Source organism: Anastrepha ludens, chromosome 4 (assembly GCF_028408465.1).
Source record: "Anastrepha ludens isolate Willacy chromosome 4, idAnaLude1.1, whole genome shotgun sequence".
NCBI classification, from domain to species: Eukaryota; Metazoa; Arthropoda; class Insecta; order Diptera; family Tephritidae; genus Anastrepha; species Anastrepha ludens.
Genome location: NC_071500.1, coordinates 124,868,856 through 125,013,034, shown reverse-complemented (window position 1 = coordinate 125,013,034; position 144,179 = coordinate 124,868,856). Strand labels below are relative to the sequence as shown.

The 144,179-nt window shown below is 36.8% G+C and overlaps 5 protein-coding genes across 8 annotated transcripts; 3 read left to right on the top strand and 2 right to left on the bottom strand.

Moving 5' to 3' along the window:
• The first annotated feature begins 8,784 nt into the window (after positions 1 to 8,784).
• On the top strand, positions 8,785 to 19,658 carry LOC128861056 (protein commissureless 2). The gene is made up of 2 exons (XM_054098945.1): positions 8,785 to 9,674; positions 18,534 to 19,658. The coding sequence occupies exons 1-2, from the start codon at positions 9,191 to 9,193 to the stop codon at positions 19,103 to 19,105; spliced, it is 1,056 nt and encodes a 351-aa protein (XP_053954920.1). The 5' UTR covers positions 8,785 to 9,190; the 3' UTR covers positions 19,106 to 19,658.
• A 31,249-nt stretch (positions 19,659 to 50,907) lies between these two features.
• LOC128862488 (glycoprotein-N-acetylgalactosamine 3-beta-galactosyltransferase 1-like) lies at positions 50,908 to 55,076 on the top strand. The gene is made up of 4 exons (XM_054101143.1): positions 50,908 to 51,596; positions 52,623 to 52,719; positions 53,378 to 53,653; positions 53,715 to 55,076. Exons 1-4 carry the CDS (start codon positions 51,148 to 51,150, stop codon positions 53,889 to 53,891), a joined length of 999 nt encoding a protein of 332 aa, XP_053957118.1. The 5' UTR covers positions 50,908 to 51,147; the 3' UTR covers positions 53,892 to 55,076.
• A 360-nt stretch (positions 55,077 to 55,436) lies between these two features.
• Positions 55,437 to 57,930, bottom strand: LOC128862486 (N-acetylgalactosaminyltransferase 6). Its single transcript, XM_054101142.1, has 3 exons — positions 57,460 to 57,930; positions 56,627 to 57,395; positions 55,437 to 56,552 (listed from the first exon to the last, which is right to left on the bottom strand). The coding sequence occupies exons 1-3, from the start codon at positions 57,822 to 57,824 to the stop codon at positions 55,887 to 55,889; spliced, it is 1,800 nt and encodes a 599-aa protein (XP_053957117.1). The 5' UTR covers positions 57,825 to 57,930; the 3' UTR covers positions 55,437 to 55,886.
• Positions 57,931 to 61,727: 3,797 nt separating this feature from the next.
• Positions 61,728 to 116,160, bottom strand: LOC128861050 (sulfotransferase 1 family member D1-like). 4 transcript variants are annotated; one of them, XM_054098937.1, is made up of 7 exons: positions 65,624 to 65,732; positions 63,718 to 63,795; positions 63,032 to 63,357; positions 62,837 to 62,969; positions 62,401 to 62,725; positions 62,026 to 62,098; positions 61,729 to 61,967 (listed from the first exon to the last, which is right to left on the bottom strand). In XM_054098937.1, the coding sequence occupies exons 3-7, from the start codon at positions 63,352 to 63,354 to the stop codon at positions 61,832 to 61,834; spliced, it is 990 nt and encodes a 329-aa protein (XP_053954912.1). In that variant the 5' UTR covers positions 63,355 to 63,357; positions 63,718 to 63,795; positions 65,624 to 65,732; the 3' UTR covers positions 61,729 to 61,831. The 4 variants fall into 4 exon arrangements, with proteins under 4 accessions (XP_053954915.1, XP_053954912.1, XP_053954913.1 ...); XM_054098940.1 differs by lacking the exon at positions 63,718 to 63,795 and having other exon boundaries at positions 61,728 to 61,967; positions 65,624 to 65,724; XM_054098938.1 differs by lacking the exons at positions 63,718 to 63,795; positions 65,624 to 65,732 and adding an exon at positions 116,017 to 116,160.
• LOC128861051 (uncharacterized) lies at positions 111,456 to 112,020 on the top strand. Its single transcript, XM_054098941.1, has 3 exons — positions 111,456 to 111,504; positions 111,566 to 111,781; positions 111,849 to 112,020. The coding sequence occupies exons 1-3, from the start codon at positions 111,471 to 111,473 to the stop codon at positions 111,920 to 111,922; spliced, it is 324 nt and encodes a 107-aa protein (XP_053954916.1). The 5' UTR covers positions 111,456 to 111,470; the 3' UTR covers positions 111,923 to 112,020.
• Positions 116,161 to 144,179: the final 28,019 nt, after the last annotated feature.

Sequence of the window (144,179 nt, the reverse complement as noted above, 5' to 3'; positions counted from 1 at the left end):
ATCTTCCTTCAATATTTCCTTGTAGTATAAGTTGAAGGAAATTATACTGATAATTTCGGTATATGTGGCCCAAATAGGCTGTTTTTCTGCATTTAACGCATTTGAGAAGCTCTCATATTTGTGGTGTGCGTCTTGATGTTGTGCCACAAATGGAGGGACCTACAGTTTCAAGCCGACTTCGAACGGCAGATATTTTTATGAGGAGCTTTTTCATGGCAGAAATACACTTGGATATTGCCATTGCCTGCCGTGGGGCGACCGCTATTAGAAAAATGTTTTTCTTAATTTTGGTGTTTCACCGAGATTCGAACCTACGTTCTCTCTCTGAATTACGAATGGTACTCACGCACAAACCCATTCGGCTACGGCGGCCGTCCATTCATTCATTCGTCACTAACTCTTCGAAATACTTAAGAGTTGGATGTACGATCGGTCCACGGAATTTTCAGTAGTCTTCTTAGTACTCACATTTCGAATGTTTCAATGCGATTCATATCAGAATCGTTCATCGTACAACTGAAAAAAAAATCGTCAAAGTGATAAAACACAACATCGCCAAAGCGTACATCTAAAATAAAATTAAGGCTTCTTAGAGCACTACTGTGCTTATAAAAAGCAGCTCTAGCCATTTGTATGCGGTATTTAATTGCCATTGAATCCTTGCATTTATCATTAATAAACCACACAAGGTTGTTAAATGTATGAACCCGTTCTTTTAGAAAATATTGTTTTTAATATACCCTCTATAATTCTTCGCCAAACGCAATTTTCTAGTATTGCTTTTGTAGAAGTAGTTATGGCGTCCACGCTCCTATATCTAGAACCTGTACTGAACTAAACTCAAAGTACGTTCACATATGCAGTAATTGGCAACAAATACACAAAATTAATCTACCCGTTCACATATGGCAGATTACCTTCAAAATTGACAATCAGCTGGCAACACTGCTTTGAGAGGTTTTTTTTTCATAGAAATTGGTTTGGAGGAACATTTTGGAGTTTTTGGTTTGGTTAATTATTATTAACGATAAGAAAAAAGGACAAGGAGGAGGAATAGCTACTTTAATCGCGCAATTGGCTACTAATAATAAACAGTTGCAGGAAATTCGAACGACGTTTACTGAGGCTTCAAAAAATTATGGCATTTGAAATTCGATATTACATTTTATGATAACTAATAAGAGGACAAAGCGTTTATGGGCACACGCGTTTTTCTGTTATATGAGTACATAGTTAATAATACCAATTACAAATTTTATTATTGGATATGGGAATAAGTGTCCGTCCTTTCTTAGCCAAAGTTACGAATTATTTAATTCATGGAAGCTACAACTTTACTCCATCTTGCAGGCAGCATACGGATTCCTCGGACGAAAAATTCGAGTTTTTTTGGCTTGATCCACTCATTGGGCCAGTTTGCAGTTTGCGATGCTCTCGTAAGAAGTGAACCGCTCTCCAATAAGGGCTGATTGCATTGATCAGAACAGATGGTAATCCGAAGGCGCAATGTCTGGGGAATATGGCGGGTGGGGCAAGATTTCCCAATTTAGCCCCTCTAAATATTTCTACCGATTTAGCAACGTGTGGCATGGCGTTTTCATGCAGTAAAATCAATTTCTCATGTCTACCGTCCCATTCCGGTTGCTTTTCTTTGAGAGCTCGTTTCAGCTGCAGTCAGTAACGATCGTCAGTGATGGTTTCAGAAGATTTAAGGAGTTCATAATAAATGAGACACCCTTCTGATCTCACCAACATATGATGCACAACATAACCTTTGAAGCATTCATATTCCAACATTTTCGACGCTTAGTGTTAACATAATAGATCCATTTTTCATAACCAGTGATGATGCGATGCAGAAAACCTTTTCTTTTCTGCCGTTCAAGAAGCATCTCACACGACACCAAACGTCTCTCGATATCCCTCTCCTTCAATTGATGTGGCACCCAGTTACCTGCTTTCTAGAACATTCCCATTAAGTGGAAACGTTTACCGACGGTTGATATGTCAACATCCAACTTTTTAGACATATCATCAAGGGTTCGACATACGTTTTCATGCAATAATTGTTGTAGTTGAGTATCTTCGAATTTTTTCGGTGCCCTCACTCACGGCGAAAATGCCACTTTGGAAGCGTCGAAACCACTCTTTACAAGTTGTTTTTGATGGGGCGTGGTTACTATAAATATTACTTAATATACAACGCGTTTCAGCTGCACTTTTCTTTAAGAGGTAATAATGAAACATGACTTCCCGCAAAAGCTGTTTTTTCAGGACGAACGTAGACATTTTTGACGTCAGATAAAAAAGGATCTTTACCCTTCGAATGAATGTCAACTACTGCGATCCAGACCTCACGTATACACCTTCAAATCACCAGTATGTTACTAGAGCGAACACATAAATAGTATCAGCAGCGACACATGTTTTAGGAGGGCGGAAACTTATTCTCATACCCAATACATATTTTGTATTTGCATTCCAAGACTTGTAATGAATATAAATTTGGCAATCATAGACTTAGATAAATAAATAAATAATTGGTGAAAGCATTCCTTATCAAGTGCTTAACCGAGCTTCTCCTGCCATTAGTGGTGCGCTTCTTGATGCTGCTCTACAAAATTGCCGACTCCGAAAGGAAGCTGCTTTTTATAAGAAGCTTTTTCGGTGCTTATTAGGGAATAACTTCGATAGCAAATATCCAATTTAATTATTCATGATTTGGCAGTTTCACAAAGAAATAAAGGGTGGTTAAGTTTCAAGGGCTGGTGTTGGTCTTGAATAAAATACAATTTTTTTAGGAAATTATTATCATTTCTCTTTATTATGATAATATTGGTACAGCTCAACTATGTATAGAACAAAATATTGGCCAAATGGATGCCGCGGCCTCGGCGGCAACCCTCCATCCGATGGTCCAAATTTTCGATGACGCTGAGGCATAATTAAGGTTCTATGCCGTTAATGTGCCGAATTGAGCTCTTGAATTGTTGCTGGTCTATCGACGTACACCTTTTCTTTCAAATAACCCCAAAGAAAGAAGTCCAACGGTGTCAAATCACATGATCTTGGCGGCCAATTGACATTGCCGCGACGTGAGATTATTCGGCCATCAAATTGTTCGCGCAAAAGAGCCATTGTTTCGTTAGCTGTGTGACAAGTGGCACCATCCTGTTGAAACCACATATCGTCCACATCCATATCTTCCAATTCGGGCCATAAAAAGTTCGTTATCATCTCACTATAGCGAACACTATCCACTATCTCATTTAGGAAAAAATACGGCCCAATGATGCCGCCGGCCCATAAACCGCACCAAACAGTCACTCCTTGTGGATGCATTGGTTTTTTGGCAATCACTCTTGGATTATCATTTGCCCAAATGCGGCAAATCTGCTTATTGACGAATCCACTGAGGTGAAAATGTGTCTCATCCCTCAAGATGATTTTCTTCGAAATTTGGTCATTCACTGTTGCCATTTCCTGCCACCATTCTGACCATTGACGATGCTTGAAATGGTCAAGAGGCTTTAGTTCTTGAGTCAATTGCACCTTGTTAGCGTGTAAATGCAAATCTTTATGCATAATGTTCATCAACGAGGAGCGTGAAAGGTGCAATTGTTGGGCAATTGTTGAGGTGGACGGCTCTTCAACCACACTATCGTGAACAGCAGTGATATCTTCTGTAGTACGAGCTGTACGAGCATGCATTGGTGTTTTCACATCTCCTACAGACCCGGTTTGCTCAAACTTTTGCCCAATTTTGCGATTGTACGCACATTTGGACGATTAAATTGACCGAAAAAATCACGAAGTGCGCGATATGCATTTTGATTTGAACGCCCGTTTTCATAATAAGCCTGAATAACTTTAACGCGTTGCTCAATTATATGTATCTTTCCATGGTTAGTCTGAAATTAAAAAATGTGAAATGAAATGCAGAAAAGCTTGACGTTTAGGTGTGGTTCACATTCAACATCGGCCCTTAAAATTTAACCACCCTTCCATTAAAGAAGGCCGCATAAATTTAAACCGCTTAATTTGTCATATTTATCTTTTAAATACCACAAATTCTACCACATTCAGTGAGAAGAAATATATTAAAACTCGCATGCGCATATAGTGAAACTATGCATTTCCACTTTTCTTAGCCCGGTCGGCCGACCGAAAACAGCGTTACCAAGAATACCCCGCGATAGTCATTAATTCCGCACCCGCATGCATGTAAAGTGAATACTTTGTATTGCAATAAAAATAAGAATAGAGTAAGACAACCTCATTAATTTCTTCAAAAATTCTACAGAATGCACAGATTCACCTAAACAACAACCGAAGCCGATGTGCAACAAAACAGTAGCAGTCAGCAATACAATAAAATCATTTGTGGTTCATTTTTTGTCTCGAAATGCTTTAAAGTAAAGCGCAATCAACCATTGAGCGAGCAGCTGCTACCAGATTCAATAAGCCGCATTTGTGTCAGCGACCAGAACGAACTTCGGCTCTGCCTTTTGCAGCCCGTTTGTGTTGTTTGTATGTATATGTGAGTAATAAAAAGCTACATATATGTAGTATATAGTACCGTTAATACACTAAACGAGAGAGTGTGATTGTTTGTCGCCGGTAAACGATGCACACAAAACGGTGGCGAAGAACTTAAAAGCTGATTAACTTAAATGGCTTAAATCACTGGTGGACTTAAAGCAACGCACACACACACTCGTAAATTCACATGTGTATAAGTGAAACGTACCTTTCACACGATGACCTACACACAAAATGCTGTTCCTAAACTTAAGCAGCTTCTAATTAATTCTCTTCGAAGGCGCAACTATGCGCGTGAAAATGGTTTAGAACATTCGTCTTGATTAATGAAGGTTTAATAAAATTTACATTTACCTCCTTTTACACTAACTGCTATATTGTATTAGTAATTTACCTAATCATTTCATAAATAAAAATGTACGTGCCGAAAAAAGTCACCAACCGATCTCTTTTTGTCACTCAGTGATAATTCGTCCAGTCGCCGCCTCAAAATCTTATCTGATTGCTCATTTGCCAAATTCAGAGCGCAAATAAATGATCTGCTAGTCTACTCTTGCTTACTCTTGTTAAACCTTTTTTATCTTCAGACTGTCATTCACTGTATGTGCGATGCCAATCTGCAAAGTGTAAATGAAAAATTTTTTCTTCAAAAAAACTGGTCATTCGATCCATTCCATCAAAACGTCATTCATTATCCTTTTCTCATTCCTTATTCTTTGCATGCAGTAGTAGGCTGGTAACTAAGGATAAACTCCAAGCGATTGGAATTGGAATTCTTTGTAGAATTTTTTCTGAGATCGTTTGATTTGATAATTTTATAATGATGAATGTACCTCTCTGCTTACGTTTACCTTTGCTATGTCGCTCCGCTGAATATTTAATTTGATTTGAAAGGGTTTTGTTCCTATTGACTTCAAGCGGTTTTTTGCAGGAATAAAGCAAATCAGATTATCTTTTAAGTGCACGATGTTGGTATTATCCTACATAACTTTATAATTAAAGGAATATTTGCCAAGTGTGACTATTTACAATGGAGGACCTACGTTCAATGAAGGCAGGCGAGCTTCGTTGAAAGGTGAGTAACTCAAAACGGTTGATTCAATAATTACCTACAATATAATCAATTTAGGACCTCTTCGTTGGTTTAGACGAAAGTTAGCTGGTTTTCTTATTTCGACGATTTCTGTGAATAAAAATCGCATATTGACTCCCTACGAAGTTTCTTTGACTCTTCTTTTACTGGAAGGTTGCGCGCATCCCAAAGTTCAAGGCAAGTGTTCACAGTGTTTTTTATTATTTATTTTTTTATTTCAGACTTTTAGACAGATTTCTATTTTATTTCTTAGGTGCTTATTTCAGCGGTTTTTTATTTTATTTCTAATCTGAACTCGTCTGCCTGTTAGGCAGTGCTCCGTTATAATGGAAAACAGTGTGCTAAGATTGTACTTATTTTGGCTTAGCAGAGATTCCATGTGTTTAGCATTGTCTGGCGGTTCTGCGGGTGGTTTCATCTTTAAATTCGTTGCTCTTATGATTTCCTTACAAGTCTGTAAGAATATTCCTATGTCATTGCCTGTGTACTCATCGGTCAATTTGGTGCCGAGTTTAGCTAGTTCATCGTCTCTGCAGTTACGCTCAATGTCGCAATGGCCAGAAACCCATGTTAACTTTAGTTGAAATGACTCAGCCACCTCGTTAAGAGATATGCGGCATTTCATGGCTACCTGACGGTTATGAAGGTTGTAGACTACTTTGTGAGTGATTTTATCGCCGCCTGGCTATCAGTGAAAATGTAGATATCATCACCAGGTATCGCATGAAACTGTACACTGCATCACGCCTTTATTATCGCCATCTGTTCAGCCTGAAACACACTACAGTAGTCGAAAACAGGAGCCGAAAACTGAAGGAGATCCCAAGATGCTCGGAGTATACACCTCCGCCCACCCTTCCCTCGAGCTTTGAGCCATCTGTGTATACTTATAAATGAAGGCACTTGGCCTTTTTTTGTTTTTTAAGTCAGGAGGTGTAAATCAAAATTTCAGAAACATCATCAAAGGTGCCATCACACCAATGGTGCATGGGTCATACTCCCACTAATACTATAACATTCTTCCTCCTCGGCTGATTTCCACCCTGGGACAGCGTTAACATATCTCTAAGGTGAAGCCGTGCTTATTGACACAAACGGGTTCCTGCGTCCAGGCTCCGCTTCTGTGGGCGTATGGGGACTTTACGCTATCGAAAGTATTCACTCCTCCCACTGCCTTCTCAGCGTGCCTCAGAATGTGGAGGAAATGAAACATCGGAGAGAGGGACTCGCCCTGTCTCACACCATCCCGTTCCCATTCTTCCCTTGAGAGTAGAAGGGTCGTGAATGTTGTAATAGCAATTGTAGGTGGGAGTGCATAGTTCACCATTCTGGGAAGCTCCGAAATGTCAGTTAGAAAGATGGTGCTTGAATGTGGTAAAAAATATCTATGGGAGGTTTCCTGCAATCTGGCTATTTGTGAAGAATTTGCTCTATCAAATGCCGTATAGTGCACAGGAGATATTCTTTATTTACCGACTGATTATTAATATTTTTATTTTTTCGGTTCATTATGAAAACAAATCGGCCAAAATTGATTAATCATTTATCGCGCTAATCAAGAAGAATTCCAAAAATAATTTCAATATTCTAGCGCTAGCGCAAAGATTATAACGAAAAACTGGAAACCTTGTTCTCAACTTTAGTGGTATTTTCAAGAAAATAACTATTTCGAGCATCTTTGTTTTTCGTGTAATCCGTAGAAGGAGTACGCGAAGCGAACGGCGTAAGGTTTTTACTTAATCCAGGACAAATGATCGAGCCTGCCACAACCTGCACCTACAATTACAAATTTAATCCCATAACAACAGCAAAGAGCAGTGACAGGTTGGCACGTAAAAAAATTTCAGTACAGAGTAAATGTTAAAAAATAAGAAGAGAAACATAATTTTCACATACATACGCACATATGTATGTATATAGTAACAGCATCAGTATCAACTTACCTACACATTTTTGTATTGCTATTGGTAATGTGCGTGTCATCAAAGATATTACAAAATACGAACTAAGATATTTAATGCTGTAAGAAATTTAAAACCTGTGTCTGAGTCCACGACACTTGGGGACATAGCATTGCTTAGCGAGAGGCCTGTCATATTCGTCATTTGGCAGTGTGGCTGGAAATCAAAATAAATCCTCTAGTACAAAGCTGCGCGGCAGCACCGAAAAAACTTTGTTCGACTCCCTCCAAATTGTTTTGTAACGCCAATTATGGGCCACATAATTTGAATCTATTGTTAAAAATTCTTCTTCCTCTCTACTTGCTCTGAAAGTATACCCACAAGCATTAGCACAAACAGAGATATTTCAAAAAGGAATATTTGGAATTATTTTAGAGAATAAGATCATTTCATGGTTTTACACGAACAAGCAATACAAAAGCAGGAACAACACATGGTGTCTGCGTGTTAGTAGCTACCTAAATGCATAAGTATGTACATACTACTTATAAAAATATATGCATAAGAAACGGAATAATAGAACATTTCCCATCCATCCAACCGTCCATTCATCCACAAGGAAATGATAGAAGAAGAGCAGAAGAATGGATAGATATTCTAGCTGATGTTCGTTGGTGCGTAACCGAGCGGCAAATGAGCAAGAACAGACGGTAATACTCGCACGGCAAGGAAAGTGGCAGACGGTGGTGGAGCAGGGGTATGCATGTTGCACAGCGGAAAGAGCAGTTAAACTGACAGAAATCCATTTTCAGAAGAAAATTAGGTCTTTGTTATAAATTCAGCGTCACGAATAAAATGAAAAGCAATGCCTAAAAGACACGCCACAAATGGTGAGGAAAGCTGGGGAATTGACAAAAAACAGGTAGCCGGTTGCTGTACTCACGGCACTGCTGATCGATTGTGAGTTCAAAGAGCGCATGAGCAATCGTGCAATAGTTTGTGGAGAGCAAATGCTCGCCCAATCCGATTATGTGCTGCTAGAAATCTATTACAAAATGTTTTCATGCTGATAACGCAATTGAAAAATACTCAAACTGCTGTGGCAGATCATTGGCAAGCTGGAATACGGAGCGCCTCTCCTCGAGCAGCGCAATGAGAGTTTGGCGCATAGTTGCGTTTGTGTGCTGCATTTGTGTTTCTTGTAACAGGCCAGAGAGCCGTACATTATGGATGCATATTTACGGTGTGGAAAACAGTTTAAATAGAGATTGCGTTAGTTACGGACGTATTCGCCAGTGTAACGCGCAGTGAAATAAAATGTGCTGAGAAAAGTCGTAAAGTCAATTTATAACACGAAAGCAATTTAACAAAGGAGAAGCAAATAAAATATTTACAAAGTATCTGAGATATGAAAAAGCCTTGAATGCACGAAAATACTTCTGGAGAAAGTTAATAAACCACTCTGATAAAGTAATTACACAAAAGAAATAATTAATAAATTACAAAAAGAAAAACCGAAAGTACACAAAACGCAATTCATTTACACTTTGTTGTGAGTAAATGCAGTAAAGTGAAGTCGGCGACCTAAGAAAGTGATATTGTCCCCTACTGCAGACGTAGCTTTTTTTTTGCCGTAAGCCGTATAAACGCGAATATGGATGGTCTGACACGCTCATTGAATTTCGAACTGCCACACGAATTCCCACCTTTGGATGGGTACGCGCAGCAAATACTCGAAGGCAGTAAAACAAGCATAACTGCCACGCCCACAGTGTCCACACTAGATATTTCTTCAACTACGATTAGTCCATCAAGTGAAATTTTGCAAAGAATTGGCGCTACCCTACTTAATTCTATACAATTGAGAAAATACATTAAAATCGATAATTCACCGGGTGTGGATAGTTCGGTTGGAGAGGAAAAAAGTATGGATTTGTTTCGCATGTCCCCACCGAATCACGTCGTTATCGATTCATCTGGTATTGACGCCATGGATGAGCTCCAACGCCAAGTGGAGTACGACAAGTTTATGAATGAAGTGTGGATTGGAATTGTGCTAACACTGATTCTCATCTCGATGGTGTTCTGCATTTGCTCGTGCTTCCTGTACCATCAGTTCCGGACATGGAAGAGTAATTGTGAGTAGATATTTGTTTATGAAGTGGTTGTGAAAAGGAAATTGAATAGTTGGGAATATTTGTATTTGAATAGAGGACTAATTAGTTCCGCGTGTGCAGGGAAAGTGATGAAAATGGGTATTGTAACAAAAAGTTTGGGAGATGGAATTGAATGAAATAAAGTTAGATTCAATAAAAGGAAATAAGATAAAGAAAAATAAATTAAAAAACCAGAAATTAAATAAACCTGAGTAAAATAAAAATAAACATTTCAATTAAATTAAATGGTAAAATATATAAAATTGATTAAAGCGCAATGGAATAGAAAACAGAAATAAATAAAAAAAGAAAGAAATAAATTAAAATAAAATAACATGAAATAAAACACTGAAATTCAAAGTCTAAGTAAACAAAAAAATGCGCAAACATGAAATGAAATAAAAACCAAAAATAAAAAAATAAATAAAAAAGAGAGAAAGAAGTTTAAATATATTAAAATAAAGGGAAATGAAATAAAAAAATATATAAACAAAAATATTATTACAACAAAATAAAATAAAAACGAAAAGAATCAAAGAAAATAAATATTAAATCAAATTAAAAATAAAATAAATGCGAGTAAAATAAAAATAAATTAATTAAATAAAATGAAATTGAATAAAGTAATATGAAAAAAATAATAGAGAAATAAATGCATTAAAATGAAATAAAATAAAGTAAAACCAAATGAAACAATAAAATATAAAAAATAAGTAAACAAGAAAATGTATTAAAAAGGAATGAAATCAAAAAGCAAAACAACAAAAAATAAAATATTAAATATGCAACAATATTTAAAAAATGTAAACTTAAAGAATTAAAAAATAAATAAATCCGAATAAAATAAAAATAAATATATATTTAAAATAATATTATATAAATAAACTAGCAAACCCGGCCCGCTTTGCTGGGCACATTAAAATAGAATAGATATGGTTTAGAACAGAAAAGATATGGTTTTCATATTATTTATTTCTTTATTCTTTATTCAAGCGCTTTGGCATAAACAATATTTTTTGTTTTTCTATTTGTTTTTGAGTAAATATATAATGTTGTTGGCTTCCCAACACGTGAACAGCCAACGTATAGTTGACCATGGGTGAATACTGGTTCTTCTAAATTAATCCCGCATATTTCTAAAGTTTGCCCTTGTGATTTATTAATAGTTATTGCAAATGCTAAACGAATGGGCAGTTGCAAACGCTTGAATTCAAATGGCAATTCAGGTGGAATCATTAGAATTCTCGGTATTAGAACGTCTTCATTCTTGAATTTGCCAATTAAAATAGGTGCTTCGATAACATTATTCATCAATCGTTTGACTACAAGTCTAGTTCCGTTACATAATTTTGGATGTTTAATATTCCGAAGAATAATAATGGTTGCACCAAATTTTAATTGCAAATAATGTGGCGGAAATCCAGATATATCCAATGAATTCAAAAATTCGGTTGGATAGTTAACTACTTGATCTTGGTCGATAATTGTGTCAACAGACCGGTATACAACAGCATCACCAGGTATTTTATCCAAGATATCTGCATTTATCTCGTTAACATCTTTATTCGTACCTGCTAATATAGCTCGTTCACTTAGCCAATTGTGATTCCTGTAATTTTGTGTTATGTCGGGAAAAACCTTTTGCACCAAATCGGCCTTTGATTCTGCTATTTGACAAAAATGATCTGGAAATTTAAATAAGCCATTATTATCAATAGGAATTCGTCCATTGCCAATTTGTTACAAATGCTTTGAAAAAACTTCAGTACTTGAATCATTTTGGAGTTGAACGCGAACATTTGTGTTTAGTGTTAATTTCGTCACATATCGCCACAAATTAGATGCTTTCAAGCACGCATTCAATTCATCAGCTGGGGTTGATCGCGGAATAACGGGTAACGTTTGTCTGAAATCACCAGTTAATAAAATCAATACATTTCCAAATAAACGTTGATTTTCACGCAAGTCTTTCAATGTACGAATAAGTGCCTCTAACGATTTTTTGTGCGCCATTGTACATTCATCCCAAATGATGTTTTTACATTGTTGGAGTACCCTTGCCATTCCACTTCTTTTGCAAATATTGCATGTTGGTTCTTCATTAACTTATTATTTTATTTTGTTGTGATTTTCTTAAATCATCTCTTTTCTTCTGGAAATTGTTGACAATTTGCATGATAAGACTATTTATTTTTTCATCAAAGTTACGCATTTTTCGTGCTCTTCTTTTGTATCCTTTAACAATTTCTTTTGTTTTTTCATTTTTTTTACCATTTCTTTCACTCATGGTGTATCGTAGCTTATCGCATATGAACCGAAAAAATAAATCCACTAAATTTGATGAAAACTTACATTAATTAATTCCAATTTACCACGTGAAAATTCCTAAATGTATAAGAAAAATATATTGATAACACTTGAACATATTGAACATAACCAAAAAGCACGTGGGCGATTGTCAATTGAAAAAATAACCAAACATGTATTCACTAAGTGTTCGGGAAAAATTTCTTTTTTCTTTTTTTTTTTTGAAATATATAAATGGATAATGGTTATAAAAGCTCCAATGCTTAATAAAACACTGAAATTGAAACGAAAAATTCATTGTGCAAAGACGCCGTGTCCACGTTTGGCATATATTTCGAGACCCTAGTCATCAATAGGTATGAAAATTACCCTGTATTAAAGCACTTATCAACAGCTTTCATTTGATACCCATATTGTACGTACACATCCAAAGGTTACCCGGATCCACGTTTTGACCTATATCTCGAGACCCTATCCACCAATAGGTATCCAAACTATACGGAAACCATCTTCAATACCTACTTAACAATGTGTGTAAGTTTGGATTAATTCGGTGCAAAGACACGGTCGGTTAGCGAGCTCACACGAAAAGTTGACTTTATTTTATATATAAGATGAAATGAAATAAAATAATAAACAAAAATAAATAAATTTATTAAAATGATTTAAAATTAAACAAAGTAATTATTCACAAAAAAAATTAATTAATTAAATAATTAAAAAAGTAGTGAACATAAATGAATATAAAATAAAACGAAATGAAGTAACAAACATAAAAAAAGAAAAAAAATTTAAACGAAATGCATTCAAATTGAACAAGTAAAAAAATAAAGCGAAATAAAGTCAAATGCATTAATATTCAATAAAATAAAACAAATGTATTATAAAATAAAACCAAAATGATGTATGAAATAATAAATTAAATTAAAACTATATTTAAATTAAATAAAATTTTACCTAAATTAAATCAAATAAGCCAAATAAAATTTTCACTAAATTCAACCAAATAAACGTAAAATAAAATGAAATGATAAGGGACGAAATACAACGCAAAAAAAAGAAATTTTAAAAATAATAAATTAAATTGAATAATATAAAAATTAAACTTTATTTTAATTAAATACTATTGTAAGTACATTAAATCAAATAAATGTAAAACAAAACGATATAATGTAAGATGAAATAAGAAAATTACAAATTAAATAAAATAATATAAAATTAAAACTATATTTTAATTAAATAAAATTTTACCTAAATTAAATCAAACAAAACTAGTAAAGTTTACTTAAGCCTTACATCTGTTTATTTACTTTTTTTTATTAAATAGCGCCTTGTCATTGTCCTAGAAGCAAAGAACGTTCTTCAATTGTATGCCGCTCTGAACAGCAGTGCCTTTTCTATAACAGCATCAGGCCGATAGCCCCAGCAGCTAGGTGCCTTACTACAGTAATGCAATTATTTGTAATTATATTCCATATAATTAAATAAATAAATATATATCTAATAGCAGAAATATGCCGGTGGGCTTGCCATTGTCTAGTAAATCATTTAACATTGAAGGCACAGCTCGAACTCAGGCCTTACAGCCGATATATCACACGCAAATACCCACTGCTACGGCTGTCTTCTTCTTCTTGTTCATTTTGAGCTTAAATCCGAAAATATGTATTTATTAATATGCGCTTGTGTATACTCACCAATTTGAACGCAGGTTGATTACATTGTTGTATTCGTATCTCACCTTGAGCCACAGCACCAAACAGCAAGCAACGCCAACCTACTAATTTTAGAGAATTCATATTCGTGCTTGCCCAACTGCAATTGGCATATTGATAATGCCAATATTTATGTTTACTTTATGCGGTTAGCTGCTTGCACTTTCATACATAGTTGCAAACGCCTTCCTCGAGTCTCTTAAACGTACATACGAACACGTGTGTGTTTGCATTTTCATTCAGCTGTGCCTATTTGGCGACGATTTCTCAACATACTTACACCATTCAAGCGCACATATTATATTTGGCTATAAGCCATAGACACATTGTAGATATGTGTGAGTGTTTATATGTATACAAACATAACTATTTTTACAATATGCTTTACCATTTTTCGTGCGCGCAAATGCGATTTTTATAATACCGTTTGAATAATAAATGCAAAATTTATACGAAATGGTCAAAAGTGAAATTAACTCAGTAAATTTAGGTCAGTTTATTAGGTAAAGTGAGACGTGACGACTAACAAGTTCTTGCCAATTGTTTAAAGTGCATTTGTACATATGTATATGTATTTATATGTATGTATGTGTATGTATATGTATGTATGCCAGTTAAGATTAAAATTCGACTAATGATTTGGTTTACGACACTTGATAATGGGACGTTAACTAGTTATTGATTGCGATATTTGTTTTTATGTTTTATATTGTTCTGTTTTTTTTTTATTTTTGGTTTCGATGTTTATGATTCCTTATTTTTATTTTTGTGTTTTTTTCTTCTTATCACCTTTTGACTACAACACATATTGAAGCACGTGACTAACACAAAAAAATCAGTGACTTATATTATAAGCCTAGATAAGGCGGATAATTACACCAAAACTTTTCACTACTGCCAATAATCTCATATAAAAAGTTACTATCAATTAATCAGTAATTAAAAACATCTTTATTATTCGTTTCAAAGAAATAGAAACGACTGACGCGCTTTATTAAATTGGGGCACAATCGCGTAAGCGGCTATCGCGCCAATCAAGAAGAAGAAGATTTCGGAATAAATCTGATTGGAGTTCATAAGACTAAAAGTAATGATGAATTGAATGAAATGTATCATAACAAAAACAAGTTATTAAGTAAAAATTTCAACAACTGCATCAGCAAAAAAAAAACAAAAAAGAACAAATTAATAACTATCTTAGCAACTCACAATAACTTTGCCATACTTCTCTCAACGTCACGAACTATACTTTTCTCAACTATCCTTTGCCGATTTCATTGCCGCTCTAGCAATTAATTATTATTATTATCCTTGGCTGATTGCAATATGCTCGTTCAAAGCGGTAACACTCGGCCGGCATAGCCCTCAAACATGCTAAAAGATATGCTTAACATGATGAAAAGGTATATTTTCCCCGTTTGGTTCCTGAAAAGAAAGATATGCAGCTTTAAAGTTGCCAAACAAATGGTCGCTTGATCTGGTCTTATGATCATATGAGCACATCATCACATGATTGGCGTATATTCACTTAGTTCCCTAAGTTTTTTGAGGTATACATATACATATAAGTATGTACATTTGTGCTGATACACTGTTCTCTAATTTGCCTCAAATTGGAAAGATATATTCCTTTGAAGTTGCATTGAAATGAACGTTAAACCGCATTATATGATTTCACCATGTAATCTTACCACATTATCTCATCATATGATCTCATCCCATGATCTCATCATATGGTCTTACCACATAATCTCATCATTTGATCTCATCATATGATCTTATCACATAATCTCATCATATGCTTGATATACTTCATATGATATTAATTGCATTTATGTGTTTGATATCGTTATATGCCAAACGAAAATCTATTATTGTGAATGAATTGCACCCAATAGAAGATATATTAGGTAAATGATGCGATCATATGATGTGATCTCACAATCATTTCATGACAAGTTCATAGACAAAACTATTTCGAGAGAAATAAATATTACTAACGCATTCAGCAAGCTCAGCATTCTTAGATATCTTTGGGAGCTATGTGCACGAAATCATGGGTATCTCAATTAAAACTTACCGTAGTTATATGAAAGACATGTGTGCTGATCATGTGATCAGATAAAATGATCACTTCATGACAAATTATCTACTTTTCATGTACAGTTAATTTGAAGTATTTTGGAGCTCAAAATAAAGTTTTCAGCATTTTCGCTACTTCTCATAATTTCTATATTATTTTGAGTGCTGAAGAGAATGTTTTGCTACGTGTATTTCCTCTTACAAAAATCCACCGTGCGAAGTCGGCATAAAACTGTAGATCCTCCATTTGTAAAAAAGCATCAAGACGTACACCACAAATAGGAGGAAAAGCTAGGGCAAATACCCAATAAAGAAGGGTGCAAGCGCCAATTATTCATTTGTACCTTGTTCAAAAAGTTCCCGTATTATATTCGGAAAATTCAAAATACAAGTTCCTTCCTCAAAAATAATATTATCACGTTCAAAGTACAACCCACCAATAGCAACGCACTTATGCCAGCGTTTGAACCAGCTCGCAAAACATTGCTGGAACTCTATAAGTATTTCTGGTATGGCCATCAGAGCCATCTTCGATTTGTGCATTACTTCCTTTCGCTCTTAAAACGCGTTCCCCATAGTAGGGTTTTGACTCGATCAAACCGAAAAAAATCGCAGGGAGCGATATCAGTTGACTTCGATGGCTTTTGGATGCTATTCGTTTCGGTCTTGGTCAAAAATTCAGGGATAATGATAGGGTGCGTTATCATGGTTCAAAATCCAAGAGTTGTTTTTCCACAAAACCTTTCTTTTTTGGCGAATTGCTTCACGTAAGCGTCTCATAATGGCAAAATAATAGTTCTTCTGAACTCTCAGACCTTCTGGCCGAAATTCGTGGTGCACAATACCTTTGTAATCTATAAAAACTGAGAGCATCGCTTTCTTTGTTGACTGAAAACGAAAGGGTTTTTCTAGTCTTGGTTCATTCAGAGCTCTCCACTCACTCGCCTGATGTCAATTCACGCGTCTTTGGTGATATCAACGAGGTCCCTTTTTTGCTGGAAATTTAGTTGCTTTAGGACCTACTTTGCAGCAATACGACGCAAACCGAAATCATCAACTAAATGCCCTGAATGGATCCATAAGCAGTGTTCAAGTCCACTGCCACTTCTCTGATGGTAAATTTGTTATTAATCAACTTTTCACTTTATTGATGTTTTCATCAGTTTTCTATGTCGACGACCTGCCACTACGTTCGTCTTCCTCGATGGACTCACGACCTCTGTTGGAGCGTTCTTGCCACTCGTACCCCAAGCTATTTTCTTTAGGGTATCCCAAAACATTTTCCCAACATTTCTAAGGATTCCGCATCATTGAATCAATTTTTAACGCAAAATTTAATACAAACTCGTTGTTGTAAATTCAAATCCGTTTTAAAGCTGTAAAAATTCGAAATAAGTGTATGGATAGATTAACTCAAGACGGCGTAACTTTTGCAAATGTCACAGAATGGCGGTACAATTTTTGTCGGAATGTTAACCACAGGTAATTGTGGCCGACTCTCAACGCTAAACGCATAGAATCTCTGCTAAGCCGAAATATTCACAGTCTTAGCACACTGATTTCAGTTATAACGGGACATTGTCTAATCGGCAGGCACGCCCAGAGGATGGGTGTGCAAACACATTACTTCTGCAGAAGCTGTCTAGATGACGGAGAGGGGAAACGATGTCGTGCCTTCTGTGCCATCGTGCTTCTCTATCTAGACGTAGGTTTCCTAGGCAGAACATTATCTAATGAATCGGAAAATCTCAGAAAATCAGAGATATTCTAAAATTTCTGATAAGTGCACACTAGTTTTAGGAGAGATAAGGAAAAGTTCCGCACGCGGCATCACAATGCGCTATGAGCCTGCGTGTGTCCCACAGGACAACCGATTCAACCTTACCTAAACTAATCACAGATGTGGCTACCTAACAAAAACACAAAACAGAACTCAAATCAGTTGGCTTAGAGCGTCAGCTGGCGGTTGATCCGGAAGCTTTTTAATCAAGGTGGTGCATAAGCGTTTTGTAACAAATTTACATGAAAGGGCATATAAAAAAAAATAAGAATCTCATTTTTTAGCCATAGAATAAAGTCAAGGGGTAGCATCAAGAAAAAACAAAACATTTTTCTTGAGTCAGGGCGGCAAAATTCATTAATGTACATATTTATTTATTGATAACTCGAACTGGGTTTTTTTTGTTCAATAACAAAAGCTGCCAAACATTGATAAAGCGTTCCTTGACTTTTGACTACGTCACTAACTGGCTGATGTCAAATCTAAAGCTCTATGTTTATTTTCACTTTTATTATTTTTTTGTTTTTGTGATTTGGTTGCTCTTTAACGGTAAAGTGAGCTCAAGGTTATCAGCAAATTTCATATTGCTACTGTGCACTATCATTGCGAGTTCACCCGTAGACGTATACAAATTTGCATATTCACAGCTTACGCAGATTAATTCATTAAAAATTTGCTAATTATTATTATTTTTGTTTTTGCTTTTTTTTTTGATTCTTCAGATTTTTTTCAACTCTTCGAGTATAAACTTCAAAGTATTCAAAATGTTACATACAAATCAAAACAGAATTCGTTAGAATGCCGTTATGGTTTTCCCCATAAATGTTGAAATGTTGCTACTTGTCATAACTTTTTTGAAATTAGTCCCTGATTCCTTTATATAAAAAACTAAAAAAATTTTTTACTATTAAAATTTGCCAACTTATTTCACCTTCATCCTTCTTTTCCTACTTGCAGATCACAGTACCGTCACGCAATCGCGCGACACGCTCGACAATGAAACTACTAAAATGCATCCCGATTTCGAAGATCCCGTGCCCGACTATACACTCGTATCAGGGCTGCCTTCATACGAAGCTGCACTTGAGTTGCTCAATAAGTCCCCACAATCCTGCCTCGTTGTGCATCCCAGCGTCTTTAGCATATTTCATGCAAATGAAAAAGTCTCAAATGAGCAACAACAAAAGCCTCCACAATCACCTCAGTCACAACTCGTCGAAGTGACGACACCATTGCTGTCACAGCAAACAACCACGCCAGCGGGCATAGTAATGGCCGGTGGTAAGGCTTACGCGGTTTTGCCAACTTATGAGGAGGCCGCCAATGTCTATCACAACCTGTTGGGTTCAACAAATGTCACATTGACAGATGTCAGTGAGAAGTCAGCTGCCGCATCCACAGAACAAGCGAAAGAAAAGCATACAAGCCTATCAACATCAAACTCCGTGGCAACAGTAACGGAAACAACAACAACAATAGCAATGCAGCCAAGAGTGGCAACACCAACAGCATCATTCAGTGAAGTCTGATTGGCGCATAAAAACTAGCTGCTGCCCGACAACAGAAGACTTGAGAAGTTCCGCAATTGTCAGTGCAGTGACACTTAAGTATAGAAGTTTGACAGTTTGCGAACTGTTGAAACACAACTGTGATATTGTTTAAATAGTTGAATGTTGTTGGACTTAGTTTTATTATATTTATTTACATACCTACGTAGACTCAAACATTAAGTGTGTATGTGCTAGATTTTTATGCAGGACAAAAATGTAATTATTGGAGAAATTAAAAGCTAGAGAAGTTGTCTTTGCCGCGCATGCTTTCTCGAAACTGCTGTGAATCCTACGCACAACTGCTTGTTTGATTTAAAAATTAGGTAGGCTTAGTTACCAGTTTCGAATCACAGTTTTTACTATGTATTTGTAAGTTAAATTAGAAATTTTTGTAAATAGAACTCGACTGTGAAACAAATACTTTTAGATATGTAAATACGTATGTATGTAGATTTATATTTTGTAGGAAATCATACCATGCATTTATTTATTTTTATAGTTTTAAATTTATACGAATTCCTTAAATAAATTATGAAAAAAATTTCGAAAATGATTGCGTTTTTCTTCTATACTGAGGGGAAATACCACTGTGAACGCATGAAAATTAAGTGATTTTCATGAATTTTTTTTTATAAGTAGGGATGATTATTTGAGGATGGGACAAATTATAATTTATTTAACATATATTCAACTATACTGACACAACTTTTTATTAAAAAATATTAAAAATTACAATTGTTATTAATGTTATTGCATAATATAATTGGAGTTTTCAGTGACAGTCAGGCTGCAGTGAAGACCCTGGAGAACGCGAAGCAAACCTCAAAGATTGTTCAAGAATGTTAGAAGAAGCTTAATTCTTCCAAACGTGGGTCAGCGTTTCCCCCACAAGGGGGAATCAGTTCAGCAGGAATCATGAATTGGATCAGCGATTATGTAGGCAATCTACATAAAGAGCGACGGTCCGGTCTAGAACGCTGCAGAATGCAAAGTGTTTTCTGAAAAGTCCGAAGAGAAAACTGTTAAACTTTCTACTAAAACTTGGAGGGAAAGACATTCGGTTGATGGTCGGCATCATTACAGGACACAACCCATGGGGTCAGCATATGACCACCATTGGAATCATCGAGGACCCGGTATGCCTGCCATGCTTGGAGGAGGCGGATAGCACTGAGCACTTTCTCTGTGAGTGTCCTGCCTTTGCTAGAGCACGGCTACGAGTTCCGATGTCATGAAAATGAGTAATATTCGTTCTCTAAAACTGGAGGATAGTTACAGATTTGCCAAAGAATCTGGAAAATTCTCACAGGACTAACTATCTCTATCTCTGTCTCTATTCTTTCCTATCTCTTTCTCTGATACTTTTCTCCTTCCCTCCTTGACTATCTACCCCCTTTCCAGAGGTTCCAATACAATGGCCTTTTTAGTCTGAGTGTTTTAGGAGCCACCAAATCTCCTGGTGCTCCTTGGCTCGACCTTTTCAAATTTCAATATTAATGCAATGACGCCAGAATAAACTGATGCACCCTGATGACCACGATACAGTGGTGAAAAATCATCTGAAAGCAAAAAAGCAAAAAAATTCCTAATCTATACATCAATGGCTATCGTTGTGCGTGGCGGTTCTTTCTTTTACCTTTTCTGAGAAAATGGTGCAGGTTTGAAAAATGAATTTGTGTTTTTACCCTTTTTCTGTTTTCGAAAGGCTTGAAAAAATATTAATTTTTCAAATTAAAAAAAACGGCTATGTACGACTGTAGCCAATACATGTACAAAAATTAAAATCGGTTCCTAAGTCTTCGAGAAATCGACGCCACCGTGTTCAGAAAAGTCGTTTCGAAAAAAACGCGTTTAAAGTTTTCATTGGCCGTTGTAACTCACTACCTACACTTATTGTGTTGGGTATAACTTTAGAAGACCGAAGAAAGCGAATTTTTCAGAATTTTTTCTGAGAAAACTTTTAAATTTATTGATCTAAAAATTTGTATACATATTATGTTATATTTTAACTGTATTTTAAGACTATTATTTGAAAAGGAGCTACAGCTGATTTCCAGGAGTTCCTCTCAAAAAAGACGTTTTACGGTGGCTACTATATCTCTGAACTGGATCCTCTGAAATTAAAAAACCAAACAGATCTCGTTGAAGTAATGTTAAATCTAATAATAAATCGCATGCAACTTCGAAAATATCCTCCAGAACTATATTAAATTTTCTGTATGTATTTTTAAATATATGTACATTAAGAAAAAAAATTGATTTTTTGAAAATTCTAACTGTAGTACGACACTTGGTCTTCTTCTTATTGATTGGTGCGATAACATCTTAAGCGATTTTGGCCGAGTTTAACCAAACGCGCCAGTCGTTTCTTGAAATGAAGCCAAGTTCTTCTCCACCTGATCTTTCCAACGCAAAGGAGGCCTTCTTCTGCTACCACCAGTTGATACCGCATCCATCCATTCGCACGACATGACCCAGCCAACGTTGCTGCTGGATCTTTATTCGCTGCGCTATGTCTATGTCATCATAAAGCTCATACAGCTCATCGTTTCATCGCCTGTGATATTCGCCGTTGCCAACGTGCAAAGGTCCAAAAATCTTACGCAGAATCTTTCTCTCAAACACTCCAAGTGTCGCTTCATCCATGTTTCTGCGCCATACGTTAGGACGGGTATGATGAGAGTCTTGTAGAGTGTTTGTTTTGTTCGTCGAGAGAGGCTTTACCACTGAATTGCCTACTTAGTCCAAAGTAGCACTTGTTGGCAAGAGAGATTCTGACATTATTATAGGTGTTAATTTTGGTTCCTAAATATACGAAGTCTTTTACAACCTCGAAATTATATCTGTCAATAGTGACGTGGATGCCGACACGCGAGTGCGCCGACTGTTTGTTTGAAGACAGTAGGTACTTCGTTTTGTCCTCGTTCACCACCACACCCATTCACTTTGCCTCTTTATCCAGTTTAAAGGGGACAGAACTAACAGCGATGATGTCAATATCATCGGCATACGCCAACAACTGTACGCTCTTATAAAATATTGTGCCTGAGCGATTAAGTTATGCGGCTCGTACGATCCCCTCCAACATAAGGTTAAAGAAGTCACACGACAGCGAGTCACCCTGTCTGAAACCTCGTTTGGTATCAAACGGCTCGGTCCCTCGGCGCTGTTGATGTTGAGCCGTATCAGTTTTGTGGGGATACCAAATTCAGACATCGCGGCAAATAGGTAATTTCTTTGCGTACTGTCGAATGCAGCTTTGAAATCGACGAAAAGATGGTGTGTGTCGATTCTCCTTTAAGACTTGACGTATTGTAAATATTTGGTCGATGGTGGATTTTCCATGACTAAGGCCACACTGATAAGGTCCAATCAGTTGCTTGATGGTGGGCTTCAGTCTTTCACACAATACCCTTGCTAGAACCTTATAGACGATATTTAGAAGACTAATCCCGCGATAGCTATATCTCAACTATGACAGACTTTTCGGGAGAATTTTTGTCCTATTAACAAGAAACTGAGGTTTTATTAAATCGCATTTTTATGCAGCCTCTCAACCTAAAAGAAAAAAAGTTGTGTTTTTTGAGTACCTTTTCATGGCAGAAATGGATTCGGATATGGGCTATTGCCCATCTAGTGGTTATTAGGAGTTTTTTTTTTTTTTTTTTTTTTTATATTTCATGTCCATAGAGTGCGCTACCTCGAAACCACCCGAATGATAGGCCAGCGCAGACCCCACTCGGTATTGCAAGAACGTTGTTCAAGAGTGCAAGATTTTGGCGCACACGATTCCCTTTTAAAATTTTTTTCTCTAAGCTGCTTAAGAGTGGCAATCGTATTTTATCTGAACACAAGCAAATGCTGAGTCAATAAAGAAGAAAATAAAACCAAAACGCTGCAACAATGTTATATTCCATTACTTAGGAATAGTCCAGACCTTTTCTTAGTGATGCCTAAGTAAATTATTACCACAAATCAAATGCTGGCAGAATAAATTGGCCTGCCCAACTATTTGTAAATATACGAGTTTTGTTGTTTCTTAATTTATTTTGAAATAATTCGTACAAGCAATTTGAAAATAATTAGGTAAATAACTGTAACTTGTACGTATCTGTTTCTTAGAAGACCAAAAAACAAAAAAAAATTAAAATTTTAATTTTTTAAAAAATAATTTGTTTGTCATTCGAATAGGTTTTCTTTGAATAAACTGAATCGATTATTATTTAGTAATAACGAAAAAACAATCTTTATATGGATAAATTTTGCCCAACTCCGTATACATACACACTTCCATATGCGTTCTTTAATGAACAACTTCAAAAAAAATATTTATGATGGGCGCGCTTCGGTCGTGTAGCCTTTTCCATCGGATGCATACGAATTTACATACATTTACATTTACATAATTACTCAAGATACAAAAAGAGTTTAAGGTGAATTCACTACTAAAATGGAATCAACAAAATAAATGGAGATTTTAACAAAATGCATGTCAAAGACTCAGCCTACCAAGAGCTCTGCAGGTGATGAACGCATGCATGATTACATAGCGCATTTGAACTCGTATACCATGCACATATGTATGTATGTACATATGTGTAGCATGTGAAAATGACATCGTTCTAGAAATTGCTACTTCATTATGTGCATGTTTGTTTTCTTCTTTTCGTTTTAAGTCTTCGATTTATGAAATCTGACCAGACTTGATGGCGATCCGTCAAGGTTGATTATTTCTAATACGCATAAATAATGATGAGATATTTAATTGTAATGCGATAGTAAACAAGAAATCGGCATTTACATATCTGCACAATTCTATATATGTACGTACGTACATTCATTTGCATGTACATATATTTCAACGCACAAACGTGAAGGAGCGTAAGTGAATAGTTGCTCGTAAAAGCGGGTCAGAATTTTCAAGAACTTCGATTTATTGTCTTGCTTTTGCATTTTTTGTAGTACAATATAATATTTCGGAAATATTCTCTGGAAATTTCGAACAAATTTAATCAATAGTTTCTAAGATTTCTGACACTTAGTAAGACACTCGCGGGCCTTCGACGGCCAAGACGAAAGCTTTAAACGCGTTTTTCTCGAAGCAAAAGTGATATGGCAGAGCTAAAGTGTTGAGTGCCATGTTTTCCTGAAATTCTTAGTACAAATTGAGTGCGTCACAGTTTGACGTAAGCCCCAAAGGATGCATGAAAGGGCCCGCCAAAGGCAGTCAGTTTTGAAAAGCTTTTCCGTACGAAAAAATACACTAGGGTTTTTGGCATTAGAGCAACATTCGATGAGGCAGCTAACGAAGGGTTCGAGGCAACAAAAAGTAAATAATTTATATGCATAGACCATGCGAATCCTAAATCAAATGATATTGCTTGCATTTATGAGTAAAGGTGAGATCCCTCCCTTGTTAGAAATTACAAATTAAAGAGAATTGATGGTGTTTCTGTTCCCAGTGGAAGAACAAAACAAATCACCGACTTTTTTTCTTGGTGGTTGAGGTAGGGTTCAAAATGCCTTCGCACTTACAGCGATCGTCGTCTACTGCGTTGAGTGGTGTGGCCACTAAAACAATCCATCCTCCTCTTCTGGGCAGACACCCCCGTCCCGGGACTGCTTGCTGCATTACTTCGGGAGGGCATAGAAAGGAGTCTATTCCCCTACATCTGGGTTCACCATATTTGTAGCCAGCTTCATGCTATAGGCTCATTATCTTATGTCCTCTTCGCTTTGTTGTACTGTGTCGAAGTCTATTTTTTCCGTAACACGCCTTCAATGTATCTTTTAACCGCATTCCTGCTGTCCTCGAGTTCGAACAATTTGCGAATTATCAATCTACTCTCTCAAAGCATCTCTTTCCACCAGTCATATGTCGCAACTACAGCGTATGTTCGGCGATATCGCTCGGTGCTTCGCAGTATAAGTACCGAGTATGGAGTCCCTTACTTTACCCATGAGGTATAGGTATTTCCGGAAGTATCCGTGGTCCGAGAGGAACTGAGACATGCAGTAGTTTACTTCCCCGAAGTTCCTGTGAGTCCATTTCCACATTGTGTGAATGAGTTTCGCCATCCATCTGCCACTCGATTCAGTGTCCCAAAAGCTTTCCCACCGCTGCATGGTTTGATATCTCCGTTCCATGTATCCACTCGTTGCTGAGCCATGAGGTCACTACGTATCTCCGGGTTGATTACAAAAAACTGCCGCGCCTGTGACAGCGCGTAGGCTGAAGAACTTAGAGTGCCGCTGTTCGTTACACAGCGTCCAGTGCTTTGCGCTTGGTTTTGCAGTTTAGCACAACTCCCTATACTATATTTCGCTGCCGTACAAGAGTATTGTTTCAGTGAACTCAGCTAAATTGTTAATTGTAAACTATGGTGTCCTCTGTGATACAAAAAAACCGAATATTTTAATTTTCCACATTTGCAGATAAAGAAAATGAAAAATTTAGTCGAGCCTGCAAGTTTACTAACACCCATTTTATTTGCGACGGACTCATGTATGGCTCCAACATTGGTGCGATTTGAAGAAAATATTTTGTAAAATTCGACAACCCCATTGTAAATAAAGGGTCTTTCAAAAGTGGCACCTAACTGTCAGTAGTGAATAATTCCTCAACGGTACTTTTCTTTTATGTAATTTTTGACTTTTGTCAAGTAGACAGATGTACATTTTTCCTTATAGTACAACGCGTTAAAATTATTGAAACTTATTATAAACATCGTTAATCTTAAGAAAACCATTTGACAAAATTCGTGATTTTTTTTGGTGGATATAATCGTCCAAATGAGTCGACAATTCAAAGGTTGGTGAAAAATTTAATATTTCAATAGACTGGTTTTATTGAGGATAGAAAAAGTACTGGCAGACCTAAAACTGGATGCTCTGTTGGGAATCCTATGTTGCTGCTGTAGCGCACAGTGTTGCTGAACAACCTTCAACATCGATATATCGACGTTCTCAAGATATAAACATTGACGGATAGCTCGTTTTCACAAGTCTTCCTTCCTACTTTTGTGTACAGCCAGAAAATTGGTAATAGAATTTCTTCCGAAAGCGTCAGTGTTCGGTTTTACTTTCTTTACTTCGCTTTACTCGCTAAATGCAATCGATACCGATTAAAACCACAACAATTAAAGAAAAAGGGTATGTTTTCTTAAAAATAGTTAAAAATCATACAAAAGGCAATCGAAGAATTCAACTGGTGCACTATTTAATTAAAACCAAATCGATTTTGTACATCTAACCGTAATCTCATATGAACAAAATACCCAAAATATTTTGTAGCGATAATTTAAAGTCTTCGCTTAGATTGTTCGCACCGAAAAGCGAGCGATAGGCAAGGTAAACAAAAAAATTGACAGCAGTAACAACAAGTATGTCTTAGGTGTTTGCTAACGGAAATACAATGATTTATGAGAGTTGAAAAACGAAAACATGTAATCAAAACAAAACGAGACGCACTTCAATGACAATGAAAAGTCAAAGTCAAGCGATGGCCATAAATTCACGGATGGCAAGTGAAAGTAAGTACTCGTGCGTATATCCGAAAACTATGTTCGTTTTGTATTGTGACTCTCGGATATTGGTGTGTCACATTCAATCTGATGGGCCCAATCGATCTTTTGATCTTTGGTTGAGCCATCGGTTGAATAAAGTTAACGATTTATTAACAAAAGCTGTGCCAACGAGTCTTACAACAATGGGGAATTTACGGTACTACGTCAGCATCAAGTCATTGAAATCTTTTAATTTTCTGATACCCACAACAAAACAAACGTGGTATGCGAGTGTGTGTGTGCATGCAGCAGTTAAAGCTTGACACGCGTGGTCGCCACAGCGTCTCATCTCCACTCAAAGCAACTCAATTCGATTCCATTCGATACGATTCGATGTTACGGCGGCCGCCGTAGCCGAATGGGTTGGTGCGTGATTACCATTCGGAATTCACAGAGAGGTCGTTGGTTCGAATCTCGGTGAAAGCAAAAGTAATAAAAACATTTTTCTAATAGCGGTCGCCCCTCGGCAGGCAATGGCAAACCTCCGAGTGTAATTCTGCCATGAAAAAGCTCCTCATAAAAATATATATCTGCCGTTCGGAGTCGGCTTGAAACTGTAGGTCCCTCCATTTGTGGAACAACATCAAGACGCACACCACAAATCGGAGGAGGAGCTCGGCCAAACACCTAACAGAAGTGTATGTTTTTTGTATGTGTGTGTGTGTGTGTATGTATGTATGTATGTATGTATGTAAAATATTCAATTGTGACCCGCGCCATGAAAGTGAAACCGGTTCCACGCGCTTCAATATTCGTCCACAACATTCGTCGTTTTGCATTGGCTTCAGCGGACATTTCGGTATTTTTGACTTTGTTGAAGCGTGACGCATGCAACGTCACCATCGCATCGGCGCCAACAACGTCGCTGTTGACCCACTTTTCTTAAAGTTGCTCCAAACTCACTTTAAGCCGCTGCGAATTATCGCGCTCCGCTCCGCTCTCTTGTTTGTTAAGGAAACCGGCCGGAGTTTGTGTTAATTACGCGCGTGCGAATGCGATTTGTTGAGCTCCATCGGATTGCGATAAATACAATTTATATTTTTTATTATATTTTGAATTATTTATCTGCTGATTGAATTTAATGTTTCTGCCTTGATGCTTGCAGCTGGTACAATACCACATATACTTTTATGTATGTGCATACGTGTAAGCTGGTATATGTGTGTGAGAAATGCTTAGATGTGTATGAAGATATACCTTGTAAGGCGTAAATATGTTTCTGATTGTTGTCTAGTTCGCAAGTGTCAAATATTATTGATCTACTTATAAATATATACATATTATAAAGAATTTCAATTAATAATGAAATTAATATAATTTTTTTATTAAGTTGGCTTCTTTATCGTGAATGTGCAGAAGATATATACATATCTTATTGATGCTCATCATTTGCCGCATGGGCCGAGCAACTTAATCAATTATGCAACGTGCACTATGAAAGATTTATGCAGTAAGGCAGATTTTGCTAAATGTCGCAGTGCAATCCATTGGCGTCGGGCACATAGCTTCAGCACGTGTGGATCAAATCCACCAATACCTCATTTTGCTATATATGAATTAAGTCGCGCATGTCCTAAGTACTGACGCCTGCAAGCTGACAGTAATGTGATATGCAAAGGGAATTACTGAACTTACAGGAGAATATTTTACAAATTCACAGATGATTTGTTTGCAAATTGAATGATTGAATTCTCAACAATTTATAACAATAACAGTTTATTTTGCAAATTGGAGTATTAAGTTCACAGTTGAGCTTTCCTTTGCAAATGGAAACGTCAAACTTTTAACTTTAATGCAAATTTGAGTATATGTTTGCCTAAATTTATGTTTTTCTCCTGCAAAAAAATACTGATGTTTTAGTTAATGTGTATAATTATAATTTGTTTCTATTTAATAATTTATTTCAAATAAAAAAAAGAGTTTAAAAATTCATAAAATGCCTTCTTTAACACCGAAAAGCCAATCGAAAATCAGAACTCGAAATCTCATTGAATTCTCTAGGGATATGACTTTGAAGGCTTCGTAACAGAGATGAACAATCAATTTCCCCTTTAATTACACTAAAAACAAATGACAGTGAGAGTATAGACCTTCTACTCTCTAATGATTTTAATGTAATTATGATGCTCACAGTCACCAACGTAAACGCAGTCGCGTGCCAGCTGACACGCTGAAACTATGTAATGAGAGCCTCAGGTAAATAAATTCTCAACACCCATCCGTTCCGTAATATCATAGATTTTATCGTAGGATTTTCGATAGTTTCCGTAAAATCGTGTCAGGTGGTTCCTCTCTCACCACACAGTGTTGCCAAACAGTATATTTCGAAATCATTTACAAAATAAACTTGGAAAAATTGTAATTTTTATTAAAATAACTTAAAAACATTGTTGAATAATGTTAATTATAGATAAATGAACTGTTTGCATTTTTTGGTTTTTAGCTTTGGTTTATTATACATACAATGAAAAATTGTAACTCTTAAAGCGGATGTGTGAAAAAGTGTGTATGCCAAAATATCAATGGCAACATTGTATCGATACAACCAAACACAAACCGAAGTATTGTGTAAATATGTAAGTAAAAGAACGCAGTTGTTTTCTACGGGATACATTTTGATCAATTTTGTGCGGAAAGGGACTACGATACGTTGGTGAGTGTGAGCACCATTAAATCGAGGGGGAAGGGTTAGGATTTGGAATAGAATTTTAACGACCAATCTTTGAAGCTGAAATTAAATTAATAAATTATATTAAATAATAGCATGCAAATATACTTTAAGAAAATTTCGATTAAAAATCCAATAATTTTTGAAAGTTGGTAATTTTGTTTTTTCATTTAATTTAATAATTTTTCGAAAACTCTTTAATCGTCCTGTTTTTGGTCTATCAATCCTTTTTCTGTCCTCAACAGTACCACTTTATTGACAATTTTTCAACAACGTTTGAATTGTCGACTTATTCGGACGATTATTTCCACCAAAAAAATTACGAATTTTGTTCTTAATATCAACGATTTTGATAATAACTTTCAATAACTTTAACACGTTTTTCAATCGTGTAAAATTGGGCATCTGTCTACTTGACAAATGTCAAAAGCAACATAAAAACAGATACCGTCTAAGACTTATTCACTACTTACAGTTAAGGGTCACTTTTAAAATACCCTTTATAAAGCAATATTGGAGGGCAATAAAAGCAATAAGGGCATATGGAGTGCAAATCTAGGGCTTAGCTTCAAAATCAAATCTTGACATCATACAGGTTATGTAAGGATAGCCTTGTTGGCATTAAGCCGCGCATAGACCTTTTGGTCCCTATCAATACCAGATGGAAACCGACCTCTATTTTTTTTTTGTTTTTTTTTTTTTATTTTACTTTTTATTTGTTTATTGAATCTGCCTTTTCAAAGGCCTCACAATAAGTATTCAAATCTTAGAACTAAAAGAAAAATTTTTTTTTTATCTCATTTTCTACAATAAATAATTATCAAATGGCCCTCTACTCATCGGGGTGGTAGGTCATTTCTTCGAAGCCTGGTCGTATGTTGTGTACTCAGGAGTTGACGTGCGAACGGGTTCGGGTGATCTTGCAATTTCAACTGATAGTTTTCACGAACTTTTTTGAATACTTCCTTCACCATCGGTACATCTAGGTCCCTATGGATGTTGTCGTTTCTTATATACCACGGCGCTCCAGTTATGGTTCTTAAAATTTTCGACTGTGCTCTCTGTATAAGATCGATACTGGAACTACTGGCCGTTCCCCACAATTGGATTCCATAAGTCCAAATTGGTTTCAAAATTACCTTGTACAAGAGGACTTTACAGTCAAGGCTCAATCTTGATTGCTCATTAATTAGCCAGTGAAGGTTTGAAGCTTTGATTCTCATATTAAGCCGCTTTGCCTCGATGTGGCGTCTCCATGTTAAACGCCTATCTAGGTGAACGCCAAGGTATGTGACGTGATCAGACTGTGGTATGCATACGTTGTTAAGGGTAACCGAGGGACAGTCTCCTCTTCTAAGCGAAAATGTGACATGTTTACTTTTTATTTCGTTCACTTTTATTCTCCATTTTTTCAGCCACTTTTCTAAAAGTCTGAGATATTTATTTAGCTCTCTATGACCGACCTCTATGAATACTGAAAGTGGACATCAGAATCTTTTGGCGAATCTAAGTAGAGCTGGGTGATCCGCTTTTGAGACGTCCTCCAAACACTCAAACAATGGGGCTCCCAGGCATTTTAAGCGCGTTTTCAATACGTCGTACAGATGTTTCAGTCAAAAATGTTGCACATGTGTGCCCACTGTATTTACTGTTTATGTGATCTGTCCTGCAATCAAACCTGCGTGACATCAACATTCACTGATGATACAGGTGTTCTGTCAATAAGCGAAACTGCAAACGAATCGACCTCGCAATTGCAAATCGTCATCAGCCACATTTACGATTGGACAAAGAAATGGGATATTCGACTTAATGAAACAAAATCTGTACATGTAAACTTTGCATACCATAAAATGCAATACCTTCCTATAGACATAAATGGGACACAAATTCCGTACTCAAATACAGTAAAGTATTTGGGCATGACGTTTAAACTGAGCTCAGATGGAGTCAACATAAAGAAAAAAAGGAGCTTGAATTTAAATATAGAAATATAATGTATTGGCTTATGCATAAGCAATCACCACTATTTACCCGAAACAAGATAATTTTGTTCAAGCAAATACTAAATCCTGTGTGTACTTACGGCACTCAGATATGGGGTTATTCCAGCCAAAGCAATATTCAACTAATTCAAAATTTTCAAACTTTTTAATGAGAATTTGTAAAACAATTTTGAGTTTGCAGTTTTATAGCCAATTAAATTCATAATAAAAAATTCTTCCGTATTTTAACCAGAATTTTTGAATTTTAATCAGAATTTGTAAAAAACAAATCGTATTTTATATTTTATCATAAAAAAAATTCTCCAGAATTTTTCAATTTCAATCAGAATTTGTGAAACAATTTTGAGTTTGAAGTTTTCTAGCCCATTAAATTCACAAAAAAAAAATGTTCCATAATTTTAATCAGAATTTTTAAAAACATTCCAAGTTTGCAGAATTTTTCCAAAAATTCTGACAAAAAATTTATAAATTTTTCTTTTAATTTAATAGAAAATTTGAATCTTGTAATATAAACTATATTTTTATAAAAAAAATTTTTTGAAATAAATACTCAAAATTTTGATACATTTAATGGGGCTGCAACAAAAATTGTTCTGGTGAAAATATAAGTTTTGAAGAAATTTGCTTTTTGTAATTTTATAAAATATTTGAATCTTATTGTAGTTGGTTTTTGTTGTTGTATGTTGCATAAACTATATTTTAATAAAAACACATACTCAAAATTTTGCAATATTTAAGGGCATTAAAACTGCATACCCAGGATTTTCCTGAAAATTCTGACTAAAAAGTTGTAAATATTGAGGAATGTATTTTGATTTTTTTCTTTAATTTTGTCCAAAACTTGGTTCTTGTTATAAAGGCTGGTTAAATTTCAAGAGCCGATGTTGAATGTGAACCACACCTAAACGTCAACGACACCGTTGGACTTCTTTCTTTGAGGTTATTTGAAAGAAAAGGTACGTCGATAAGCCAGCAATAATTCAAGAGCTAAAGGATGAAATAATTCAGCACATTAATGGCATAGAACCTCAATTATACCTCAGCGTCATCGAAAATTTGGACCATCGGATGGAGGTGTGCCGCAGAGGCCGCAGCGGCCATTTGGCCAATATTTTGTTCCGTACGTAATTGAGTCATACCAATATTGTCATAATAAAGAGAAATGACAATAATTTCCTAAAAAATTGTATTTTATTCCAAATCAACACCGGCCCTTGAAACTTAACCACCCTTTTGGTTGGTTTTTGTTGCAGTATAAACTAAATTTTTATGAAAAATAAAATAAAAAATACATAAATACCCAAAACTTTGCGACATTTGATGGTCTACAAAAAATATTAGAATATTTAAAATTTGATAATCCCAACTGCGTTCGTTTCATCGTCGAAATAAAGTAAAAAAATGGTCAAACTTTTTTGTTTGAGCTAATATAATATTTTTTTGTTTTGTTTTTTCTCTAACGTTTCTGGAACAATTAATACTTCCTTCATTAATATTAGCTCTTATCGATACTTTTGCCCATTTTCACCTACCTTCATGCAGATGTTAACTGCAGATTATAGAGAGAGCTCAGTTCAGTTACAAAAATATCGAAAAATAACTCGAACAGCCGATTTTTGTTTACATTTGAGGTTTGTTGACTGGAGAGTTGTCTGTCTTTTTATGGTAAAAGGGAGATGAGAGTATGATTTTCTTTATTTTTGTTTTCGACTTAAAAAATATAATTATTTACTTCGTTTATTACAGAAAAGTTATAAACAATATTTTTGCTAAAAATAAAAGTGAAAGTAGTTGCTAATGCAAAATGAGTTCTCTCGAGGCGTTGGTAAGTATGCGCTCGTATATAAATATTAGCACAGTTTTATTTGCAATTTTCATGTATATATAACAATGTGAGTTGAATTCTTTGGCAATAAACATATGTATGTATGTACCTGCATGAGAACACATCAACACAATTGTTATTCACTGAAATTTCTTTAAATTAAAAACAAAGCTTACAACTTGCAAACCATGTCAAGTCATTCACAAGCCAATAACCTCCGTAGGCGATGAGTGATAGCCGCGATAACATATCAACTGTCTTGCACCCATCGGGTATATGCTCACACACTAACACTGCAAGCACTTCTCGCTCCACACAGGTGCTGAAATATAATTGTCAGTAGTCCTTTTGTAGGGGGCTATGTAGGCAAGGTAACAAAGTAAAGGGCGTCGCTTAATTGCTCAGCTACAATTGCATCTCTAAAGCAGCGGCTGGCAGCGCAACTAATTTGCAGTATTTAATTCTAGTAATAAAACTTGGGCACATTTACTTCCATACAAATATACGTATATGCAGAAGCGTGCCTATTAGGAGAGTTTAATGGCCTTGAACCCAACTCCCAGTGATGATTACGAAATATGTGTCATTACCCGAGAAGTGAAATAAATGAAATTCAGTTGCAATTTTTTGTCAACAGCAGTGAAATGATTTATTAACGAATGAGATATAATATTTAGATATAATATGGGCTTAGGCATGCGGACAAAATGAATTACCCAACAAAATTAAAGGTTTTATGAAGTACTATAAAATTCTACCCGTAAACTTCCATTTTAAGATTTCTGATGTACGATTTTGTTGGCTGAATATGAGTGGATGTACATTGGCACTTATATACTGGAAGTGGCAATTAAGTTCCGTGAAGTCGACAAGCAAATTAAGCTACTAGCAATCGACCTTCACTAGAATATTTCTAAAACTCTACATAACAATTTCAATGCAAGACGCCTATGCTTCACTAACAGTTAAAGAAAAACAAATATATATACCCAAGATTGGAACAGTCGTTGATAATGCCTCGAAGCTAACCCGCCCAGCATACCGTTTACAATTTCCTTGATCTCTTTACCCCACCACGTTGAGTACTATTGAGGCGCAATTGTATCTTGGCCCTGCTACTGGATGCCCAACTGATCTAAAACTGTTTTACGTTGATGTACTTGGCTGGAGCAAAGCCAATGCTTCAACGTTGACATGCGCACTTAGACGTTGCCTGCGATCCAAAGCAAACTTTATCGTCATGTGAGTGACGAGTAGCATGCCAAGATCACGATGGAGATCGAAATGTTTCACGTAGTATGGAACATTAACGCTGTTGCGCAACACTTTATTTTGGAATCGTTGGATAGTGGTAATGCATGATTCACTTGAGCATCCCCAGACCGGTTTTAGAATTTGCTTATATGGCAGTAGTTTGTTGTGAGTTGACAGAATATAGTGTCTGCCAATAAGGTAAGCGAGATGGTATCATAGGTATATCTAATCAACGACTATTCTATATTTTCCACGAACAATTACATATGGAAAAGCTGTACCAAAACGCGGACAGTGGTCTACTTCCGGAAAACCATTTTAGAGATGGTACAAAATTACACTGTACGACAAGATCAATTTTTTTCCAAACTATAAAGAATTGTATGCGTTAGTTTCGTTAGTGATTATAAAAAATTGATTTGTTATATCTCCAGTCACTCGCAGCTCATTTGATACAGATACGCTTTTTTCATACAGTGTCCTATATTTCATCATATTTTGGGAAAATGGAAAAACGGGTATTCAGATATTTTATTTATTTAATTTTATTTTTTTTTATTTAATTTAATTTTATTTTATTTTATTTTATTTTATTTAATTTAATTAAATTTTTTTTTTTTATTGCATCCCAAAAAAGGAGTGTTTTACATTAATTGGCGACAGCTTAGCTGCAAGCCTATAATTTATAACAGGTACAAAATATTACAATTAAATATATATATTATATAAATATTATACAAAATAGTTAACAAATTTACTAACAAGAAAAACGTTTACTGTAAAAAGTTTCGGACTATATGACAAGAATTGAGTAAAGCTGCTTTCTGCATGTCGAAAATTAAATATTCTGGGAGTTGAAGAGTTTTGACGTTGTCTGCTAAGTTTTTATGCACTAGTCCGTGGGCTGAGATAATAATTGGTAGTATGTGCACCTTCCTTAGTTTCCACTGGCGTTTGACATCAATGCCTAAGTCTGAATATTTGGATATTTTTTCTGCATATGTTTTTTTTGCATGTTTCTGTTTAGAGGAACAGCAATATAATATAACCAGTCGCTTGGGATTTATCAATAAGGAAAATATCTGGCCTATTGTGGTCTCTTGTGGTCTTATTTTATTTTATTTTATTTTATTTTATTTTATTTTATTTTCCATTGGCATACAATGCAGAAAAAATCAAAAACATGCAGTTTGAATGATGCAGTTAAAAAAGAGCAACTATTAATTTTTAAATTTTAGCATTTTATGGAATTTACATGGTCCGGCACTCGAAGTGTAACCAATTAAAAATACCATAAATTTAGTTTGGAAAATTAATTTTATTCAAGTCAAAGTGAAAAATGTGTGAAAATAATACAAAATTAAGAATCGATTTACTTTTGCTCGATATGACCATGGCCTCGAAACAGTCCAGAAGCGGCCCACTCGCGGAGAATGGCTTTTTTCAGCGCCTCGAGACTGGTGAATCTTTTAGTTCGGACCTTTTTCTCTAAAATGTCACAAAGAGAATAACCGATCGGATTCGCGTCTGGTGAATTTGAGAGCGATTGTGTGGACGCTATGAAGTTCGGAATGTTGATTTTTACATTCTTGGTTCACTCGAGCTTTGTGACACGGTGCCGAGTCCTGTTGAAACATCCATGGTCTGCCTACAAAATGTTTGTCTGCCTACGGCTTCAAAGCAACCTCCAGAATACTTCCCCGATAATATTCCGCATTTACCTTGACGCCAAGCTCGATAAAAACTATTGGAGAGCGCCCATCTGCGGTTACAGCGAACCAAACCATTACCTGTGGTGGGTGTTGCCTGCTGGTGGCTAATCGATTACTCAAATTCTCGTATGAACGGTCGGTTAAATAAACTCTATCGGCTTGGGAGTTTACAATATTTGGAAATTTACTACTTTCGGTCAAGCAAAGCAACTCCTTTGCTTTGTCAAGTCTGACTTGTTGCTACTTCAGTTTGAGATCATGGCCTTTTGGATCTTGTAAGGGTTGTCTTTGAGATCACTTTCACATATTTTCAGTTATTTCGTCATTTGATTGGCACTTCGTCGGGGATTTCGCTCAGGTCACCATGTCACGTGACGTTGCAGCCTTTTGATGGTCAGCTCCATGACTTTTCGCGATGCTACCAGTATCCGTGTAACGAGTAATGTTGCAATAAACAAAAACTTTATTTACTTTAAATTGCTCGAGCTCACGAACAATCGCTGGTTGTGGTTTTTCAGCCAAATATAATGCAATCACACTATTACGTTTGGAATTCATTACTGATTTTCTCTTTTCGCGTTTACACTCGGCAAAATGCTTCCGTGCGCTTGTAAACAATATTTTGGACTGTTATTTAGCCAATTAACAGGCAGTTGATGCCCGTGCATCAGCAGCGCGAGCGGTCTGAAGTTGATTACACTTCGTGTGCCGGACCCTGTAGTACTTTATTGGGTATCCATTATTATTAATTACATCTTGAAATCTACGTGGCACAGAGTCAGTCAATTTTTTGGTGTATTCTGGCCTAATTTGGTTCCACTCTTCTAGTTTCAAGTTCACTCTTCATATTTTCTTGTATCTGCCTTCAAAACCGACCACAAATTCAGTGGTTGTGCGCGAGTTTCAACATTTTTCCATTAACCCTTTTTGTATTATTTGTGATCTGATATCTATCTTGATAAGAGAGCACAAAAGAGGCAAAAAAATTCCATCTATTGAGAAAATAAAGGATTAAAATGTTCTATTATATTGTTCTTCATTATTTTTTGCACAGAGCTGCAGAACACATTTTGTATCTAAAATGTAAGGATCAATTAGTTTTCTTTGTAATTAACCATAAGAATGGGCGAAATGATAAAAACTTGGCCCCAGCTAAACTGAAATTCGGAGAGAAACTGTAAAATTGCTACTAAGCGCAGAATTTTTTGTCCTTTTTCGGAATGTTTTTATTAATTTTTTTAAATTTTTTATTCTCTTTATTCTTTTTTATTTAATTTTTTTATTATTCTTTTTTTAATTGTATTCTTTTTATTTTAGTTTTTTTTCGTTTTATTCTTTCTTTATTTATTTATTTTTTTTTTTTTTGTTGTACAAAGTAATTGGAAGGACATTCAAGAAAATTTATTGAAGTTGAGCAAGATTGTAAAGCTTAAAACGTAGTTTCATGTAAAAATTCTCATTTTTATATTTTCGCTTGCTTACTTTTCAATCAGCCTGTATTAAGAGTAAGATTGCTGCAGATCTTCATCAATTACTATTCACAAATTAAGGCATTCGAGGTTGACACTGGGTTATGTGCGAGTATATGAATTTTATAATAGTCGCTTGGACGAAGTTGGCTATTGAAAAAAGCTGCGGACATGAATTTATAAATACTGACTCTTTTATACGTAAGCATAACACTTTTTTTATTAGAAAGTATGTATGTAAGTATGCATCTATGTATGCTTAAATTTATGAATAGAACTTTGCCTTATCAAAAGACGATTGCAGCGGATGCCAGTTGCTGCTGGTTAGAGTTATTTATAATATTGCATTTGTCATAAATAGTCGGCTAATCCAAACAAACAATAAAAATAAAATAAAAACTTCAATGAGACTGCAACTAAATGCTCCTAAACATAAAACCTAAACGATTTTTGTGTCATTTTTCAATATTTGTATTGTAAGTATGTATGTATGTATGTAAATAATACATAGGTGCTGGTGCAACTTTTACTCTGGTGAGAAATTTTTCTGAAACTGATTCAAAGAAAAACCTTTGCCGCTTTTGACTTTGTTTTCTTCTTTTTAGTCTAACACAAATTTTCTCTGCACAATTCTCACAATTATGTCTCCACAATTCATGACAGTTATGAACATCGTTCTTCTTTTTTACTATTTCTTTTTTTTTTTGTATTTCTACAATCAGATACATGCATACATATGAATGTACATATGTAAACACATTATCTCAAGATCCCCTCATTCTTATCACCAGCCGGCAGTCTTACATTGTTGCAACTTTCAAAATATATTACTCACTTCTTTATTGTTTATTTCGCGTCTTTAAGTTCACACACGTATGTAAGTGGCTTTTAAATTATTCTCACCGATAAAGTTGTAAATTTACTCAACTCGCATTGTACGAATTACACTGGACGACAGAAAAAAATTACCAAATTAACAGTAAACTTTTTACACTTTCCCAATATGCATACATTTAATACTGAGTTCATTTGGTTAGCTCAAGCGGTAGATGCCCGTTTACATTCATATGAGATGCGACATAATCGTTTTTGAAAGCCTCAATAGATTCCATCTTCTTTATTCTTCGAGTGTTGACCAAAGTTCTACTTATTGGTAGTTGATTCAGCCTTCTCTTCTCTTCAACTTGCAAATACGGGATACCCAGTCGAGTTGGTCTGATTTGACACAATTTCAAATAAAGTTCACAGCGCATTGTTCTATCGCCTACAATACTCGCCGTAGCTAACGTGCACATGTCCAAAAACCTTCCATAGAATCTTACACTTCTTCCAACGATGTTCTGATTTGTTGACTCCTTCCGAAAAATAGGATTTGTCCAAGTCTGAAAAAAACCATTCATTTCTGCAATCATCTCTTCGTTTGAATAAAATCTTTTTCGCGCCAGCCAACTCTTCATATTGGGCAACAAATTCGAGGGTAGTCCGGGGGACCTAGGGAGCCAAGTCTGGACAATAGGGGCGATGTGAAACGGGTTGGCAGTCTATTTCACACTCAAGACAAACACAAAGAAATATACCGATCTGGCTTAAACTTGGTGGGTGTTCTTCTAAGAGATAATACTCACTAAACATAACCTCGATACGCGCCAGTACTGCCATCTATTTGACTTTGCCCGAACTTTTCAAATGACCCTCGTATTAATGTCCGCTTAGAATCATATCCAACTCCCAGTCACGCTCGATCTGCGTGATGTAATAGTCACAACTTCTATGTTCCAGCCTTGCCGTATTTAAGACGGTCGTTATCCGTTATTCTCAGGATGCTCGGCAGCGTAAGCTTTAGGGTACGCTTGGCGATGACGGCTTTCGGTTCGCTTCTTTACGCAGACCGATGATGCTCAAATGGCATATGCCAGTAATTGAGTGGGTCTTTCGACAAGATAGCATACGTAAATATCCGTTCAGTACTATGAAGATAAGCTGATCAGTTAGCTTACTTGAAGGCCACAGATAATATGAGGTTCTTGGAAGGTTGCTCCGAATTAATTTAGAGTAGAGGTTCTCCAAATGCTCAAAGGAAGAGGTAGCCGAGTTTTGGCAAAATGTTGCCAAGCAGCTTAACCAAAGATGTATCGAGCTGGGAAAAGGTAATAAAGGGCTGTATGTAGGCAGGTAGGTAGGGTGGTTGTCATAAGACACACTTAGACCTTCCGCAGGTCCATTGTGATACCACTGGAGCTTATCCTTACTCTACGTGTTCCTTTTCAAACCATCCGGTTGCTTTAATAAACGAGCAGAGATTCGTTAGTTTTAGATGGGCTATATCCGCTACATCGGTTAGAAATGCTGTATCATCAGCCTTCTCATAGCTAGGCTTTCACACTCACATAAAAGACTGACTGTTTCCTCTTCTTCTGTATTATGACAGCTTCTACAGAAATCGAAGTACGGGAGTCCTAACCTTCTAGCGTGGCTGCCTATTAAACAATGACCAGTTAATACACCTATCATTTTTCTTATAGATTCTCTGTTGAATCTTAGCAAGATCTTCGATCGACCGCTGTTCCAGTTCGGCCATGTCTGTCTGCTTAGTTCGCATGTTGTGAGGTTTTTCCAGCTTGTATATACCTTTTTGATGGTTTCCCTGCCTATAAGTAATTTACAAGTGGCTATGGGCATGGGTATCAGCGCCTTATCCGGTTCGAGATCGAGCGTTGCACCGGTTCTTGCAAGTTCATCCGCCTTACAGTTTCCTGCAATGTTCCTGTGGCCTGGTACCCAGATAAGGTGCATCTTGTAGCACTTAGATACGTCATCTAGTAGTTTAAAACATTCTAGAACTGTTTTTGACGAGTGCGTTTTTGATTCCAGCGCTTTTATTGCTGCTTGACTGTCCGAGTAATTTGTCCGAGACTTCATTTGTGGATAATACTCTCGTTTTTATTTCTTTAAGTCCCTCTTTTATGGCAGTGACTTCCGCCTGAAATACACTGCATTGATCAGGTAAGCGAAATGATTGGCATACTCCGAGTTTGTCGGAGTAGACCCCTCCACCTACTTTGTTGTCCAGTTTTGAGCCATCTGTGTAGATGTTTAGGTCATTTATCTTAACAATGTGCCCGTTATCCCATTCCTCTTTGGAAGGAAATACTGTGACAAAGGATTTATTAAAATTGATGTCCTTGGTCCTACAGAAATCCGTTGTGCTGGGAATGCAGGGGAATTGTTCTAAAATTGAGGAGTGTCCTCTTTGGTTCGTTCTGAGTAGGCCGATTTCTCTTAGTCTGAGAGTTGCTTTGGCAGCTGTTTGCTTACCGTATTGCTCTATTGGTAAAATGTTAAGCATAATATTTAGTGCATCTGTGGGTGTGGTTCTGAGGGCCCCGCAGATGCAAAGACTGGCCATTCTTTGTACGTGTGCCATGGTTTTTTTAATGTACAATTTATCTAGAGTTGGCCACCATACTAATATGCCGTATGTTAGGATTGGTCTGACAATTGCCGTGTAAAGCCAGTATACGATAGATGGGGAGAGACCCCAACTTAGTCCAATCAGCTGTTTACAAGAGTATAGTGCTATTGTCGCCCTTTTTACTCTATCTTCGACATTTGCCTTCCAAGTTAGCTTTCGGTCTAGTATTAGACCTAAGTAAATGACAGTGCCGTTCCACCTAGAGTCGGAGGAGTTATATTTGGAATTTTGTGTTTCCTGGTAAATAGGATGAGTTCAGTTTTATTGGGGTTGACGCTTAGCCCATTTGCTTTTGACCAGTTTTCAACCATGTTTAGTAAATCTTGCATGACTTCTCTAAGTATATTGGGAAATTTCTCCTTACTACCATTGCAACATCGTCCGCATATGCTACGACGTGTTGTTCTCTCTCCTCTAGGCTCTTTAGTAATGAGTTTAGTGCCAGCACCTATAGGAGAGGGGACAGCACACCGCCTTGAGGTGTTCCTCTGCTAACTTTTTTCTTGATCTCTGAGGCCCATAATTAGTGACCAGCACCGTTTTACTACCAGATGAAGATGACGTGGTTTTTGGTTTTTTTTTTTTTGTTTCCAAGTCAGATCCACTTAGTGAGGTCCAAGTATAGCAGCAAATCCTTTATCTCGATGTCTGAGATCTCCTTAACTTGCTGTAGGAAAGGCTTACCGAACGATTGGAGTCGTGCCCTGGCTAGTCCCGGACATTCACATAAATAGTGGAACAGACTTTCCTTCGCCCCTTCCGCTTGACAGCTTCTACAGATAGGATTGAAGGGTAGATTGAGTCTAGCTGCATGATCCCCTACTTTGCAATGTCCTGTAAGGGTTGCAGTAATACGTGAAATGTTTGGCCGAGAACGTCCTAGCAGGTCATTCGTCCTTTGGATTTTGTATGACGGCCATGTGTTTTTTGTTGTAATACATGTAGGTATTTACTTCCATCTTCTTTCGGCTAAAGCATGATAGTGTGAAGCAATGGATGCTTTTAGTGTGTTCAGTGGGGTGAAGACTGCCACCGCCTCTGCTATGTCTAGTGTCGAGCCCTTTCTTGCTAGCTCATCCGGTATCTCATTGCCCCGTATGTTCCTATGACCGGGAACCCATATCAGGGTAATTTCAAGCCAATGGCTGAGCAGTTTCAGCTCCTCTCTACACTGTAGGACCAGTTTGGATGAAATGTAGTTGGAGTCTAAGGCCTTAATAGCTGCTTGACTGTCTGAAAAGATAGCTACTCTTGCACCAACTTCCTTGTAGAGTTCTAGGGATTTGCATGCTTCTCTGATCGTGCCTGGAACACGGTGGCATAATCAGGAAGACGAATTGATTTAGATAGGTTGAGTGGCTCCGAATGGAAGCCAGCTCCCACACCACAGTTCATCTTAGAACCATCGGTATAGATTTCGATATCGTGTCTTCCAATCACTTCTCCTTTGCTCCACTCGGCTCTCGGTGGAAAACGTACCGTAAAGCCTTTCTTGAAGTTGAGGTCGGAGACTGTGTTGTCTGATCCGTTTTTGAGCAGCGGGGGTCCCTGTAGGAGGATCTTACTGTGACCGTACGACCTTGTTGTCCAGCTTCCTATGTCTCTGAGTCTCACCGCGCTGCAACTAGCTATTGTTTTAATGTGTAAATCTAATGGCAATACATGTGTTAGTACATTGAGCGCTTCAGTAGGACTAGTGCTAAGCGCTCCTGTAGTTAAGATACACGCTGTTCTTTGTATCTTGTTCAGCTTAGTTTTGTTGTATTTCCTTTCTGTTGCAGGCCACCAAACTAGTGCCGCATATGTTAGTATTGGCCTTACAATGGCTGTGTAGGGCCAGTTGGATAGTTTTGGTTGGAGACCTCATTTTTTTCCCAACATTCTCTTACACGTGTAAAGTGCTATGTTCGCTTTCTTTATCCTGCCTTACAACATATGACTACCTGTTATTTTCGAAACAGAGAACAGGAGACCCGATCCGGACGTATCTATGCTGTCGGATAACTGCAGTCCTTCTTTCACGAGACGTGCACCAACTGTCCAAAAGCGAGTCGATACAAGTGCTACAGATCTTATTAAAGAGCAGCTAGCGCTTCAAAAGGACTTCCAAGCAGAGAGTCTGCAGCATTTTGTACAGCAAGATATGAAGCTAGACAATCTCGCTTTGACTATGCATCGAATGTGTTCGGCACTTGAAAATATGTGCGACCTGAAAGCAGCCGACCTGGAAGAAACCCGTAGACACCATAGAAACATGGAGTGCTTGAATGTGGCCAAAAATTTTAGAAGTAGAAAATAAGGGCCTCGAAGCGTTGTCAAAAAAAATTAATACACATATTTTATTGAAAACCACAAACTTTATACTAGTGCTATACATATAGATTGTCTAATATTTGAAGCTGCTTTATTATAAGTGGATGATGACAATTGATCTTTCTACAATATTTCTAGCCTTTGCGTGTATGTTGTTATAGTTCATTTCAGGGTTGCCCATTTGAGGTGATCGAAAAGCCATCAGCCAAGATTCCAAGGCGTATCCAGCGTCTCCCGTGCAACAAAGGCAGGCACTTAGAATGGTTCGCCCATATCGAGAGGGTTACTGCATCGCTCAATTTTGAGATTCTGTTTACATCTCTTTTCCTCCATTAATGCAACCGCACATGCCAACGAATACATTTTAATATGAAAATTCCGCTAACCTGACAAAAAACTTAAAGATTATTTGCCAAATAGTCTTCTTTATATTGAAGTGAGTTGTTGTCGAAATATTAAAATTTGACATTTGAGTTTAGCGACACTTTTTTCGTGTTCACATGGAACCCACGATTACAATTTTTTCGTATTCGTAATAGACATTCGCATTCGTAGGTTTTCTACGACGGATTCTATGATAGGGCCGACTATTTTTCATATATTCCTACTCTCCAATTTCCTACACGGCAAGTACGAGTACTCTAACATCGATGCCAATGTAGCTCACGCGTTCGCCAAACCAACCATCCATTACTTATTACTCACTGCTTCTCTCTATGTGTCTTTGAAGTATTCAAGCGTTGAATGAAATTCAATAGCAAACTTTTTGCAGGTGTGCATGACAACACATCGACAATACATAAAATCTGATCCCAGTTACGAAATTCAGCCCTCGTGAAGATTTCAAGAATTGGGCGCAGCTATCAAAGCGTTAATTACTAGTGTCTATAATCCGCTTTGACCACTTGAATTGTAATCGGCCAAACAAATTTACCAATTCAAATCTGTACATAAAAATATGTAAATAAACGGGCACAAAGTGAATTTTTGATGTGCTTATGGAGGTACGCGACTTACAGACATTCTTAATCTATTTGCTAGCATTCATTAGAATCTGCACAAGCTGCGCATGAACAATCGTTCATTAACACGAATTAACAAAAATTTATTAACATGAATACATACATATATAGTTACGTATGTATGCACATTAGGACGGGTCAATTGGTATAGCACAATTGTTCCGACAACATTTCTAGCAGTTTCAGGTTCTACAAGAAATTTTAAGAAAAAAAAGTCGATTGGAGTAATTTTGGGCCCACCAAATCTTAACAGAAGCTGTCTTGAATTAGTATGAAAATCGAGAGAGAGTTATGGCTACAAAGAAATACATTTCGCCTTACAAATATAAAGGGTATAAACCGAAATAACTGTAAACACGTTGTTATTTGTGAAAAAAATGTATGATTAAAAAAATATTTCACAAATATTCCAATTTTTTAAATATTGAATATTAATTTTTTGGCTGTTTTGAACGTTCTAGCTTGGTTTGCACAAAAAGAAATTTAAATAAAGTCCCTTTTTCTATTCCAAAACGACATATAAATTGCTTTGTAGCGAAGTCATGGATTTATATAAAAGATGTACATAAAAATTAAATTATTCGTACCAAAAATCTCTCAAGTACAAGTTTGTATAACAAAAAAATCAAATTCTTCATACTTTAGTTAATATTAATCTTCATATTAGTGGCGTATTAGTAATCTGGTTGACTTGTAGTCACGCATAGATTCGGTCCATAGCGCTTCCAACCCCCACTGCTGAGATGCCTTGCAAATCCGTCAAACTGTGGTGCTTTGAGCAACGAAGGGCATCCGCAAAGGAATTGTTCTACACTTTCCCTTGAGTCCTGCTCTATACAGTTCCTGTATTTCTCGCTCTCCGAGACTCCTATCTTACAAGCATAAGCTGCTACTTACTGGGCTGTGTCCCATTGGCACGCATAGTTCTACAATCTCTTCGTGCTAATGATAGTATAAATCGAGTACGAGTATAATCGTTGTGTCTGGTTATGATCGTCATGATCTTAGCATTCTTGCAAGTGGACAGACTCTCCCTTCTTGTCCTCAGTTTTCTGATCATTTTTTCATCTAGTTCGTTGTATAACACTCGAATTTACTTTGATATTTCGTTGGAAAAAATCGAGGCTAGAGATACCCCGTTTTTAGCTATATCGTATACTATCTCGTTCTCTTTAATGCCGTTATGGCCTGGAACCCAATAGAATTTTAGCTTCTAACTGGCTGCCAACTTTTTTACTGCGTCCCTGCTCTGAAGAACGATCATGGACGTTATACTAAATGATGTAATTACTTTAATGGCTGCTTGACTGACCTACGTAAAAGTTAAGATCAGCAGAAACACAGTAACAATTAAACGTAGTTTCATTTAATAATAGGACTATGAATAAGTTCGTGCGGTTTTTTTTCGAAATTTGAAACTTTATTGACGTAAAATGGTTACAAATTTAATATTCAAAATATTGTCCATCGCTTACTACTACTTTTTCCCATCTTTCTGGCAATTCACGGATTCCCTTTGTGAAAAATTCGGTCGGTTTTGCCGCAATCCACGAATCGATCCATTTTTTGACTTCATCGTAATTACGGAAGTGCTGGTCAGCCAGGCCATGTTGCATCGATCGGAAGAGATAGTAATCGGATGGCGCAAGGTCTGGACTATACGGCGGGTGGGGTAGGACATCCCATTTGAGCGTTTCTAAGTATGTTTTGACCACTTGTGCAACATGTGGCCGAGCATTGTCATGTTGCAAAATAACTTTGTCGTGTCTATCGGCGTATTGCGGCCGTTTTTCTCGCAGTGCTCGGCTCAAACGCATCAATTGTCGTCGGTAGACATCCCCCGTAATCGTTTCATTCGGTTTCAGTAGCTCATAATACACAACACCCAGCTGGTCCCACCAGATACACAGCATAACCTTCAGGCCATGAATATTCTGCGCCGACGTCGATGTTGAAGCATGGCCAGGGTATCCATACGTTGCCCGACGTTTTGGATTGTCGTAATGGACCCACTTTTCATCGCCAGTCACAATTCGATGCAAAAAACCCTTTCTTTTGTGCCGTTGAAGCAGTTGTTCGCATGCCATAAAACGGCGTTCAACGTCTCTTGGCTTCAATTCATACGGCACCCAATGGCCTACCTTTCGGATCATTCCCATGGCTTTTAAACGTTTGGAAATGGTTGATTGATCAACTCCCAAAGTTTTTGCAACCTCTTCTTGCGTTTGAGCCGGATCTTGATCGAGCAATTCCTCCAATTCGGTATCCATGAACTTTGGCGGCGCACCCTCGCGTTCTTCGTCTTCCAAGCCAAAATCACCACTTTTAAAGCGTGCAAACCACTTCTGGCACGTTCGCTCAGATAGAGCATGCTCACCATAAACTTCCACCAAGATACGATGACTTTCGGCTGCTTTTTTCTTCATATTAAAATAATGAAGAAGAATTCCCCGCAAAAACACATTATTTGGCACGAAATTCGACATTTTCAAGTGTGGTAAAAATATTGTTGTTTACGCTTCAAATAAAAAACTTATACTGACGTTTGTGCCTTACGACAGTAGCTCTCCAATGAATGTTTGGAAATGTGGATCGATGGAATAATAATCAAGTTACGCCATCTGTTGTAAAACCGCACGAACTTATAAATAGACCTATTATTTAAAAGAATCCGAATCTGCTAGAAACGTTGTGGAAAAAATTAACCCACCCTAATATATAAGTACATATTTTTTTTTCTTATTTTTATTTAAACAAAGTGCCAAATTATGAGTAGAATTTGAAAAATCAATAAAGAATAGAAGATATAAGTCGCAAACTGTTTAATCAGTTATTAATGGGACTTTGAAAACAATAAGCGATTGATATCCAAGGGGAATTCTTATACATACTTCCAGTGGCTGCCCACACTCAAATTGGGATACACAGCTTGTAGGACAAGACTTCGAGTTCATAATGTAACGTTGAATTTTTAGCGGTAACTTTAAATGGTTGTTGTTGCTACGTTTGGATTGATTAACTTTAGCGGGAAATTGGGTCTATATTTGCAAACAGAAGCATCCAAGAGCGCACTTCTGGGTTGGTCGAAAGTAGAACTGTTCACTTTTTTACATGAACCTTCTTTATATGAACCACATTTCAATATTCCACTTGTTCTATATTTTCGGCATCTAGTTTTTGTGGAAATTCTAAATTTTCTAGACAATTCTAAAAATAATTAGATCTTTAATTATTTAGAAACCCAGAGTTCGTTTGTTATAGATTTCTATAAAAAAAAAGAAAACGCAGAACTGGCACAAATATGTTCAATACTCTTTGCCCGCAAATATTGGGACTTCTTCTTCTTGACTGGCGCGACAACCGCTTACGCAATTTTGGCCGAGTTTATCAAAGTGTGCCAGCTGTTTCTTTCTCGTGCTAACAGACGCCAGTTGAGCACACAAGTGAAGCCAAGTCCTTCTCCATCTTCTGACCTTTCTTTTCCTCTGCTACCATCCGTCAATACCGCATCAAATACTTTTGGGGCGGAGCATTTGTATCTAACGAAGACGCTGGATCTTTATTCGCTGCGCCATGAGCTATTTATAACTCGAAAAAGAACCTTGAGATTTGTGTGCTGTACGACCTACGATTCTCATATCTTCGCCAATTACTTTACATAGTTTAAAACTCATGTTTCGCAGACAAGCGTGATAAAGTTTCAGTTGCACGTGTCCAACATATTTTACAATTACTATCTACAAAAAACTGTAAAATACACTCAAAAGAACTAAAGAAGTGTGTAGACTCGGGCGAAGTTGAATTTATTGTACCTGGTGCATGTTTTAAATGAAATGTTACAGTAATTGTTTAATACCAGAAAAATATTTGGAATATAAAATGTGTGTAGAAAAGTTCTATTAAGAGCCTAGACGTCACATTAGCTTTCTCACACTTCCTCATATTTGCTCTCATAAACTATGATTTACGATGTTTAACGACAAATAAAAATTCCATATTTGGTTTTCATATAAAATTGAGTTAAATCTATACTATTAACCTATGTAATTTTAGTGATTTTATATTTGATTTTGGCAATCAGGCCGCTGAAGGATAAAGTCCTCTTCATAACTCTCTTGCCATGACCGTCCTTTTGTATGCATGTCACAGAATATTTGATGGTGACAAAAGAAAAGGATTCTGTGAAATTAGGCTTTGGCAACGCCGAATATCAAACACGAAGGAATAATGAGTTGTATTAACTTTACAGCAGCATAGAAATAGGGCAACGAAAAACAAAATGAAACGGTTCTGCTCGCGAGGTCATGTCGTACAAATGCATACAAACTTTGGAGCTTTGAAAATATTCCTGTTGCTGATTACAAAACAAAAGGAGCGATTCCCTGCCAAGTAATAAAGGTATTTTGGTCATTGTCGTAAATTTTTTTTTTTTTTGTAAGTTTGAGTATATTATTCCTCTTAAGTAAGCTGAAAAAATTTTGAAAAAAAAATAATTTTGGGATTTTTCAATGTTGAAAATTTTGGTATAGAGTTTTTATAGTGAAATATCAGCGTTCCTTCTTCACTATTTCCATAATTTTTTAAGACTAAATATATTAAAAAAATATATTACATATATATATTACATATATATCTTTTTTTCATTTATTTTTTTATTTTTATTTTTTTTTTATTCAAAATTTTGGGGAAAATATTTTTTTACCATATTTGAAAAATACACGTTCAGATGTTTTGGTATTTGGATATTTAGTAGAATTTTTTTTCAAAAAATTTAATTTTTTATTCAAAATTTATGGAAAAACATTTTTTATATCGTATTTGAAAAATACACCTTAAGATATTTTGGTATTAAGAAGAAAACAGAAAAAATTTAGAAAACAATTTATAATTTTAAAACTTTTCAACATGCAAAATTTTATTAGAGTTTTTTAAAGTGAAATATAAACATTTTTCTTAGCATTTCCATAATTTTCTTTTTATTTTTTAGGATAAAATTTTTATTTTTATTTAAAAATTATTGGCCACTGGATCATCTCACGATTTTTTTCCAATTTTATTTTTTATTATTTTTTAATGAAGATTTTGGGGAAAACTTTTTTTTTTATATTTGAAAAATACACGTTCAGATTTTTTGTTATTTGGTAGATTTCTTTTTAATTTTTTTGATTTCAAAAAATTTAATTTTTTATTAAAAATTTTTGGGAAAACTTTTTTTTCATATTTAAAAAAAAAATTTAGATTTGTTGGTATTAAGAAGTAAACTGAAAAAATTTTTAATTTTGAAATTTTTCAATGCTGAAAATTTTGGTATAGAGAAAAGAAAAGAAATAATATTTTTTATTTTGAAAAAAAAATTTATTTTGCATTAAAAATTTTGGGGAAAACAGTATTTTTATCATATTTGAAAAATACACTTTTAGATGTTTTGGTATTGAGAAGTAAAATGAAAAAATTTAAAAAAAGTTTATAATTTTGAGATTTTTCAAAGTAGAAAATTTTGGTAAAGAGTTTTTAAAGTGAAATATCAACATTAAGTTAAAAAGTTTTCCATATTCTTTTAAATTTTTTGCAATTAAATATATTAATAATAATACATATTAAAAAAATGTATGTATATATTGTACAATATATACATAGAACATATTAAACAATTTTTTTTTTTTGTTTCGAAAATAAATTTTATTTTTTGTAATTTTATTTTATTTAATTTTTTTTTGTGTTTTGAAAACAAATTTTATTTTTTGTTATTTGATTTTTTTGTTTTTTGGAAATAATTTTAATTTTTATTCAAAATTTTTGAGAAAACACTTTTTTTACGATATTTAAGAAAATGCACTTTTAGAGTGTAATAATAACGTTTCTTTTTAACATTTCCATAATTTTTTATAATTTTTTGAGATTAAATATGTTAAAAAATAAGTTCGTTTTTTATGAAAATTTTGGTAAAGAGTTTTTTAAAGTGAAATATACAATGATAATTTTTTTCTTTTTAACATTTGCATAATTTTATTTAATTTTTTATATAAATTTTTTTTTGTATTCATATAAATTTTATATAATTTAGTTTTAATTTTATAATTATTTTTTTATTTTATTTGCTTTTATTTTAATTTTATAATTATTTTTTTATATTTATTTATTTTACATTTTTAAATTAAATATATTTTTTATTTATTAAAATATGTATAAAAAAAAGTTAATTTTACTCTTCAAAATTTTTGGGAAAAGCACTTTTTTGTCATATTTGAAAAACACCACTTCAGATTTTTTCCTTATTTATTTATTTATTTTTTCATTCATAGCTGAAACTATAGAAAGAAACAACAAGACACCTCCAATCGCACAGTCAAAATTTACATATAATTTCAAAGTGACTGGCTAAACAGTTATCACAAAGTTTACCCACAAAACACTTTTTGCAAATAAGAAAAAGTTAATTTCGAGATGTGTTTTGCAAGCATAGTGTGACCGCCACAACATTTTATTACTTTCCCAAATTGTACAACTTGACAAGTCCGCTCGAAACCATTTCATTCGCACATCTGGCAGTATCTCAACTGCCATCTTCGCCAGCATTGCAAAATTGCAGGAAATCATAATTTCATTTGTGATATGAGTTCATCGATAAGAAACTACAAAACTCGCCTTCAATCACCGGTAACCATCACTTAGACGCATCACCTCATTACTTCAAGAGTAGCGGTGCAGGAAAGAAATGACAGAAAACCGGCCAAAGTGTGAATCGATATTTCGGTTGTGTTTTAGAGACTTTTTTATCAGCTTGAAAATTTTACTCAAACTCTTAGTTACTTTTTGGTTTTGCCTTAGCGTAATTCAAGCCGATTACACGCGCTTATTTAATCTAAAGCGAAGTACTGCTGATAAAGACTCTCCATCGAACGCAACAAATGTTTCCCGACCACGCATCTTTTGCCTAATTTTTACCAGCGTTGAACGACATGATTACATTGCGATTTATGGCCAAAGTACGTGGATTAGGAATTGTGATCGTTATCTATTCGTGAGTAATTCAATACATCCAGTTTTGGAGCCGTTGGTCATCAAGAATCGCTACCGTTGGGGAGCCATGTTAATTAGCCTCGGCTACGTATATCGATATTATGCGGACGAAATGGATTGGCTGCTGAAAGTAAATGATGATAAGTAAGTGCAAAGGGCCTACGTGCTCTATATGTATTTGCAGATATTGCAGATAGAAAAAAATTGAAATGTTGTCAATTTCGAATGGTTTTAATGAAACCTCGAAATAGATGATTTGCAGGAGAGACTTACTGAGGGGAAGTAGATTAGCGAATTAAAGAGTAACCAGAGAGCCATGAAAGTTGTTACAATTCCAATTTCGGTTACCGGCACTGATACTCGGTTTAGAGCAATGTTAACGGACCTACTGTGTCCAGAGCTTAACAAAATCGACATATACGAGCTGTGGTTCCAACTAGACGGCGCTACATGACATATAAGCGAAGCATGTCAACGCTCGAAATGGTGACTGGCGAAATGGTGAAATTTGACGACTGGATCATCTCATGACGAACGACTATGCGATTTGACACTCCTTAATTATTTTCTTTGTTCCAGATACTATTGCCCACAAATATTGGCACTTCTTCTTCTTGACTGATGCCACAACCGCTTACGCAATTTTGGCCGAGTTTATCAAAGTCCGCCAGCTGTTTCTTTCTGGTGCTAACCGACGCCAGTTGGACGCACAAGTGAAGCCAAGTTCTTCTCCCTCTCCTGATCTTCCTAACGGCAAGGAGGCCTTTCTTTTCCTCTGCTACCATCCGTTAATACCGCATCGAATACTTTTAGAGGCGGAGCATTTGTATCCATTCAGATGATATGACCTAAGCAACGAAGACTCTGGATCTTTATTCGCTGCGCCATGTATATGTCGTCGTAAAGCTCATACAGAAAACCTATCTCCTATCTACAAATCAGTTATTTATAAGTCGAAAAAAAGCCTTGAGATTTTTGCGCTGTACGACCTGCCTTAATGAATTCGCCTTTGGTAGAGTTTTAGTAAAAGATTGGACATTTAAACTCAGTTTAGCCGGAAATCAGGTCTGGAATTGCGCTGCATGTTATTTATTATTATTTTTGATTTCAAGAAATTTTTTTTATTTATTTATTTCAAACACAACTCTTTTGCTTTCTCTCCTTTGACAGCTTCGTAATTTTGGAAAACCTACGCAAGCTGCTTCAACCCTACTCCCCCGATGAACCAATCAGTTTTGGCTGCAAAATGAAGAATAACGAAAACCAGGTAAATATATTAACAACCACAAACTGTTTCAAAAATGTTACAGAGAGGTGTCAAAGTTTTATAATCAAAACATAAAAAAACACATAAAAGTAACTGAACTTTAATTTTGTATAATCGCCGCACGTTTTTATCGAATAAAAGCATAACAAAATCACGCCAGATTTCCACTCTTTCCACGTCTAAGACTCAAAACTTTTCGATTGATGTTCCGAATGAATATCAACATTGGTTTAAGTTTATAAAGAGCCTTACACATATTTAGATTTTATTTACTATCGTATACAGAATGAAATCGCTCGTGTAAGTAATGACGATCATTTTGAACCCAAAATCATTAAAATCGGTTCATTTTCGACTAAGTTATGGGTATTTAAAAAAAATCGATTTTGAGCCGAAAAACAAAATTGCCGATAACTATTGAAAAAAAAATTTTTCGGGCGAACAACAGAGAGCAACAAATTTTAGTTACATCGAAATCGAAGAACATGACCCGAATAGCCCGGTTGAATTGAAATGGAAAGCATCTATAGTCGATTACTTAGACTAATTAAATAATTTAAATAAATGGAATTACGGCTTTCTTCCCTCGAGCTGCTTAGATATAAAATTATAATTTTGGTTTACCCAGTGCATGCGACCAAATTTCTTTCTTTTTTAGACTTACATGCATGGCGGTAATGTCTTTAGCCGCGAAGCATTGCGTCGCCTCGTTACCAATGGCTTCACAAATTCAAGTCTATGTTACCTGGACGATAGTCCCTACGATGATGAAGAATTGAGCAGATGCCTACGAAATGTGGGCGTTTTTGCCGGTGACAGTCGTGACGCCATGGGGCGCCAGCGGTTTTTGCCATTCAATCCCGAGCAATATCTGGTAGACCTGGAACCGGATATGCAGGAATGGTATTCAACTCGTTCGTATTACGAAATCAATGTGAGTAATTTCTTTATATTGTATAAAAATATTAAAAAAAAAATATTTTGTTTGATTTCAGGCCACTACGAGAGAATTGTCGAGGGAAGTAATTTCTTTTTACAATGTAAATCCACCAACAATGCTCTGCTTGTATTATTATATATATAAAATGAGAATTTTCGGAAGAAAAGTGCTACCTCAAAATGGTACAACACATTTTATAAATGGTACGTCGTCAGTAACTCACAGCAATTAAATTCAAAGGGGCCTATATATGTAATATATGTACAGCGGTCAAAAAAAAATATTCGACATAAGTAATAAAGTTTATTATTTTGTCAATAAACCAATTTTTGTCAATTTTGTTAATAAATAAATTGCCAACACCTGATGCCGCCATGCATCCCCATACCATAACACCACCTCCACCATGCTTGGTACCATATTTTTTTCTTCCAATTTTGTGTTAGGCTTACACCAGAATTTTGCCATCACATCCAAAAAGGTTCTAGTTACTTTCGTCGGCTAAAATTATATCCATTCAAAACTCAATGGGCTTATTTACGTGTTCCTTCGCAAAGTCTAATCCTATCTTCCTATTTTTCTTCGAAATATGTGGTTTCTTTCTGGCTGATCGCGCATGAAAGTCATGTTTTCTTAGCACATTTCTTACTGTTTGGGAAGTAACAGATACGCCTATGTGCTTCTCAGCCAATTTTGCCAAAACCGTGGCATTACTTTTCGGATCTTTTCTCACTTCCCGCCCGATTCGCCGTTCATCTATTTCCGTAAGCTTGCGAGGTCGACCAGTCCTTTCCTTGTTTATCACAGTGTTTTCTGTCTTGAATTTTTTTATGATATAATGAACAGTAGTTATTGGATTCTGAACAATTTCTGCTATGCTTTTTTCAGTCTCTCCTAATTTGTAATGACGTATTATTAAATTTCTTACATCTAGAGAAGTTTCTTTGCTTTTACGTCCCATCTTCGTGATCACTTTTACAAAAATGAGTAAAAAATACTTGTAAATAATAAATAAGAACTCTAACGGCATTTTTACCAACAACAACAACAAATAATGCAAAATACATATTCACTATAAAAAAAAAAACAACTGTTGACGAATACTTTTTTTTGCTTTGGAATTTGTGCGGTCTTATCCAAAAAGATGACTGAGTGTTAAAATGTGAAATATTGGTTAATTTTATAACGGTATATTCTGAAATACATACTTACTACACAACGTTATCTTAATCAGAAACTTAAACATTTTTAAAGAGTACTAGCATTTTGAAATCAATTTTAATCAATTACTCTAATGTCGAATAGTTCTTCTGACCGCTGTATGTAGGTATGTATGTAAAGTTATTAAAATTAATAGCCAACAAGTTTTGGAAAACAATAAAAATGTTGTAAATGATGTGTAAATTTTCAACAATAAAATTGGGTACCCCAGTCACGGGAAAAACAGTTTTTTCAAATTTACTCAGCTCTCCACTTTATGAAATGCGTTTTGATGTAGTCCTACAAAATGCAGAATTCTAAAATTGTTACCGACACCGAAATGGCAGATGAGTTTTTCACATGAAACAATGTAGGGATTATAATTTTCACCCTGTGCCAGCCATCTTGAGCTGCTTAATAAATCCGTGATGTCCTCTTGGAAAAGCTGCTTTTTATTTCAGAGCAAAAAAGTACTAAAGAAAAAGTACTCAAAATCACAAGTTAAGGTTTTTGTTTTAGTTTCACTATAATTTTATTATTATTATTTTTTTATATTAAATTTTTAATACTCTTTAATATCTAATTTTCAAAACTCTATTATTATAATTAAATCATTTGGTACCCTTCAAGGCTTGGTGCACCGAGCCGACCACCTCATGGATAAGACACCACTGATATACCTACATGCAAATACATACATACATAAAATATTAAATAAATATTTAAATAATGCTTTCAATCAGTAAATTTCTGTCTGAAAAGTACAGCAGAGAACTTCTGCACAGCCTTATGTGGTCAGAAATATTTAAAGTTGTCACTACTTTCATGACAGGCAGGCTTATCACCTACCCTGTCAGAAATCAAATAGAATAATGTAACCAACGCAAGACAAATGTCTTGTCGAGGCCCTATGCTCCCGAGAGGAGTGAACAAGGAAAAAAATAAAGTTCATGACTACAAGCATATGTGCGTATGTATGAGTCAAATCGGTATCTCCTCAACTGAATTTCAAATTTTGTTAACTCTCCTATTCGCTTGTTCTTAATCCCTTGAAAAATGTTGCCATCATTGTTTTGTTGACAAATCCGAAATTCCATTTCATGTTCAAATTGGCAAAATCACAGTCGTTCATTGACACTCGACGTGCCGTTACATTCGCCTCTAAGCACATGCGCTCTACCTCCGTTTCTCCTTGCACCAGCAACTGTGTTTGCTGGTCGTAATACCAAAATTGATTGCCACCTTGATGGTGACATGGCCACAGCCAAACTGGCGCATCTTGTGCCCACGACTGCACTTCCAGGCAATTGCCATTTGGCTGGCGGAGATCGCGACGAAAGGTAAGCTGCCAATGTTGCGTGATGTATGGGTGTTTCAGGTCAGGCGGACAAGAGCGCAGATCGCCAATCGGTTGACGTGCCGAAAGCTGCAGCGAGTCCAGACAAAGATCTGGTGCTACAACGCTTTGCAATGCACCAAACGCATAGTCTGGTGGCTCAATTGGTGGATAAGCCTGCAACAAGTCTGGAGCAATGGTCTCGAGATACCATTTAAAAGTCTTGCACTTAAGCTCCTCTCGTAAAGCGCGACGCGCGCTCACATCACCCGCGTCAATCACCACAAGCTTGGGGATGTGCGCATATAATGCGTCCTGGTATTCATCTAACCAAACAGATGCGACGCGTTTGTAGTTCTATGGAAGGAGTTGCGAAATTTATAGTCATGTAAATGTGTGCGGATTTATTAATTCCAATGGCGTGGACCCACCTTCGATATGAAATCATCTGTACGGTTGGTATATTTGATGTGAAACGCCCCGTCACGGTAGAGATGACCCAGACGTGAACAAGGCACTTCCAATATGCGACCGCCGCACATCCAAATTTTGAAGCTAAGTTCAAATTGCTCTGCACCCCACACAGCCAAACCCTCGTCGTAGGCGCCCAAATGCCAGAAAAATTTCGCCTCAATTGCAAAGAGACCGCCATTTATCACTGGATTATTATGCGGCGCCGGCAGCGTCATGCGCTCTTCAGCCAGCACCGGCAGCTGTACATAATTGAAACTCCAATCGAATCCACCGCGCGTAGGCGACGACCTGACATATTCAAAAGTGTTATAGTTAATAGTATCTATAATGGGCGAGGTGCTGGTGCGGGGATTCTCGAATATTGGTTGCAATAACGGTGGCAACCAGTTGTAAGCAGCTTCCACATGCGCGTCCAAAAATACCAACACGGCACCGGTTGCCATGCGCGCTCCAGCAATTCGTGCGCGTATCAACCCAAAGTGTGCGGTTAGTTTGAGTATTTTCAGTTTCGTGCTAAATTTCACAATCAGCTGTTGTTCAAGTGAGGCGCCAAAAGGCGGTTGAGTGCTGTAGTCGTCCACAAATATAATCTCATGCAATAATTCGTGAGGTGTACGGTTCCAAAGGCTGTGCAGTGCACGCAGCACCACCGATGGATGTTCATTGTGGTGTACCAGAATTATGCTTGCGGCAGGCAGGTGTCTGTGGTAGGTTTGTGCGCGACAACTGCTCGAAATAAATAAACAATTTATATGTGAATAATTGAAGCTCTTTTTCACCTCGTACCCACCTCAAATGGCGCACGTCAGGCAGCGCGCGCTCCAATGAAATTTGCTCAGATAGTAGAGCATTGAAACCGTAAATGCTCAAACTGGATGCTACCGCCTCTTTGTATTCCATATTAGCTAAGACCGCTGGCTGGCCCTGCTCTCCCGCTCCGTTACGCTCAGCATCGCGTGACATAGCTGCGTAGTCGTGCCAATCGCGCAGTTGTGCGTCAACTTCTTTACTTCGTTGCCTGTGCGTTTCTTTTGCTGCATTTTTGCGTGCAATGAGCTGATGAAAGGCAATGAAAATTAAGCAAAGTAGGAGAAGTCCAATTGGAATGCGCCTTTTGTTGAGTTTGAAGCGCACAACAGGCAGTACGATGCGCATTACGTTGGCAACGCTTGCGAGCAACTGGTTGAATTTAGCTCCGCCTGCACCTTTTCAGCAGCAAAAAGTTGTTTTTCAGCTTCGGTTACTCGCTAACGCGCATTCGCTATTCAAGTATGTATGTGCACATTAAACCAAATACAAATAAGCTCATTTATTAATTAGTATAATATTACTTAAGCTATTTGCAGCGAATATTCACGATCGCGGTGTGGTGAACATTGCAAAAGCTTTTCCTATGGGTGAGATATGGATTCCCTCCAGATTCTTTGTGCGCTTTTAGGCGTTAATACATTTAATTAGGAAGCTTATAATCTCACGTAGAAACAATTCAAATATGGACTTGCTTACCGCAATATAATATGCATGTTACTTGTGTGGCACGTAGCGCCGTATTGTTGAAAATAAACGTTGTCCAGATCAATACCATCCAATTCTGGCCATAAAAAATCGTTAATCATCTCTCGATAGCGCAATCCATTCACCGTAACTGTTGCTCCAGCTTCATTTTCGAAAAAAAATGACTCCGCCGCTTTTCAACAATAACTCTTGGATTTTCCGAGCCCCAGGTCCGACAATTTTGCTTGTTGACGAAGCCACCGAGATGGAAATCGGCCTCATCACTCCAGATGATTTTTCGATGGAATTCCGGATCATTTTCATGCATTTCAACGCAACAGCAAAGACACTACTTTGTTGATGATCGGCCGGCTTAAGTTCTTGTGTTAACTGAAGACCCAAATTTTTATGCAAAATACGGACTAATGACGTTTGTGGAATGCCTAATTCCAAAGGAGGAATGGACAAACCTGGGTTTTCTTCAACACTTTCGGCTACAACAGTAATATTTTCGGCTGTTCTTGAGCGACGTGCACGGGTTTCATTCTTCACATCACTAACTTGCCCCAGCAGCTCGAAATTTTTCACCAATTTCTGTATTGCGGTCCGACAAGGTGATTCACGATTACCCAAAAATGTTCGGGTTTTACGAACCGTCTCTGCCAAATTTTCACCATTTTAATAATTTCAATGCGTTGTTTAATCGTGTATCGTTCCACTTTTATTAATGGCGTAGTATCTACTTGTCAAATATCAAAAAATGTCAGCTTCATCTACCGAAATAGCGGGCTATTCAAAATAACACCTGTTATTGGAAACCCCTTTACTTGGCGACGCAAAATGAATCACGCCACCGCAAAATTTATAATTTTTGCAAGTGGCGTCGTACGTCAATCATATTTGGCACTTGTGAACTAAGCAGCTGCAGTGTAGAAACTTAACAAGCAATGGCGCGTTTAAAGGTCTAACTAAAGATTTCCATCACTCAAAATAATTTGTTTTATTTGGTGTAAAAGTTGATCAAAAACAAAATTGGATAATTAATCTTGCGCCATCGTATATAAATTATGTACTATTGTTCTTTTGTAGAATACATTTAGATGCATTAATAAATCTTTCATTTCCTTGAGCTCTTTTGAGTATGCCTGGGAGGCTTCACGAACAAGCTTGGACACGCTAGGAGCGCGCTGGTGTGAAGTTATTTATAGAAATTCGCATTTATGGTCCGTTTTAGTTCATATTCAGAGTACATAGCAACTAACTAAATAAATGGGTTTGAAAAAATATTCGTTTGGTGACGCTAACATTCATGTAATCCAAAAAAAATATTTACTAGGTTGTTCAATAAGTTTTACGATTCGTTAGAGAAGGCACTGCCACTAGCCGCATTTTTTTTTTGCTATTATGTTAGTAGACTCTTCATATGAACCATTCTGAAGTTTCATTTTAATCTGTGAATTCATTCTTAGTTCACAAGCCATTTAGTTTCGAAGTGTCACAGTATTTTCTACAATGGAAAAAATCAAGTATCGTGCAGCGACTGAATTTTCATTTTTGGACGGTTTAAAAGCAAAGGAAATTTATGAACGAATTTTGAAAGTGTATTCCGACTTTTCGCCATTAATTCATACAATAGGAAGATGGACTGCTGAACTTAAACGTACAAGCCTTGAAGAAGATCCTCGCCAAAGCAACTACTTTTCCTCGCTAAATCCTCTCAGTCGAAGTTGTATAACTCCCTCAGTTTTCGTTTGATTTGCTTGAAATTTTTACGCAAATCTAGGGAAGCGTCAACCTTTTCAAATATGAAGAGAACACAACAGACGGGCTGAAAACAAAAATCGGTGAAATTAGTCTACAGCCGTCCAAAAACAGTAACAACACCAGATACAGGATATCGTATTGGAAATACATGCATGGAAAGCGTTTTTCATAAAGTGATGAGGTTATAACAGCTGTGGAAGCGTATTTTGCAGCACTTCCAGATTTTCACTACTGGGTTGGAATTCTTAAAATGGAATTTCGTTGGAACAAGTGTGTTGATATTCAGGGAGACTATACTGGTGGTTTTCTTATCGAACCCCAAAACTTATTAAACGAAGAAGTTTAGTATGAATTAGTTGAAACGCAAACTGTTCATTATTTACATAGGAATCATTTTTTTGAATAACCTGGCAGAATGGCTATTTATTGGGCCAACTCCATTTTTCGGCTTTAACAAAAATAATATAAAACAGGAAACCAAAAAATGGATCCAAACTAAAATCAGGGAACACTGGAACGGCACAAGCGGCCTTAATCACTCCAAAAAGTGTTTGAACTTCAATGCCAACAGAACAAAATCTGCTCTAACACAAGATAAAAAGGGCCTCAGATTACTCTGTGGAGCACTTACGGAACACTTTGCCTGTAATAAACACTTTAACACAATAGAACTATCTGGCACTAGCTTATGTAGACTCTGCCGTGATGAAGAGGAGTCTATGGAACACTTAACCCCCAACTGTGACCCCCAACTGTGAGGCATCAGGCCACAGGAGGCACAGAATCCTGGGCTCACACCTACTACAAGAGGAAGACCTACAATTGATGCTTCCTAAGAAGCTGGTTCGATTCCGCGGTATACTATATTAAATAATTATAATTAAGTAATTAAAGGCGCACAATAGATCAATCTGGTCGCAGTGCATAAAGGCCTTGGCCTAACCCGTACAACCACTACCATTACCGGTCCCAAACAATTCGTTCGCAAAATATACAGTTTAAAAATTTTCAAGCATATTCAAGAATAGCAACTTTGAAGAGCATTTACCACAGGATAACTACAAATAAAAAATTATAGGACTGTTTACACTGCCACAAGGAGCCTCTATTTCGCCTAGGTGCGTCGTAAGACAGCCACTTTGCCTAACCAGAGGACTAATGTCCACTTTCGTTTGATACTCGTACTTCCACACTTTTTATAATTTCAACCCTTTGAGGACGGAACCGCTCGACGGGCGAGCGTCGCTGAGGACGAAAGGTATTGGAGGTATAGGAACGTTGTTAAAACTAAAGCTTTATTTAACACAAGAAAAGTTTTTCATTAAATCCAAAAATAATTATGTATAAACAAACAAATTGAAAAAAAAAATACCAGTCTAACGGTTACACACGATAGAAGTGAAACCTTCCGTAAAACAAACTGAGAGAGAATGAGACGAAAGCAGCATTAGGAGCGGGATAATTATAGGTTCCTTATAATATTGCTATAAAGTTCATATTTTATTTTCTTCATTTTATTATTATTCATCCTCAATGTTTTCAATTTCAACAAATGATACGAGTGACTTATGATAGCTAAAATATGATAAATGCTTTGGTTTCAATGTTGTCAACATATCTTTGAAATACCGCGTCAATTGTTGTTTTTGATCGTGTCGTCGATTCAGTCCGATTGTTACACATTTTTAAATTGAATGTTGTATTGAGAAAGTCAATTAAAGGAACCGCTGTGTCCAATGCAAAATTTAACGTGTCGAGAAAGTGTTTTTGCATGCAATTTCAATCGAAAATTGCATAAAAAAATAATTGAAAATTGTTTGTTCCACTAATACGTTTTTTATTTCAAATACTTAAATGTTATTAAACAAAATCCTCTTTCCATTGACACTTTAATGAAAAAAAATCTAGAAATCGCCAAAAATATCAGCTGCAGTCAAATTAAATTCTTGCAAGAACTGCGCTGACCATTCATTCAAGCGCCGCTGATTCGTTTCAGACAATTCGTCTTTGTAGCTACCAACTATGCCACGACGCATAAATCTGAAACAGATTAAGTAACGAGATCAAAAGAGATTTAAATATTTTTTGTGATTCTTACTGGAAATCAGCTTCAACGTTGGAACGATCATCCGTATTTTTAATTATTTTAGTGGGATTCACCTGCTGATTTGCTGGAATATTGAATATTTTTTTATTTTTTTTTTGACTTTGCCATATTCCGCGGGTCGAGTAAAGTTATATGCAAGGGGGCACAAAATTAATCATCCTATCGGAAAATATATAATTTTTGCAAATGGCGTTGTGCGTCAATCATATTTGACTCTTCTAAACTAGACTGCTGCAGCATACAAACAGACAACCAATGGAGCGCGTAAAGGTCGAAATCATTTTTTCATTTTATTTTTATTTAGTAAAAAATGCATGCAAAAAACAAAATTCGAAGACTAATTTTGCACCGTCTTATTTTACCTACCTCTCATATTTTCGAACGACAGATGATTTAACAGTTTCTCCATTTGCGCTTCACTTAAGTTTGGTTTTTCTAAGAATTCATTCAATCGTTTTATTACACCCCTCAAATCGCGTTTCATTTCTTCAAAAGTGGTAAAAAATACATTCGGCTCTGAGCGCATTTGCCACATGGTAAATACATGCGGCCAAAAAGGTGTGTATGCCGATTCTGCATTTAAGAAGTCATCGATGAATTCCTGCATACTGCCACCGTAGGCACCTTTGCTGCGCAGAAAATGGCCGTAAGACAAAACGACATCTTTTGGGTTGCGAGCGCAGTAAACCAACTGAAAAACGCAAAATTTGTATATTTATAGGGAAACTTTAAACGAGTTTTGTGCATTTATATTTAAATAACGAATTTTGGTTTTTTCCTTTCTTCTATTTTCAATACCAACCTTCACTCTCTTCTGCCAAATTTGATGAGGTAGCAAATGCGCTGGCAGATGAGATTTAATGCAACGCGGTGACTTCAACTGCATGGCCGCTGTGATGCTATCGTCATGGAAGGTGTCATATAGCAGGCTCAAACTATTTACATAGAAATGCGGTAGCAAATGTTTGTATTTTTGTAAAAACTCATTCTTCCTTACTCCATATATACGCTGCGATCTACGAGATGGATTCTATTAGCCGTTTCATAGTCCAAATTATTCAGCAACAACCAAGTGGCTTCCTGTATCCAAGTAGTACCACATTTGGGAAATGTCGATATGAAGATGTCATCATGGTTTACTTGGAAATTGTAGATGCGTTGGAAATATTCTTGAAAGCTACCAGGCACAGAGCACCAAGTTTCGGCCCAATTCCATTTTAAGGGTATAAAATCTCCATTAGTAGACATTTTTATCATTTTCATCCTTTGACGTTTTACGAGAGCATCAGCGGCATTCTCGTGTGGTTTAATGTGAAACATGTTCTGAAAAAACGTATGTATTTATTTATTTTTCATTTGGTATTATTTTTAGGGTATGATATTAATGGTATGCTAAAAAATAAATAAATATAAAAAAATAAAATCAAATTTTCGTTTGCCTAGCGTCCATTTTTTTCTACTGTCACTGCATCGGTCTTCTGGTCGACCGGTGATTCCTTTTCACAATAAAACTACCAAGCTATTAGACATTAGAGATGCCAATTCCGGAATCCCGACATGTCGGTGTTATTTAAGTATAGAACATCTCAGATTAGTTGATATGATAGTTCTCTCCTCCAAGTGCTGGAGATATTTTGGATAAAAATTGTTGAAAGAATAAATAAATCCAAATCTCATTATTACCTTTTGGCAGCCAAAACATAAATATATGAGTGCGAGAACAAATTCGACTCTTTTTTGTTTGCAAATTCATGCATTTGTCTCAAAGAGAAGTTTTAAGAAATTAAGTTTACAATTTTTAAAAAATGTTCTGAATATATGATTAAACCTGCTGTAAGAATTGTTAGTTTGACTTGTTTTGAACTAAGTGAATAATATTAAAGAAAAGAGATATGCAGAAACAAACTAAAATATCCCGAATTATATTAGGTGCGCAACTAAGTTCCCGCTGTTTGTCAATAGATGCCGCCAGCAGTGTGTGCTAGTCGATTCTAACATAACCTAAACATCGTAAACCTTAGACATATGGTAAACAAACTGCTTCGACACATTAGTGATTTTGTTTTGGTATCATATACTTTTGGTTTTATGAAAATGTCTGATTTTGTGCCGAATAATCGTCATCGCTGCTTTAGGCGAAACAACGTGTGGAGATTGGTTCAGACGCTTCAAAGGCGGTGATGTTATTGTTGACGACCGTCCGCGTGAAGGAAGGCCAAAAACCTTCGAAGACGCTGAATTGGAGGCATTGCTCAATGAGGACCCATGTCAAACGCAAGAAGAGCTTGCTTCAGTACTAGGAGTTATTGGCCAATCCATTTCAAAGCGATTGTATGCTTTAGGAAGGATTCAGAAACAGGGGACTTGGGTTCCTTATGAGTTAAAACCAAGGGATGTTGAACGTCGTTTTTTCGCCTATGAACAACTGCTCCAGGGGCAAAAAAGGAAGGGTTTTCTTCATCGCATCCTGACGGGTGATTAAAAATTGATTCATTAAGGCAATCCAAAGAAAAGAAAGTCATGTGGACTACCCGGTCATGCTTCTAAGTCGTCGCCTCGGCCGAATATTCACGCTGCGAAGGTTATGCTATGTATTTGGAGGGACCAAGTTCGTGTTATTTATTATGAACTAGGGATCGGTATCGACTTCAATTGATGCGATTGAGCCGAGCACTGCGCGAGAAGTGGCCACAATACGCGGACAGGCATGAAAAAGTGATTCTACAGCATGACAACGCTCGGCCTCATGTTGCCAAACCCGTTAAAACCTACCTGGAAACACTGCAATGGGAGATCTTGGCGGGTGGGGCCCCATATTCTCCAGATATTGCGCCGTCGATTATCACCCGCTCCGATCGATGGCACATGGTCTAGCTGACAAGGAGTTCCATTCATATGAAGACATCATAAAATGGCTTGAGCCGTGGATAGCCTCAAAAGATAAACAGGTTTACCGCGACGGTATACGAGATCTACGAGAAATATGGAAAAAAGTAGTAGCCAGCGATGGGCAATACTTTCAATGATTCACTTGTAACCATTTTTTTTCAGAATAAAGTTGTATTTTCATCCAAAAACGGCAAGAACTTAGTTGCGCACCTAATATATAGAAAGTATCTTCACAGAAGGTAATCACTGGAGGCCCCACATATTTTATCACCGTGGGCCCTGCAAGCCCAAGTAAACCTTTGCACATTCTGTGACAACCTGTGACCTGTGACATAACCTGACCCCCGCTTTGCTGTTGCATTTTGTACTGCACACATTTATTGAGTACACAAATGTCACACAATTTCTTGGTAGCCTGCGACGACTTTTTGCCTTAATCCTAGTGGTACTGAAAAATGTTTCAAATTTGTTGTTTTTTTATCTTTATTTTGAAATGATGTAACACACAACTGGTTTCACAAACACTGTATAGTAACTATAATCCGATGTCATATATACGTGCATCGCCAGATGTGGCTCGAAAAACGCTTCTAACGGAAAACGCTCAGAATTATTTACTTCACCTAATAAAATGTCGCATTATATTCACTTATAATATCTAAAATAATTTAATATTAATATTATAAATTGAATTGCGTACTCGAAATTGTATATCCGTTCCTTGAAATTGTTTCGATTTGCACGGGAAAAACGAACTGAAGGGTTTGATTGCCACCAAATGAGTTGGAAATGGTTGAACCAATATTTATTTGATTATAAACATTTACTTTCAAAAGCTTTCGAGATAACAGCGCGTTTAACTTGAGCTTTTCTTCTGAATAAGTGCCATTTACAGTTACACAGAGTAAATGCTACAAAAAGGTATCCGAAGCATTGCAAGTGCAGCGAATTCATAATTCAATAAACTTTGTGTGTCAGAGCCGGTGTTCCCACCCTCCATGAATCGAAGCGCAGCGGATATGGTAAGAAATTGCAGTGGATTTGCATAATTGTTGATATATCTAAAGTAAAATTGGAAAGGAAAATTTTATTTTTTTCTTAAGCATAGTACTAAGCGACCGCCGTAGCCGAATGGGTTGGTGCGTGACTACCATTCGAAATTCGGAAGTGCGTAGCTTCGATTCTCGGTGCATGAAACACCAAAATGATAGAAAAGTATTTTCTATTTCTCCATATAAAGAAAAGTTTGTGTATTTGTTATATGGAGAAAATACGCAAAACCATCAGTAAAAATTAATTATGAAAAATCAACGAGAAATTTGAAGCACTTTGAAATCTATAAACCTGCTTTAAAAAGGTACGGAATGGAAAAAAGAGTTAGCAAACCTGTAGCGCGCAAAATAAGAGATGAAACGCTAAGGCTACGGCAAGACCGCTGGATTAACGAAACACACGGTAGATAAACGTCCTATAAACGACGTCGCCAAATCGAACAGCAGGAACTTCGGTGAAATCACTTTTTATACAACCCAAATTCTTTCGGGGCAGGGGTATTTCCGAAAATACAATACCTATTCAAAGAAGGGAAATAGCGAACGTCCCACATGCATATACGGGGATGCCGTCGAAGATGACGCTGAGCACTCGCATACATGCATTGGGAACAAGAACGTCGAACGCTGGAGAATACAGTCGGTCACATAACCACTGAAAATGTAATCGCCAAAATGCTAAATAGCGAGGAAACGTGGGAGATCATCAGTGGTTTCGCGAAAAGAATTCTGCGAATAAAAAAGTCGGACGTGGACGCACCTAGGTATAGACCTTTGTAATTCGGAAGGTGGATCGCCATTCTGAAGGAATGCGAAAGAGGTTTCAGAGTGGATAACGATTCCAAACGAGGGGGAGTTTTTTAATCTCCGGACATACCATTGCTGCGACGGCAGCTTTGATGATGCATTAGGCATTTTCCTCTCCTTACCCGCAAAAAAAACATTTAACTGCGTACCAAAACTAATTTTCTAATTTTTCATGAAGGTGGAAGCTTGGATTTATGCGATATTTGTTGTAAAATGAACCATACTTTTACTAAAAATAATGAACGTTCAAAACAAGAAAAAATTGAATTAGTCAGAACTGATTAAAAAGTTGTTTTTCGCGGCCTGTGTACAAGTATATGTGTATGTATAATAATCTGAAATTACAGGGTCCGGCACTCGTTGTTAGTTGACTAAATGAATATTAAAAGCGCGCGGAAGCATTTTGCCGAGAGTAAACGCGAAAAAAAATAAATCATGTATTTCAAAGCTAATAGTCTGATTGCATTATATTTGGCTGGAAAATCACAACCAGCGATTGTTCGTGAGCTCGAGACACTTAAAGTGAATAAAGTTTTGGCTTATCACACCATTTTATGAAGGTGGCCATCAAAAAACTGCGACGTCACGTGGAATGGTCCAAAAAGTGAAGAAGCGAATTGAGCGAGATCCCCGACGAAGTATCTATCAAATGGCGAAATAACTGAAAATATCTGACCGTAGCATTCACCTCATACTGAAAAATGATATCAAAGTCAAGTCTTACAAGATCCAAAAGGCGCACGATCTCACACCAACGAAGCAACAAGTCAGACTTAAGAGAACGGAGGAGTTGCTTTGCTTGGCCGAAAGCGGTAGATTTCCGAATATTGTGTTTTCTGACGAAACAATTTTTCAAATTGAGTAATTCGTAAACTCCCAAAGGGATAGGATTTATTTGACCGACTGTTCAAACGAGTCATCAATTGACTACTGGGAGACAGCACCCAGATGACCGCTCTCCAATCGTTTTCATCGACCCTGGCGTCAAGGTAAATGCGAAATAAATATTATCGGGAAAGTATTCTGGAGGTTGCTTTAAGGCCGTGGGCAAACAAACATTTCGGTGGTAGACCATGGACGCTTCAACATGACTCGGCAACGTCTCACAAAGTTCGAGTGAACCAAGAATGGCTAAAAAACAACGTTCCGAACTTCATAGCCTCCACACAATGGCTTTCAAATTCACCAGACGCAAATCCGATGGATTATTCTCTTTGAGCGATTTTGGAGAGGGGCGTCCGAACTAAAAGATGCACCAGTCTCGACGCGCTGAAGAAAGCCATTGTACGCGAGTGGGCCAAAATACCTGCAAGTGACACTCAGGCAGCTTGCGATTCGTTTCTGGACCCTCTCAAGGCCATAGTCAAGGCAAAAGATGGTCAGATCGAGCAAACGTTAATTGATTCTTAATTTTGTAATATTTTCACACATTTTTTACTTTGAATTGAATAAAAGTAACTTTCCAAACTAAATGTATGGCCTTTTTAATTGGTTACACTTCGAGTGTCGGACCCTGTAAATACGTCAGAGTGATCCCATTTATTACATTGCTTGACTGCATCTTTCGTTAATCGAACGCGGACGTAAATATACACAAACAGATAGAATTTCGCAATCCAAACAGAGGTAAGAAATGTAAATCCAATAAAACTTATATTTGTGTGTGAATGTGTATGTAATTCAAACAAAAAACATAAATTCGCTTTATTGAAACAACTCGTGATTACAGTCGAGCCCGCTCTACTACCATGTAGTCGCCTATGTAAGTGAAAAAAAATTGTATCAAATTTTTTTTGGATCGCTACATTGAAATTATTTATTATTAATATTAATTATTATTATCTCCAGATTTGAACTTAACTTTAATAATCTAAAACTGACCATTTATTAGTTTGATTTTTTTATTAGGCACCCAAATTAGTGACCAACTGAGTACAAATATGGCTTGGATTAAAATAAGGGCGCAAATTATTTCAGAGTAGCTGTTCGACTGCAGCGTAAATCAAATAAAAAGAACTTATAACTAAGCAGTATTTTATTAGAATCATAGACAAAACAGCAGCTCTGATCGGTGGTCCCACTTTACTGCAATTTAGTATTGGCTGCTCAACTGCGATTGTAGAATTTTTCATCAATTTATTGTATTTTTAACAAATACTTTTTCACTTTTTTACTTCAAAGATATGGCTGCGGATGGCACAATGAAATCTTCGAAGAATATAAACAACAAGAGTTGCATGTAAAAATTGGATGTTTTATGATCTGGCAATTGCGTAGAGATCTAGTAGGAATATGAAAGTGAATGCAACGTAATAGGGATGAACAGTCAATTTCTCCTTTAATTACAGTAAAGAGAAAAAAACAGTATAGACATTTTACTCTCTAGAGACCTTAAGTTAATTAAAACCAAACGGGAATGATAGGAAGGGGTAGGATTTGGGAATATTAACGACCAGAGAGCATGTTTAAGGAACACCTTCTGTACACGTGCAATTCTCTCAATAGCAAATTGGTGGCAAGACCTTCAGATAAATGTTGCATATTCTAATCTAGAGCGAACAAAGGAAGTAAAAAGTAATTTGAGAGTGTAAGGGTCCGAGAACATCGAGCTATTATGCCGTGTAAAACCTAAGATTGAGTAAGAAGTGGGCACAATAAATTGAACCCCCTAGATATTTGAACAAATTGAAGTAAAGTATTATTAATGCTGTAAGATGACTGGAAAGCATTTTGAGTTTTGGCGAAAGTGACATGAAAACATTTATAATATTTAGGGAGATGCCAGAGTTACTGCACCAGCGAACGAGCGCATTAATTTCCGTTTGCAACATAGGAATATCCTCATTTTTTCTAATAGCAGAAAATATTTTCAAATCATCAGCATATAAAAGAAAGTTGGCACATGAAAAGCAGGTACTAATATCATTAATAAATAGAACGAAGAGAAGAGACCCTAAAATACTGCCTTGTGGCACCCCTGAAGATGCAATGAAAGCTGCCGAACATTCACCCGTGTAATAAAATTGTATGAGAAACTCTATCAAATGCTTTAGAAAAGTCCGTGTAAACACAATCAACTTGAAAACCTTTAGCAAAAGTTCCTCTTTTTGCCACTTTTGAAAATAGGGGTGATTGCTGTGATTTTCCAATCGTTGATAAAAACTCCCGAAGGTGGCTATTAGTTAGTTAAGGTGGCTATCGGAATGACACACTTAGGCGTAAATAAATATTATTATAATAAGTTCTGTAACACATGGACTGAGAAGTCCCGTACTTAACAAAGAAAAAAGGTTTTTTTGTTGTTCAAAATCAGCTTTATTCACTTACGTGATTTCCATCAGGAACAACGCAATCATTCAAGCGCCACTCTAAAATTTAAATACCATTTTTGTGGAACGATTTATCTTTTGCCTCAAAATAGCACTCAGTTTCAGCGAATAGTTTTGACCTCTTCATTCGAACGAAATTTCTTATGGGCGATCACTTTTTTAGGTCTGCGAACAGCCTGTAGTCGCTGGGAGCCAAATCTGGCGGAACCAAATACGGTGAATGTGGGAGCAGTTCGAAGTTCAATTCACTGCAACATTGCCATTGTTTTGATTGACTTGTGACCCGGTGCGTTGTCTTGATGAAACAAAATGATGAGCCAACGCGATATCCACTTTGCACAGAGCTTTCTAATAGTCAAATGTTCATGCAATATAAAGCCAACTCGTTCTTTTGATATCTTTACGATGTGAACTAACTCTCGCTACTTCACTTTTCGATCATTCAAAAAGAGTTTGTGGATTTATTTGAAATTCTTTTTGATCCGTTGTTTTGAGAATAACAAAAGTGGCGTCACTCTTCGCACAATAACTCACGAACTAATGAATAGAATATCATGAACAGCTGTCTTTCTACGGTTAGTACTAACTGAAAAATAGTCAAATGCACTAAAACTAGTGCCATGTATGTGTTAGGCCTGGGACTTTTCAGCCCATTTATTATTTGATACGTGTGCTCTTCAGCACCGTGAGCTTAGACCGTCGCCGGCAGGTAGGTAAGTAGGTAGGTTAGATGGCAAGAGTACCCCAGGTATACTACAAGCAGCACTTACGTGCCGTTTTGATACCATAATGTGCGCCACTACCTGCGAAAAAAAAAATTAGGGAAGAGAAAACCATCTACAGCCATCCAGTGCTGTTGATGTAGTGGAGGAGAGAAAAGGGATCTAGGCTGGAGAATTTCTTTGAGCCATCCCCAAAGGACACGCTAAGGAATCTCAAGCGCCTAGCGGCCAGAGCCGGACATTTGCAGAGAAAGTGCCAAAAGTCTCTTTCTCTGCACGATCCCCACAGCATCTGCAATAGGGGTTGTACGGAATTCCAAGCTTCTTCACATGAGTACCGATCACCCAGTGACAAGTGAGCACCGCAATGAGTTTGGAAATTGAATGGCGGGGGATTCCCATCACCTTAAGCGTTCTGTTTATATCGTATTGAGGCCATAGTGTTTTCGAAATAGCACACGATGAGACAGACCTCCATCTGTCTTACGCTTTTTCTAGAAAGAAATTGTGTAGTTTCCCTTTAACAATGGTCTAGGGGACACTAATGTCAGAGAAAGGGACAACTGAAACCGGTTCTGTCGACCCTTTCCTGGCAAACTCATCGGCAATTTCATTTCCCTCTATATTCCAGTACCCAGGAACCCAGAGATGGGAAATTTTTCCTGTACGTTCGAGAAGTTTAAGTTCCTCCTTACAGGAATTTACGAGAAGAGAGCTGCAATATGGCGATGACAGGGCCTTGATCACAGCTTGACTATCGGAAAAAAATATTAATATATGTCTCCCTCCCAACAGCGATCCCTAAGCATTTTGCATGCTTGCAGGATCGCGAAGACCTCTGCCTTAAAAACGCTGCTCGTTTCCGGCAGTTTAAAGGAGACTGAAATATTGCCTGCAGATTCCATCTTGGATCCGTCAGTGAAAACATTGATACCTATTGTATATACGTGGCGCCAGCAGGTACTCACGTTATAAATATCGGATTTACCTCAACGCCCTGCAAAGCATTCTACTTTAAACTGCACTCTGCACTCATTAGATTTCCCAGTTGTTTCATTTTTTGAATTATGACGGTCTTAAATCAAGCGAGTACCTTAACTTAGCCCAGCCTGCACTGAAGTTCAAGCCAAGTGAATTTATTCATACACTCATCCGTGCTGCTAGTAATATATTTCTAATTACTACAACAAAACAGTCAATTAGAAAATTCTATAGATGTTACCTTGCGCTCATTTCCGCTTTAATTTCCAACTTATGGAGTTCTTTTATTTTAATTTTCTGTAGTTCTTTTTCTTATTTAGTATTGAAAAACTCAAAGTCACTGATTTACAGAATCTTCATTACAATAAATTGGTATCGTTCTAGCTACTGAGGAGGCATGAGAAATACCTAAAAATTTTACAACTCATGCGGCGGCATGCGAGAAAGCGAATAGTGGAGCGATTAATGCGATGCAATTAATCACATTGGCAACACTCAAAGCAGCGCCTTTCTAGTGGCAGGCTACGCAAGATGCAACTAAATGCACATCTATTTAAGAGTCATATATATCCATGTGTATATGTGCAGGTGTATGTGTGTATGAACATACATACATACATTTGTGCTCTAAACTGCCGATATTGCAACGCAGGGTCTAAGCACTTTCTAGTAGCATCTCGCCAATCTGTGGCGTCTCACATATGTACATTCGCCACACAACGTGCAACATATACAAGTATGTAATACCACAAGTTGCACGAATGTGTTTCTTATTTTCATATTTTGTCGACTCATTCAATTGCATTGCATAAATGTGAGATTTTTATATGCTGTTCATAATTTTGATGGGAAACAAAAATATATTTTCCATGCAATGCAGCACTTTTGGTGGCATGCAACACACATTTTCTAAGGTACCGACATTGTAATAGAGATAGGTACTTACGTATTTTTGTTTGTAATTTCGCCACCTTGAATGAGGGTGTTCCTCACAACATGAGTCACTACAACAATTCTTTTTTCACCCTCCCTCACCTTGGAAATATTCTCTGCGGAAGTGGTCATTCTCCCCTTACGCTGGCACTACACACACTGAACATCTTTAAGGCGTTTTGATGGATGTTTCTGCATGCTACATGGCGAGAAAATACGTGTAATGAGTTGGGTTTGAAAATGCAACATATGCGTCTTGGTGGATGTATGCCCTGGCAGAAAGGTGGTGGGTGCTACATGCATAAATGCATATGCCAAATATGTACCCATGCCACAATGTGGCACCGTAAATGTTTCCTTGGAGGAACGATTTGGGTAGTTGAAGGGCGACGTGCCCGAACTAATCCTTCGCAATCACCTCAAAAGTCATCAAACATCATCAATTTAATCATTGCAATCAGCATAGGTCGAATGAACGGATTTTGGAGTGGAGTGATTGGACGGGAGTTGTCGTGCTGCATTGTACTGCAAGTGAGCCAAGCAACTCTGTGGCAGTAGCTGGGTGGATGTGCTTGCGTCCACATATGCACAGAACGTTCCGTTGGTTGGGGCCGAAGTAAATGTGCTGCAAAATTGAAAGTCAATTCGAATGAACCAAACAAGTGGTGATAAAAGTACAAAGCATACTCGTATATATATGCAGTTATGTATGTATGTATGTATTTGGGGTGAGCATACACCCTCGTGCTACCTAGTTGACTTCCATCGACCTGCCTACGACCTGATGTCTAATAAAGCCGACTGGAGTGTGTGCGGAAAAAATAATTAAGCATCGCGAATAGACCGACAACTCCCCAGCTCATTTTATGAATTTTTAGCAGTGGGCGACTGCTCTGCATTGCAACGTGCCTGAAAAGCTCTGTTGTGGGTGGAAAGTGAAATGCCTCCGCGCTTAATGTACGTGAGTGTCATATGAATTGTTTGCACTTCTTTCTCTGCAATGGCGAAAAGCGAATGATAACCGAATAGCAAAGAGATGCGGATGCGAGAATATTGAATAGAATTTCGTATTAAATTTTGCTAAAAATTTAATATTCACTGCCATTGGCCATTATGCTCAAGATATTTGTGGTTAATTGCTCAGTACTTTAAAATACATTTTTTTTTTTTTAATTTTTCAAAACAATTATTTAATAATGCGCTTTAAGGAGTGATCATCCAGGCGCGCACCGATTTGGTTTTTATTTTCGCAATCAGAACGGTTTACCTTGAGTAGGCTCTTGAGCTAAATGATTAACTTAGAAGAGCTAGAACTAACGGCTGAGTCTGCACCGACAGCAAAGCTGCGCTCATGACCTTAGACAGCCCACCAAGCGCTTCAAGGGTAGTTGAGTCCTGTAAATCCAGGCTGAACTATTTCGGTAGACATAATATCGTGATGCTAGCATATGTCCCAGGACACGTGGGTATCGCGGATAACAAGATCTCTGACTCTTTAGCTAGAATGAGCTCTGAGGCCAACTTCTTTGGCTCGGAGCCCATTCTGCTACTCCCTTCTGTAGCCATCAAAGGCACGCTTAGCAAACGGGTTACTTCAACCCACAGGCAAGCTCGGCAGGCTGAGAGAGGCTGCAAATGGACAAAACTGATGTTACCTGTCATGTCCGATCGGTGTTTTTGTAAACACATTCTCTGTTGCGTCAGCCCATCAGCTGATTCTGTCAAATTCCTTTCATAATGCAAAACTGGTTCATAACTCGCGAAAATCTGCTATTTTAAGATTAATAATTAAGTATTTGTCACAAGAAGAGCTCTTGGAAATATCTGGCGAATTGCGTGAAGATTTATTGTGGAAAATTTCATAACGTTTAGTCACGTAGATTTCGAGTTAAGGCATGCACAGACTTCAAATATATTAGGCTTCATACAAATGATTCACAGTCGAGCAGGTATAAGAACTCTGAAGCCCTGCCTAACTTCGTAAAAATAAATAATAAATAATTGCTTCGTACACTTCTGTCAGGTGTTTGACCGATCTCCTCCTCCTATAGGGTTATTCAATAGGTGCGCTTCAACTTTTTTCCGATAGGGAGGGCGAACGACGCAATATTTTTTATTTTTCGCTTGTCATTTGTAAACTTCATTAGTATACATTTCATCATGGAACGCTACACACTTGAGCAACGATTGCAAATGGTTCAAATTTTTTATGAAAATAATCGTTCTGTTTCTCCTACTTTAAGAGCATTACGGCCATTTTACGGTCCATTTAACAAGCCGTCCCGTTTTGGGGTTATGTGAAGTCATTGGTCTACAGTAACAAGCCGGCGACAATTTGTGAGCTCAGAGCCAATATTGAATGCGAAATTGCCGGAATTTCGGCGATTTATGCAATTGGGTTCAACGATTGGACTTCGTAAAACGTGCACGCGGTGGTCATGCAAAAGAAATCGAATTTCATACTTAAATGTATATGTTCAAACTCGATAATAAAAAAAAAATTAGTTAAAAAAGTCAAACCGTTTGTGTTTTATTCAAAAAAGTTCAAAAGTTGAAGCGCTCTTACTGAAAAACCCTATATTTGTGACGAGCGTCTTGATGTTATTTCAAAAATGGAGGGCCCTACAGTTTTCATGCCGACTCCGAATGGCATTAACTTGGAAGCACTTAATGAGTAATAGTGAGACTGCTTTCATGGCTGAGTCTACAGCCAACAACCAAATTGAAAAGAGCGAGAACATTTTGCCTTTCCCGTCTCTTTCTATCGGAAGTTATGAGCAACCACAACAAAAGTTGCAGTGTCTGAACACAGTTTAACGAGACTTGCCTAAATCAGAAAAGAGAGATTTTCTGAGTTAACTCGATAACTTTGTTGTTACTTTCACATGCAAACTTTTTAAGCAGAGCCCAAATACAGCGAGCAGAGAAGTAGAAAATCAAAGGCGCCTATAATTTGGTTACCGAAAGTCGTTTGCAATATTCTGAATACTTCAACAGCAGAAATTCCAATTCCAGCAGAAAATCATTCTACGAACAAAATTTAAAGCAAAGTATTTCTTTATTTCTTTTAGGACATACGTTCAACTTTAAACTAATATTTAACTAATTGAATGCTAATATTGCCGTGAATTTTTACACAGATATCAATGCAGTATTATTAACCTAAAAAAACATTCACCGAATTATTTTTTGCTTTCTTTTTAAATATAATCTTCAGCACGAAGCATAAGGCTGGAATACAAATAAAACAGAAAAATATGTAATGTTTTATTTATTTTATCGGTCGATATTTATTCGGTCGACTTCGGTCTAAAGCCATCTTCAGAATCTTATGCTATGCTTGGGGGAGCGAATAAATAAATCTAAAATCTTACCCTTTCCTCATATCAGTTGACGTACTTGTAGTCAAATAGAAACTCGTCATAGCAAATGAGTACATATTTTCGAGCATTATTTTTCAGTTTCTAAATATTCGCCTCGGAATACAGGGAATATATTATATTAAACTTATTCATACGTACAAACATCACCCAAACATCAAACAACTCTCCACTGCTCTTTGTTGAAAGTGATTTAAAAACAACGAATACAAACATACGAAAAGACCACCTACCCCCCAGGGTGCTCTAACAAATTCTGCGCTTAACTGTCAGAAAAGTATCTGCACACATTCAATTTCCTGTTAATTGTGTTGCCTGCAACTAACGAGTCTGATGTCTGTGCGTGGTTGCATCCGTTTCCGTTTCCGGTGCTTTGAGCAGCAAATCGACTAGTTCTTAGCTTTTTAACTCTTTTTATACTATTTCATATTCGTTTACCCAAAGAAATAAGTGACAGGTGTGCTAAGGCAAAAGTTAGTCATACAAAATATGAGAATGAAGAATAATGGGAACACTACAGCACCAACTCACCTAGAGCAAATTGAGCTTAGCGGCAGTTATGACATATCACATTTAAACATTTAATTTTTGGATTTGTCAACTTTAACTAATTTGTATGACATAAAATTAACAATTAATTATCTTTTGCTTTAGATCTAAGATCACACTGTTGATAGTTATATCACTCCAATTGAGGCACTAGAACCATCTATTTTTTACGAACAAAATATGGGAAGATAAATGTGGAGAATTATTTTAATGTAAAAACATACCCTTCAGAACAGAAATTCAGAGATACTACTAGCTCCAAATCATTAAGAATACAATCATTAAGAGTTTACTAGCTGAAGTAGATAATAGAGGAAGAGCGCTTTGGAAGACCAAAAATATTGTAAACCTGGACGAGGTTGATACCCAGCTCAAGAACAGCTTGCAGTGGCGTAAAATATAAATCGTCAAGGTATGTTTTTCTAGATGTGTACATAAAAAAACATAGTTTAAAAAAACTAAAAAACACGATTTTATTGCTAATCGAACTAAAAAGTAGAAAATAAATTTTAATGACAAAGGGACCTATAATGAAGTAATAGCAAATCGCACGATCAGTCATAGTCAACTACCTCAGAACAGAATTATAACAAAAATTACTTTCATAACCCTCTGTACATAGGTAGTTGCCAGGAGAATGATTGTAATATTATCAAGCATCCCACGTTTTTAACTCTAATTTGAATTACTCTATTTGTATCTTAATTTTTGTTATAATTCTGTTCTGAGGTAGTTGACTATGACTGATCGTTCGATTTGCTATTACTTCATTATAGGTCTCTTTGTCATTAAAATTTATTTTCTACTTTTTAGTTCGATTAGCAATAAAAGCGTTTTTTTAGTTGTTTTAAACTATTTTTTATGATTACGAATGATTTTTATTTTAGCAAACAATAACATATTGAAATTTTTTCGGGGGGAAAACAAAACTTAGTCTTCAACAAAGATGAAAACCGATGTGGAATATTTATGCTGTTAAAACAACAACAGAAACAACGGCGCATCCGATTCGTTTCGACAAGTAAATATTGCCCTAAGTTTGGTGGGATCGGTAAGAAATTTTGTACTCTAAGTTGCTTAAGCCAGGCAAAACTATTAGCGGGTAACGACGCAAATAACAATAAAATTATCTTTACCACACTTTGCTCGAAAAACGTCCGAAATGGTATTCAAGACCAAAGAGAGTTATTCAACTTGGAGGAAGCACTGTGAAGAGATTGAATCTCTTCCAGCGGCTATTATACTTCAAAATTTATTCAACGAAGATCACTTAAATGGCCTTTCTACTCTCAAGACGGCGGACGAAGGTTTTACGGAGAGTCTGGAGGAAACGGAACAGCTTTTGCTGAGCACTCACCTTCCGGACTGTATCAGCGTGGTTGAGGTCGGTGCAGACATCGGGAACATTCTGTTTTTAAAGCCTACAATCAGGGAACACTCGCTGAGGCGTAAAATTTATACAGTGCACAAAACTAAATGGGCGATCTCCACTTTTGGTCCATTTAAAACGCCAGGTGCTGATAACATACAGCCGTGTCTGCTTCAGCCCGGCGTGAATGTGTTAGTACTCAGGATAAGCCCGGAATTAGGCACGTTGCCTAAGAATTGAAATAAAGCTAGAGTAGCTTCCATACCGAAAGCTGGCAGAAAGACGTGCCATACTTCAAAAGCCTTTCGTCCCATAAGCTTAACTTTTTTCTGCCCAAAGCAATGGAAAAAATAATTTATCGATAAATTAGAGACGCTTATCTTAGAGATTCGCCGATGTTGAACAATACGCTTACCAGTCAGGTAAGTCGACTACGCATAGCCTTACGACTAAGATCGAAAAGGCGTTGGCTGGAAAAGAAATTACCCTACGTACTTCGGTTGACATTACGGGAGCTCTTGATAATACTTCTTTCAGATCTATTGAGGAAGGGATGGTTAGTAAGGAAATAGATAGACTAATATACATAAGTTACTAACGTGGGTTCTCAACATGCTGGAGAATAGAACAATAATATATAAAAAATGGGCCGACGTACTACGCTTGAACAGCGAGAACTGGTCATCAAGAATTTTCAAAGCGGAAAGTCGCAGCGAAAGATTGCGGAAATAGTTTGTTTGAGTAGTGCTACTGTACAAAGTATAATATCATTGAATGCTTCTTTCATGAAAATCGGGTGCACAATAAAGGCCGATGTGCCCCAAATAAAATTCTTGACGAACGGGATGAGCGTTTAAAATAAAAGAAAACCCAATGCTATCGGCTCCAAAACTGCTAAACGAAATGCAGCAGGAAGTGAGCAAATCATGTTCCGTCGAAACAATGCGATGGGTACTACGTGAAAAGGACTTTAATGGTCGAGTAGCTCGAAAGAAGCCATTTATAAATAAAAAAAATCAATTGAGCCAAGTTGCCTTCGCAAGAGAGCTCGAAATTAAAGATTTTGATTTCTGGAAAATGGTAATATTTTCTGACTAATTCAAATTCAACCTATTCGGCTTAGATGGAATATTTTATGTCTGGCGGAAACCTAATACAGAGCGCCACAAAAGTAACATAAAACCGACTGTGAAACATGATGGTGACAGTGTAATGGTATGGGCATGTATGTCAGCAGCCGGAGTAGGAAATTTAGTGTTTGTTGTGGGTATTATGGACAAAACAATGTACCCCAATATGATAAAAGATAATCTACTCCAAAGTGCTGCGAAACTTGGAATACCTCAAGATTTCCGTTTCTACCAGGACAATGACCCTAAACATAAGGCGGCAATCGTGCAGACATGGCTCATATGGAACTGTTCACATTTAATGCAACCACCGGCTCAATCACCGGACATGAACGTCATCGAGAATTTATGGTCATTACTGGAAACAAAAATCCGCACACGTCACATAAGCAATAGAGATCAAATAAAAATCGTGATTTTGGAGGTGTGGAACAACAAAATGGGACCGGAAGCAACGAAAAACCTATTGGAGTCAATGCCAGAAAGGTTAAAAGCTGTTAATAAAGCCAAAGGATACCACACAAATTACTGAATCATTTCTAAATCATTACTTCAACTTAAATTTAAGAAAAAATGAAACTGCATGAAATAAGCTGGGACATAAAATTTTGAACTTTTCTGTGTTTTTGTTTTTTATATTTTTTATTTAAAGGTTAAAAATATATATGAAGTACCTTTTTTATACTGCAATTGCGTATAAATAATTTCATATTTAAATTTTTTCAAAAAAAGTTTTAGCTTTCAAAATACAGCATTCGAAGTTTTAATAGTTCGCCTGCATGAAATAAGCTGTGAGCCACTGGGTATATTTTTAGGCTGCAATGCACAAACAGTTATAACAATAATATTCAACTGCACGATAATGCACAAAGCGATCACTATTCCATTCTTCACAACACCATCGACCCAACGCCTTCTTATTATCACTTGTGCGGATCGAGGCCACAACGCATGACTGCTAAATTTCGAAGTTATCGAAAAATATTTATTTGAATGGTTTAACCTGAAAGATGTGTCGTCCTATCGCCGAGGTATTCGTTTGTTCTCTGAAAGCTGGAGAAAATGTTTCGATAGCAAGTGAAGCGTCAGTATTTTGAATAACCAAATTTTCATCTTTTTCGCAAATATTCTGTTTGTTTTTTTTGCACAGCCATTCCCAAAAACAAATTCCTTGCAGGTCTCTTTCCTTTTAACCACTTTATTGATAATTTTGCTTGCTTCCAATTTCTATATAATTGAGTCATCTCAATCAAATCAAAGCTCCTCTTTCAGATAAAACAAAAATAAACAAACAGGCATCGAACTATAGCGGTCTTAAATAATCTCAGTGCACTTAATAATCAAAATCAGCAGGCCAATCCGACCATAATAATGGCCACTTATCAGGGCGATCAACAAAGCCAAGTGCTTTAGCGCACAACACACAAAGCTCCAGGGCCACTCAGCACATCGAACTGTTTATATTCCCAAAAAAAAACGAACACAAACAAAGTGCGAGTATCTTCCCCGAAGCTCTTTCCGCTCCCCATAGCGGCAGTTTTAATCGTTTAAGTAAACACATTAAAATGAAATTTTTAACAGCCACTGAAGCGGACTGGCACCCGAGCGTGCTTCTTGCATAGCCACCCCCAAAAGAAAGCCTACCCCACATATCTGCAAGCCACTCATACAAATGCAAACGCAAACAAACAGTAAACGCATTTTTCATTGACATTTTTATTTGTTTTTGTTACATATCAAACTGAAAATTTTGGCTGCTATGCCAGTAGAGTTGGAAAATCTCGCTTTGCTGTGCTGTGTCGCTGTTGCCCAAAGGGGTCGTTTACGCGCTTGTTGTTGGATTGAGCGCAAATTCTTCAGCAAATACGCGAATATGCAGCCACTTTGGCGCGTACACTCGTTGTACTACACACAAATATATTTACATATACATATACGTACATATGTACACACATTTAGTCAATGAAATTGAACAGCACCAATTTTTCGGGAGTAATTTAAATAAAATCATAACACTGTCTATTTGCTTGAAAAATGTCCACGAAAATCATGAAAAATGTATCCAAACGAAATTTTTCTAGTGGCACTTCCCCTCACCGATTTTTGTACACATACATACATATATGTATGTACTTTTATAAGTATGTGTGGGGCGTATGATTTAAATTAAATTCACAGAAGATTTTTTTAGTTCAAACGTCTTTAATCTATTGTACTATTTTCCATACAAAACATTGTATTTTCGAATTTGAAACTTTCATCAAAAATTAGCTCAGTAAAATATCTTGAGATCCTAACAAGAGAATACATAAACTACTTGTGGCACCCACCTGGAATGCTCAATTGAATATTATTGTACTTTGGGTCAAGGGATTAGAGTTTTATTTGACAAAATATTATCTTGCGCAATGTAGCCAACTGAAAATTTACTGCACTCAGGAAACCAATGGTCCCCTACGCGCCCTCAGCTTAGTGGTCTAAAGTAAAACAAAGAGTTCAAACCCAAAATTAGCTAAATTACATCATCTGGTATGATTCGGTATAAAAGAGCAATGAAAAATTTTAGAATACTAGCAAATTGAATGCGGCACAAAATTAATCATTCTATGGGCAGGTGCATGATTTTTGCAAGTGACGACGTATGTCAATCATATTTGACACTTGTCACCCAGACAGCTGCAGTATACAAACATACACGCTATGGAGAGCGTAAAGATCAAAATAATTTTTTCAACTTCCAAATTAAGAATCGAAGATACGAGGGGTGCCTTGTATATGTCGGGATTTGGCAACCCTGGTGCTGCAATCTGGCAACTGACAGCTGTATCGCAAAGTTTGACATTTTTTGGCTTTTACGTACTCAGAACGTTTTGAAATACCAGCGCTATTTTTGTTGTTTACAGTAACTTAAAAGATTCATCTCGGTCCAAAAATGGAATTAAATCGTGAACATTTCGTGCTATTATTTTTTACAACTTTCGGCGTGGATTGTCTCAGCAACATTGCATGGATGAACTTAATTCATTTTTTGGCGATGAAGCTCCATCAAGGACCAGTGTTTATCGATGGTATGGTGAATTCGATCGTGGTCGTAGTTCACTCCAAGACGAATTTCGTGAAGGTCGTCCAAAATCAGTTTTTGTTCCGAAAACCATTGATGCTGTGCGCGAACTGATATTGCAAGATCGTCATGTGACGTATCGTGAGATTGAGACAATCTTAGGCATTAGTGGGACCAGCATACATTCAATATTTCATAAACATTTGACTGTCAAAAAAATTTGTTCGCGTTGGATCCCACACAATTTCTCAATCGCTCAAAAAACGGCTCGTGTTGATTGGTTGAAAGAAATGCTCAAAAAATACGATCGCGGGGCTTCGAAACACGTCTATGACATCGTGACAGGTGATGAATCACGGATTTACGCGTATGAGCCCGAAAGTAAACAGCAGTCGACTGTATGGGTATTTCAAGCAAATGCTCGCCTGTTTTTTCGGAAAAACTGGGCATGTCGCAACTGTACCACTAGAACAACGCAGAACAGTGAGTGGTACACAACCATGTTGGCCAGTTGTCTTCCAAGAAATTAAGAAAACTAATCGCCAAAGACGGATCACTCTTCACCAGGACAATGCGAGCTCTCACACATCGGCTCAAACAACTGCATTTTTGAGCACCCAAAACATCGAATTAATGGGTCATCCGCCGTATAATCCTGACTTGGCACCGAATGACTTCTTTTTATTTCCGTACGTAAAAAACAAACTGAGAGGTCAACGTTTTTCGACACCTGAAGAAGCGGTTGCGGCATTCAGAATGCATGTTTTGGAGGTACCTCATTCAGAGTGGCAAAAGTGCTTCGATAACACTGTGCGATTTATACTTTTATGGAGACCTAGTACAACTTGTAGGTATAGTAAAACTTAGAAAAATGGTATAGGAGAAATTTCCAATACACCCCCAAAATCTCGTTTTATGGCCATAAAACCGTTTTTTAGTAGGTTGATGTGAAGAATCACTCCTAACTTCGCCAATTTCCATCCGATTTCAAATTTGTTTTTTTAGTTCGAAAGAACAAAAACAAGCCTTTTTGACAGTTTGTTGACAATTTTTCTGAAATGACAACTGACGTGACTGTAGACGGAAGTATTTGGAATTTTTTTATTTTTTCTCTATTTTTTCAACTTTGACATAATTTTTACGATATTATCCGATATTGAGGATTTTTTTTAGTAGAATACTGTTATAGTATATTTAATTTTGCGTCGAAAGAGCTATATTTGACTGTAATTGAATTAAAATTAATAGAGTTGTGTGAGTTTTAAGATTTTATTTTTTGTTTTTACTAATTTGGTATGTAGGTATAACTTACGCTAAATGGGAATAAGAACGTGTTTTGGTGATACGTAATACTTATTGGAGTATATATATACTGTACTGCATACAACAGAACTGGTTAGAACTTACGAAAATATCTGACATATTATCACACATTTTTTTTTTTCAATAGAAATATGAAAAAGCTCCCAAGTGTACCAGTTCACACTGTACCTTGATTAACAAAAGAAGTTTGTTATTATAATTTAACCTTATTAAAACGTCAAAGTTTTATTGTTGGTTTTATTGAAATTCAAGAGATATAAATCAGAGCGTTGCCAGAAAAGTCGAACTTCTCAATATTCTCCGATGATGCCTTATCATAAACCAGATGATTGTTATTTTTATAAAACGGACGTAAACGGTCATCATTATAAAGCTCGAAAGCACATAAAGTATGCTGGCCATAAAATGATGGCCATAAAATGAGATTTTGGGGGTGTATTGGAAATTTCTCCTATACCATTTTGTTTAGTTTTTCTATAGCCACAAGTTGTGCTAGGTCTCCATAAAAGTATATTTAATTTTTTTTTTTTGTCACACATTGTAATTGGTTCAAACGCATGCAAAAGTGTATAGATCTTCATGGAGAATATTTTGAAAAGCAATAAAGTGATTTTCGATTATTAAAATTTGTTTTTGTTCTCTAATCCCAACATATAAAAGGCACCCCTCGTATAATGAAATCAAACACAAATACCTTTGAAATTCATATATGACACCTTTACAAATTCTTTTTTTTTTATTTGTTTATTTATTTCCAGTTAATAATATTAAGTACTACAATAAGCAATAAAAAAAAAAATAAATAAATAATTGGCGCGTACACTTCTGTTAAGTGTTTGACCGAGCTCCTCCTCCTATTTGTGGTGTGCGTCTTGATGTTGTTCCACAAATGAAGGGACCTACAGTTTCAAGCCGACTCCGAACGGCACATATTTTTATGAGGAGCTTTTTCATGGCAGAAATACACTCGGAGGTTTGCCATTGCCTGCCGAGGGGCGACCGCTATTAGAAAAATGTTTTTATTAATTTTGCTTTCACCGAGATTCGAACCAACGACCTCTCTGTAAATTCCGAATGGTAATCACGCACCAACCCACGGCGGCCGCAGTAAGCAATAGTATTAGTATAATAATGATGTGTCGTACAATGTCTTTAGACGAGCTCTCAAGTACCTATATTATCTGATGTCGAGTAACTTTTCCTTAATAATGAAATTAATTTTGTTTTAACTTTGACGTTATTAAGTTATTTTATATCTTTGATGTAGGGAAAAAGGGAACAAAAACGATGCATAGATGATGGTTTATAATAAAAGGCTTAAAAGTAGTAAAAGAAGGTAGTCGGACTAGAAAGGTGGTGTGAGTTAGTGTTACGTGTCATTTGTTATGGTAAGGGTGGATTCGATTTCGTCGCAGCTTGAAATATACATGGTTGCCCATATTCGACGGACCCGTCGGATTTCGATGACTCTTTGGGCCCACTCCAATCGACGAGGCTTGTCCGCAGGCAACAATCTTTGCGTCAATTGAATCTTAAACGGGAATAAATGCAAATCAATGCGGATAATTCGTTGTAAAGTGGTCCGAGCAATGCCCAACTGCTGAGAACGGCGATGTGGGATGTCCTTGGCGACGCCTTGGCCGGTTTTGATTTGGCGTCTTTGGATTAGAAAGAGCATCACCAGTCGAAGACCTTTCGTACAAACGTTTAATGGTGTTCTTAGAAGGCGCACTTTTCACATTATTTAATTTTTTATACCCACGTTGAGTTTTCACAATTTACTTCTTTTGTTGAATGTAAATTTCAACAATTTGGGAGCGCTCGCGTAGCGTGTACTGTTCCATGGTAAAAATCTGCTTGGACTGACGCTTCCAACGCGGTATGCCATTAAGCGATCTGACGTCTCTGTCAAAAGATACAGGGTTGCCAGATGGGTCCGTCGAATATTGGCAACCCTGTATGTATCAAAACGTTTATTATTTGCGTTAAGTGTTTTTGATGTGACTATTTTATTGTTCGCTCTTCAGAATATGTGATATATTATTGGAGTTTGGTTTTCGTTTTGTATAAAGCCTTTTTGGTCGAGGTATAAGAAGCATTCAGGAGGTGCAAATTCATTAGAAATAGCTAGTGAGAAATAATCGTCGCTTTCGTAGTAAAACGCTCTTATTAATATGTTACCCATAGAAAGTGGCCAACCAGTCCCCTCTCCTTAATGACGAAGGAACTGCGACATTCAAATAATATACAAATTTTTTTTTATTTTAATCATTTAAAATGGCGGATGTACACTCAATTCTTCCAGGAAGATCGCAGCGGAGCCTCTCAATCGGCGGGCATTGTAGCATCGGCGTCAGTGACCTGAATACAAAAAACCAAACATTTCTTTATTTATTAATGTCATAATTTCTATATGAATTAAACAAAAATGGAAAAAAATTTCGGAATAAAATGCTTCACAAAAAATAAGTTTTGGGGCTAATTTTCCTACTATTTTTGCTTCGAAAAAATTATTTTTTCGAAAAATTTTCGAAAACTTGTATTCACATAGAGAGTAATATCATAAAAAAGATGTGCAAAATTTTAGGGAGGTCGGTCAATAACTTTTCGAGTTATCGTGTACGCCAATTCGAACAAACGCGTCTAAAGTTTGAATACAACGTAACTATACCTCTCCAAGCGCTCGAACGCAAAGAATAGAGTCGTCACGGTTGATGATCTATAATATAAGAAATACTTAAATTTACGTTCTAAAAACTTTTTGACATATTCTTAAAGGATTATATTAATATTTTATAAAAAAAATTTTTTTTTCGAAATTTTACAAGTATCTGTCCCCTTAATATGTTTTTGGTATTGTATAGGCAACGCCGGATGTGTTTTCCTATTAAATTTATAATATGACAATCAGTTCTTAGCACTTGAAGCTTTGAATTCGATATGTATTTGGTATAGTTACTATTTTTTGATCTGTATAAGGAAGTACATGGTCGTAGTATTCTTCTTTCAAGCTTCCTTAGCCGTTCCATATATGAGGATGAAATGTTGTACCAAATTGAGCAACCATATGAGAGTACCGGTCTTACCAGGGTTTGATACATTAATATTTTGACGTTCCGGTGCAGTAGTTTTGATGAAAACATTTTTTTCTAGATATGGAAAGCTCTTGCGGTCTTCTCGACTTGGAGGTTAATGTGATCGTTATGGTATAAAAATTTATCAAGGTGAAGACCAAGATATTTGACTCTCTCAGTGGTTTGAATAGGGATTCTGGTTTCGTTCGATATTATATTTAGATTTTTCCAGATATTTCTGATATTTGAGTTGCATTTTTTTATGGGTGGACGAAACAATATGCTTTGGCATTTCTTAGTATTTATTTTAAGTAAGTCAAGTATAAAGAGATTCCCCTTACAAATTGGTGGTGCAATAATTCCAAAACTTAAGTTCTCAAGGAGCTATAAGGCCGTATACTCACATTGCTGTTTGAGCCCTGGGCAAAACTAAAAATCTAAAAATCAATTCCTAAAATATGGATACCACTGAGAAGCGAAGGAATACAAAATTTCAGTAGAGATTGCCTTCGAAGAAGAATATCTTTTAAGTAAGCTGCCAGCCAGGCAGCTTTTAAGTTAGAACTCCATATTTAGCGTCTTATTCGTTATGATATTCAGCGTTTTATTTATGCAGTGAAGCCATGCCTGAAATATCCTTGACTTTAAAACAGGTGCGAGGCTATGTTAAAAGACATATTCTCTCCCAGTGCGTGTTTTTTTGTTTAGTCACATCACTGAATTATCACTTTAGGGCTTTTTACGACGCGAAGCGATTCGCGTATCACAGCTCGTCGGTGCTTCAATCGGAAGCAGGAGACAATACACTAAAAATATTTATTTGCCTCTATCAGTAGAGTCTAATGCACTGCTCCTGGTCTTGCTAAAGTTTTTCCGGATTTACCTTTACGGCCCTGTAGAATGACAAACAATTTTCAAAGCAATAAAGCGCTATCTAAATACTCGTACATCATTCAAGTCGAAATATGGCGTATTAATGTTATGTTTTTATTTTTGTGAAATAAAGCAATTGACTAGCAAAAAAAAATTATTCGGGCCTCTGACTACCCCTAACCACTTAAGGAAAATTAGAATAACTCAGGCAAATTTTGACCGATTTAGACTTCTTGTATTTCCAATTTGTTAGTAATTTTTTTTAATAACTTTTAATTAACTCATTTATGTAAACATTATGCAAATCTTTTAAGTATAATCTCTTCCATCATCTGAGTTGATTTTTTAGAAAAAATATTTATAAAACTTCTTTTACTTATAAAAAAAAAACAGCTCACGTAAATCTTAATATTTCTTCGAAATATTTTGTCGAAAGAAAAATAAATTTTATAATTTCGATTGAAAAACACTACAATTTTTTATTTGTTTTGAACGGAAAATGATGCACCCTACTAAAAGTAAATATAAATAGTACGTATATCCCAGACTTCTTATCATTTGAATTGAAAATTTTTTGCTCGCGGCTTTTTTAGCAATTTTTTTTTTTAACATAATTTTTCAAATGCAGCAAAAACAAGCTTGGCCGGAATCTACAGTTTATCGCTTCTATAAAATTATACAGTTTATGCAATATTCCCTTCGGTTTGCACAGAAATTGCGAGCTGTTGAATTCAGCTGATCTCAGCTGTGATGAAATTTTGCTTGAAAGGCATTAAAATGCAATGCACAATAGATTTTGACAGTGACCAGTTAAGCGAAATGCGACTTAAAATGTTTCGAATGCAATTTAAAAAACAAAAACATTTTTAGTCACCAAATATATGGCAACCGTTAAATTAGTTGATTCAAAAGTTCTGAATGGCACGCATAAAGTTCTATCAAAATTTTGAAGCGATATTTTTAGAATAGCTCATAAGAGCGTTCGAAATGGAAAATTGGAAAATGGCTTCAAGGCAAGGAGTTACGGTTTACCAAAGCAGACGCATAGCAGAAGTCTATTTCAGCAGATGAAGTGATGAAAAGTGCACTTAGTCCTCCAAATGTTGCCAAACTTCAGTTTCTAGTTAAACACCCTTAACTGCCAAAACGTAGGTAGGCAGTTCAACCTCACCAAAATCATAAACAATCGTTTCATTCTCGCTGTCCAATCATCAGGTGGGGGTGGCATAATGAAATAATGGATGACACCCCGAAAACTCGCAATAACCTTGAAAACTATTCACCAAAGGGACCGCAACCGAATGGCCTTCGAGCAAATGTTGGTGATGTGCCTGAAAGCAGAAAAATTATTGAAGAGAACTCACAAAAAAACGAAAGAGACAAATGTGCAACCGGCAAAGTGATGTACTTGTCTGTACAATGTCTTATACTTGCGCAAGTAGGCAATGAATTTTTATTTTACAACTAAAACTTTTTGTAATTCCTTAAACGGTTTTCTTTGACTGGGGGAAAATAAGAAACATTTTGGTATTCCTCTGGGGATTACGCGCAGCTTATGCATTTTTTCTTGATGGCGCTCATACCTCTCACACTACTCATACTGTGCCGTGCAACCCTCGGCTGAATTGCCTCAATTTATGCAACGCTTTCGCAGTTCACTGGCACTTACAACACAAGCGCAAAACGTCGCAGCAGCTGCATGCATTGACGGCACGTACGGACTGTTGAAAAGCCAAAGCACACAAATGAACAGTTACAGTGGCGGCATCAGTGGCGGCATCAGTGCCGGCTTTGTGGGAATTTTGCATGGACATTTTTTTACTTGCACTCGCATACCGGCGTCATACAGACAAATACACAGTCGTAAGCTTTTTTTTGCATTTCTGCATGTTAAGGGCTGATTTCACTGTCACCCCTCCCACACTGCTTAGCTGATGCTCGCCTGTAAAGGGTCGCAATCAGAATTTTGACTCCCTTTGGGTTTTCCCAAAAATGAAATTGCGCCCATAACGCCACATGTTCGCCTTCGACAGCCAATGCAAATGCACTCCCCCCACAAAGGAACAGCTTTCCGCATTTTCATTCACTTGGGGTTAGTTGTGTTAGAATCTCGACACGCGGTGTTCCCCCATCAAGACGTCCTCACTACTCATAGTCAAGGCATTCACTTCCACATAGATTTTTATCTATTCTATTGTACGGATGTATTAATCTCGTTTGATGAGGCGCAAAGTTGTGGAATTTATTGCGTTGCTTTACGAAAAAGTTAAGTGGATTTGAACAAAATTAATGACTTCAAATGATTGCATTACATTTTGACTGCTGAAGGTGGGTAGTTTGTAATTATTGTAAACCTACTATGAGCTTTTTGAAAATGAAAAAAATCGCATTGTCTATAAAGATGGGATGTTGCAAAGGGCAACCAACATCCATACAGTCACACTTTTAAGCTATTCAAGTTCTTAGCTACCGAAGCGAAGGGGTCTGACGATGAACGAGGATGAAGCGATCGCATTTTCTTTTGTATAGTCGATGCGGCTCCGTCATAAATACGCAAAAGTTAGACGAGAAAAGAAGAGTTGGAAGGAAAAAAGAGTTGTATGTTCATCACAGATTTGCAATGAAACCAATTCTTTTAAAATTCGTATGGATTGATCAAAAATAGTTCAATTTTGCAAATCCAAACAAAATTTAAAACAGAGCAGGCTCAGTGACCGTGAATTATGCGTTGGATATTGAGGTAGTAAAGAGCCAAAATACGACTTCTGTAGGTCGTATGTAATATCCTTGGACTAGCCAATCTTTTGTATATTTACATATTTTTTACAAAATTATAATTTTCCTACATTCCGTTTTTTTGACCATTTAAGGTTTAAAACGAATCCAATAACAGAGCTGAAATTAAAATTTGAAAAAGTCAAGCCAAGAAGCACCGAGAGATCGGGTCCTCAACGATTCCAATGGGGGTCATATGCTGACGGACGATTGCTGTTCTCTACCGAGAGGTAATAGATTTTAGATAAAGCATTAGTTTCATAAGGCGTGATTATTAAATAGCAAGATTTTCCTACAACATTTCGTGCGAATCTTCCATCGCTCAAAAGAGACTTCTTCTGTCCGCTGCTTCAGGCGATTCAATGAAATGGAAATAGCATGAATACCATGATTCTTGGTCATTCCAAATTTTAACTGGTTCAAATAAAAATTTTGTCGAGACTGATCGTGACAGGAAAACGATCGGAAAGAATCAAAAATTAAATCATTGGGTGCCAAATCAATTCTGTGAGATGGATAACCCATTAGTTCGATCTTTTGAGTACTCAAAAACTCTTTTAAGTGCGCCGATATGTTAAATATCGATATTTCAATGTCATATTTAATGTCATAGACGTGCTTTGAACCACCGCGGCTGAATTTCTTCAGCATTTCTTTTCATCAAACGTCACGAATCCTTTTTTGGGCAATTGTGAAATTATGCGATATCCACTAAGAACAAATATTCTTCTTCGACTAAAAGTTCATACAACATTGGATGTATGCTAGTCGCAGTAACGAACTCGGATACCTCTCTCTTGCGATATGTCCCATGATAGCCTTGTCTTGTCAATTAACGCACAACATCGATTGTTTCTGGCACAACAATTGTTTTTTATCTTGTTCTTTCGTTCATCGTGCAAGGATCGATGGCCACGTTGAAACTCCTTGTTGTACCAGCATTTCACAGTGGCTCAGTGTGGTGCTTCAGCGCCAAAACTCGATGTTAGTTGATCAATGCACTCCTATCTCGATAATCCATCTCGAGAATCGTAATAATTCATCGTACGAAAAGCTTCACAAGCTAATTCCCTTTTTTGGGCGCGATACATTTTTCAACTCACTGAAAAAAGAGCAAATAAAAATCGTTAATGAAGCCTTTAAATGTAAGTTTATGCTAAAACATACCAAACTGTTCGATAAAAATTTCGAGTTACAGCTCATCATGGGGAGGCAACCTTCATAGGCACAGACTTCTTCTACTTCCAATGCCTTTGCATTGCAATTTGCACGTCCGCAATTCAATAATAAAAGTACTACTTTGGTTCGCAATGGACTGAAGTCCTCATATATTTTCAATTTCTTTATCGTGAATTCTGCCACTGCTGCTTCTGAGCACAAATGATAAACACAACAAATCGTCTATCTGCAATTAATCAGCGCGCCTTCAACAACTTTTATGCCAGGAATGCGCCTATGAATGCCATAAATTAAGCCGACCAGACTAATTACGACAAATACTAGGCAGAGCACAAAAATGTGAATGGCTGCAAATTGCCACAGCCAACCTCCCACCGAGGGTAAGTAAACAGCACTAATTTGGTAGTAGTCTGCAAAACATATTCGGCAAATTTGTGTATGCACTCAAGTAGGTAGGCACATTAATCATAGGGAATTTGCAGGTGAAAGTGACTATGAGACGATATTTGTTGACAGGCCGACACTTGAAGACGACTCTCTGGCGCTGACTGTGCTGACTGCGTCTGTGCATGTAGGTGCTGCCATTAGATAAGGCAAGGCAGGCTACCGGAAAGGTAAATTCATTAAGTTTTCTAGGCTAGTTTTTTTCAGGCTAGACTTTGACTATGAAGGCATGACTCAGTAACAGATTTCACTGATGGAAAGTGTCATGCCGTTTTCAGCAATTCTACACTTTCTGTGTGCCACTCACTCAACGAACTGGTAAACATTTTTATCAACATTTTTGAAATGCGCTTTTCTTCGGCCAATCAATCATATCATATCTATGAGCTCAAATGCGTTGCACGTCCGCTTGACTGCAGATAAAATCATATTTTTCCAACCAACCATAACACCTTCCCGCATTTGATTACCTTCACTAATAAGCGAAAAAAATACCAACTCAAAAGTATGCAACAACATTGTTTCGAATTGACAAGCCAGCTGCTGCAATTTACTCGATTAACGTCACTCAGAAAGGCGCAGACACAGGCGCGGCCAAGTGTAAGCTGATCCTTTAGCCATCACTGATCCAAAATCGAGAACCAACAACGTTTGCCGCACATTGCCCAACCTGTCGTCATCAATTTTCGAATTTACAATTCAAAAACCCACCAAAAAAAAAAAAAAAACCAACTCGCCCGCCCATGAAAAGAAATGCAAAGAATAACAAAAGTAACAAAAATACTCAAAGAACGCACCAACAAGATCAGTGCGTGGCAGATGCGCCAATAATGAAGGCACACAAAAACGTTGGTCAAAAGTCAGCTGTCCCCTGCTGAGCTCAATTGCCGATTTCGAAGGCAGTTGAAGAGGAGTAAAAAATCACCAAAGAAATACTTAAAACATATTTGCCTAAATTCTGTTCGATTTTTTTATTTTTTTTATTTTTTTATTTATTTTTTTTTTTGTTTTTGTGTGTAAAGCACACTGTGGGCGTAAGCCGGCGATTCATTTCGAAGCAAAAAACGTTTAAATATTATAAAAGAAGGATCGCTTGAGCGAAACAAAAGAAGGAAATGTGGCAGACAATGCACGGCGTACGCACGCGTAGCAACTGCTTCGCAGGTAGTTGGCGCAGCCACCTTTTGGATAACCACTTGAGGCTGTGTGATTGGGGCATTGGCAGCTTACTTGGCGATTGTTTCAGCCACTTTTACGATTTCAGCTGAGAGGACAGGTGATTTTTGTGGCTTTACTGCTTGGCTTTGTGTTTGTTTCTTTTTGTTTGAAATTATTTGCTCCTCTCTTGTGCTTTAACATAGCCAAAGGCCGTTTGAACGAGATCGAATTGATCGTTTATCTGCTGTTGCAAGTGCAGCCTCCACTCATAATAATAATTATATTTATTGTTATGATTGTTGCGCTGCGTCGTGCGTCCGTGGTTCATAAAAGTCACTGTGTCCTTTACGATTTGCGGTTATTTATTATGCTCACAAACCTATGCCTGTACTCTTCCATCCTTGACCACAGCGTATTTGTGTATTTGTGCCCTCAAGGGTTATGAACGTGTCAGCCGTACAAGATCTTTATCAGCTACTTAGTAACAAAACCACGCATAGACTGGTTCGCTTATTTTGTTCACTCATGTAAAAGATGTAATTAGATTGGAGGATCGTTATCGCGCGCTGCCTTCGTTTAAAATATTCGATTTCCATCGATGTGTATGGATGCACCGATTTTTCGTTTTCACCAGAAATCCTTAGAAATTCCTTCATTTAATTTCGTTTAAACTCAGCATCTGTTGCCTTCTAATCGACTGCTATTCTGAGAAAATAGCGCTGCTCCAAACTTCAAATTGACTTCATCGATAGGGGAGCCTGGCGTTGATCTTAACAAGCTGCTATTTAACTTTGAAATTTATTAGCTGTCATTTGGCGGAGTGCGGTGAGGAATGCAGTGGAGCGCTGGGTACTAGAAACGGTTATGTCAGTATCGATTTTTTAAGTTATCGTATTTGTTACTGTATTCTGTATGTATGTATTCATGTAGCTTGTGGTGGCAATGTTAGCCACGCTTGATTAAATTACTGCTGCTGGAATTTGAAAAAAATTTTAGTTTAATAGCTGCCGGAAATTTTACGATTTTGGAATGTACTTTAATTGTATTGTAGGCCCAAAATTGTTAATATTTCTTCTTCACAGATGCAGATGTACGTAAATTAGAATTTACTCATTTTTTGTTTTAGACTAATACGCACATGGATATGTACAAGGTGTGTTCAAAAAGTATCGCGAATTTTGAATTTTCGCAGGTTACGTATATTCAAATTTCGACTTTTTTGTGGCGATATATTGGTACTCATGTCTCTCACTCATGCCGATGAGTTCGACCATTTTGAATGTTCAGTTAATTGTTGACAGCTGCTTTGCTCGATTTTTACATATTCAAAGCGATGGATCAAAGAACCTGTATCAAATTTTGTGTGAAAAACGAAATTAAGTGCGCGCATGCATTCCGAATGTTGACTGTGTCATACGGAGAAGCTACTTTGGACCAAAGCAACGTCTATCGGTGGTACAAAATGTTCTCAGAAGGCCGAGAAGATGTGAACGACGAAAAGAGTGCCGGACGCCCGAGCACTTCAACAACAGACGAAAAAATTGATGAAGTGAAGAAAATGGTATTGCCCAATCGTCGAATCACCGTTAGAGAAGTTGCTCAGGACCTAGACATATCGAGACGGGTCGCCGCAAAATTCGTACCAAAACTGCTCAATTTCGACCAAAAGCAGCATAGCATGAACATTGCTAATGAGATGTTGGACTCTGTCCGCGACGACCCAAATTTGCTCCAGAGAGTCATAACTGGTGCCGAATCGTGGGTTTATGGTTATAACGTGGAAACCAGAGCTCAATCATCTCAATGGAAGCTGCCGCACGAATCAAGACCGAAGAAAGCGCGCCAAGTTCGGTCGAATGTACAAGTTTTGCTTACCGTTTTCTTCGATTGCAGGGGCGTTGCCACAGCGTAAAACGGTCAATAAGGAATATTACCTGCAAGTTATGCGCAATTTGCGCGAAGCAATCCGCGAGAAACGCCCGGATTTGTGGAAGAACAAAAATTGGCTCTTGCATCACGATAACGCCCCTGCTCACACATCGTTGCTTGTGCGCGACTTTTTGGCCAAAACCAACACCAACACACTAATGATGCCACAGCCACCGTATTCCCCAGATCTGGCCCCCTGTGACTTTTTCTTGTTCCTGAAACTGAGGAGGCCCATGAAAGGACGACGCTACGATCGACGAGGTAAAGACGCCATTGAAGGAGTAGCTGAGCAGGATAAAAAAAAATTATGTTTTGAAGTGCTTCGAAGATTGAAAAAAACGTTGGCACAAGTCCATAAGATCCATGAGGTCATGGAGATTCCTTTGAAGAGGACAAAATAGATATTAATGAATAAATAAATAATTTTTGAAAAAACACAAAATTCGCGATACTTTTTGAACACACCTCGTATATATGTGCTTCTTCGACAAAAAAATTAAGTTTAAATTATAAATAAATATCCAAGTGTGGTCGCTATAAAGTGACTATAATTACTTTAAATATTTTTTACAAGGCAATTAATACCTACAGTGGACAACCGAAGGGGCTAGGTTAGGCTGTGGTGGTAGTCGGTATGTACGGCCAACTCACATAGACCTTATAGGTCTATTGTAATACCACGGCGCGACCCGGGAATCGCATTTATTTTTCTTCGTGGTACCATTTTACGGCTCTTATGAAGCACATGATTGGTTCTATCCCCACGCCAGACAGTTCCATAAGAGAATAGAAAAAGTATCTAACTAGAAAACCTGTGCTGATTTTAACTAAGGCTGTAGTGCTCAACAGTGTCTTCCTTTTCCTAATCTCTACAACTTCTACTACAATTTTCATTGAAGAAAACTCCTAGTCTCAAGGAATGCCTGCCAAATATCCAATGACCTATTATACAAGCCACGACCTCCGAGATATCCTCTCTTGAAAGGCTAAGCAATTCCTTTGTCTTTTTCTTATTTATTTGCGGACTAGGATACTACGCATGTGCCTTCATCTCTCCATGTCCTAATGACTTGTGGGATAATGTTGTTTTTAATTATTAGTTTGCTCGTGGCCATAGGTGTCTTAATGGTACTTCTATCACCGAGCAATTGAAGAGTAGTACCTTTCTTGGCTAGTTCATCGGCTTTACATTTTCCCTTAATATCTATGCGTCCCGGAACCCAAATAAAGCTGACCTTGAACACGACACTAATATCATTTAGGGCTGCCCGACATTCCTGAGCAACGTGTGATCTTAGTAAAGCCGCATTCTTTGATTTAATGGCCGCCTGGCTATCCTAAGGTGCGTTTTATAATCATAAGGCACCTTTGGCATACAATTTTTGAACTGCCATAAGCTCGTTTTTACTCTCCGGAGTAGCTTTTATTTGGCGTCATTTTAACAGTTATAGACTTAAGACTTCTATTAATTGTTTCTGGTGCGAAAGCTTACTCTATTTTGTATAACCCTTATCCTTTTCCAAGAAGCTGCACTTTTGCTAGTCTTTTTGGCGTTTCATAATGATAAGACTTTAGTTGAAAATAAGCTTCTGAAGATACAGAAGGTGCTGAGTGTTGGTTTGGATGACTTTAATTATAATTTTATTCACTTTAACCTAAAATGCCGAGGGGTTCACAAGAGGAGCGTGGAAAATTTTTGACCTACAAGGATTTAGGCTTGTTAATCAAAAATAATTGCAAAAATAAAAACAGGCAGAAATCGTTGTGTTACCTGGAATTTTTTACGGAGTCCTGAGAATTAAAACATTTGGAAGTCCGTTGGTAGAAAATTATCACTATCAAGTCGAGAACACCGAGCAATCATGAGAAAAGCTTCTAACTCGACTAAGTCTTGCGCCAACTTGGCCGCTGTTGTTCAAAATAAAGTTTTAAAAGCAACAGTTTGGCGCACATTACAGAGGTGCAATCATTTAAAATTACAAAAATAAGAAAAGGACCCCATCTTTTGCCACGGCACAAGCTGGCGCGTCTTCAGTTTGCAGAAAAACTCCTAAACACCAACTGGGGCACAGTAAGCTATTTGGAATATTTTTAATGTTGCCCAATTTCATATTATTTTTTAAAAAGGTTATATTTTCGGGCGAAAAAAATGGAACCTTAATGGGCCCGATAGTTTTTTGAATTATTGAAGAGATTAGCGCAAGAGTGGAGGTTCTGTTATGGTCTGGAGTGCATTTACATCGAAAGCAACAATGAATAGTATGGACTACAAAAACGTTTTGAAATATATTATCCTTCCTTTTATTCAGAATAATCGGAAAGTGCCCTTCGTTTTTCAGCAAGGCAACGCCCGAATCCACGTATGCAGGGAAACAAGGCAGTATTTGACCGATTGTTCCATAGAAACTATGGACTGGCCGGCGTGTTCACTGGATCTAAACCCAATGGAAAACATTTGAGGTATATTAGTCAGAAGAGTTTACGCCAACAATCGCCAATTTGACAACACCAACCAGCTTAAAGCAGCAATTAAGGCAGAATGGGCTTCCCTAGATGTAAATTTCCCTAAAAGTTAGCAGAATCAATGAAAAAAAGGCTATTTGGGTCACTAAAGCAAATGGTGCTTCCATAGAATACTAAAATTTTCTAGACGACCGAAAAAAAATCGAAAAAGAATTCTTCTGTTAAACGATCACTTTAATTAAAAAGTGTCTTATCATTTTGAAACGCCTGGAAATGCGGTTTTGCTAAAAATTTCCTTTATGTATAAAAAAAAGTTCTGAATTCTGTACTGAAACAGATAACTTTTGTTACTTTAATCGATGTGTAGATGTTTGTTTTCCTCTGAAATCTATAAATTAAAATACTTTGAAAAATTCATATGATTATGAAATGCACCTCATAATATTGTATATTTATAATATTTTTTGTTGCGAGTACGGCATGCCACTTTACGCTTCTGCCACTTTTTTTTATAGCTAGAACTTCTGCCTAATAAACGCCACAGTAGTCTGACATTCGGACGGATAGTTCCAGTCTTAATTCTTTCGAAAATACTCCATAGCTAAACATATCGTCCAACTTGGAACCATCTGCATAGAAATTTAATTCCCCCTCTTCTTGGCCTTGGTGTCTGCCACTCTATTCTTGACAGTATGCTCGTGTTGAAGAGTCTGTCGAAGATGAGTCTAGGAATAGAATAGTCTATTTCTTGTTTGTGACTATTCAGAGCTTTCAAAATAGAGGCGCAGCCAAACCACCGGTCTTTCCATAGCGCCATTCTATTAAGTCTAAGCGCCGAGGCGGGGCCAGGTGTTTCCCTACAAGATATACTGCAGGCAAATTGTCTAGCACTTGTGGCGCTTTGTTTGGGGTAGTCCATAAAGCACCAGAGATGCATAAAAAAGCTATTTTTTAGACCTTACTCATGATTTTGGCGTAACTCGTCTCTTGAGCAAATGGCCACAATATAAATATTTCATATATTCAGATTGGCCTAACTATAGAAGTATAGAGCTAATATGTAACCCCCATTTGATACCGACTGCTTTTTTGCTTTTTCAATATTTCCTCAATATTAGGTTTCCACGTGAGTTTCCTATCTAATATGAGTACCAAGTATCATACTTGACATTCTCTCTCAAGGGAATTTTCCACACCCTTAGAGGAAGCCTATATTTCTTTGTAAAGAGAATTATTTCAGTTTATGCGTGGCTTATACTGAGTCCCCTACTCTTAGTCCAACTTTTAAGTATGGCCAAGTTGGAGCGCAAAATATCCATAAGGGTGTTAGGATACTTACACACCTACTTCTCTTCGATATATTGGGTAGAAATTCAGATAAACACCAGTTCAACGCTTTTATCATATTAGAGCCTTTGTTTAAGGACTACTTTAGTTTTATCTAGTAATGTACATTGTCAACCACTAAAAGAATTGTAGCCAAATATCAACGCCTTATCACTCTGCGACACGCAGGAGCATTAGGGCGTTCCCAACTACACCACTTCGAAACTTCCAGATCGAATCGAAGACAGCACTCATAAACTTTTACCAAAACTACTTTTCACCCGCAATGTCAAACTTATTAAAGATTTCAGAAACGCATCTTCAGGAAAAAGACATCCTAAAATTATGTCCGTTGTAGCCAAATGTCTGAACTTGCAAAGAAGACTTGAACTGCCGGGTATCATTCGCCTCCGCACAGCTGAAACGCAACCTCCATGGACGATAGGTAATATTCCATTTGCTATCAACACGCTGCATACAAAGCACTGTTTAGATCCGAAAAAGAAAAGTACTCCAAACAGGGATGGAAGTTTATATTTACAGATGGATCAAAAACCCAAACCTCAACATCTGTCACAAAGCTGTCACAGCTGTCACAAAGGAAAACGGGGACACGATCAAACATGGTTTTTTGCACCCAATATGCTCTGCTTTTACAGCAGAAACAGTGGCATTGTTGGAAGGCTCCATTTATGCCAAGAAAATTAAAGGCAAAATAATTATAAGCACAGACAGTAAACCATGCATCAATACCATCGGCTGTCCAACACACGATCAAACTCATATAAATAATATACAATAAAAAATACACTCATAAGCTATCCAAACAAAATTAAGCTTATGTGGGTTCCAGGACATTCTGGGATTACCGGCAATTACCGGCTGATGCCGCGGCAAGAAGCGGTTCTAATCTACCATCAATGCTTCATAAATGCTACTCTAAAAGTGACATAGAGATTACAAAACAACAGCGCATTTATCTGTTAGATAACTGGAAAAACTACCACCACCACTACGCTTTCTTAAATCCATCTAGATCAAAAATTTCACTTCCTTTCGACCGTCCATTAAAAGTTCTCAAACCATACTCGCGCCTACGTCTGGGCCACACTATTCCCATAAATTCACACCTCCTCCAACGTACGCTGCTAGCCAATTGCCCCTTTTATGGCGAAACCGCAACCTTAGATCACATTCTACATACAATCTTGTCACATTTTTCCAGGTATGTTACTCGTACGCACTCAAAGCTCAGCATCCCTTCCATACCTGCAATAGCAAATGAAAATAATAAAAATACAAAAAATCTAAATTTAAGGCATAAAAAATTCAAATTTAAGGCCATTTAAATTTTAAAAAGGCATATCTAATAGCACAAAACTCACGGATGGTATTACACACATTTGGACAAAAACAACAAGGCATCAAGTGACCAAAAGTCTTTCCATGTGACCGCAAAATTAATGTTGCAAGGATACTGTTAAGGCCGTAACCGCCTACATTCCTATGTGCACTGCGCTTCTTAGGCGGAAAGGAGACAAGTGCAACAGATCAACAGGTTCTTGCAGCGAATATTCTCAGAATCCCTATTCGCTGTGCGCACATGGACATGATGAGAAAAGTAAAAAAGGATCAGTGTAACATAGACGAGAAATGACCTACACGCAGCAGGATGTCATGCGACGGTACGCTTCAAGGATTGTAACATAAGCTGAGCCAACTTCACAAATACGAAATCACACACACACAGCCATCTAAATATACGGCGGTACACCTTATCTTCAAAGAAACTGAAAATTGAAACCGTTTGAGCGGGCAACAAAGAAAAGCAATTGCTTGGAATCTATTATATTTATGTATCATCGGTTTCACAGGAATTATCAAAAGAGGTGAGCAAAATGTTGCCGGACATGTGATAGGCGGAAGTGTTGCTGTTGGAAGGGCTCTATCTGAAAAAAGGCGGCGAAGAATGAAAACATCAAGGTAAGGCATTTGATGGTTACTGCCCAATTAACTACCTAAATGATAATTTGGTACAAAAAAAAAAAATATTAATGGAATTGTGGCTGCAGATAAGCTGAGTTGAGCGATAATGCAATCCAGCTACAAATATAATTAGAGTTTGACGATTGTGTGGGATTTATCCCTATACGCGTACAATTTGCAAAGCAGTTTTATTCACGTCTATGCATTTTCTGCTTAGGTGGTTCCACAAACATTTGCAGGTTTTAGCCAACAACAAGAAAATTCACTAGTTGACTTTCTGCCCTGAGAAGTTGCGCCTGGTTGGTCAGTCTTTCAGAAGTTCGCCTCGTGGACTATCTCGCTATCTTTTTCCACACATGGATCGAAGAATCTTTCCAGAGCATCAACTTGCATAAGAAAAATAAACCAATGGCAAACAAGATTTTTTATTTGTATTGCTATTTGCTTACAACTCGTTCAATTCTTCACTACATTTTCTATGTTAACTCTAAAGAAAATTCCATGGATCTTATATAGAATAGTTGATTCGAATGCTTAAATAATCACTTCGAAAGTGGAGCATTAATCTTCTCAACATCATGACTTGCAAAGAGTTCTGTTTTTTCAACTATCTTGCACGCTATAAAGAAGTGGCCAAGTATTATTTATCGCCAAATCTCGCCTCAATGCATGTCTCCAACTCTAACTTAAGGACTAATCACCTCGCTGACTATGGACCGCAATATTTTACATTACTACCAATAAAACCTTCTACACCAATACTAATAAGACTTATCTCATGGAAATTGATCGACTTTGAACAGCTGGCCTAGCAGATTAGCGGCTCCAAGTGGTTTATTATTTTTAAGCCACATTATTGATGTTCACACTGCGTCTTAATGGGCTGGTGGAGCGAGAGCTTCATCACTGAAATGGCAAAGATAGAATTGAATATTTATTCAAGCAAATATTATTTCGGTCGGAGGATAGTTCCGTGTGGCCTGGGCAATTCTTCTAACATCGGTTTGAGAGCGAGCTAATGTGTGAAGGCGGAGCATCCCAGGATATCTGGTTGTGCGCTGGGTTTGGGACCCGCCACGTAAAAATCCTTTCCCAATGAAGACGACAACAAAGCCTCGGGTGAGAACTGCATATTTTTATGACGACCCATGCAAACGAACTAAGAACTATGATTTGAGGGCATGCACCTGGAATGTCCGGTCTCTTAATGGGAAAACTGCCTCTGTCAGGCTGGTTGATGTCCTCGTGAGAGTAAAGGATGGCATCACTGCCAAAACGGCGCAAAATCTTAAGGATCTGGTGGCTGCATATATTTAATTTCTAATACGACCAAATGAACGCCGACGATTTAGTTGGATAGGCCATGCACTGCACAAAGATAACGGCGAGGTCTGCAGAGCTGTCGTTTCTTGTAATTCGCAAGGAACTGCAGTACAATACAAACTAGAGTAATCTCAGACAACCTGTTAACAACATTAGCGACTTCAATAACGTTGTTTTGGCCCTACGCTCCAACCGGAGCTTACGTATATTATATTAACTTATTAAGTAGCTTCAAAAGCTACAAAAGCTCAAGTTTACGATTTCAAATGAAATTAAAGCTAAAAAAATTATATCTACAAATATTTTACATGCAAATGAATACACATTTCTTTTGTCCCAAATCATCTCAATCCTTTTCATTTTAATTCCCCAAACTAATTTCATAAATTTCCACTTCAACGCTTCCCCTTCACATAAAAATGTTGTGTTACAAATTACTTTATTTGTCAGTTGATCGAAAATATGGTATCGGGCTCAAACCCTTTATGGACCACAAACAAACCAGGGCGTTTTCTGCACTGCGTTTGTTGTTGGCAAGCAGTTTTTCATTTATTTCGCCCCAAAATAATAGCAATCTAAGCGAGCGCATGCAGAAACCAAGAGAAAATACTGTGGCAAGCAGGCACTTACAAAATTAAAAACAACTGCCACAGCCGTCGACACCGCATAGTCACCACAAACTTCCAAATACATTCATATTGGCATAAGAGACTTGAAGCCGTCTCCCCATCCATAGACCCACTCAACCCACCGCCCTTCACTCGTGGGCAATAAAAGAAATAAAATCTAATAATTCTACACAACTTGGCCACAGCTAAACCGAGAAAAATGCGTCGAATTTAATTCAAAGATATATTGCAATATTGCAACAAAATAAATGCAGAGTAACAACAACAACAGCAGCACATCTATTAATTCATTGCAAGCCAGCGCTCAGACATCTCAGGCATCTCAGTCGGCGATTGGCAACACTTACGCTCGACATCCTTGCGCCAACCAACCACCCCCACAAACCGAGGATGGCATGTAAGTCGCTGAGAGTTGGCGCGATTGTGTGCTCGTGCAACACTAGGAAGTAATTGCAATCAAAGGGAAATTATACGGAAGTTTTCCCCTCCCCCAAATATTGTTCCAGCTGCAAGTGCAAGTGTTAGATTTTTGGGGGTTAAAAGTGTTTTTAGTAACCTTATGAAGTGTGGCGAATGCTGCTGCTCCCACACCCACGTCGCTAGTAACAGCCCGAACGGGTGCGACACAATATGCAACACTTCGCTTGTGTGGGGCGCCATCACACACATTGTGACTCGGCCGGCTTTAGGGCGTTCGAATGCATTGATATATGAGGCGTAATTAAACCCAAATAATCTGCGGCTTTAGTTATGGGGGAGGATACGACTGGCTAACCGCGTAACATTCTTCTTCATATTTTGCTTGATTTGATGTACCCTGGCGTTGAAGTGCGTGTGTGTGTATGTGCCGGAGATCTACTTACATGTATTTGTATGCAGACATTGAAGAAGTGCTGGTATTTTTAATATAAATGTAAATTTTATATGCAACTCATTATTAAACCAATAACCTGGCATTGCGTCTGTGGAACAATGCCATAAATTGCTAGATGAAAAACTTCAGTGTTGGACGATGTGTATGTAACATACATACATGCACATTGCAAACAGTTGCTCTAAAGGCAAAATATTATTCTTTTCGGCTATCGATATGAAGTAAATGAATAGAGGAATACATAAAGTGTGATAGATTACCAGGTTTGGCCTGCAGCTATCGTGAAAAACGAAATTGAGCGAGTAACTTCGAGTAACTTTTTTGTGAACCCGGTTTTGACACTCACACCCTATTTGTGGATTTTAAAAAAACTTTTGATAGCACCGTTAGAAACAAACTGCCTTTAATACTTCACCGGCAAAGAGTACCGAAGAAACCCGCGTCTTTGGTATCAATGACCTTGACAGGAACAACATCTAAGCTGGTGATACAACGAAAAGCTTCAGACGCATTTGATGTTATCATAGGTGTGACTCTCTGTGTTATATTTAACCTAATTTTAAATTTTGTAATCAGCGATATCGACCCTAGAGCTACCATTTTCACGAATAGCATACAGATCTGCGACTATGCTAACGGCCTCGCTATCGTTGCGAAAAACCAATGCACATTTACTGACTGTACGCCGGAGTTAATAACTAAAGCAAAGCTAGTCGGGATTCAAGTCGACCCTCCGTTGGACACCTTTTTTAAAACATTCTGTTATGCAACCGGGTCCAGCTTTTTTCGTCCTGTTCGATGATCCTTTTTAAAAAGTTATATCCATAAATCGATAGAAAATTAAATTTTAGGAAGCCACCTGGATGTTCAAGTCGTTAGGTATAATAGAAACGAGTTAAATTCAGGTTCAAAGTCGAAAAACATGGAGGTCGGTTCATACATTTTTCACAAAAGTCAGCACTGCAGACCGCCTAATCGGTGTGAATCATAGACTACAAGCTGCTAATAGAAGTTATTTTGCTCACCTAACACTTCTTAAAAGTAAATTACTATCGAGGTCGGGTAAGTTACAAATCTACAGGACGCTAATAAGACCAGTAGCAGCATGTGGTACGTACGTCTAAGATAAAGAACTACCTTCTCAGCCTTGAGCATAAAATCCTAAGAAGTATATTTGGCCCAGTAAATGAAGCTGTGGTATCTAACAGAATCAGAATCAGAATGATGAGATCGAACAGTTGATGTCAGTTCAAGGCATTGTGCGTTTCGCTAAAGTTCAGTGGCTGAGATGGTTTGGACACCTACTCAGGATGGACGACAGCAGAATTACGATAAAGACCTTCAACTCTCTTATTATGCGCAGTAAAAAGAAGACCGCCAAGAAGATACGCAGATGATGTTGTTGCAGATTAGAGATAAACACTAGGAGAAGCGATGCAATCAACCGAGTCGTATGGAGCGCGATTGTGAAGGAAGCATTGCCGCACACCGAACTGTAACTGCTATGAAATGATGATGAATTCTGCACGCTCATTATTGTTTTTTTTTTTTTTTTTTGTTTATATTCTCAATGAAATCTTGAAATTCAAAAAAAAATAGCAAAAACAATATACTGTATCCAATCATACAGCATGGCCTACCCCGGAAGGCCACTAGATCTTTACTCGCTGCATTATCCCTATGTAGCTACACTAAGTCGATGCCTTTTATCGTCGAAAAAGCTCAAATTTCTAGAAATCTTCTTTTCTCGAATACTCCAAGGGTGGCTAGAACGAAGCCAGGTTCACTTTCTTTCTCCTGATGGGTGTTTTGCTTACTCCGCTTCATAAATTCTTCGTTGGAGATCCAATTTTCCGGCCACCAGATTCATAAGATTTTACGCAGGCATATGCTGACAAATGTCTGCAGTTTGTCTGATGTTTCTCGGGACGCTAACCATGTTTCACAGCCGTAGAGCAGCCTGTAGCAGAGTTGACATTGGAATTGAACAATCATAATTTGGTTTTTGTACTCAATTGTTTCGAATACCAAATGCATTTTAGGCCACAAAATTGCTTTCCGAATTCTTACGCTGATGTCATTCTTTGCTCCTCTATCTGGGGCTGTCAGGCTAACCAAATATGTACGTGAACTAGTGTAGTTTGTCGTAGACCTTGAAGGATGCAGAGGAAGTGTTTATGCTTAGAGCTCTATAAAATTGTAATTGTCAATTATAAATTCGAATTTTATGGTATCATTAAGAAAGATAATGCCATTTTAAAAATAAATTAATAATTGGCACGTACACTTTTGTTAGATGTTTGGCCGAGCTTCTTCTCCTATTTGGGGCGTACCATTTTAAAGCTGCAAAAATTCAACTCCAATCACATGTATGAGAAAACATAAAAACCGAACACTCCCACCACAGTACTCATAAATCAATCGATACGTGAGGCACAATTTGCATCAAAGTTCGAAAAGCTATCAAAAGCATAGAGAGTAGGTAAAATTTAATATTAAAAGCGTTACCACTTACTAAACTTACCAACAAACATCCCGATATACAAAAAAATTTCGTGGATTTGTTATATGGAGAAAATGCAAAACAGGGGAAATATTCAGGGAAAAAAATCAACGAGATTTTCTAGCAGCTTCAAACTTGCATTTTATTGTACCAAAATTTAATGCGCTAAAAACTGCGTGCGAACAACTTTTCTAAGAATCTGATTAAAAGGTTTGAAATTTGGAGGAAATTTTTTCTACTTTTTTTATAAAGTTTGAAATTCAAATAATTTTGTTAAAAAATGAGCTATACTTTCATAAAAAAGTGAACAGTAGAAAGCAAGAAAACTAGTTAAACGGGTTAAAATGTTGTGCTACTATATTATATTTTTGCGCGGCTGCTAACATATTTAAACGACCTCTAAGCTTTTAGCTTTCAATCATCTTCGGATAGTAAATAATTAATTTTATTTTCGATGATGACGTCAAAATCAGATAAACCGAAATAGTTAGTAGAAAGGTAGTAAATATCTTTCCCAAACAATCATAACCCAAGGCATCAATCCGCACTTCCACATTTCTCGCTCTTCGTGCAATAATAAGACACGTGCCAACAGGATAATAGAATTCTCCACCTCCTCTTTTTGCAAAAGCGCACTCCTCATTGCCAACCGGATAGGAATGGATCGGTAAAATTGTATATTCCCCAAAATACATCCACTCTCATTACTTATGGCACTTGCTACTAACAGCTTTCGCTTCCGTTCTCGAATGATGGAATGATGATGGCAATGCCAGAGGCAACGTTGGGGTCGTTGAGAAACTGTGAGGATATGGAAACACGCGCACAAATCAACAACATTGACACATGTCAAAGATCTTGATAACCAAATAAACACATGCCCGAAAGTACAATACATGGAAAAAGAAGAATATCTTCTAGACAGAGGCAACCCTTATACCAGCGAAGCTGTCAAAAGTCAAACTGTCTTCTTTTGCAATATAAAACTTTAAATGTGTGCTTAATAATGTGTGTTCCTTTGCTTTGCAATGCGCCTTTGGCATATGAAAATGTCAACAGTTTTTGATTAGTTGCTTGGCAGTTTGTATTTGACAACAAAATGGGGGGTATCGCTCTCCTTTTCCACAGCTTTGTTTGTATACCTTCACTCGAAAATGTTAAAGTGGCGTTAAGAAGAGAAAGAGGCGCATAAAACGACAGATAGTGTGACCTTTATCAATCAACTATTACGACGCAAAGTGGCAGAGTAGCAAATCTAAATGTATGAAAAAGTAAAACATAAAATGGCGTCAAAGTTTACCCTTTGCAATGGTATACAAATACCGAGAAAACTTTCACAGGTGTGAACGTGGGGAAGAAGGGGCGATTTTCATTTGGCAGAGCTGTGTTTGCATAAAATGAACGCAAAAGACAAAATTGGAAGACAGGTTGCCAAAATAAATAAGGATGTGTGCAAAGTAAATTACAGAAAAGCTAAATTAAATACAGAGGTGCTTGGAAATTGGAAAGGTAAGGAAGAGATGTACTTGACATATGCAAGTAATGACAGAGGACTGACGGAAATGGTTAGTCACTCTTATTTCATGAAAGAAGATCTGCAGAGCTGGTAGAGCTCACATTAGTGGCAATTTAATATGCAGGCCTGATCTTAGCTTTTCAGATTATGCAATGTCTGTCGCAAAAGTTCCGGAATTTCGTCAACCGCTGTCTAAGGATTATATTCCGAGTTTTCTGGCCAAAAATAATGTCAAGCAAGGAATTGCTCGAAAAAGCAAGCATGGATGCGCTAGGCATAAGGATTTGAAGACACATATGAATTGGTTGTTGTTGTTTTTGTTGTTGTTGTCGTTGTAGCAGCATAAACATTCCCCATACATATACGTGGAATACTGCTGAAGTGACAGTCCTTGGCCGGATATAGATTCGGGTCTTTCCGGTTACGTAGAACCGACTGTCGTGGGAACGGAATTGGATTGGTGACACTTTACGCAAGGAAGACAGTAACATAGCGCAGAAGGCAATAGCTTGGAGCCCACTCGCAAAGAGAAAAAGAACGCCTGGCAGGCCAAGGGAAATCTGGAAAAAAACTGTAGATCGCGAGACGGTTTAACTCGGGTTAAGCTGGAAGGAAGTGAAGACGGTATCTAGTAATCGGACGAGATGGCGCGTAGGTGTTGTTGGTGCGCTTTGTTTCGCTAGAGATTGAAGGAAACAATGCTGATGATGATGACACCGAAATCACAGGAAGAACCGTGACAAGGACTTCTGCTGATTAATCGAAACCAAAAAGATGGGTCTGTCTCTAAGAAGATCTTGCTTAGGTGACATTCATTCCGAAATATGGCCGAAACAAATCCGGGTAAACTATTTTCTATTATATTTTTGAAAGGTAAAAATACTTAATTCCTACGTTTGAATATTGGCGCGCCACTTAGTACAAACAACGAAATTTCAAATATTATGCACATAAAATACTTCAAGATTTGTTTAAAAGACAGCACGGAATCTCAAATAACAGTAATTTACAAAACAAATATTTTCAAATATTTTTTAAACCTAATTAATTATTTTCAGATATTAATAATTTTTTTTTTGTGTAAGCCAGAATAATGATAAGTAATAGCATGTGCTTCGCCTCTCTCCACAACAATTTCAAAAATGCAGAAAACTCTATGTTTTATATTCAAAAAATATGTTCGCCCAATCTTAAATTTTCCTACCCTCAAAATCTTTAAAATTTACACAACGAATTCCAGTAATTTCAAAGAACACAAAACAAACAACACCAGCGATTCAAAAATTCCATTTGAAAACTCGTTCCGAAATTTCACGCCACCGTCTGTGACAAAATTCTTAGTTTTCATAAAACCTCGAAATGAAATGAAAAATTCCCCAAACAACCCTTACCTTAGAGGAAAATTACTTTTATAAACATGAGCAATGAGCAGCATGAGGGGAAAGTAAGTTGAGCGAGGAAGCTTGTGTGTGCACAATACGTGACAACAAAGCACAATACTAACAACAAAAATACGTGAGCGACAAGTGTTGCAATTCACCAGCCAAACGCAGCCACCCACACGCCGGCACAGTCATAGTCAGCCGCTCTGCAGGGGCATTGTATTTACCAAAGCAATCGCAATTCTCATTGTTCTCCTGATTGGATAGCATTGCTATGCCCAGCTACTTTAAAATGTATACGCACATACTTATTTATTTATACATACATATGTATGTATGAGTACATTGGTATTTCGCTTTTGAAAAAATTTCATTAAAAGCAACGAAATTTCCACCACCAAAGGAACACTGCGTGACATAGTGGAAGTGCATTTTGTATTAAAATTCGAATTTTACATGAAACTTGGGAATGGTGAACTCCAAAAAAATGTACACTTGTTTTCGCTGACACTGAACTATGCGCCGCTGAGTCCACCAAAACTGTGCGACGGTTGATGCAAGTAAAGCGCCGAGGGCATTTTTATGGATTTTTCGCACATTACACGCGGATTAGCATATTTGATAGATGACAAGTGGGTACGGAACAGTAATGATGCTTAAGGGGTAGAGTGACATTCAGGGGTTAGTTGTAACGATGATTTTCTAGGTTGTTACCTCAGAGGGTAGTAATATTGTGAACGTGTTTCTTTTGCCAAAAACTTGAGGTGAAATATGTTCTTCAACTAATACATGCATATGTTGCAAAGTAAACTGTAATACTCGTAAGCATATGAATGCACGTGTGTATGTGCAAAATCCGTATATTTATGATATCCTTCTAAACTAGTACTCAGCAAGAATTCTAGTTCCTGAACTGATATTTGGTGGAACAAATGATACTAGTTCGAAAGTGACTGGAATTGCACCAGTTTGAATGTGGCTAATGAGTATCAGTAGTATCAAGACAAATATTCTGCTATTACATAAAAATGCTTCCAACATTAAGATTGAAAGTTAGAGGAATATAAATGTTGATGGAGTCTAAGATAACAGAATAAATAAATAAAAGACAAAGTGTAATTGAACACCATAATTTTGAATTCTATTTCATGAAATATGAAATTTTAAAAAATTATTAAATTTTAAATTAAATGAATCATACTGTTAAAAATTGCAAAAAATTTAGTGTAATATTTTCTGCTATACTTTTAAAATATATTGTCAATTTTTTTATTTTTTTTAACTTGTCAAAAACTGATCATTTTCACAACAAAGTGCGCTAGAATTGTTTGTGTCTATAACGAACTACTGAATTAACGTTTCTCCTCCAATTTTGGGAGACTAGTGTAGAGACCTAGTGTGACGCCACCTCCGAACAGCAGATGGTTTATTATGAGAAGCTTTTTTTAATAGCAATTTGTGGAAATAAAAAATCAGTTAATTTGGCGCGCTAACGCTCGCTGTTGACTACAAGCCAAAATGATCTAATGATGCCGCCCCATCAAATTTTCCTGTAAGCATTTATGCGTTAATTATGTGTGCTACTGCAGTTGTTGAGGTAAAATGAGTTCGTCTTCTCTTTTGAAAATATTAACTGTTTATTTTAACTGAAATAGTCAAGTTAGGGAAGCTCTAGCCAAGGAAAACTGTAAATGAGCTTTGTGGGTTTATTCTTAAATGTCGAATTTGAGTTTATTACTCTCTTCTAAAGCAAAATACTTCCTTAATTCTGTTCCATATTTTCAGGCAAATCTGAGAAAAACTTACGGATATTCTTTGAAAATCGTTTCATCTTTCGCAACATTTGCTCTTTTTTGTATTCGGTCGCCGTTGCCGAATGGGTTGGTGCGTGACTACCATTCGGAATTCAGAGTGAGAACGTAGATTCGAATCTCGGTGAAACATCAAAATTAAGAAAAATATATTTCTAATAGCGGTCGCCCCTCGGCAGGCAATGGCAAAAAGCTCCTCATAAAAATATCTGCCGTTCGGAGTCGGCTTGAAACTGTAGGTTCTTCCATTTGTTTTATATTCTAAAGAGTTTAAAGCATCTTTTAAGCAAAAAAAAAAAAATTTCGATATTTTGAAAATCCTAGAGTGGCCTAACCCCTTAAGACGCACGCCACAAATAGGAGGGGCAGCTCGGCCAAACAACCTTTTTAAATTGTTTCCGTTGTACAATTAACCTTTTGTAAACACCATTATATGTAATTGTACTGTGCTGATATATTTATATAATTTTGAATAACTTTTTAATACAAAAGAAAAACTCCATTTCATTTAGTTGAAGAAACATCTGTGACCCTATTTCATGAAAACATATGTATGTATGTACATATGTGTGCTTGTATTTTGAAGTTGTTCTACAAAGGTGAAATAATTTCTTCATAAATACGAACGCAATCAATATTCGAATCATTGTAAGAGCAAAAGTCAAAATGAAGATACAGTTTTTAATTTTCACTTTCTCCGGTAATTTTCTCCTTCTCAAGGGATATTTTAGACACCAATTCTTATCGTAATTTCCTTCCAGTATTGTTTGCCCTATGCAACGCAGCGAGCGAGTGCAGAACTCCGCTTGATATACAAATTTGTGTGCAACTCAATCGACGCTGTCGCGAAACTGCGCCCAAAAGGACTCCCGCTCTACCCACAGACAGCTTGGGAGTTTTCAACCAGGATTGCCGCAGGCGCGTCGAGGGCAGGCGCAATGTGGCTCTTTGTGATATGTTGTGGGCGGTCTGTGAACGTAAGTAGCCACATTAGATGCGACCTGTGTACTCTCAAATCATTTAATTGTTTTACTTCCACTTTAGTTACAATCATAAAATGCGAAAAAATCTCTTGTTCCACTGTCGCAGGGGCGGTAAAGAGACTTAATTTAAATTAAATGCTTAGCTCAAATATCAAAATGCGGTTTACGAATATTCTATACGCATCCTGAATGTTGTTTTTTGTAATTTCATGTAATAAATGCATTCTTTTCTTCAATTTAAAATTGTTTTGTTGCCGTCTCCTTATTTGTATCTTAAGCAGAAAACAGCGCACTTTTCCACGTAATGTTGTTTGCGTGTTGAATTTTAAAGAAATTACGAGCACTTTAAAGCCACAACGAAATGTACATAAAATAACAAACGAAACATAAGAAAATACAGAGAAGGTCAAACGTGATGTAATAAAATTTTATTTTACGATATTATTATTACAACATAACAATAATGGGCACACGAACATAAATACACTTACAGCAAAAGGGCAACGTTCTAACTCTTGCACCAGCGCTTCGCCTATAGGTTATGGACATACATACATAAATATGGACCAGCGTGCGGGTCAAGTGGATGTTTCGCTGAAAGAGCGCACACATAAATACATGTATACATATGCACTTGTAGGTATGTAATGAGTTGTTGGTAAAACGGAAGAAGTGTTTGTTTGCTTCTGACTCGCTCGAAAGATTCTTAAAAACTCACCGTGCACCGATCGAGTTTGTTTTTTCCTAATGGGAAATAAAAATACAATAATAATCCGCTAAGTATGAACATGAACCTTTTTTGTCAATCTTCCCAAATCATTTAAAATCATGCACGCTGCGAAATATTTAGAAAGACAATCGGATTTTTCCTTGAAAAACGAAGTCTGTGGATTTGAGAAGGTTGTAAAAGAATTCGTTTATTTAGGAACCAGCATTAATACCGACAATAATGATGTCCTTGAAATCCAACGTAGAATCTCTCTTGCCAACAAGTGCCACTTTGGACTAAGTAGGCAACTGAGCAGTAAAGTCCTCTCTCGACAAATAAAACTAACACTCTACAAGGATCTCATCATGCCCGTCCTAACGTATGGCGTAGAAGCTTGGACGATGACAACATCCGATGAAACGACTCTTGGAGTGTTTGAGAGAAAGATTCTGCGGAAGATTTTCGGACCTTTGCACGTTGGCAACGGCGAATATCGCAGACGTCCCATCGTCGCTGTATGAGCTCACACGACGTCATAGACATAGCGCAGCGAATAAAAATCCAGCGGCTACGTTGGCTGGGTCATGTCGTCCGAATGGATACAAGAGGAAGGCCTCCTCTGCGTTGGAAAGATCAGGTGGAGAAGGGCTTGGCTTCACTTGGTGTAACCAACTGGCGCCGGTTAGCTTGAGAAAGAATCGACTGGCGCGCTTTGTTAAACTCGGCCAAAATCGCGTAAGCGGTTATCGCGCCAATTAAGAAGAAGAGAACATACATATGTGGCGCAAAATTAATCACCCAATGAGAATATTTATAATTTTTGCAAATGGCATCGTACGTCAATCATTTCTTTGAGACTTGTGAACTGGACAGCTGCAGTATACGAGTATAAACAGGCAAGCAATGGAGCGTGTAAAAATCGAAATAAAAATTTCCATCCCTCAAGATTTGTTTTTTTTTCTTTCTATTTAATAATTTCTTCGAAGGCACATCACTGCAAAACTTCAGCTCCGTTGGTAACGTTTCTTACATACAAACATCGTTGAAAAGCCTGTGCCTGGTCGTTGATGGCTTGAGTAACTCGCATTTTAGCTGGATGTTGCCACCGGTTATATTGAAAAAAGGTAATATAATATATCAATTAACATAAGTACTACAACATGAGCATCAAGGGCAACAATCTTCATCACAATTTTTTTTTCTGATAGCGTTGCCACCTCAATTTTATTGCAAAAATAGAAATAAATTTCACTAAATATAAAAATTGTAAAATACAGATATCAAATTAAAGACACTTCAACAAGCTTTAATAAAAAAATATTTTTAGCTGGTGCTGCCGCCTGCTTGTTTTTTTGTACATTAAGACATTGAGTACAGAAATAAAATAATTAAAGATATATATGTATATACTTCGCTGTAAAATTGAGAACAGCTTTAATAAGAAATATGTTTAGCTGGTGTTGCCACCTGCTTGTTTTATGTAAATTAAGAAATTGATTATAAAATTATAAAAACTAAAAAACTATATATACATATGTATATACTTGGCTATAAAACTTAGAATAGCTTTAATACAAAATATTTTTAGCTAGTGTTGCCACCTGCTTGTTTTTCATAAATTAATAATTTGATTAAAAATATATAATAACTAAACAAATATGTATGTACATACTTGGCTGTAAAACTGAGGATAGCTTCAATCAAAAATATTTTTAGCTGGTGTTGCCACCTGCTTGTTTTTTGTAACTTAAAAAAGTATTACAAAAATATAATAACCAAAACAAAGTTTTTGTACATACTAGGCTGTAAAACTGCGGTCAGCTTTAATAAATAATATTTTATATATTTAGCTTCTGTTGCCACCTGCTTGTTTTTTGTAAATTAAGAAATTGATTATAAAATTATAAAAGCTAAAAAAATATATATATGTACATAATTGGCTATAAAACTGAGAATAGCTTTAATAAAAAATATTTTTAGCTGGTGTTGCCACCTGCTCGTTTTATGTAAATTAAAAAAGTTATAAAAAAATGTACTAACTAAAAAAATTATGTATGTACATTTTTGAATGTACTGAGAATAGCTTTAATACAAAATATTTTTAGCTAGTGTTGCCACCTGCTTGTTTTTTATAAATTAAGAATTTGATTAAAAATATATAATAACTAAAAAAATATGTATGTACATACTGGCTGTAAAACTGAGGATAGCTTCAATCAAAAATATTTTTAGCTGGTGTTGCACCTGCTTGTTTTTTGTAAATTAAAAAAGTATTACAAAAATATAATAACCAAAACAATATTTTTCTACATACTTGGCTGTAAAACTCAGGTCAGTTTTAATAAATAATGGTTTATATATTTAGCTGCTGTTGCCACCTGCTTGTTTTTTGTAAATTAAGAAATTGATTATAAAATTATAAAAGCTAAAAAAATATATATATGTACATAATTGGCTATAAAGCTGAGAATAGCTGTAATAAAAAATATGTTTAGCTGGTGTTGCCACCTGCTCGTTTTATGTAAATTAAAAAAGTTATAAAAAAATATACTAACTAAAAAAAAAATATGTATGTATATTGTTGAATGTACTGAGAATAGCTTTAATACAAAATATTTTAGCTAGTGTTGCCACCTGCTTGTTTTTTATAAATTAAGAATTTGATTAAAATTATATCATAACTAAAAAAATATGTATGTACATACTGGCTGTAAAACTGAGGATAGCTTCAATCAAAAATATTTTTAGCTGGTGTTGCCACCTGCTTGTTTTTTGTAAATTAAGAAAGTATTACAAAAATATAATAACCAAAACAATATTTTTCTACATACTTGGCTGTAAAACTCAGGTCAGTTTTAATAAATAATGTTTTATATATTTAGCTGCTGTTGCCACCTGCTTGTTTTCTGTAAATTAAGAAATTAATTACAGAAATATAAATGAAGTCAAACAATTTTATAATATTCAGATTTAGCTATTCAATATTTTTTAAATTTTTGTTTACTTTAAAACTTTTTTTGCTATTTTTTATTTGAGAAAAAAACAATTAAAATGTTTTGTTCAACATGTTTCGGAAAACTCTTTTTCTTGTCAGTTTTGAAAAACTAGACCCCTGCCAGATTTCATAATAGGATCCCCTTAACTTTTTTAGTTATATTCAAACCCTGCTTTCCAATTAAACCCAGTTTAAAAATCCAACATTTCAGGATTAAATTTAGTTTGAAATTCCTCCGCAATTAAACATTCAGGTCTTTGTGCTCGAAAGAATTCGTTATTAGATAAATTTGTACACACAAATGAGTCATGAATTTGTCATCTATAGGCCATGCATGAAATCTAATCATTACAATAAACTCTGCAAATAAATAGAAAATTCCATAAGTGGTTTACGAGTGCAATGGACGAATTCACTAAAACGTATAATTAAAATAGTCGCCAACACATACGCACACGCGCACAGCTAGAAGAAAAAGCTCGGAAGTTGTGCTGCTCTAGCCCACTGCGTTGCTCATTTACTTACATATAATATATGTACTTTAGTTATCTCCCGCTCTCTTGACAAGCTATCGTCTCGGGTGTCAACAAATGTCAAAATATCAGTTTAAACACTTGATCGTAAAGATAGTCAGATGAAATAATAAGATCTCAGTGATCGCGTAAGCTAGAGGCCAAGACAATTGCTAGTGGCCAAATAGAAAAACTCGAGACAAATCCAAAGTGCAATTTCAATTTGTCGGGAATTTCATTGCACGCGTTTTCATTCACTTTTGGTTTGAAAGCCGTTGTGTGCTTGACTTGTGTCGTTTGTTTACAACATTTTTTAGCGTTGTGAGTGTGACGATGAGCCACAGTTGTGAAAGTCAGAATGGCCAACAACACTAAACACATTTACGTGAGGTTTGCGCAGCTGCATCCGCTGTTTACTACAGCTTTGGCGAGCGCTTCAGCATTTGCTAATGCAAGGCATGGAAATGACGAACGAAATATATCAACGTCCGTAACGCAACTAAGCAACGACACCGACAACGTTCTTTTGCTAATTAACGATGAGAACTACCTTAACTCGTATGGCCACCGGCCGAATTCCATGATCATTACTTGTATGATTTGCGCCTGGGTTTCATTAATAGTGAGCGTGACCATTTGTTGTTTTGCGCAATGTGACATTGTGAAGCGAATACAGCAAATTCTCCACGGCAGAAGGAGTGGTAGTGAGCACCAAAGGGGTGAGTACAGCAATAACGAAATCTGAGTATTTAAATGTTGCATTTATAATTTTTGGCGAGTGATCAGCAACTTGTACTTATGAGTGCTATTTGCATAGTGCATAGAGCTTTTTTTGAAAATTAAAACAACATAGAAAATGGTTTAGTGCCTAGTGCTCTTTTTAGTGTTTCTTTTTTTTTTTTGTGTGTCAAATGCGATCTACATCTCACAAATAGTTCAAAACATGAGATAATTTGAAATATAATATTTAAAGCTGAAGAATCAGGAATCAGAATTTTAAAGATGAAGAATCTACAAATTTAAATGCACTAAAATTATTGAGATTAAAACTTATAAACACCCGCTAGTCTCGATCCATTTGAAAATGTGGCAAATTTAACAATTCGGCTCTTATCATAGCCAAACTCAAATGCAAAAGTTGGGCGAGCTTTCACAACTGTCCTCTATAGTGTCGCAGAGTCTGAGCGTGATCTGTCAATTAGCTTGTTTTTGGCATTTAATTATATCAGTCAACCACAGGTGTGCCCTGCGATTTTCACTATGGGTAAAAATATCGCAGAATTTTGAGTTTTGAACGAGATTTCGTATGCCGAATCGTTGAAAATGTTGCAGAAAGCCTATGGCTAGTGCGCTTTATCAAAAACAGGCGTCTTCGAGTGGTACAAGGCTTTTGTAGAGGGCCGAGAAGTGGTGGAAGATTTGCCCCGATCTGGTCGCCCATCAACGTCTTCAACGGATGAAAACGTCGACAAAGTCAATGAAATGGTGCTGAAAAACCATCATTTAAATTTAAGGGAGGTAGCTCGTGACCTTAGCGTGTCTGATGAATCAATTAGCAACATTTTACACCATCAATTGGGTATGAAACTCGTGACTGCTCGACTCGTTTCAAGAGAGTTGGATTTCTTTAAAAAATTCATCGGAAGACGGTGGCTGAAAATATGCTTGAGCAAGTAAATTCGAACCCAACGTTTATTCAGCGCATCATAACAGGTAATGAGACGAGGGTGTATGAGTTTCGCATGCAAACCAGTCAACAGCCGGCTGATGTGGCTGAATGGCGCTATCCACATGAAACCCACGAAACCCAAAAAAACTACTCCAAAGCCGGTCAAAAGTGAAAGTCATGCTACTCGTTTTCTTTGATTATCATGGTGTTCTGCACTCGGAATTCGTTCCAAATGGCTCTACGGTAAATAAAGAATATTATTTGGAAGATATGCGACGTTTGAAAGAGAATGTGCTTAGGAAACGGCCCAATTTATGGAAAGAAAGCTCATGGATCTTGCACCATGATAACGCACCGTCTCATAAGGTGAGACATATTGTAAACACTTTTTTGTCCAAAAACTCGACAAATATCATCGAACAACCACCGGATTCACCGGATTTAGCCCCTGTGACTTTTGCCTCTTCCCAAAACTTAAATTGCCATTCCGCGAACGCCGCCTTGAGTCGATAGGGAAATTTCGCGAAAATTCGCTGAAGAAGCTGAATGCGTTTAAAAGGTGCTTTGATGATTGGACTATTTTGCAGGCGACAAAATAAACTTTGATGATTAAACAATTATTTTGCGTTTTATAGAACAATTCCCGGTACTTTTTTGACAGAATGTATAATATACCAGATGATGTAAATTGTCATATCGCTAGAAAGCACGTTTATTAAAATTCAAAATATGAAGTCAATTTTATGAAAGTTGAAAATGATGATGAAATAGATTTTGAAAATAATTTCTGATATGACTTTTTATAAAATTTATATGTATGTGAACCTTTAACTTCTATTTAGAGCTGAGGGCGTCCTTTTAATAGTGTCAGCATCTCTTAAGATTTTTATGTTCCAGAATGCTATATTAGTCCTAACACGATAGCCACAAGTCGTCAACGCTGGATTTGATTTTGTTATCTGAGGCAGTGAATTTGATGCTCCGTTAGCGTGAGAATTTCATACAAAAAAATATAAATAATAAAAATATATTTTAAAAAGGAGATTCCTTTCCATTTAAACAAAAAATTAGTGCTTTTAGTATGTTAAACCGCTCTTTTTCAAGTTTTGTTGCTTTTTAAAATTCAAAAGTTGGCAACTCTAATATTATGTATGGTTATGTATGCGGTATGTAGAGCATTAAGCACAAAACAAAAACAAGCTTTTGTGGAAATGAGTGTAAAGGATGTAAATCATTGCATAATTTGAGGCGCAATTAAAAACCCTGAAGCTATTTATATATTACTAGCAAACACGGCCCCCTTCGCTGGGCACACTAAAATAGAATAGATATGGTTTAGAACAGAAAATAATATATATGGTTTTCATATTATTTATTTCTTTATTCTTTATTCAAGCGCTTTGGCATAAACAATATTTTTTGTTTTTCTTTTTGTTTTTGAGTAAATATAAAATATAAATTGAAAATCAGGAAAAAAGAAGATTGTTTTTAAAATTTCAAATCAACGCATATGAATAACTAAGAAACAATCGTCTTTTTTCCTGATCATCCATGAATTTTTCGTTTCAATTTATATGTTTTATTAAGTATTGGAGCTTTTTTAACCATTATCCATTTATATTTTTCAAAAAAAAAAAACGAAAAAAATTTTTTTTCCCACGAACACATAATTTCATTCGGATTTCACATTAAATTCTCAAATTTCGTAAGAAGTTATTCACTGTTCCAAAATCCACTCCAAAAAAATTCACAAACAATTTTTACATATTGCACTTACGTTTTTTCCTTATGGCATCCAAATCAGAAAGAAATATTGACACATTGTAACTCACACTGTCAATTTGACAGTTCAGTTCCGCCCCAAGCGTTAAAAAAGTAAGCGACATTATGGCTGGTTCAAAAGAACGCTGTACCCGTTGCCAGTGCTCCGAATTACAACCAAACTTTACGAAACCCATTTTCAATACTTACTTAACAATGTGCGTAAGTTTGGTTTAATTCGGTGCAAAGACACGGCGGATCCACGTTTTGGCATATATTTCGAGACCCTAGTCATCAATAGGTATGAAAATTACCCCGTATTAAAGCACTTATCAACAGCTTTCATTTGATACCCATATTGTACATACACGTCCGAAGGTTACCCGGGTCCACGTTTTGACCTATATCTCGAGACCCTATCTACCAATAGGTATTCAAACTATACGGAAACCATCTTCAATACCTACTTAACAATGTGCGTAAGTTTGGTTTAATTCGGTGCAAAGACACGGCGGGTCCACGTTTTGGCATATATTTCGAGACCCTAGTCATCAATAGGTATGAAAATTACCCCGTATTAAAGCACTTATCAACAGCTTTCATTTGATACCCATATTGTACATACACGTCCGAAGGTTACCCGGGTCCACGTTTTGACCTATATCTCGAGACCCTATCTACCAATAGGTATTCAAACTATACGGAAACCATCTTCAATACCTACTTAACAATGTGCGTAAGTTTGGTTTAATTCGGTGCAAAGACACGGCGGGTCCACGTTTTAGCATATATTTCGAGACCCTAGTCATCAATAGGTATGAAAATTACCCCGTATTAAAGCACTTATCAACAGCTTTCATTTGATACCCATATTGTACATACACAACCAAAGGTTACCCGGGTCCACATTTTGACCTATATCTCGAGACCCCAGTCACGGAGTGGCATGAAAAAAACTCTGTACTAAAGCATTTACCAACAGCTTAAATTTGATACCCATATTGTACATACACATCCGAAGGTTGTACAAACACATTCTAGGGTGCACGTTTTGGTCTCTATCTCGAGACCCTAGTCATGGAGCGGCATGAAAAATACTCTGGGCTAAAGCATTCACCAACAGCTTCAATTTGATACCCATATTGTACATACACATCCGAAGGTTACCCGGGTCCACGTTTTGACCTATATCTCGAGCCCTATTTCCAAAATAAAATATAATCCATGTTACTCGTGGATGATGTAGCTTTCGAATGGTGAAAGAATTTTTAAAATCGGTCCAGTAGTTTTTGAGTCTATTCATTACAAACAAACAAACAAACAAAGTTTTCCTCTTTATAATATTATTGTAGTATAGATTAATTATATTATATATTATATATTAATTATGAATGCTTGCATATCCATATGCATCTGCATATTATCTATGTACTACGCAAGGAAAGCAACCCAAGGGTGTTGGAATGCAAGATTGCATCGATTGATGCGGGGGAAAATGGCGTGACTTTGCCATAACGTAATTGTGGACGAGGCGGGTGAGAGAACTAAAAGAAAAGTGTGAAAAAAGCCAATAAAATTGTCATCACTTCACTCTTATAGTAACGCTCTTATGACTACAAGACGGAAGATTTAAAATTTTTGGAAATGGGAATTTTCTTTATTTGGAACTTGTGAACTAAAAAAGCTGCAGTATACAAACAGACAAGCAATGGGGCGCATAAAGGTGAAAATAAAGATTTTCAGCACTCAAAATTATATTTTTATATTATTATATTAGTACGCGCTTTGATATCGCTTCTCTATCTGCCTTTTTTAGCAGCTGGTAAATGGAAAATGGCGATTTAAAAAAAATTGATTTTCAGATGAGGCGCATTTCGATCTCGGCGGTTAGCGTAGCAACCAAAATTGCCACATTTGGTGCTTGGGAAACAGAATTTTTCCCCCTTTGGCTTTTCCTCATATCTTTTGTTTTATTCTAAATAAATTTTGATTTTGATAATTTGCTATATTTTTCAATAGTTTACACTCTCTAAAGAAGTTTTTAAGAGAACGAAATATGAAGTCTTAGACCCTAAGTGACGCTTTCAGGTCCTTTGAAATAGTTTTGAGATGCTAGTGAACAAATAAAAATATAAACTCAATGCAATTGAGCTCTAGTATCGCTCGAATATGAATTTTGTCACAGCTGAGAAGTGCTGCCGAAGAGTATGACATCAGCTTCTGCTGTTGTTGTTGTTGTAGCAGTAATACAAGCCCTGTCAGTAATACAAGCCCACTGCGTGTCACTAGTAACAGGCAACCAGACAGGCGCTGCATAGTTTAGAACCGGCCCGCCAATTGCCTTAAATGTCGATAGCAAGGCAAGCAAATATAGTACCTTTGCCCCAAGTGCGATTTGAGGACCTTGTTGCGGTTTTGGACTTTAGTGGCAATTTCGGTTGTGTGCGTAGAGAAGGAAGAAGGAGAGCAAACTGTCGAAGGTTACACCCACAACTTTGGGATTGTTTACAGTCGGAATTGGTATGTCGTCGACTTTTACCTTGAGTTGCAGTTTGACCTCCTTTGTCCAGTTGCTGAAGAGGGTCGCCGTGGTCTTTGTGGGGGAAAGTTGGAGATTCCAGGCAGGAAAAAAGCGAGAAAGGTCGATGAAGTAGACGCTCTCTTTGGCGCACAGGCCATCAACGTCATTGCCCGACGCCATTATCGTGCAGTCATCACCGTATGAGGCCGGCAAGCAGCTGCTAATCGATTTCAAAAATTTCAAACTTTTCGCTGAGATGTGGCAACAGAGAATAAATGACAACTTGCATTTTAAGCACTCAAGCGTTTTTACACAAATCCCAGCAAATATCTGTAACATGCAAAGAATCACTGCTCACTGGATTTTCCACTCTTCCACGGTAATATGAACTCTTAAACGCTTTCTAAGTATTTATTAAATTTTTTACACACGGCATATACTCGCCGCATCATTTCCTTACTCTATTCACATTGTATTGAAAGTCCTTTCAAACTCTACTACTGCATAAAAGCGAACTTGTTTACATAAACATACGAGCCACACAATCGTTGGTACGCATAGCTGCATCCTGCAAATAATGCCCAAAAAAATGCATTTAACGCAGTAATAATTCACCGCCAGACGCCATTCATCATCGTATCATGCCGTTCCGCTCCACTCAAGCCACCTCCCCTGTGGTCATAACCATATCATTGTTAGCCATCTGGTCTGTCCATTTACACAGGCTGCAGATGTACTGCTCGTACACAAAGCCAGCTTAAACTCTCAGCTTAGATAAATTGAATGGCGCAACTTCAATGCGTTCGCCATTTTGTGGGAAATCAACTACAACTAATACTGCAGTAAAATACGTACAGAGGGAAAGACATTGCAGGCAGCAAAAGTTGAAAATCACGAAGAGCGAACATACAGCAACATCCAGCACCAACAACAACAGCCAGTGTTAAGAAATTAATCTAATTTTCGAATAACCAGAATACTCGCATTTGGCATCAAAGTAGGTCAGGCGGTTGCTATAGTAATAAGGATATTTGTACAAGACGTGGTGTGTGTATAGATTTTTTCCCCTCATTCAAGCACGGAGTCCGCCTGGTATGTTACACTTTTCCTTGACTTCATAGTATAACCAACTGAGAGTCAACTATGTAGAATTTTCTACAAATCTGATGTCAGGTATCGAGCCAGCGACTTGCTGATTAATAGTCGATTTGCTGCGCTGTTGGATTCAGTTGTTTAAACACTGAGTAATAAATTTCTGAGTATTGGTTGCTTGTTGAATATATGTAGGAGTATGAAGGTAATTTGAATTACATGTACGCGTGCTAGCTTCGACTTAGCCGAGTGTTTTTATGCATGGCTATTATTAAAGTTTTTGAAGTGAAAACTTCTTTAAGCGCGTTTAAAATTTTTGCAGGTGTAAATTTTTAGTGTTCGTTAACAGCATGTCAAGAGAATGAGAATGTTACAGTACCAGTAGGAGTAGCTATAACTGTAGGAGTAGCTGTAAAAGTAGAAGTAGCTTCTCTGTTCCCTAGTAACGAACAGAACTGACAAGTATTATATACATAGACAAACTGTTAAAAATGGCAACCTATATAATTTGCCGAAGTATAGAGTGCTGAACGAAGTCAAATATGTGATTAGCTAGCGGTTCCGTAAGAGAGAGAAGCTTGAGTATTTTTTTTTTTATTGTAATGTTGGTACACTCTTCATATGAACCATTCTGAAGTTCATTTCAGCCTATCAATTCATTCTTTGCTTACAAGCCATTTAGTATTGACGTGTCACAGTATTTTCTACAATGGAAAACATCAAGGTTTTTTTAAACCCAAACGTAATTTATGAACGAATGTTGAAAGTGCATTCCGACTTTCGCCATCAATTCATACAGTAGAAAGATGGGTTACTGAACTTAAACGTGGTCGTACAAGCCTTGAAGAAGATCATCGCCAAAGCACCTACTCGCCCTCCCTAAATCCTCTTACTCAAAGTTCTATAACTCCTTCAGTTTTCGTCTGATTTGCTTGAAATTTTTACACAATTCTAGGGAAACGTGAACCTTTGCAAATATGTAAAGAACACAACAATCGGGCTGAAAACAAAAAGCGATGAAATTAGTCTACAGCCATCCAAAAAGAGTAACAACACCAGAAATCGGAGATATAATACAGGATATCGTATTGGAAAATCGTCGACTAACTGAAAAAGATTTCGTAGAAGCCCTGAGCATCTCATTGGGCAGTGTAAGCAATATTTTGACTGAAGTATTGGGTTTCTGAAAGCTGTGTTCGCAATGGGTAGCGCATTCGCTAAGAATGGAACAAAAACACATTCGAATGCGACTTTCTCAGCAACATTTAAAGCGTTTTCGAAAGGACAAAGTGGATTTTGTGTACCGATTCGTTACTATGGATGAGACGTGGGTCTATCACATTGATGCTTAATCAAAACAAGAGGCTAAAGAGTGGTGTGGAACTGGTTCTTCGGCTCCGAAATGAGTTCGAGTCCAGAAATCGGCCAACAAGTTGTTAGCATCAGTTTTTTGGAATACGAAAGCAATTTTGTTTGTGGGTTACTTACAATCTGATAAAACAATACATTCTGAATCAACAGAAGAAAAAAATTCGTGAAAAAATACCCAGTTTGCAAAAGAAAAACATTGTTTTTCATTAGGACGAGGAACCGTGTCACAAGAGTATTTTGAAAATAGCTAAACTCCAAGAATTAAAGTTCGAATTGTTGAAGCGTCCACCGTATTCACCAGATTTGGTCCCTAGCAACTTCCATCTGTTTACAGGCTCAAAAAAATGCCTGCGTGGCAAGCATTTTTCATCAAGTGATGAGGTCACAATTGGTGTGGAAGCGTATTTTGCAGCCCTTCCAGATTCTCACTTCAGGGATAAAATTCATATGCAGGGAGAAATAAAATTTTGTTTTTTCTTATCAAACCGCAAAACTTATTGAACAACCTAGTAAATGTACCCATGACCAAATTTTTCCCCTGAAGGTGTTGGGCGTTTCGCCCATATAACGACATTATTTATGTGGAAAAACTGCGCAATACCTTTAGGAAAACAAAATATCAAAAATAAGCAAGAATTTCGAAACACATGCAATTTGCACTTTTTCACATACAGTGCTCGCTCGATAAGGAGAACTAATTTACAATTATAAAGTCAGTACATTTTTACGCACTTAAATTCACAATTTATTATTGTGCGATATGAAATCTCAATTTAAAAAATAATTTTTATTTTAAAAATCTGGCATTTTTTATGTCTTCGGTTTTTCTAGTACCTGAAGCGCAGCTTTCTCTCTTTGACGTTTCAATACATTCATATCATTTTGATCGACGCTTTCATAGCTAGCCCACTGTACCGCTTTGTTGAAAATCTCAATTGCTTCACTTGGTTGAATTTTCTCCAGTGCCGCTGCTTCTTCGGTAAAGCGCTTTCTCCATTTTGGGCAGCTCTGAAATACGTAGGCCCAGAATATGTGCCTTTTACGCATTTTAAAATAATTTCCTTTTTTATTTTAATGCCACAAATTGTTGACTTAGCAACATTATATTTCTTCGCACATTCGATCTGTTCTGTAAAAACCCAGGATTTCACCATTTTTGTCATGTCAAGCAAACACGTTCCTTAGAAATCACTTTTATGCAGCAAAGCTAAGAAAAAACACACCATGCCAGGCTTAAATTGCGACTGAAATGCTTAGCGCGTTACTCGCAATCACAAATACAACACACAATTTACTATTAGAGAATTCCCCAAGTTCAGAATTATTTGAGCTCAATGAAAGTTGCATGCAAACTTTAAAACGCTTATTGTTCCTGTTATAGAGCTTTCTCGTCTTGTTCACGTTTTAGAGTAGTCAATGCACAAACAATTTTGTTTAGGTTTTGGGGTGTTCACGTTGTCGAGCGTGCGCTGTACTAGAATTCTATAAATTCCGAATAAAAAGTTTGAAATTTTGTTGAACAATTTTCAAATTTTATAAATCTTGTGCAGAGTTTGAAACTTTAATTTCTATGATTTTTGTTGTGGAGTGAACCATATTTTTATAATAAATTAATGAAAACTAAAATTTATTAAAACATGTTTTACATTGCACAGAATTTATTGCCTCTCTCTATTTTATCTGCTTTTCTATTTATAACTCTAAGCACCTTACAGAACTTTTTCTCATTCCACATGTATTCTTTTATTTAAATTTTTTTTTTTATATTTTTTAATTTTGTTTTTTGTTTTTGTTTTTTTCTTTTGTTGTTGCGTGCTACCATAAAATTGTAAGTTTTGCTATTGACAACTAATGTGTTCATTCACTGTTATTTAGTCGATGGTTTAAGTTCCCTCTTCTGTCGGCGGCTCTCATAACTATCTACTCTGTTTTTCTTTTTCTTTCAAAGAGAGGTTGTCCCTCTGCCGGCCATGCCAAGCCATGTGTGCATTCCTGCTCTAAAAAACCTTCTACAGTTCGTAGTCTGCCTAAAACTGTACGCTTCTCCGCATATAGAACAACAAGAAGGCACATACACCGCAATTTGGAGGGGAAACCCGGCCAGCCATCTAAACAAGCACATGCGCGCCTATCTTGTACAAGTATTATTATAAACGCAAATTCCAACCATTTAACGATAATTCTAAAGCCCAAAGTAAACAATTTCGCATTGCATTAAAATATTCCAATTTTCCACAGAAAATACTTTACGATGTCAATAAAGCATCAGCCTTCTATAAAAAAACAAACACAATGGCAACATGGCTAATAAAAGGTTAGAGCTATCTCTGTCACTTACTTACACTCAAGCCATCAGATATGCAAACACTCACACATGTCTTCCTTCGTGTAGAATTGACACTTTGATTGCTCATTTAGCGCGTTATGTACCTTTCGTTTCTCTCGAGTCCGCACGTGTGCAGTTCGTCTATATTTCGTTTTTTCTTCGTTTACAACCATCTTAAAATGTCATCTAAAATATTCATAGGACGTACGTGCGTGTGGTCGCACAGGACACAAACTGATATATACCTAATATGTAAATATATACATAAATGTACTTGTGCGCTTGTTTTAAGTAACGTTTAAAAATTCATAGGCTCAAGCGATGCGCAACATTGCAAACATTGTGCCCGGCAATAGCCTGTGCTCGAATGCTTCGCTCCTGTCTCCTCATTTCTCCTCTACTATGTCTGCCATGAAATTCGTAGCAAACCGTTAATCATGTAAACGCTGAATATCCCACAGAGAAAATTCAATGAGTGGGATAACCAATACATACGCCGTGTGCTACATAAAATCTTGTCTATGTATTATATACTTGCAACACATACAAACGCATTTGAGACTACAGCTTTTAAAGCATATCTCATCGCCATCCGCTTCTCATTATCGTCATATTTGTCTTTGCTTTTCTCCATCAGTTGTTTCGCACTCTCTCGAGTAATTCAACTCGAAAATATTGATCTATTGGGTCGTATTTTGCATTACCTAAACCTAAAAGATTAACACTTAATGTACATTTGTCCTACAAACCCCAGTTGTGCACGTGTAAGGCATATGGTATAATAGGTGCTCTTTTTGAAGGAATAGAGCTTACAAGTACAGGGTGGGCCAAATAAGACCTACTAATGTTACGCAGCAGGTCCATAGTTTGCCTAGCAGTATGCGCAGTTGCTCCATCTTGTTGAAACACAAATTAGGATACTGCTCCGCCATTGGAAGCAAAAAGTTTTCAATCAATGCTCTGTAAGAAGCTCCTGAAATCGATTCCGGCGTTTCATCCTCATTCTCGCAGAAATATAGACCGATAACTCTAGTGGTCATAACACCACACGAAACAGTACATTTAGATGGGTGCAACTGATGTTGGGGTGTTGCCCTTGGATTTTCAGAGCCCCACAATCGACAGTTTTGTTTGTTGACATAACCATTTAAATGGAAATGCGCTTCATCCGACATCAAAGCATTATTTAAAAATCAATTTGTGTAGCTAATTGGGTAAAACGAATAGCGTATTGTAGTCGTTGTTGGTGGTCTTGCGGTAGGGTTCCATAAAGAATTTCCCACAATTAAATTATAATATAACCTACAAAAAGAGAAAAATAAATATGCCAAAAAATAAAAAAGTTATTTGTGCTCAACATTAGTAGATCTTATTTGGCCCACCCTGTAGATCTACAAATATATCTATTAACCCCTTGCCTTATAAATAGAGCGACAATTGTGTGTGTCACTTTCGATGAAAGCTGTTTTTTCAGTCATTCAAACATTTGCTCTGTAGAATTTATTGCGAGACATCACACGTCTGATTCGACCTTTTCACTTTTGGCCAGACGAAGAGTTACGAGTTTCTCATTTAAGGCGCGGTAGTAGGATCACGTCTCCCTCACGTTGTTTTAAGATAAAAGGTTAAAAAAATCGCCCAAGTAAACATACAAATTGTGGCGATTAAGTTACGGGAATTTGCCAATAAAAGACAAGCAAATTAAACCACAAGCAAAATTTTACTATCGACCTTCAAAAATTTAAATTTATTAAAAGTGGAAGCACCCTTCGTAAGCCTCCGAAGTTAACCAGTTCAGCATCAGTCTTTAAGCTTCACTTCTCTTCTTCTTCTTTCCTTTTTCTCTCTCTTTTTGTCTTTCTTCTTTCTTTTGACTTCCTGTACACCATCAAAATGAGTTCCCTTGAGTTGCGCCTTCATTTTGGGATCAATAAAAAGTCACTAGAGGCGATATCGGAGCTATAGGATGTGTGCGGTAATATGTGGGTACCTTTTTTGGCCTAAAACTCTTGAACTCCAGTGTGTTGTCTTATTGCAAGATCCAGCTCTTCCGACCACACACAAAAAATGCGTACCTGCAATCGCTTCATGACGCCAACATGGCGCAACAAGAATCTGTCCCGCAGTGAAATATTTCTGATCAATGATGCCGTGAATATCGCGAAAAAAGACAATTAACATTACTTTCAGTCACGACATTCTCAATTTCATTGGCCGTTGATTCCCTTTACGGATGTCGGGGTCATACTCATATATCCAGGTTTCATCTCGAATGCAATTTACATAAAATTTCCATGGTACTTTCGTTAGATTTCACTGAGAATTGGATCGTTAGTTACTGACCTAAAACTAAATTCTTACTGAGCTATAACTTAATTGCCACTCCTCGCGTACATTTTTTTCAAAGTGTTCGGCCGAATTCTGACTCCATGGATATGTAATAAGCAAAGTTACCATATATGAAGTGATAACAATCCTCACGAGACTCTAGCAACCATACATTCCTCCTCAGTGACTATTCAGTACGGGTTGTATGCCTTAGTAATCACTGGCTAATCCTTTTCAAAATAAAATAATCGGTCCAACGCTACCCTCAACATCAATGGTGACTGCTACAAGCGAATTATTCGCAAGTTCTTAGTACCCCACATCAATGCTAATAATTGAACTGCGTAATAGATTCAGCAAAACAGCAACGCGTTACATCATCATTTTCCTGGTGGACAGAATCTTTTGGATAGCTATGAGGGACTTGGTTATTCGGCGCGTTATTAGTCGTTATAAAATCGGATGTGCTGATAAAAGTGGAGCGATCGGTTGGTTTCACAAGACACAGTCGAGTTAAGGGGCTATACCATACAGTTAGAATGCCGAAAAAAGCGAATTTTCCAGATTTTTTTCTGAAAAAAAATTTTAATTTATTGCATTAGTAAGTAATTTATAGTAGTTAGTAAAAAAATTTATTCGGAAAGGAGCTACAACTGATCTCCGGGAGCTCCTCTCAAAAAAGACGTTTTGCGGTGGCCACTATATCTCTGAACTGGATCCTCTGAAATCAAAAATCCAAACAGATTTCGTTAAAGTAATGTTAAATCTAGTAATTTATCGAAGGAATAAGCAAAATACATGTTTTTGACAAAATGGCGATTTCTCAAAAAAAGTTGATTTTTGACCAAAATTTCGGCTTTAATTTGTTTATAAAAAAGACAAAAAATTAATTACTAAAAAAATATTTAAGAAGCTCGTTTTAAAATTTGAGACTAATCGGTGTAGCCGTTTTGGAGTAATGCTGGTCACCGACTTTGAAAACACCATTTTGGGAAAAACGCGTTTAAAATTTGAAAATCACTTTACATGGGATACATTTTTTTTTAACTTGCATGGCGTTGTCTATCCGTTTCAGCAGCTTCTAATAACTCAAGCTGATGTTGTCTGCGGACCATTCTTCCATCTCGGGTGCCCTCTGCCAGCTGCACTATGAGTCTGGTCCGTCCGGGCACTTATCGTGTTGGGGTTTTTCCTCAGTTGAACAATAATGATAATAATCGTATGTGGCCCAGATAGCATTATACATTCTTTAAACGGAATCACAATTTCTCCTATTGCTCAGCCATAATAAACTGTCAGCTTATCGATCATCTTTCCAGTATGTTTGCCTTTTCCGCCGAGAATTTTTTTTAATTTTTCCCCCCTTTGTGTTTTCAACTGTTTAAACATTTTTTTTTTTTACACAATCTCGGAGTCGCGTGCCCATTCGTATCTGTACGTGTCCAATACATTATTTTTTTACAACTTCTTAATAACCGTAAGGTGCAGCATTTAAAATTCCCGAGTAGGTTTTGGAGTCACCGTCTCCGATGTAATTTTTGTACATTCCAATGAACGTTGGAGTATTTCGACGACTGAATCTACTTCCATTTTCCCAGAAGAACCAGAATGATTTACAGTGCAAGTATTTTTATTTATTATATTCTTCGGTATCGAGTTTTTTCCTCCAAGTTTCACACTGTGTGTTGTAGACACTTTTTACAACAATATCAATGATTTTACCAGAATTGTATCCGATCAATGATGTCACACCATACAAGGAAGTAAACGCTCGCTTTTTCCATGTGCATCGCCAAATACAGTTAATTCTGTCGAATGTTCATCAGAGATTTCCTCTTGTTCTTTAAATTTTTTCGCCGAGGCACTGAAACTACTTTCATCCGTTTCAGCTGTTTTCGGATTAAAGACATTTTTGCGCTTTCTTGTTCTCGACTTGAGTATGTTAAGAAATTATCTCATTTCTATAGAAGACTTCATTTTCACGAAAAAAAATTACAGAAAAAAATATGAACGAACTCACAAGTTTACTGCTTGGCTTAGCTGCTTATACTGACTACCGCTCTTAAGCATAAGCCCGAAATCATTTCGAGCCACCGAATGCCATGAAATTTGCAAGCCAATAAATAGTATTTTTAAATTATTAAAGTTATTGAATAATTTTGAAAAATAAAAATTCCATGAATCTAAAAGAAGCATCTGTTACATTTACGCTTATCGATATTTCCTACTTCAAATAGGCCTAGTAAGTAGTCAATGCCCCAGGCTACCAGTGCACTCGTATTGTGAATAATTTATGATGTTATTCAAGTTGTGGGTAGGCATTGTGCATTTAGTTTCCAACCATTTGAATGATGAATGATTGCTTCGAGTTATTTTAATCAGGTATGCCTTATGTAGCATATTTTCTATTTCTGTTTTTTCCCCTGCCCATTAGTTAGTAATTTGTTTTACGTTTTTTACTGAAATGGAAAGCAGTGGCTTATAATCAATCGATTGTTGTTATAGATTTGTGTGTGTAATATAATTTTTACATAATTCATTCTTGTCAGCAGCTTTCAATTTTGTAAAGCTGACTTTGTCACACAGTAATAAAATATCATAAAATCTTCTCGCTCTCACAAATTCCATTAAATGCACCTGAGGTAAGGCTAAGATGAAGTATTTCTAAATATTCCGCTGCTTGTTTGTTTCATACTGCAGCTGGATCATCCCCATGCTGCTGAATCATTGTACACCCAACCCAGGTCGGAGCGGACCTTTTTCTACTCATATTCCCTCAAGGTACGAGTGGGCGAGGTGTAACATTTGGCGGCAAGGCATGGCAAACATGTTCACGGGGAGTATGTAAGGAGCTCCCCATCAAGATCAAATTTAGGCTTCCGGACCACTGTAGTGTTTTCCAAGTGGAGATAGACGCAATTAAGGAAGCAGTGGATTGGTCGCTTACTTCGGTAATTACCGTTAAGGAAGTAAATATTTATTCCGATAGGGAAGCGGCAATTAAGGCCTTGGGCGCGTTGTTTGTGCGTTCGAGATTGGTCGAGGAATATCTGGCTTCTCTCTCGATTACATTCGAATACTTCGATATCAGGCTCATTTGGTTTCCCGGTCACAGCGGCATAGAGGGAAACTGCTGGGCTGATGAGCTGGCAAACGGAAACTTTGGAGACGGTTTCATCGCGAAATGAGAGGATTAGGGCTCCCTTAAGAACCTGTGGTCTACTATACTCCTGGAAAGAGGGGTCTCGGGTCAACTCAGCGCTTTGCTAGTGCTCTAACGTGCAAGGTCGCGAGATCCTTCTGCCACGGGTAGATAGGGGACGCTCGTGGGAACTCCTAAGGCCCCTGCCCTCGAATTTGGTGGGTATCCTTGCCGGACATTGTCCGTTAGATGTCCATGCGGTAAGATTTGGGATTGCCTCAAGTTCGTTCTGCAGAAGCTGTCTGTCAACACCTTCTTCTCAGCTGCCCTGCTCTCGTCTGGCAAAGATTTTGACATCTGGGCTCCCATTTTTTCGCTACGCCTGCGGATATCGCTGGTTTAAATATCACATATCTGGTGAAATTCATCAATACCTTGTTGCGGCTAAGTACGAACGTAAATAAGCCACCGTCAGCGCCGTCATAAGTGCATAGTCATCATCCTCTAATCCCAAGGCTCCTTTCCTTCTCCTTGCCCCTGCCAGGGCATACATCACAACGCACGAATTTTGAATATTTGTTCAAGTGGGCCCCAAGCTAGGGCAGCCATTTAACCTATCCTATCTAGTTCAGAAGTGTCAAACTTTACTGACGTACAGCGCCATTTATAAAGCGCCAAAAATTATAAATCTTATCATTTTGCGCCACCTTGTATAAGCCACTCAGATTATTTCGTCAACACGAATAGGAAATTAAAACAAAAATATCTGAAAAATATTCAAATTTGTCGGCTCAAAAACTAGTTCCGTTTTAACGAAAACTAACTGATGATTAAGTTTTTCCTTGATATCACCTTGCAGATTTTTTGGAATTTTTTGCAGATTTATCGAAGATATACAGATTGGTCGAAAAGTATCGGAAGCAAAACAAAAAAAGCGAGTTTTTGAATGCAGCTAATTTTTTTATTCAGTATAATCCCTTGGAATTTCCGTACTCTCAGTCATTACTTCTTTCTACTATAGGCCTCTTCTATTCGCCATTTACCCGCTCGCTATCTCTATGCCCGATTAACTTAACAACAAAGTTATCGAATAAGATTCGCCGCTAGCGAGTATGGCTACAGCTCATGAGGCCGCACTGCCTTACCGGCACATGTAATTTAAAGCAGGTCTCTAAACTTGTATCTTCTGCTCGCTAGAGAAGTTCACTACTCGCCAAGCATAAATTTTGTATGTGAGAGCAGTTAAAGTTGGGTTTTGTTCAAGGAACTTTATTTTTAGCTCACAAGCAACATGTTTAGGCAAGTGCTTCCAAGTATAAGTGGGGATAGTTCAATTATTATATTATGCATACTTTGCTGTGAAAAACAATGGAATTACATAATAGTTCGAATGCCTTATGGTAAGGTCGCAGGCAAGATAAAAAGGCAGAAGATTGTCTTTTGACCGTCCCACGACTGGATCCAACTATTTTGCATTTTATCAGACCAAGCGCCTTGTAAAGCAATGCTATTAATTTTTATTTTTTTGTAGGGAGAACTAGGAAGTACAGCATTCAGACAACATTAAGTCCATTATACTGTACTCGGGTTCCCTTTTTAATTTTCTTTAAATCAAGGAACCAAGGTGGTCGCTTCTTAACACATCAGTGCCAGAGACCTCAAGCCTGATTCGAACGAATTCCGGGCAGATGCATAGAAAGTTGTGCGCCGTCTCATCCTCCTCTTCGCAGGCTGGGATGTCTGAGATGCCTGCCTTTTCCATATGCTTCGCCCATAGAAAATGGCCCTACTGGATCGAAAGCAGCTAATATCACATACTTGCTCAGTGATTTCTGGTGTTGTTCTAAATATTTCGGGACTCTTCTGGTCTACTCGGAAGTTATTTTTTCTGCTAGGGCTAGTTAAACACTCATAGCAAAATATTAAGGTAAGGTCAGACATGGCATGCAGAGTACTTTTCCAACTTATTTGGCTATCAAAAATATTTATAAGCAAGTAAAATGCAGGTAGTTTTATGGAAATAAAAAATTACTTACAAGACGTAACTGCACAGTATAAGTGCTACTGAAAATACTGGCGGAAACCCCCCAGTTTGATACTTTCCCTGCCACGCCTGACGGCTTCTTTAGCATTTTCAAGTATGAATATTGCATGCGTGTGCTGACACGAACAATAAAGAAGATGCACACTGATGAGCTTCCAACATGAAGCGCCAGGCATTTCCACATACTACGCTGCAGAGAAGACATACTCCATCCAGCCATAATCGAATTCTTGTGATAAGGATAACAAATGCAAGGATAACAATATGTGAAAACATTATTTTGCCATTATGCTGGCGCATTGGGAATTTATCAATGAATCGAGAGAATTGTTGTAAGGAATTGAGCAAATGTTTTTTATTCTAGTTATTCTCGTTTTATGTTTATATGTATCTGCATGTGCGAGCGTGCGAATTCATGAAAGGAAATTATCCAGAGGATGCTGCAGTGGAATGTGAAATTCCATTAAATAAGATAAGCTTTGGTAAAATACTGCGTATGTGCAGCTGTTGTGTGCAAGTTATTTAAACTGGAAAATTTGTAAATTTGCAAGAGCAAACGCATTCAACACTTCATGCTTTTGCAGCATCGAAATGAATCATAGAAAATCTCTCGAAGCAATCGCCAATAAAGGATTCACAGCACACATTCCATTGCCGCCGATTGCTCCAAAGGATTTTTCACCCATACGGCATTTCGTAATTTAAGCCAATTTGTAAACCATTAAATCGTGTTAAATGCCGTTTCCGCTGCTAGTTGTATGTGTGCGTCTGTGTATTAGTGTATTAGTGATTTATCAAAAGGTTCAGGTTCAGCAGGATGCAGCTAAGGGAATCCAATTGATTCCCCTTGCGATTACTAAACGGAAACTAAATGTTTAGGTAACACGGCGCGGAAATGGACAATTAAAGTGGAAACTGAGCAACAAAATCATTTCTACCTTTGATGCGTGAATTCTCACTGCACTTTTATGTGCATGCATCTGCGTACGTAGCTTTGTAAGGGCACAGCAACAAATAACAAGTAAGATATAATGGATATCACAGGTGTGTATGTAGAGGGCATAAAAACACACCAACGTCACCTCATGCGCCTCATATTGCAGCAAAGCGGGTGAGCATCGACTCTGCCCGCCTTTTAATGCTGGTTTTACCAAATGATTACCGTCCCCTGTGCGTTTTACCATTTCTCCTTTACTTTTCTTCATTTTACAACTAAGCCGGTCTCATATTGTTTCTTTGTGCCACATTCGGTGATTGTGTGTATGTATGTCTTATGCTTATGTATGTCTTATGCTTATTCTTCCGCTGGGGCTATTGTATCTTTCTTTAATGAGGCCATTTCATCCATTCTTCGTTTGTGTGGCGACGGAAATCGATAAGTGGTGAACTTCTCCACTGAATCAAAATAAATTTAATTCCAGACTGTAAAATGGCCCAATATAAGATAAAGACGTGCACCTGTTGTAAAAGTTTCGATTTATTTCTTGATTGGATAAAAAAACAAAATTAAATTAAACAAAGTTAAATTAAATCAAATAAAAATAAAATAAAAATAGAAAAAGGAATAGAAATTAATAAATGTAAATAAAAAATGTTAAGCTAGGAGTAAAATTGAGTAAATTAATAATACTAAACATAAAAAAGGAAACATAAGAATAGAAATACAACAAAATAAAATTAGAATTGAAAATAAAAGCGAAAAGAAAATCAAAACTAAAATTCAAATTAAAAATAGAAATAAGAGTGGAAAAAAATTAAAATACAATTAAAACTAGAAATTAAGAAAGCAAAAATAGGAATAAAAATAAAATAAAATTTGAATTGAAAGTAAAAAGCAAAATTAAAATCAAAACTAAAATTTAAATAAAAATAAGAGTGAAAAAACAATTAAAATACAATTGAAACAAGAAATAAAGCAAAAACGAAAGTAGAAATAAAAATAAAAGTAATTGTAAAATAAAAATAAGAATACAGTTTGAAAAAGAAATAAAAACAGGAACAAACGTTCAAGTAAAAATAAAAATAAAACGAGAAATATAAATAAAAAGTAAAATTAAAATTAGAAATTACAACAAAACTTAAAATAAAAATATCAATAAAAATAAAAATAATATAAAAATTGTTAAGAAGAACCAAAAATGAGAATAAAGAAAATGATAACTGAAAATAAGGTTAAAACTAAGAATAAAAATACAATTTCTATAAATAAAATAAAATAGAAAATGCAAATAAATATGAAAATAAAAATAAAATAAAAAGAAAGATAAAATTAAAGTAAAAAAATTAAAAACATTTAAATATAAAATAAAAGTAAAGTAAAAATAAAAATATATATAAAATAAATATAGAAATAAAAATAACAATAAATATTTAAATGAAAATAAAAATAAAACTGAAAGTAAATATAAAAATAAAAATGTAAATTAAAATAAGTGTAATAAACATTAAAAGAATTTAAATATAAAATAAAAGTAAAAATAAAGAAAATGAATAAAATAAAGCAAAATAAATGCAAATAAAAATAAAAACAAAAATGAAACTGAAAGTAAAAATAAAAATAAAAAGTAAGAATAGAAATATAAGTAAAAATAATATAAAGTTAATATGAAAAAATAAAAATCGTAATAAAAAGAGATTATATATTAACTCAAAATAAAAGTAAACAGAGACATAAATATGTAAATTAAAGTAAAATTAAAAATACAATATCAAAATCTGAAAATCTTAAATAAAAAAATAAAAATAAAACCCTATAAAAAATTAAAGTCAAATTAAAAATAAAATACAATAAATATAGAAATGGAAAAACCAAAAAAAGAAACCAAAAATTAAAATGAAAATAAAAATAGAAAATGTAACTAAAACTAACAACAAAATAAAAATGAAACTTAAAATAAAAATAAAAACAATCATAAAAATAAAACTGGAAATAAAAATAAAAATGTAAATGAAAATAAGAATTTTAAATAGAAGTAAAAGTTAAAATATGAACAGAAATGGAAATAAAAATAATATAAAGTGAATTATAAAATATAACAAAGTGAATAAAAATGAAATAAAAGTTGGAAATTTAAATGAGTATAAAAATATAAAGTAAAATAAAATTAAAAACAGAAGTGAAAATAAAAATAAAATTAAAAATAAGAATAAAAGTAAAAATACGAATAAGAATAAAAGTTGAACGAAATATAAAACTAAAATTAAAAATACCTATAAATATAAATAAAAAGGAAACTTAAAAGTATATCGGAACAGAAATAAAAACACACGAGATAAAATTAATAAAAACAATAAATTAAGAACAACAATATTAATAAAAATAAAAATAAAAGTAAAAAAAATTAAATAAAAAAATAGAAGTTATAATAAAAAAATATATATCTATTGAAAAATGTCTGCTAATTTTGGTTGATTGCTCGAAGTGGTAGTAGCGGCACGTCCCTAGTGGCCAAAAAAGTAGTGAAATACCTGGATATTCGAATTGACTGCAGGCTTACTTTCTAGGCCCAGATACGGCATATGGCTACCAAAACAATAAAGGTCGCGGAAATGCTAAGCAGATTAATGGCAAACATCCTTGGGCCAACACAGAGCAAAGGGAGGCTAATCATGGCAGCCACAAACTCAATTCTCCTATACGGCGGCGAAGTATGGGGAGATGCGCTAAACTGCAAAGCCTAGGAGGCTGTGCACGAACAGCTGCACTCAGAGTCGCCTCAGCCTACCGCACTCTCTCTAGCGCTGCAGTCTTTATAGGCAGCGGAGAGATATCCGTCGACCTCAAGGCCCAGAAACGAATGAATGCGTGGGACTCCAAGTAGAAACACGTCATCACTAGCGTCGCGAAACGGAGATGCCAAGCCATATTCTAGTGTCAAAGCCGATATGAGATTGAACCGAGCGGCAGATGGACGGCAGACGACTTTTCAGCAATAGGCACAATTTCCAACTGTGGGCGAATAGAACTGGTCCTTTATGGATGTTAATAGCGCTTCCGAAGTAATGCACAAAGTAGTCCCGGGTAGGGTATTTCCCCAGAAGGTGACGCTGTAAGTGCGAAGGCATTTTGAACCCTACCTCACCCCGAAAAAATTGTGGGAGCTGTCAACCAAAATCAGCTTGATTTAACATGGACTGCTGTTGTGATCCTTAATGTGATTTTTTTTTTTTTGTTTTTCCGGTGGAGTTGAATTATTTTATTTTTTATTTATTCGAAATGTACAAAAAATTCCAAGGATTTTCTACATGTTTCCTTTAAAGAAGTGACTTCTTCCTATAAGGCGTTGTGTGTCAAGGCTGTCTGCGTGGCCCTAAATAGGGAAAATAGGAGGAGTTCTTTAAGTATTTAATTAAGAAAAGTTTCCAATTCTAATTCTTAAACTAAATATAAATTTCTTTTAACTTCTTCAGTTTTCGCTTAATGCTTAAGTGCAATTTACAATTGGGTGCAAAAAACCTGACAGCAGGCAAAAAAAACAAAAAAAGGGAAATGGGAAACAAATTTATTGAATGAAAAATTACCTTCGGTTGATTTCTTTACTGGTTGGATACATATCCACGCATAAGTCCATTGTGATTTCAGTTGCATTACCGCTTCTTCATCAGTTTCTAGAAGCGCAACTGAATTGTGTGCATACATACATACATACATGCTTATAAGTACATGGCTATATAGAGGTGCACAGGCATTTAATTGTCGAATGCAACAGTTGTTGCCTTAATATGCATTAAATTACCATGACTCAGTTGTCATTACATTTTCACATTTTGCTTCTCTGCTCTTGACTTTTGAACTTCCGAGGCGGAAACTTGACAATACTCTTTTTTGCCCTATACCGAAAATGTAAAAATGTGAACTTAAGAAACTACAAAAAAAGTATTTTACTTGTATTAACACTAAGTAGCCATACATAATGGGATATCAACAGTAGCAGCGCGGAGGACAAAAACTAAAGCAACAATAGAAGTGACAAATGCCAACAATAATACCAACATAATTTACGGCCGTTATGCAATGGCACAAAGGGGACAACAAATGTGACAGAACACCAAAAAACATGAACAAAAAGCCGAGCTACAATTTTGATGAAGGAGAAATGCGTTCGTGTGCGGGAGAGGAGTTTTGAGTAAATACGAGTAAAGCGTAAAAGGTTGAGAAGACTGAAATGAAACTAGAGAAAACTAAAAATGATCAGCGGTACATCGTAATAAGGTGTGGCTTGGGGTAAAACATAGCACCGGTGAGTTCAGTCCAGGTCAGTAAAAATAGAGAAAATAATAGCGCAACTAATGATGCGTCACACATTTCCGCTTTGACCGGAATGGGCATGCGAGGGAATGTAATGTTATATAGTTACAACAACTATAACAACATGCAGACATGCATGCCTATGTACGTATGTATGTTTTTATACAGGTATTATTAAAAAATTAATGCAGGCATCATTTTTTTACTATCATTCATACGAAAAAACGGTGGGAAATTCAGTAGAATAAATGTGAGAAAAAAAGCAGTTTCACGTTCGAAAAATAAATTAGTTTGAAATATAATAAATAATTGCTTATTGGTATAAGCTCAGGTGAAGTTAAGTATGTAAAGATATAAAAATACCTGCCGCATAAATTTGAAAATTCGTATGATATGAGAAAGCATCAAATCGTTTGAGTGGTTCGATAGGTTTATGATTTTAAAGCTTTTGAAATTGTGGTTACACTGTGAAGCACAAAATACAATAATTTTTGTACCTAGTTTCAAAACAAAAAAGTATATAATTTTAACAGAATTATTAAAATTTAAAAAGAATTAAAGGTTTAAAACCTTTATAAAAAGGGTATGAACCCAGTAGCTTAATTATATATTGTATATACAATTGGCTCGTACTCCCTTTTTGGGTGATTGGCCGAGCTCCTCCTCCTGTTTGTGGTGTGCGTCCTGATATTGTTCCACAAATGGAGGGACCTACAGTTTTAAGCCGACTTCGAACGGCAGATATTTTTTATGAGAAGCTTTTTCATGACAGAAATACACTCAAAGGTTTAACATTGCCTGCCGAGAGACGATCTCTATTAGAAAAAACTTTTTATTTATTTAAGTCTTTCACCGAGATTCGAACCAACGTTCTCTCTCTGAAATCCGAATGGTAGTCACGCACCAACTCATTCGGCGGCCGCTTTGCTTAAGTAGCTTAATTAGCTTATCGCTTTATTAAAAGAAATCTAATTAATATAATAATTATGATAAAAAAAGTATTTAATTAGTGCATTCAGTTAGCACGCACAAAAAAAATATGCGAGAATCGGCGGTTTGCAAGTTAGTACTGAATTTTATTTGAGAGGGAATCAAAAATTCCACTTAAGTGCCAAATAAAGGGTTTTCCAATAAGAGGTGTTATTCCCGTAAAAGATCAATGGTTTCGTTGCTTGTGTGGCTCGTAGCGCCGTCTTGATGAAAATAAACGTTGTCCAGATCAATACCATCCAATTCTGGCCATAAAAAATCGTTAATCATCTCTCGATAGCGCAATCCATTCACCGTAACTGCTGCTCCAGCTTCATTTTCAAAAAAGTAAGGTCCAATAACTCCGCCGGACCATAAACCGCACCAAACAGTCACAGGTTGAGGTAAGAGAAGTTTTTCAACAATAACTCTTGGATTTCCTGAGCCCCAGATCCGACAATTTTGCTTGTTGACGAAGCCACCGAGATGGAAATGGGCCTTATCACTCCAGATGATTTTTCGATGGAATTCCGGATCATTTTCATGCATTTCAACGACCCAATGAGCAAAGACACGACGCTGTTGATGATCGGCCGGCTTGAGTTCTTGTGTTAACTGGACTTTATAAGCCTTAAGACCCAAATCTTTATGCAAAATACGGTGTGAAATGCCTAATTCCAAAGAGCGACGAGGAATGGACAAACCTGGGTTTTCTTTAACATTTTCGCCTACAGCAGCAATATTTTCGGCTGTTCTTGAGCGACGTGCACGGGTTTTATTCTTCACATCACTAACTTGTCTCAACAGCTCGAATTTTTTCATCAATTTCTGTATTGCGGTCCGGAAAACCCTTTTTAAACCAAAACGGATAATGTATTAAAGGGTTGATTTCGTTAGTGTGTATTGAAAAGTTCTCATTCTGAATCCGTTGTCCGTGTTTTTATGTAGCGGATTCCAAACTCAGCGCACAACCAAATATCATGAGTTGTTTCGCCTTCTCTCATTAGCTCGCTCTCAAACGGATGTTCCGATTTTTTTTTTTTAATCTTTTTTCTATAAAAATGTACAGCTTTCCTTTCGTATGCTGATGACATCGACATCATCGGTCATACCAAGCGAGATAGCCGCCGCTTTTACGGCTAATGAAAAGGAGTCCGCACGATTGGATCTGGCGGTAAAAACTAACTATAAAACTAAGTATATGCTGGAGTTCCGCAGACAGTCGCGACGTCTCGAACCACTGATTAAAGTTAAAAACTATAAATTCGATGTGGTCAAGCATTTCATATATCTTTGTTCAGTTATTACCAACAACAACGATGTCAGCATTGAAATTAAGCGAAGGATAACTCTTGCCAACAGGTGCTACTTTGGGCTAAGTGCGCAATTGAGTAGTAAAGTCCTCCCGCGACGAACGAAAACAACACTCAACAAGAGCTCATCATCCCGGTGCTCATTCTTTATGGCGCTGAAGCCTAGGCAGTCAAACAATCAGATGCAGTGCTCTTGAAGTTTTTTGGAGAAAAGTACTTCGCAAGTTTGTTGGCCCTACTCGCTCAGATGACGATTACCGCATTCGAATGAACCACAAGCTGTATGAGCTGTACGGAGATATTGAGGTAGTCAAACGAATAACTCTGCAACGACTAAACAGGCTGGGTCATGTCGTTCGTATGGAAAGAACTGCTTCGCTAAGAAGGTGTTTGACACGTTAATTGCCGGTCGACGGCGAAGAGGATGTTCTCGTGCCGGTGAAAGGACCAAACTCTCTTGCCTTAAGAAACTGAAAAGGTGTGCGGAAAACAGAGACACCTGGCGTGACATTTTTCGGCAGGCTGTAACTCGATAATGGGTTTTTACAGCCAACAAAGTATTGCAAAGTTTATTTCGTTAAAATTTCAATACAAGTTGTCGCACATATTTTTGATAAAGAAACTTCTTACCAAATTAAAAAAATGTGTACTATAACCAATTTTTACCGCCAACTTTTATTTTATGCTGTGTAGAAAATTCATGGCGAGGTCTATTAACAATTACTCATTTAATGAAAATATGTGTTTACTTTTACTTAGGGAGGATTGGATCGAAGGAAAAATCTGCACCGAAGTGTGCACCTCTGTCTTAACTGACGGTTCCAAGATGGAATCGGGAGTCGGAGCAGGGGTTTTCTCTAAATCAGCCAATTTATCTATCTCCTTTAAACTGCCGAACACTGCTAGAGTTTTTCAAGCAGAGTATTTACGATCCTGCAGGTATGCAAAATGCTTAGGGAACGCGGAAGCGAGGGAGATATTAACATTTTCTCCGATAGTCAAGCCTTGGGTGTGCAGGTAACACTTCTCTGATCTGGGTTCCAGGACATAGGAACATAGAGGGAAATGAATTTGATGATGAGCTTGCCAGGAAGGGGACTGAATTGGCGGCAGAGTCCTCCTACCCGGTCATCGGCATCCCCCTGACAGTTGTTAAAGGGGAACTGAACAAATTACTTCTCAAGAAAGCGCAGAAAAGATGGTGCTCCATTTCTTCATGTGCTATTTCGAAACCCTTTGGCCCCAATACGACATACGAAGCACGCAATTTCCAAACTCGTAACTGTGTTTACCGGTCACTGGACGATCGGCAGAAGCTGTGGGGGCCTTTCAGAGAAAGAGACATCGTTCGCATATGCTTGGACATGAAAACCGAGTTCCTGCATCTCCGCTAGTACAGAGTCTACGACCAAGCACCACAGCAGCGGAGAAAGAACGCCCCCTTGGGGACATCCTTGCTTGGCCCTGACGGTGATTAGTTCGTCACTGTTCTCACCAGCGGTTAACAGCCTCTCACAGAGCATGGAATATATCCATTTTACAATGGTTTAATTAACTCCGTGTCGTTCGGCAAAAGAACATATTAGGCCGAAAGTGGCATTTTCAAAAGCCCCCTCAATGTCCACGAACACGCCCATTGTGTATTCATCAGCTTCCAGCCCGGCTTCAATCTTGCTAACAAGATCGTGTAAGGCTGATTCACATGATTTGGTCTAAAACTTTGCAATAATTAATACACATTAATTAAGGGGGTCCTCTAGTTTCTCGTCTGTTTTTTTTCGGGTTCTTCAATAATTTTTAACGGGCAAACGATCAAAATAATAAATCTCATTGTGTTCACATAATCTTTAGTAACATTTAAATGAGCTTTACAAATTTTTTGAAGACAAAATATATAATAGAATAAAAGTTATAGTGGCCGACAAGAAGACATAAAGTAAAAGAGGTGCTTGACGGTGACCAAGATTGCGGCTGTTTGGCTTATCTGAAATCGAAAAACCAAAACGACATTTTAATCTTCATATTTAAGACTAGCGATTGAACTAGAATGAATTCTTAATTACAAAAATTAATTTTTGTATACACTTTTGAAAATTAAATTCTATTTTTTACTTATTTTTTCTTAATTTTTTCGCTCATAGGAAAAAAACTATCGAAGCAATCATGATAATCCTAGTTCAATCGCTGGCTTATAATATATTAAAGATGAGGTATATATTTGAACAAGATCGGTTCAGTAGTTTTTGAAATATCGTGGTCACTATTTTGAAAAATAGTGTTTCGAGAAAAACGCGTTTCAAAGTTCGCGCATGTGATTTATAGTAAAAATTTCATCTTACCGTCAATCTGCTATGCCTGGGCCATACAATAGGCCTTCCTCTTCTTCTTTTAA

Coding starts and splice junctions, on each gene's coding strand:
- LOC128862486 (XM_054101142.1), bottom strand. CDS start 57,824: ATGCGCATCGTACTGCCTGTTGTGCGCTTCAAACTCAACAAAAGGCGC. Junction 57,396..57,459: donor CCTGACGTGCGCCATTTGAG/GTGGGTACGAGG, acceptor TATTTCGAGCAG/TTGTCGCGCACAAACCTACC. Junction 56,553..56,626: donor CAGATGATTTCATATCGAAG/GTGGGTCCACGC, acceptor CTCCTTCCATAG/AACTACAAACGCGTCGCATC.
- LOC128861051 (XM_054098941.1), top strand. CDS start 111,471: ATGAAGATACAGTTTTTAATTTTCACTTTCTCCG. Junction 111,505..111,565: donor TTTAATTTTCACTTTCTCCG/GTAATTTTCTCC, acceptor ATTTCCTTCCAG/TATTGTTTGCCCTATGCAAC. Junction 111,782..111,848: donor GTTGTGGGCGGTCTGTGAAC/GTAAGTAGCCAC, acceptor CTTCCACTTTAG/TTACAATCATAAAATGCGAA.
- LOC128862488 (XM_054101143.1), top strand. CDS start 51,148: ATGACAGAAAACCGGCCAAAGTGTGAATCGATATTTCGGTTGTGTTTT. Junction 51,597..52,622: donor CTGAAAGTAAATGATGATAA/GTAAGTGCAAAG, acceptor CTCCTTTGACAG/CTTCGTAATTTTGGAAAACC. Junction 52,720..53,377: donor TGAAGAATAACGAAAACCAG/GTAAATATATTA, acceptor TTTCTTTTTTAG/ACTTACATGCATGGCGGTAA.
- LOC128861050 (XM_054098938.1), bottom strand. CDS start 63,354: ATGTTTCACATTAAACCACACGAGAATGCCGCTGATGCTCTCGTAAAA. Junction 62,970..63,031: donor GATCGCAGCGTATATATGGA/GTAAGGAAGAAT, acceptor CTATGTAAATAG/TTTGAGCCTGCTATATGACA. Junction 61,968..62,025: donor AACGTTGAAGCTGATTTCCA/GTAAGAATCACA, acceptor AATCTGTTTCAG/ATTTATGCGTCGTGGCATAG.
- LOC128861056 (XM_054098945.1), top strand. CDS start 9,191: ATGGATGGTCTGACACGCTCATTGAATTTCGAACTGCCACACGAATTC. Junction 9,675..18,533: donor CCGGACATGGAAGAGTAATT/GTGAGTAGATAT, acceptor TCCTACTTGCAG/ATCACAGTACCGTCACGCAA.